The sequence below is a fragment of the Mizuhopecten yessoensis genome, unplaced genomic scaffold, assembly GCF_002113885.1.
Source record: "Mizuhopecten yessoensis strain PY_sf001 unplaced genomic scaffold, ASM211388v2 scaffold3961, whole genome shotgun sequence".
NCBI lineage: Eukaryota > Metazoa > Mollusca > Bivalvia > Pectinida > Pectinidae > Mizuhopecten > Mizuhopecten yessoensis.
In genome coordinates, this window is record NW_018405306.1 from 816,637 (window position 1) to 960,815 (window position 144,179).

General features: G+C 36.5%; 6 protein-coding genes across 7 annotated transcripts; 3 read left to right on the forward strand and 3 right to left on the reverse strand.

Annotated features, from left to right (window-relative positions):
- Positions 1–3,714: 3,714 nt before the first annotated feature.
- On the reverse strand, positions 3,715–9,060 carry LOC110448264 (ubiA prenyltransferase domain-containing protein 1 homolog). The gene has a single exon (XM_021494431.1). The coding sequence runs from the start codon at positions 8,931–8,933 to the stop codon at positions 7,956–7,958; it is 978 nt and encodes a 325-aa protein (XP_021350106.1). The 5' UTR covers positions 8,934–9,060; the 3' UTR covers positions 3,715–7,955.
- A 173-nt stretch (positions 9,061–9,233) lies between these two features.
- LOC110448263 (serine/threonine-protein kinase mTOR-like) lies at positions 9,234–56,823 on the forward strand. Its single transcript, XM_021494429.1, has 54 exons — positions 9,234–9,327; positions 10,260–10,544; positions 10,878–11,113; positions 11,670–11,771; positions 12,547–12,645; positions 12,925–13,059; positions 15,180–15,242; positions 16,115–16,282; positions 16,536–16,648; positions 17,975–18,154; positions 18,412–18,540; positions 19,246–19,409; positions 19,956–20,039; positions 20,240–20,358; positions 20,771–20,867; positions 21,231–21,436; positions 21,853–21,975; positions 22,634–22,717; positions 23,142–23,234; positions 24,579–24,713; positions 25,341–25,479; positions 26,436–26,683; positions 27,340–27,426; positions 27,976–28,143; positions 29,165–29,277; positions 30,086–30,341; positions 30,821–30,964; positions 31,285–31,427; positions 31,887–32,049; positions 32,210–32,343; positions 33,368–33,446; positions 33,747–33,886; positions 34,921–35,021; positions 35,418–35,533; positions 35,909–35,986; positions 36,511–36,618; positions 37,088–37,213; positions 38,025–38,171; positions 38,574–38,692; positions 39,402–39,519; positions 41,465–41,665; positions 42,503–42,600; positions 42,944–43,139; positions 43,694–43,816; positions 44,445–44,627; positions 45,618–45,752; positions 51,220–51,394; positions 52,321–52,456; positions 53,289–53,436; positions 53,675–53,797; positions 53,935–54,017; positions 54,439–54,586; positions 55,175–55,310; positions 56,033–56,823. The coding sequence occupies exons 2-54, from the start codon at positions 10,319–10,321 to the stop codon at positions 56,368–56,370; spliced, it is 7,506 nt and encodes a 2,501-aa protein (XP_021350104.1). The 5' UTR covers positions 9,234–9,327; positions 10,260–10,318; the 3' UTR covers positions 56,371–56,823.
- Positions 56,824–61,410: 4,587 nt separating this feature from the next.
- Positions 61,411–67,302, forward strand: LOC110448265 (echinoidin-like). Its single transcript, XM_021494432.1, has 4 exons — positions 61,411–61,557; positions 63,056–63,337; positions 64,060–64,236; positions 67,148–67,302. The coding sequence occupies exons 1-4, from the start codon at positions 61,506–61,508 to the stop codon at positions 67,246–67,248; spliced, it is 612 nt and encodes a 203-aa protein (XP_021350107.1). The 5' UTR covers positions 61,411–61,505; the 3' UTR covers positions 67,249–67,302.
- A 2,417-nt stretch (positions 67,303–69,719) lies between these two features.
- LOC110448266 lies at positions 69,720–87,100 on the reverse strand. Its single transcript, XM_021494433.1, has 4 exons — positions 87,022–87,100; positions 75,821–79,129; positions 73,749–73,956; positions 69,720–71,004 (listed from the first exon to the last, which is right to left on the reverse strand). The coding sequence occupies exons 2-4, from the start codon at positions 79,121–79,123 to the stop codon at positions 70,736–70,738; spliced, it is 3,780 nt and encodes a 1,259-aa protein (XP_021350108.1). The 5' UTR covers positions 79,124–79,129; positions 87,022–87,100; the 3' UTR covers positions 69,720–70,735.
- Positions 87,101–101,436: 14,336 nt separating this feature from the next.
- On the forward strand, positions 101,437–106,658 carry LOC110448241 (fucolectin-like). The gene is made up of 3 exons (XM_021494390.1): positions 101,437–101,494; positions 104,443–104,679; positions 106,390–106,658. The coding sequence occupies exons 1-3, from the start codon at positions 101,437–101,439 to the stop codon at positions 106,656–106,658; spliced, it is 564 nt and encodes a 187-aa protein (XP_021350065.1).
- Positions 106,659–122,768: 16,110 nt separating this feature from the next.
- On the reverse strand, positions 122,769–125,444 carry LOC110448238 (protein hairy-like). Of its 2 annotated transcripts, XM_021494388.1 has the most exons (4): positions 125,318–125,444; positions 124,707–124,802; positions 123,166–123,694; positions 122,769–123,078 (listed from the first exon to the last, which is right to left on the reverse strand). In XM_021494388.1, the coding sequence occupies exons 1-4, from the start codon at positions 125,369–125,371 to the stop codon at positions 122,927–122,929; spliced, it is 831 nt and encodes a 276-aa protein (XP_021350063.1). In that variant the 5' UTR covers positions 125,372–125,444; the 3' UTR covers positions 122,769–122,926. The 2 variants fall into 2 exon arrangements, with proteins under 2 accessions (XP_021350063.1, XP_021350062.1); XM_021494387.1 differs by having other exon boundaries at positions 122,769–123,694.
- Between the last annotated feature and the right edge of the window lie 18,735 nt (positions 125,445–144,179).

Genomic DNA, 144,179 nt, shown 5'->3' on the forward strand with positions numbered 1-144,179 from the left:
CTTATTATATTATACTGAATTTAGTTTGTTTCTCTATCTGCATGCACATATGCTAAAACATATGAAACAGAAGTTTGATACACACATAAAAGGTAGCACTGTTTATCAGCAGCGCAGTGGGTTAATATGGGCCTTATTGAGCGGTAAGAAAATATCAAATATGAAAATGATGCTTTGATAATACTTTATCATTTTTTGCGAATAAATGGTCATTCGACGAATATTCGAGTACATTCATAATGAGGACAAATATTTTGAACACATGAAATAATACTCGTCAAAACGCGTTTTACGAGAGCAAGAGTCAAGCTAATGGCTTTTTGTATTTTATGATTTCCTTGACCCATCTGCCCGAACAGCCGGAGGTCCCTCGCGCTGATAAGGAGGTATCGGGTTGAGATGCGGTAGTAGGGATATATGCAACTATAGGAAAACATTGTAGTAAACATGTCTTTAACCTGTATTGATTGATATTTGATACATAGTAACAACATTACATCAAAATCTCCAGGACCTGGCCTTCAAACGCCTTGTTGGCTTAACAGGTCGATTAAAAAATTAAGAAATGTCTTTAATTAAACAAAATTATTACATTCTGGGCCGTTCTACTACAGGCACTTGAGTTTAGCCGTAAGAAAAATTAAATAATTAATAAATAAACAATTGAAAAAGAACCTTATTGAAATTAGGACCGATCCTGTTTTCATTAAGTTTTTTTTATATATTTTACTATTAATAAATTAAATAAAACATCCCAAGTGCTTGTTAATAAACTCGCGAAGCGCGTGCAACCTTGTCTTCCAGTTTGTTTGTTTACTTTTATTGTATATATCACACGTGCAATATGTATTATTGATCGTATTTTATCTCATGTATTATAAATGTAAACATGTCAACCGATTTATATAATAGATGTTAATTTATTGTCAAGATTGTTTGTATCCTCTGCAAGTGGAGATCGTTTTCTATTGAAAAAAATACGAGGTCACTCAAGTATTTAAACCAGCAGTCTGATCTGGCTATCGTTATCGCTGTAGTTAGTGAAATTATTTATGCATCTATATCACTACATCAACATATCAAGGCATTATACATAAGCCACCTGACAATTCCCATTTCATGAACAGCCAATAAACATCCCCTTCGCCTGGTGTTTCATACCCTAGTCACGTACATCTACTCAATATCTAGATTCATCACGCGTGTAGCTAAACTTTCAGCATTTCGGGTTATCCTAACAACTTATTATAAGCCGTTGTCACAATATGATCGGTTGGAATGCTACGCTGAGGGCCTAAGGCATGGCATTTCAGTGAAGTAGCACTCCAAAGTTGGCATCAGATCCGCACTATCGCAATGAGGGGAATATAACAATAAACTGTCTTCAGCATAAAATACACACCGAGGCACGTCCTTAAATAACTCCGTCCTCGAAATTCCTTGGGTTTGGCTCAGTAATTTTACGTTTTCTGCACCCCTCGAATATACCATAACAAATTCGTAGACATGTGGTTAGCTATTTGATTGGTTTAGGCTAAAAATGACAAGTCGCTTGGCTGATACCTGTCGTTTGAAGATTACAGATGTACGACACCAAACTTCATAGCCGTTCAGTTTTAAAGATACGCTGCAGCGCGTTACTTTTGATGTACACGTACAGAGCCTTCGAGTTCGTCATGACATATTCCAGGATGGCAGAACACGTGAGTGATCGATAGCTGCTTATCAATTATTCACGTTTGATACAAGTTTCTATAAACTAAATTTGCTAATAAGTTCTTAAAAAGTAATAAGAAAGAAGACAGAAATATATAACTATATATAGATCCAAAATGTTGCAACGGGTGCCACAGATATATTGTTGGTCGCTTTCGTGTCCACGGTTGCCTCTCACAATATACAGAGGGTAACACCCGGTATATTCTTTTCTCAATTCCGGACATTCACCAATGTGTGATCACACTGAGGTGTCTGTACGTGCCACTTGGCGGTTCACACATGAAGGTAGCATCACGGTAAAATTAACCAGCTTTTAAGTCGGTGCTGCTTCTCCGTATTCTTCAGAGGACAGGTATGATCCAAGCAACTGGTTTTTATACTTGAGACCGATCAAATAGCAAACCACGTGCCTTTGATTTCGCCAAAACATATTCTTAGAGTGAACAGAAGATATATATGTGTAAAGAGAGTGGAGTTCTTGGGTTTCGAGAATGTTCCTGCTGTATTTCGACCATTATGGTCTATTTACCCTCATATTTGACATTTTGTTCCTTTGTGATTTCGCATTATGACTATGAGGGGCGAAGGAATCATCGTATGTCACATCCCAAAACGGGGAATCGAGGTAGTCACAAGGAAACAATATTAAAGGTACATTTATGAGCACAGTTAAAAACCTAGATCTGCATACAATACTAATTAAGATCTTCATACAATACTAAGGAATAGCAAATATTTCCCGATGACATCATAATGGCTATCAAACGTATGCATGGTCCTCATCAGTCTGCATCTCTGTATACAAATTAAAGAGAATAAATAGAGGAACGTTTTGCGTTTAGCTTCGTTTCTAAGCAACTCCCGGCAGTTCAACCCCCATATTTGGTACGAATAGTTAGGTTAAGGGGTGCATATCTTATTTCAAGAGAGAAATAGATGTTAGAACTGCAGTGGTATATCTTCGAGGTAAAATAATCACAGAATTTTGCGAAATAAACATGGCTTCTTATCCGGTGTCAACCATCCTCGATATTCAGGAGTTACGCTCACTTTCGCTCTCTGCACCCCTGGGATATTGTCATAGCAAAATCGAAGGTTCAGTGTGTGCCACCTTGTTCCTTTGATATACATCAAAAGAATCTCGCGGTCACGTAACGGTACAAATTGACAGGCTTATAAGTCGGGTGTCTCTCCTTTGTAATCTTCAAAGGACAAGTACAGTATCAGCCTAACGATTGGTCAGGTGTTTTTTTACCCGAGACCAATCAAACAGCTATCTTCGTGTCTTCAATTTTGCTGACCTATTCCAGGGGTGTAGAGAGCGAAAGTGAGCGTGACCCCTGGATATCGAGGATGGGCGTCAACTTGATTACCAAATGGATATGCATCTTCATTGAACAGTACTGTTAAACATAACATACGGGGTTTTAGCCGTTTTTTTCTCCAATTTTATTTTCTTTACAGCTATATGGTGGAGTGCTTTTCATTTTTGGCATACTGTACTTATTACTCAATCTTTAAAGAAACAATCGCCTGCGTGGGTTACATTATTTGTTTTTAGAATTTGTCAAAAACTTTACACTTACCTATTTATCAGCAACTATATGCGGTATGCCAGACAAATTTTGTATATAGTTCACAAGGAGTAAGTCTCGATTCCGAACAGGAATATGTTTAAATGACAATCGTCTCTTTGATTGGCTTTGAAATTGATACGTCTTCATTGAACCATATCAACATATAATACAGGTTTTTAGCCTTTTCAATTTCACTTTTTCAGCGGACACAGCCTCCTGTGTTTCTACGAAAATGTAAGTGTCACACAAACCAAATCTCCACCAAACTTGCGCCTTACCTATTTATCATTAAATTCTTATTTGCTCCGATTCTCAAACTGATTAATTGCCGTTGACGGTCAAAGAGGGGGAGACGAGATATGTAATTCCGTGGAAATCTTGTCTTTGATGTGAAAAAAACAACAATAACACATTCATCTAGGTTCAACTAAGATGACAAAGCAACAAATGGTCAATGTTCAAACTGTTTTATTGTTAAGTGTGTAGTTTTTTGTCACCTTCATCACACTCTTACACAAGAAAAATATACAGGACAAAGCATTACGGGGCTACAACACCATGTAAAAATAATTATACTGTTACATCATCTTTCAAGGTGTATTTAATGAAACCGTAGGCCTGTTTCAAATATTGCAATAGTGTTCCTGATGGTCACGGCATTTTGTATCACAACATATCTCATATATTTAGCTACTAACGAAAGATACCGACCAGAACAGCTCTACAAACAGGTTAAGGTGATAATGAAAACTCTCCTTCTAAATTGCTTAAACATTAAGGTAGAATTCCATCACCTATTTCAGTGAGTACAGGCCATCAGGAGTTCTCTTTCTGTTAAAGTTAGGTCATTTCCTCTTCTTTCATACAGAGATTACTATATGATTTCCAAGTCTATTTAAGGAGTTATACTCAGTAAAGCTGCAACAGTATGTAAAACCACAAATATCATGACCAGAAGCAGACTTAATAAGCTCCCTGCTTTACCATTGAGGGGCCTGTGGATGGAATACCTGTATTAATGCCCAGATAGTTTGTAAAAAGGAAATTATGATGTGTATATCTTTCGTATATTAATCTCTATATATTACATTGTTATATCATTGATTGGCGAGTAATTTGAAGTTGGACTAAATTCAAAACAAATAAGAAGTCCTCATTACTGAGGATACAGCACAGAGCACTGGGTGCTCTGTTTTACCTGAAGGATCCTGTACCACTGCTTCAAGTTGTAACTAGCATCAAAGTTTCCAGCATGACTATTACTTCAACATTTCATTTCTAAAAAAAGTCTTTTTCAGGAAATAATAATTAAATGAACTAAACAAAATGTAATCACCAGCAGTGCTTAAGAGAGAAACAAAATCTGTGAAGCTAGACAGAATTCGAACTCTGGACTTCAGAATGTGATGCTATCTCTAACTGGCAGGTCTATAGTAACCTGGTCAACAGAAGTATCCTGCCCCAACTGTGCTACAGTTAGATCCATGCCAAAGTTAAAGGGAGGTTACTGCAGATAGAAAAAACTAAATTGTACTGTGTAGTGGGACAGGGATACTTATGGAGCAGTGATTTACAACTGACAATTACTGGGTTTTTTTTTTTTATTTTGAATTTCAATTATATTTTTTTTATGACATACTGCATCAGTTGCCCAGATTTGTATAATCACATTTATTCTATTTTATTTTTCAAAATATGCATAAAAAGTTCTTTTTGATGTAACAAGAACCTAATGACATTTTGTAGAAAGTAACAATGACAAAAATTATATATTTCTTCATATATACAACATAAGAGAAAGTCAAGTCCCATACTACAGGAACTTGGTTGATAACTTCTTTACATATTAAATGCCATCAACATTAAACAGATAATTCTGAAGTTTAAAAAAGAAACAGGAAAAAGAAAAAATATATATATATATATATATGAAAAAAACATCAATAATAAAAGGTTCTTTGACTGCTGAGTCTGTAGTAGTTGTTACCAGGAAAACAAACATGAATGGAAATTGATTGTTCATTGCAATTTATTGTAGTACATATGTCATATTGTGATCTAGACAAACAAACTTTTCAGACTTATAGTAATAATGAACTTAACCAGGACTTAATTTAATTTTCTCAATGGGTACCTTGTACTGGAAAATGGAGGGAGTGTAAAATGATATAGATCAGTTCACCTTATATTTAACTACAGTAACTGGAACTTCAATCTCTATTGGAAAAGAGAGACAGTTCATATTTGTATGGCATATATTGTACAAATTATTGGAATTTTAACAAAACAAAAACAAAAAGGAAAAAAATATGTAAAAAGGGAAAGAAAAATAATTTTGAAATATTAGTTAGAAAGATATAGAAATTAAAATGTATAACCAAACCAAAAATATTAGTAAAAGGGGACAGAATTAAAACAAAAAATATATTAATAGTACAAGTTAGCCTTTTTTGAAATATCAAATACTGATGTAAAATGAAAAACAAATGCAAGTTTTTAATTCTCACTCACTCCTTACTGTACCCAAAGATATCTATACATTTTTTTTCTTGCACGCCTTACAAGTTAACCACAACACAAGCACCAGAAACAATAACCTATGCACCTTGACATCTCAAAGACTTCAACAATAATTAAGCAAATAAGCTTAACGCAACAATTTTGCATTTGTGATTGTAGCAAAAGATGTAATTGAATATGTCTCTAAATTATATCTTGAAACACAAAACAAGTTAACTAAACCGATCACAATTTTCCATCCTCTTTTCAGTTTTAATCACGTTTTCAAAGAGGCATAAGTATAAAAGTTTGGTGAATAAAGGAAAAGAATCATGTTTTCCAGACAACCTTCAGAATCATACATGTAACTGAACAAAACATCATTATTCTCCATACTGTGTGAACGATACGATACATTGGTTCATTACAGGACAATCTCCCTTCACAAGAAACTTAAATTAGCAAGCTTGGTGAACATGAAGTTATAATATTCCAGACAAAGTTTGGAATAAAAGATGATTAAAGGGCCATAACTCTTTCAACAGTTACCAGACCCAAATCCTGTATACAACATCGAGTTATTTAAATACATACCAGGAAAATAAGTATAAATACATCTTTTCTATACCCTTGGAAATGAACTATGTAGTATGTATGGTGATCTTATCAAACTCAACATTTCTTTATCAATTAAATTCCCAAAGCCTGTGCTGTTAAAATTACCTTAAGAACAGAATATTTCCAACAGAATAACTTCAATAGTTGAAGCAGAGGATTGTTGCATTAAATAAAATTTTGTTTTTGTTTTAAGCGAGATGTATATATTGTAATTTTTATGAGAAACATGTCCATGCTAACTCAAATTATGAGTGACTAGTCACTTTCACTTAGGCTGAAATATCACTTGCTCTTTTTCCCGTTATCACAGGCATGCAAGCATTATTTGCACGTTTATATGAAATTGCGGAGCAGAAACAGATTGTGTCCCGCAGGTTTTGTTACCAAAAGCTGTCCAATGATCAAAGAAAACATTTAAATGTCAAAAAAAATGTTTTGGAATAATGTTGACAGGCTCTTGTTGGGTCAGTTCATTGATTACCAAAATTAGGTGTTTTTTTTGTTAAATGTTTTGCCTACTTGAAATTATATCTATATGCTTGAAGAATGCGTTTAAAGTAATTGATTTTTATGATTTTTACTATTCATGGCTGACAAAATTGCATAACAGATATTGAAACCTATTCATTATAAAAGAACGAAACCTAATGTAATAACAGTATATAGGTCACAACTCTATATTGATGTAACAGTCCTGTTCTCACTTTATTTCCATAAAATTAAAAATTGATTATGCAATCGATCATTAAACAGTTTATTACTTCCGGTTGCAAATCAATAATTGATTAGGCCATATGAGAAAATCTAATCTTGTGTTTTGGCTAACCATTCCTACCCTAAATTTGTGTGCCTACCCTTAAGTTTTTATTGGAATTTAGTGATATTCACTGTTCAAGTCAGATCTCTTGCTCTATGTTAGCATACTAAAAATATTTTCCAAATTAAACAAAAAATGCCTACCTACCTTACCTACCCTATTTCTTCTGAGAAAGATAGCGGAAACAAAAGTAAATTTTTTTGGCCTTATGATTTTAAACTGACTGCCCATAGCTAGTGTCTACCCATCAAGTCTTTGTTTATGAAAATGCTCTGTCAAAGTAAGTAGACTTATTATAATACAGTGCTCTTTGAAACTATTTGACTGTTGGCTTTTTATCAAGTTACATATTAAAGTTACTGGAAACAAAAATGTGTTATAATACCGCCCCAATTTTAATACATTCTTAATAATTTAATTGGGATTTGCAAACAGTATGATAAAATAATTGTCCTCTCCATGACTTCTGCACATTCTTTTAAAGAACATTTTACAAATTCTAATGAAATAGCTGGAAAGATCTAATTTATTTGAATAAATAAGTACACCAGAAGCAAAAATACTTGTCCTGGATTAAATGTTCTGCTTTGCAGATATGTGTCGCATGTACATTTACATGTATTCCTGTGGCAGATTATGTCACACAGAGCAGAAATTATGGATGGGTTCACTTGTTTCACTTTTTATACCTAGTGTTTGGCTGAGTAGAGAAATCTACACTTTCATCATAGTAAAGTTCTAAATGCAAGTCTGTCTGACAAAATACATCCTAATATGTATAATAAGGCTAGGAACAGGTTCAGTTTTGCAGTTTTCTTTGGATTGTAGATTCCTTGGCGAAACTTTCTATCTTCTTTAAAAGCCATAAAAATTGTCAGTACTGGAAGAAACATCCATTTTGAACAATGAATCCCCATCAGGCAGAAAATGGTATATGGTGCAAACAGCAACACAACATACAGAAGATATGACCCTGTCTTTCCTAATAAAATGGCAAGCGTTACGATGCCCGCTTTCTTATCTGATACCATATCTCGTGTGTTGTTACAGTGCAGTATGGCTTCTGTGTTCAGAGCGAGTGGAAATGCATAGAGCATAGGAACTAGGGAAAGGTTTCCAGTCTGTGATAAATAGGAAAATATCACTGTCAGCGGCCCAAATGTAAACATGATTAAGATGTCACCAAGTGCTATATATTTTAACCCTAAGCCTCCAGTATACAGGAAACTACTAGAAAGTCCTCCAAAGTATATCAAAGCCAAGTGTTCCATCCTTGCAGGGGATATGAGAGTAAGTATAAAGAACCCCAAACATCCAAATATATAGAACACTCCACCTAACGTTGCTACATCATCTGGTGTGAGGATCATGTCGACCAAAGTTCTGTCATCACTGTCGACTTTCTTGTCGATTCCTCTGACGAAATCAAAATATGTGTTCACAAGGTTGCCAGCTGCATGGACAGACAGAGCTGTCAAGCAGGTGATGACGAATACTGATAGGCTAAACTCCTCTGATGTTTTGTAGGCCAATGTGCTACCGAGAGCTACCGGCGTAAATGAAGCTGTAAACGACCAAGGCCTCAATGCAACAACATATTGCTGAAACTGTCTCCACACGGCTTTTTTGCTTAGGAAATGTGCCTCTGATGTATTCCGCTGATTAGCTTTCTCAACGCCATTCGGCACAAACGCCATTCTCATCTGTTGTTTCTCTACGATTCACCGGTGAGCCTACATGCTCCTAACAGGAAGTTATGGAATTGCGTTACGAAATCTCTAGTGTTGGTCACGTGATAATCAAGATGCTGGAATAATTTTCACTTCATCTACCATATATTTTAAACCATGGTGTCATCACATTTTTCAGATAAATAAATGTTGTTATAAGCAATTAATCTTGGTACAGGAAAATTGTATGGAATGCAAATAATTTAGATAAGATGCATTTTGCATTTAGAACATGTTATGAAATCTCGTGAGATTTGAAGTATCCCACTTCCGGAAGAAACACGAGAGAACACCCGAAACTGTTTACTATGCAAGAACGAGTGTTTATTGCATGCTCCGGGCTATTTTTGTGATGATGAACTATGTGGTTGGTACCATCATTATGATGAAATGTCTTTTCTGGTTTCCGCATGTGTGCAAACTCAAATTTCTTGGGCATACACCAAGTTGACCTCAGTCGGCTGATCATCCTAAACCAAAACAAGACGATTGTGACATCGATCACTACACAATTCAGTATTTGCACCTGAACATCATCGATAACAACATGAATTTTTCATTTAATATCAACATGAGGATATGTGTTTTCCTTAGTTATATTGGCTCCTGACATCAAACTCTTTTCAGTTTAAAAATCATAAAATGGAAGCCTAAAACTGGCATGTCTCCACAATTACATGCCCATTCTTCAAAGAGCTTCTTTGATATTTAAAGTATTACGGACAAATGTGGTGAACATTTTATTGATGAAAATATAATACTAGTGTTACCATATTTGTTATAAAAATTAAAAAAATAAAAGTTGGTATTTCAATGGAAAGCGTCATTTACCATATGAAATAAACCGATAATCTGGATCCGCACTAAACAGACTAATAATAATATCAAATGTATACAGTACAGATGAGAATAATTTACCTGAGATATGTATATCTCACATGATAGATATAGTAATCAGTAAATGTCAAGAATTTCTTTTCCTTGTTTGGTGTTGCTGACCTCATAGGCATTTCATCTCGAGATATACAACAGTAACATATTCAGGACAATTAAATGGATATAATTTTATAAGCTACCATTGATCTCAGATGAAAATAAGAAGTATTAATTCCAGTGGTCAATTAAGGAACTGGTTTACTGTACAACTATAGTGGTTTTTGGCTACGAGCCAAATCATTTTTGCAAGAAACATTAACAAGCCCTCAAGCTCTGTGAATTTTCTTGGGACGTAAACATTGGTTTGTCCTTACTAGTATCTATAGCTGCGATCATATTCGAGCAACTATTCTTTTGTTTCAGACAAAGAAGATGAGCTGAGCACATTTTGATAAGCTGATCCCATTCAGAACAACATCATAATGGCGAACACAGCTGTGATGAACCAGTTCATTGCGGGGCTGAAGAGTCGGTCGGAGGATGTGCGGGTGAAGGCTGCAAATGACCTCCACCATTTTGTTAGCACAGAGTTGAGGGAGATGCAATTAGAGGAACACACTTCATTTATGGATGAATTTAATCATCATATATTTGAAATGGTTTCCAGCTCTGACCTCAATGAGAGGAAGGGTGGCATCTTAGCAATCGGTAATAATTATTTCATCAGCATAAATATATTTTAAAAGTACTTTATCTATATTAAAACAGTATTTTTTTTGTACACTTACCTTTACATCTGTATTTTTAAGATAATTATTAAAAAAAATATTAAAATTTTGATATAGGTTATTTATTTCTGGGTTCAAATTTTGTTTCCTTTGTCACAATGAGCCTGATCGCTGTGGATATGGGCAACATGTCAAAGAAAATATTCAAAGAAATAATATTAGCCACTATTTCAGATAATTTATTCAATATATTATTAAAACTTTGATATAGGTTATTTATTTCTTGGTTCTAATTTTGTTTCCTTTGTCACAGTGAGTCTGATCGCTGTGGATGTGGGCAACATGTCTACGAGAATTAGTCGCTTTGCCAACTACCTGAGAAATTTGTTACCTTCAAGTGATGTGAGTGCTATGGAAATGGCTGCTAAGGCAGTAGGGATACTGGCTCAATCGTCTGGGACATCTGCCGCAGACTATGTTGATTTTGAAGTGAAGCGTGCTCTCGAGTGGCTAAACGGCGATAGACAGGAGAACAGGAGGCATGCTGCTGTAAGTTTTCTGATAAATAACTGTCTGAGACCTGGGGCCGTATTCATGAAACCGTTCTCATGCTCAAGCATGGATTCTGTACTCAAACCAGTATTCTTGTTAATCGCTTAAATCATCATTATCATTTAATTAAATGTAAACATTGAAAATAGAATTCGACTCTTGTCTCTTCAAATGTTTTCCGGATTCATAGACATTTTTTTTTTTTTATTCAGTTATAACCAAAAGAAGAAGAAGAAATTAGGCTTGAGCACAAAATCCATGCTTGAGCATGAGAACAGCTTCTTGAATACGGGCACAGATATTGTCATAACAATTTTACCATACACCAAATAATATGTTTCCAGCATCATCAATGAAAATGTTTATTCTTGTAACAGTCACTTGTACTGACATTTCATGACTGAGTTAATTTGTATTTTTTTCATTCGATTGAGATCAACGCTACAATAACTTTAAAAGATACTTTATTTAAAAAAAAATACCTGTGTAAAAGTTTTCTTTTAAGTCTGAAATTCCCTTAACTTGTCTCTGTTTTTCTCTCCTTGTTTAACAGGTTCTTGTCCTCAAAGAATTGGCCGTAGGTACACCCACATTCTTCTTTCAACAAGTTCAGCAATTCTTCGACTCAATCTTCACAGCCATCAGGGACCCAAAGGTAGGAGATGCCCTTTCTCAGCCCTTTATTATCCTCAATATTCCCAGGCTACTTTGCAAATGCCGGGAGTGAAATTTATAAATCAAAATTATTTGATGTTTTGGTGTTAGATATAGTTCTTGTGTGCATTCTGTCAAAATCAATAGTAAAGTGTTAGTTTTCATGTTTGCTCACTTAAAGATTTACAGACTTTTGATTGTTGCAGACTCTTGCTTATTCTCATAATCTATGTCTGTCATTATCTGATAATTCAATAGTAATTATAGTTACTATTATTTGCATAGGATAAAAGTTTTTCAATGTTAATTGTTGATTAATTAAGTGCAGAATTGAATATCCATTGCACATATATGTCAACGATTATCAATAAAACTGTTTTAATTGGGATATCCACTAAAGAGCTTTGCAAAAGTTAATACGGATATGATCTTGTTTCTTGAATATGACATCTTAAGCAGCTATACATATAGTTTATTGATTTATATTGATTAATCCAGTTTTTGACACATGCGATTGGTAACGCAAGTGTCTAGGGGATTGCGCATACTACGGAATTTGCTTAACATGGAACTGCACTTACGATACTTACGCCACCTATGACAATATATAGTCTTTCGGTCCTTATATTCTGTTTCAGTTTTCTCTTTAGAAATTAAATTTCTTGTATTTAGCTTAATGCAGCAAAATAATGAAAAGCATACTAAAGTACAATTAGGTCGTTTGAAAAAAATCTTTTTGAACATAATTTTTAACTGCTGACTGCATTATTATTTAGCCCATCATACGAGAGGGAGCTGCAGCAGCCCTGAGAGCTGCCCTGGCTGTGACATCACAGAGAGAGTCCAAGGCCACACAGAGGTCACAGTGGTACAGGGTAGGTACCAGTAGTTTTCATGTAGAAGTCACAGCGGTACAGGTAGCTTGGGTGTCCTGGCCAGAGTGACTATGTTGGGTAGCTCACACAGATGCTAGAGTGTTATTATAGATTTGATTGATTCCAATTTAAGCTATACATGTATAACATTACACTATAATCACTTTATTTACCTGAAGAACATTTCACTTTTAATGAATTTTGATTATTTTGAATATAACACAAAGATTTTGATCAAGGCATAGTATTTTGAAAACATGTTTATTTCATTTTCGACAGCAATGTTATGAGGAAGCTGAAAAACAGTTTGATGAAATGCAGAGTCGTGAGAAAAAACTGTCCAGAGATGATTGGGCACACGGATCCCTCCTCATCATCAATGAATTACTCCGATGTAGTAACGTAGAAGGGGAGGTAAGTCATCAATGAATTACTACGATGTAGTAACGTAGAATGGGGGGGGGGGGGTTAAGTTTATGTAACTCAATAGCAAGGTGAGAAATACTAAAATGTAAAGCAAGAGGTATGTTTACGGTTCCATCTTCTTATCACCCTGGCTGTTGTGAGGAGCTAAAACGATGAAAAAATGTTTACAAGTCATTCTCATTATTGTTTTGTTCACATGTTATGATGCGTGTATTAAACATTTTTTATAAATCTGTAAAGTTATCTTGATAAAAACTACATGCTTCAAAATTAAAACTATGAGACAAATAATTTGAAAATACTGAATATTTTTGTTGAAAGAAAATATCTTCAGTTCAAAGTTCATGTGAAGGTTTTTGAGAAACTATTTGAGTCATTATTTTGTATGACTGACTCCAAGCACTTGATTTTTAGCTCACCTGGCCCGAAGCGCCAAGTGAGCTTATGCCATGGTGCAGCGTCCTTCGTCTATCCGTCATCCGTCCGTCGTCAACTTTTTACTTGAAACAACTTCTTATGAATAACCAAGAGACCCAGGGTACATTCGCGTATCCGGTTGAAACGGTTGAAACGGTTGAACCTGTAAAGAAAACGACAGGTACAGATTTGGACCGAGGCTGACCTCAGGAAAATTTGGTACGTGTAGATTGAGGGGTCCAGACGTACCTGGCCGAAACTAAACTGCTGAATATTGCTAGTTTGCGTTATTTCTTTCTAAAACAATGTCAAGGCACATGTAGTTTTTAAGATGCGTTATGTAATTTAGTGGACGCGTGAGAGAAGGGCATAATATTCTTGATACATTGTTTTTTATTCTCCGAAACTGTGCATTTTTAGCTCTGCTTATAGAACGGTCCAAGTGTGTTCGTTTATCGTGGAAAATTTCTGCGCCACACGTACCGTTTCAACCGGTAACGCGAATGTAGTCCCAGGCTGATGATATTTGGCCAGTAGCATGCTGGGATGAAGGACTACCAAGTTTGTTCAAATGAATGACCTTCGTCCATATTCAAGGTCACAGGGGTCAATTGTCTGAAAAAACTTTTAACGACTTCTTCTGTATAACCAAAATGTCCAGGGTGATAATATATGGCCAGAAAGATGTTGGCATGAAGGGCCTACAATTTTGTTCAAATGAATGACCTTCGCCCATATTCAAGGTCACAGGGGTCAATTGTCTTAAAAACCTTTAAACGAATTCTGATGAATTACTAAAGGCTCCAGGGTGATGATATTTGGCCAGTAGGATGCGTGGATGAAGGGCTACCAAGTTTGTTCAAATGAATGAACTTTACCCATATTCAAGGTCACAGGGGACAATTGTCTTCAATACCTTTAAACGACTTCTTTTGTATAACCAAGGATAATGATATTTGGCCAGTAGCATGGGGGATGAAGGACTACCAAGTTTGTTCAAATGAATGACCTTGACATATATTCAAGGTCACATGGGTCAAATATGTTTATAACCTTTTAACAACTTCTTCTCAATAAGCAAAAGGCAAAGGGTGATGATATTTAGCCATTAACATGCTGGGAGAAAGGACTTCTAAGTTTGTTCAAATGAATGACCTTCGCACATTTTCAAGGTCACTGTGGTCAATATATGTTTAAATCTTTAAATGATTTGTTCTGTATAACCAAAAGGTCCAGGGTAATGATATTTTGCCAGAAGCATGCTGGGCTGGAAGATTATAAACTCTGTTCAACCTAATGCCATTGTTCGACATTCAAGGTCACATGCATCATATGTTTAAATCTTTTAATAGGTTCTTATGAATCAAACACTGATATTCTTCCTGTAGCTATATTTTAGTCCACTTTTAAGATTACAAGTGTGAGATTAATACCAGGTGAACGGATCAGGCCCATTGGGCCTCTTGTTAGTTTTAAATGCTCTTTTTGAAAGAAAAAAAACAACCTTATCTTTACTTGTGAATAATGTGACTACAATCATCGACTAAACAGGTAATATCAAACTATGGAAAATCATTTGGAAATTTTATATAAAAACATTCATAACAGATGAAAGTTCAAAGCATTTTCAATATTACTACATAAATCGTTTTCAACGCATAGCAAAGAAATGGTTCCTTCTTGTTTTTCAGAGATTGAGAATAGAAATGGAGGAAATTACTGTACAGCAATATTTGCATGAAAAGACTGTTAAGGTAAGGTTAATTAAGATACATACCATCCCACCCCTTTGTATATTGTCACAAATGTCAGTGTCAGAAAACAAATGAGAGATAGTCTCTCACTCCTAATTTTGAAAAAGTCAAGATCCCTACCCAGTCACAATATGTGCTTGCTGAACAGGAAGCGGTAAACACAGGATAAGTCCTGATAACTAGCTCTACCTCTGAGGACATAGTCAAATGTTTCAAATTTGGAAATGATTGAGATTCCCACCCTATAACCACAAACACAATGTATATGGATCTCAGCTAATTTTGCCTTACAGCATCCTTGAGACCTGGCCCCGGGATCATAAAACTATCTTAGACTTTAGTTTTTGCTTAGCCAATCACATATGACATCACTTTTAATGACGTTATTTGTGATTGGCTAAGTCAAAAGTTCAGATAAGTTTAGGCTTAAGATCATTTCATGGTCTTGGGGCTAGGACATCAATGGTTGTGTAAAGGAAGAGAGTAGTGGGCCAAAACTAGGCCAATTTGGGCATTGAAGTATTTATACGCCTAATCCTCCTGAATAGATGATCACATTTCAACAAAATTTGCTATGAAGCATATGCATTATCAGCACAGGAAATAAAAATGTAATGGAATGTAAGGATGTTGTCCCAAAGGATGCTTAGTTCAAATTGAGGAAACATTTGCAATATTACTTTTGACGTGAAAATTTTAACGTATGATTGCTTATCCAAGTGATCAGCTATTCAGGTCCTTTTGACCTCTTGTTTAAGATTGCTATGATACAGCAACCAAACACCCATATTTACTTGACTTTTCTCACAATGATGTGTGCTATAATTTGTAGATATCGGTGATAGCATTTTAAATACATATTTTATCTCCAGGAAACCTCCAAGCACAAGTCACAAGGGAACGTGATTGCTCTACAACAGCTGCAGCAGAAGTCGTCTCCCCTGACTAACTTTGGCATGGGATCTCGCCAAATTCCACAGAAAATACCATTTTTTGAAAGTCATTTGTGTAAAGACTTAATGACTGCAAATTTTGATAAGGTATAACATAATCAGAATAAAAAGTAGCCACAGTTTTTTTTTTATAAATTTGGACTTAATGTATTTCAATTTTGACTCATATTTAATACCTCATATTCAATTTATTTTTCTTTTGACAATGTATTAGAAATCTAATAAATACTCAACATAAATAAAGAAGTTCAGAAGTCAAAGCTACTGATTTTCTGTTTTAATTGTTCAATGTCAGTTTTCACAACAAATGCAAATTTCTGCTATTATGGTCTTCCCGCAGGTGTGTGCGTTAATTCTGAGGAACAAAGGAAGTCGCTCTACTTATGTCCAGCAGACCCTACTCATAGTGTTTCCTAGACTGGCAGCCTTCAACCATGTAACCTTCTCAAAACTGTGAGTTGAATTCTTCAATACTATCTCCGAAGTCGTATGGAATATTCAGAGAAAGTGTTTTTCTCCTGCCCACACAACTCCCAACAACCCAGTTGGAGTATAAAATGGTCTGGGGTTGATGTTGCGGTATCTGTGGTGTAGCGTTCAAGTGAGGTGGGACTATAAGTGATGCCGTTTGAAGCACGGTCCAAGTACAAACAGAACACATTACATCTCCAGCACACACATAGGGAGATATTAGCCAGGTGGCTTAGGACTAGTAGTTAGCGCCTGACTGCGAAATACTCAATATTGTATTGATTAATATTTTTAATATGCTAATTGTATTGATTGTATAAATTGTATATCTATGTACTGTAGAGTGCTTTAGAGTGGCTTATTCTAGTTAGATAGAGAGCTTTATAAAATGTTGTATATTATTATTATTGTATTCTTTATCATTACCTCATGTTTCAAGTTTATCAATTTTGATAAGTTTTAATGGATTGCTTAGTATATTAAAATGTGTGATGTTTTGGGCTAATGAGCTTATGCCATGGCGTGTCGTCTGTTCTCTGTCTTATTCAATTCTTTTCACTAAAAAGCTTAATAGTCCGAAAAATGACGGAATGGATTTTGATTAAATTTGGTGTGGAGCCTTGCTAGGCTAAGGGGAATCAATTTTGTATAAATGATGGTGTGGTCCCTCTAGGGATAGAGGGTCCAAAAGGGTCAATTTAGGTAAATTTTAAAAATCCTACTCCTTCAGTATTAATGGTAAGGTGATTTTAATCTAAACTGGTCTGGAGCATCCTTGGGCCAAGGGGACTCAAATGTTCAGTAAAAGAAGGGTGTTGCATAATGTACAATAATTGTAACACATCTGTATGATCATGAAAGATATTAGGGAATATATTTAGATCACTAAGAACTTAAAATTTAGAATGTAAATATACATATTGAACAAAATTTATTTGATGTTCATGTAGGTATGGACGCAAGTCAATCACACTTAACTTGAGTTTTATGGAATAAATGTATATTTACATGTACCAGTATGTTACAGACTTAGTTCCATTTTGACATCAACGTTAAAAAAAAAGCCAAATGATCCTGGTTTATTATGAGGTTTCATCCTAGAGTTATGATAATAAATTGACATTTTTTTGTCAAAATTAGATAATGACCTAATTAATAGTTATTATTCCAATTGTAAGACCACAAGGAGCTTTTTATGGTTCAAGATCTGTTAATTAGATATTGAAGTGTCTGAAGTAGGCTCTGTCTATTTTGTATATTAGATGAAAATGTATGTAAAAAATAAATGTATAACACTTTTATATGCAGGTATCTTGATGAGACAATCAACTTTCTGCTGGTGACACTGAGGAATTCTAAGGAGAGGACAGCAGCCTTCCAGGCTTTAGGCCTTCTATCTATTTCTGTGGAGGAAGATGTATCGAAACATCTCGCCAAGATCATGGATGTTCTCAAAAACTCCCTTCCCTCCAAAGATCTGCCTGCAAAGTAGGTAGCTTAACATTAACTGTCTTGGAAGTAATAAAAGTCTCACTTGCTTCATGCCTTATTCACAGAAAGTATTTTATACAGAATTATGATAAAATGGGTAAATCATACTATAAATTCTCTTTATTTAAAAATAATAATCCTTTCAGACTTTTTGCATTTTTCTCTAACAAGCAACCTTAACATAATACTCTATCATGACTGAGACAATCCTATTAAAAACAATTGATACAAATTCTGTGGTTAATGGTTTATAGGAAGCACAAGAGTTTTGTGGTGGACCCAGCGGTATTTACTTGTATCAGTATGCTAGCCCGAGCTGTGGGACCGAGGATGACCAAGGATGTTCGAGACATGCTGGATTCCATGCTAGCTACAGGGCTGAGGTGAGATACTTTTTCAATTCTTTGCATATTTGAAAACCAAATACAATAAACATGTTGCTGTTCACGATATTTGTTTATTGTGTTTTGAAGGGTGTAAAATTCCACTAGCCCAGCACCCAGGGTGGGTAGGTGTCTTGTCGCGGCAAGGGAAATTACAATGTTTACTTATAAATGAAAATAAAAGTTGGACATTTAAAAATCAATCTGGACCAGTACTCTAATAAGAAATTGTACACCTCTCAATATCCTCTCACAACGAAAGATCGAGGGGATATAGTATTCCGCCTGTTCATATGTATGTACACTTGCTACACTCTTTATCGCTCTAGTGACTTCATTTTTCAACGGATTTTCATGACACTTCATACAAGTGTTTGGTATGGCAATACCTTGAACCACTTTGGGTTTCAGGTTTCTACGTTGAAGATTAAGGTCACTTGTACTATTTTTAGAAAAACTTTGTCATCGCTCTAGCGATCGCATTTCTGAATGGAATTTCAAGAAACTTCATACAAGTGTTTTTCTCGTACATCAGTCACACAATGTGTGAATGTGAGGGGATTTGTATCACTTGTGATACCTTGTTTACGTTAGAGTGATGGAAAAATGATAAAGATAATTCTTCACAGTATAAATTCTAATGACAAGAATAAAATGTTAAATGTCATTGTTCAAGAGACATCATTCGCCCTATATCTGTTTCAGCCCTGCTCTCACTGCTGCACTGAAGGATCTTGCCACTCAAATCCCCCAGCTCAAAAAGGAAATACAGGATGGGCTACTGAAAAGCTTATCGTTGATTCTGATTGGACGCCCCCTGAAGCATCCAGGAGCCCCAAACTCCCCAACAATGCCGATACCAGTGTCAGGTGAAATAGTGATAAAATTCTCCAACAGAATTTTAGGTCAAGAATTTCTTGGAACTATATAGATCCAAAATACCATTTTTGAGAATGACAAAAGTTCATTTACCAATATCTTTTAATTATGCTATGTTTAATTCATGTACTTTTTTTAACTTTGTGTGAAATCATCTTGAAAAAGAACAAAGTCAATGAAAGAAAGAAAATTAATAATCAGTATGAAGTAGCAACAAACAATTACTTCAAAATGAAAATTATGTTTAAATTTTTTCATAAAAGAACATTATCTTTTTGTGGAAGAGTCTAATTAATACCAAGGTAGTCTATAGGAAGTTCTCGTGAAAGAGTCTAATTAATAGTCTATATGAAGTGTGAAGGATCTCGAGGTATGTCAAAACACAATGTCCAGCCTATTTAGCCGTCTTATATAGTAATAGATTTTTACCTGATTTGGTGAACAGTTTTGAAATAGCAGTATATGTACTTGTATTCATTGACTGTGGTGCTACAAGAACGTTCTCCTATTTCATTAGCTCTTTCCTTGTACTTCAGGGTCTGTGGGAAACCTTGCGGAAACACAGGATGTCACAAGCATTACATTGGCTCTCAAGACTCTAGGAAGCTTTGATTTTGAAGGTGAGAAAAACCTTCAGTTTCTTTCATACAATTTCTACCTGTAATTATGATTTAGAAAAATAAAATATTATGACAATTTAATAGTTCTACAAATTGTAACTTACAAAAAGTGCTATTGATAGCTATCTATGCACCAACTAATAAAAAAAAACAAGTTTTGTGTTCCTGTCTTTATAACCATACTTTTTTGCTATTTTTAGGTCATTCTCTGACCCAGTTTGTGAAGCATTGTGCAGAGCATTACCTTTCCAGTGAGTTCAAAGACATTCGGATGGAAGCTGTCCGTACGTGTGCCAGGCTGCTGTCTCCACTGCTGGTTGTATGTACACAGTTTATACAGCTTATTCATTATTTTGTTTTTATCTGGAGTACACTTGCCGTTATTGGCCCTACCATTGAAACTGGGCTGGATTTTATATTTTGTTTATATGTGTGTCTAGCCATTAGCCATTTGTCTGTCCTATCCATGGATAAATTATAACTCTAAACACCTAAATATATATATTTTTTTAAACTTTTTATACACTACTAATGTATCACTCCAAGCAAAAGTTTGTATTCTTTACCATGTAAATTGTTAAGTTGTTGAGGAAGAAAATCCAAGTGCTTCAAACTATTTAGCTTTTACTTGTATACACTTGAAAGTGCAAAGATCGAATGAAAATGTCATAACCAGGCATTTAAAATAAGTGCAATGTTCTGTAATGTGTTTGTATATGATTGTTTTATAGCTCCTGGCCTCAAACCAAGGACAGATCAGCATGGCTGCCATGAACACTGTGGCCGAGGTCCTACATAAGCTCCTCGTGGTTGGCATCACTGACACTGGTAAGGAACACAATCAGTCAAATACATGGTGATACTGAGGCCTCTTTTGCGTTTAAGGTTTAAACGCTTTGTCTGCATTGAAATGTAACATTTTTGGGTATAAATCCTGGCGGACTTGAAATGTCTATATGCAGGCCTTGTAAGGCTTTGTCAAGGCTCGCCTGAAAGCAGCATCATATTACTATGTCCGATCCTATTTCATGTATGCACATCTCTGGTTCAACTGTTTAGATAGCAATAAACAAATGCAACTTTAGTCTTACAGATAATTTTAATTGTCATATGAGGAGATAATTGCCTCATTTAAAAATTCTGATGACCTAACAGATAACTTCTGATGTTGTATGGTCTGTGTGTTTACAGATTCTGATATTCGTTTCTGTGTGCTGATGTCTCTGGACGAGAGATTTGATCCCCACCTGGCCCAAGCTGAGAATCTCAGTGCCCTATTTGTCGCCCTTAACGATGAGGTGTATGACATTCGAGAGCTGGCCATTTGTATGATCGGCAGACTGAGCAGTAAGAACCCGGCTTATGTGATGCCATCACTGCGTAAGACTCTAATACAGGTAAATAAGTGCAGTTTTCATAAAATCATTAAAAAATAGCTTTCAATAGTTTGAGATATATTGGTGGAGAGGTGGCATGTGAAATGAGGAATACAGTAGTATATATAAAAGTCTGTCTTTGAATTAGCCGAGAAAAAAAGTACTGATATGTGCATTTTATAGATTCAAACATGTTAAATGTTTCTAATATGGCATCAAACAGCAATAAAAAGACGCATATATAAATGTATAGAAATGTAAGGAGAACACATGCAGAATTAAAAACCTGATGACATATTTTCGTGATTGTGTCATTTTCTCCAGGATTCCGACTGAAATCTACTGTGATAATAATATGTTTTAACTTGCTCTAAAAATTTAGATTATGTTTGAAGAATTTTCTCTCCATACTTTGATAAATTCCGAACTTATTACAGATACTGACAGAATTGGAACACAGTGGAGTTGGCCGTAACAAAGAACAGGCAGCCCGTATGTTAGGCCATCTCGTCGCTAATGCAGCACGACTCATAAGACCATATATGGAACCAATATTGAAGGTGCATTAAATTTTCTTCATAGGTGTGCAAATATTCAACATGTCCTACTTACAACAAAAAAACCAGGATGGAATATTAAGAACCTTATTCTTATTTCCATATATGAAAATATGCTTTCATTTAACGATATAATTATTTAAAATTGAAGATCTCAAATTTGAGTATACTGTATAACCTGAAACATCCACTATTTGATATATTAATGGTTTCTGATATAATGTTTATTTCATACCACAACACTAGTACAGCAGTGTGGTACTATATACTTCACTGATTTAGGTTCCTACATATCAAATTGCAAAATTTTGTATTAATAGATCAAAGGGCTGCAGAAGTTTTTATCGGGAAAATAGCTTGTAGCTGTAAAAAATGAAACAAAAAACCTGGCAAATTACTCACAAATTTCTGGCAGATTACACTGCTCATTAATGATTGCATCCATCATAAATCTTGATTGAAATGTAACAGGTAAGTCCAGACAGTTTGTACAAGTCCCTTTGCAGTTAATGACAAGTTTATATGTATTTCTTGATAAATAGAGATGTTATTTTTATAAACATTAATCATTAACAAATAAAAGCTTCTTGTGTCACAATAAGAATTCAATTACTAAAAATGGATTTTGAAATAAGATTATAGTCTGTCCTTGTTTCACTAGGTGTTGATCCCAAAGTTGAAGGATTCGGACCATAACCCCAGTGTTACTATCAGTGTGCTGGCTGCTGTTGGGGAACTAGCTCAGGTAAGGTATCAGTGTAAGCTGTCATCAGGCAAAAGATATGTTTGTTTAATCATTGCAAATAACTAAAATTTAACCCAAGAATTTTCATTGTATCTATGAAAATAGTAATGAGATGTGAGAATAAATTAAACAATATAATTTTGGCGGTCGGATGGCGCAATGGATAATGCACTTGCCTTTCACGGTGTTTGATTCCCTGATCAGATGTGAAAGGGTAAGGGGTCACCTGCCCGACCGGGTTGGTTTTCTATGGGTTCTCCACTTTCCTCCCACATTAAGACCCTACCAAGACACCTGGGCTAACAAGAATTAATGATATCAGTTGAAATAACTTGTTTCATATTTGTAGTAAAATAAATGAAAGTTTATTATTATAACATTATTTCTATTAGAACAATAACTGGTTATGTTCTTTGAACGTTAGGTGACTGGAACAGAGATGAGAAAACGCATGGACGAACTTCTACCTATTATCATTGATATGCTACAAGACTCTTCCTCACTACAGAAAAGGGAGGTAAGTCTGTGTTTAAAGCGATTTTGTAGGATGTGATGCATAATTTTATTTTCAGCTTAGATTGGATACCTTCTTGTGAATTTAATTTTAAGAAAATGAATGTTAAGAATGGATTAAAAAAAATTGATTGTCATGTCAGTATGAATTTCGTTGCTTACAAAATTATTCCTTAATGTACATTCTACCAAGATGACTAATAGATAAATTATCGTTTAGTCACATTGTGAACATTTAGTCATCAATCATGGAATTCAAAGCAACCTAAAATAATATATTTCAGCAATGAATTTAAAACCAAATGCAATGTTATATGAAATGTAGTGTCAAGTGTCATTACAGGAATCATTAGCAGGGTTCTCCCCAGAATTTTTTTAAGCTGATATGTTTCATTTGCAACGATTATTCAAGACGGACACGCTAATATAATACCTTATAATACCTTATCAAACCTAAGGGGGGGGTGTTAATATTATGTTTAAAAAGTTACTTTTAATTACCAAACTTCTTTTGATGATCATTAAAACCAAGGAAATAAATAAGTGTTTCTTATGTCTGTGTTTGTGCTATAGGGGGAAACACCTACATGAAACAGTTTATATCATAGTTCTTATTATTGTAAGAGAAAATGTTTTAATAAAATGTACAGTGTTTTTATTTCCTCCAAAACTGTATTTAATACTGCTGTCAGTAAATGTGATCAAAGATTAAAACAGCATTTTTATTTGAGCTCTTCTTCATTAAAAACGACAAATCCAGATTTTCATTCCCCTTTCCGGTTAGTACTTTACACAATCCAAGATGGCGACCATCACTAACTGAATACACAAGCTATTTCAGCGTTGTCAAATACAATCATATGTGAGTAAATTAATTTATAATAGATGTAATAAGTGTTTGTTTTGTTAATCCAACAGTAGGTACCTCAATTAATCACCTATTGACCATGCTAAAAGGATCCGGTGGTAATTGCTTTATGCTCCAGTGAGCACGCTTATTGCCGGACACCTGTGGGCTTGTCGTCCGGTCCCCCTCCCCACTAATTACAGGCCCCCTGTGGCAATACGCCTATCGTGCAACTGACCAGTGGGGTCATTGCTGGACTTGGGTCAGCCGTGTGATTTAATCAGTGTCAATTTTTTGTGTAAAAAGACCACCTTCAGAACAAATAACAAGGTGATACGGTTCACAGTTTAAGGTGATACGGGTCAATTAAGCTGATACGGCAGGGAGGATTTCAAACTGAAGCTGATACGGAGCCGTATCAGCTAAATGACCTGGGGAGAACCCTGATTAGATTATCATTAAACATGCAATAAGCATTGTAAAGAATTTTGGTTTTATTAGACTGCCCTGTGGACACTGGGACAGCTGGTTGAGAGTACTGGCTATGTTATTGAGCTGTACAAGAAATATCCCACTCTTCTGGAGATTCTCCTGAACTTCCTCAAGACAGAACAGTCACCAGGAATACGCAGAGAGGTAAGCTGAATCTGTTAAAATATATGATAGCAATACGCTGAGGAGTGATGTATAAATCAGACCGAATATTTGCTTCAGATCTACATTTATTAAGATGTTGAGGTATATCTAACAAAACAATGATCAAAGATACACTGAATTAGGCTTGATCAGTCGATTGATGGAAAATAGGTAGATTTGACTTAGCATATACAGGATTAGAAGTTAATTGTAAAAACCACTTGTCAGTGGGCTAGTAGTTTCCAATTTTTCTAGTCCGTCTGCATATTCTACTATTAAAATTACCCCAATGTTATGCAACATATAAGTGATACCACATTTTGACTTATCAGAAGGGCTAGCAGTTATTTGAACCACTAGTCCAGCTGGAGAATTTACCAGTCTCAGAATATCGGGCTTCTCTTACTGTCTGGCCTTGAATTACATGAACATTCATCAGCTATAGTCTGTTAAGGAAGATTTGATAGAACAATGGTTGGCAACAAACTGTGATGTATTCAAAGTAAACGTTCGTGAGAGAAGTCAAGATGTTCTGTTAAAACAATTTGACATAAACAGACTGATATGCAGAAGGAGGTTGGAAATATATAATAGAATATTGAATATTACTCTTTTTTATTGACATAGGTGATCAGAGTACTTGGATTATTGGGTGCATTGGACCCCCACAAACACAAATTGAACCTGGGTCTGATCCAACAGACCGAGGCCTCGGCTGTGCTCAGTATGTCTGACCCCAAAACCAACCAGGAAAACCAGCAACCAGGTAGGTATTTATATATAACCCAAAAACTTACCAGGAAAACCAGCAACCAGGTAGGTATTTTATATAAACCAAAAACCTACCAGGAAAACCAGCAACTAGGTAGGTATTTATATATGGCCCGAAAACTTACCAGTAAGGTGTCATAATTGACCCTTAAATCAAATAATGAAAAACCAACTTCATAGAAGTAATATACACTGGCCCCAAAAATCTACCAGGAAATCAGGCAACCAGGTATTTAATGTATTCGTCTGACAAAAGACCAACGAGATTCATTCTCTGCTTAGCATAGCTTTGCACCTGTAAAACCTGTAGTTTGTGCCATCATGTTATTGAATCAACTATTTTTGGGTTTAAAAAAATGAATCTCCAATCAAACTGTATGCATTATTTTATACACAGTTGCTTGACTCTGTAGATAGAACCTAGAAAATGTCACGTTAAGTGCTGTTGACACAAACATTTTGGTCCAGAATAACGAGTCAACACAATCGCCAATGTCGGTGTGTGAAAGGCTATAGTTAATTTTTTAGCCCAACATATTTCCTCAGGGGTCTAGCTAGGTTATTGACACATAATCGGAACAAATGTCAAAATCCGGAAGAACAAAAAAATAGCAATATAGCACATATATATCCATTCCTCTTGTAAAATCTCAATTTACAAATATTTGAATTTTCTCTCTTCTAAATTCCATGAAGCATAATACATTGCATATGATAGGCATTTAAAAAAAAGGTTGATGGGCTAATCACCAGTCTAATTTGTTGAATAACGTTTCAGTTTACAGCTACTTTTCCCCCTGTTTGATTTTCCAATTAGCACAGCATGCATATTGATACAGAAGAGTTATTCCCCATGTAAAATGTTAGTTGAGCGTTTGTATGCTGTAATTGTTTTATATGTATATAACTTCTTTAACGAAATTAAGAAAGTAAGTACACTATCTGTTGTAGAAAACACAAGTGAGATGTTAGCCAACATGAGTTCTTCTACAACTTTGGAGGAGTTCTACCCAGCCATTGCCATAGGAACCCTTATGAGGATAATCCGGGACCCGACCCTGTCCCAGCACCACACGATGGGCGTACAGGCAATCACGTTTATCTTTAAAAGTTTGGGCATCAAATGTGTGCCCTACATACAACAGGTTATCCCGGCATACCTCACTGTCATACGTACTGCTGAATCCAACTTTAGGGAGGTAAGTGTATACCTTACAGCACATTCTCATTCACCTCCTGAAATTTCATAATGAACTATTCCAACCTTTGAATTGGAAGAGTTCAAATGTGTCTTCAGGGGTGAATGAATTAATACTAGACCTGGAAGTCCAACAGTTATCTGACTTCACATGTACCTGGTATGTAACTCTTGAGAACTACACCAACATCTGATCATAGAGAGATCAATCTGACCTATATTTCCAACATCTCTGACATTGACATATCTTTGCTTTTAGCTCCATTCCTTTGGTTAGACTTTCTATTTCAGACAAGTGGTTAAGGCTTCTGACATTCTGCTACCATTACCCCTTCACCACTGGGTCGCGGGTTTGAGACCTACGGTGAGAAGTCGCCAGGTACTGACCGTAGGTCGGTGGTTTTTCTCTGGGAACTCTGGCTTTCCTCCACCAACAAAACCTGGCACGTCCTTAAATGACCATAGCTGTTAATTAATAGGACGTAAAACACAATCAAACCAGACCTTTCAGTCAAAGTAGGAATTGGAGGCATATGTATGTTTTACAGACTTAATCCTAGTTCATAAGAATTTGATGATATGACAGGCTTTTTTTTTGTTTCCATCCGGATTGTACACATATATATATATATATTCTTCATAATTGTTTCATGTCAGTTCCTGTTCCAACAGCTAGGAGTGATAATAGCCATTGTCAAACAACACATAAGGAACTACCTGGACGACATCTTCAGTCTCATCAAGGTTCACACACTTTATATATTGCTGTTTTTGCTTTCCCATTGTGATCGCATATATGAATTTGCCAAAATCCCATTGCATTTATGGCTATGATATATTGCAAACAGCTGATTTTGGCTTTTGAATTATGAAAGTCGGAGATCACAGGTTTTTGTTGGAGCACAGAGATCATTTTGTATATTAAACTCAGCTTATTTCAATATAGAAATTGGATAACATATCTTCAAAAAGAAATTCCGTGCTATATTTTCCCAATTTCTATGAAAACACAATTTTATTTTACCACGTTGAAAAGACAGGTAACCTACTAGTACTTGTGAAAAAGGAGTAGGTTGATTTTGACAATATTTGTAGTAGTCTAAGCATTATCTCACTGAAATACTCTTGATGCCCCCGCCATAAAATGGGGGGCATATAATGTTGCCCATGTCTGTCCCGTCCTGTCCTGTCAAACATCAAACACTGAAACTAATTTCACATGGTGACAAGGGCATTCATGTCCTACAGACATTTTCTAGTTCTATGCTAACACTGAGTGATGTTTGATTGTAGGACTACTGGACACCTAACAGCCCGATGCAGAACACCATCATCCTGCTGGTGGAGCAGATTGTCACAGCCCTGGGTACCGAGTTCAAGGTCTATCTACCCCAGATTGTACCTCAGATGCTCAAGGTCTTCATGCATGACACAAGTCAACACCGAGCCGTCACTGCCAAGGTTACCACAGCACCATATTGTCATGGACCATAATACTGTATAACATGAAATGTTCGTTGTGTATAAACATTCATGGTTTGTCGTGGTTGCTATTGAACCACGAACAAAAATACAACAAATTTGAATGATATACGTGTCTCCTGCTTGTTAATACTCACGAACATTACGTGTTATACAGCATCAAAGTTTTACTTTATACATAAACAATGTACATATTGAACATGTCGCAACGTTTCAAGACTGACTGGTCCCTTTGTCAAGCTGTCAAAGCTAAGGTTGTGACACGTTTAATACGTACATTGTAATTTGTTTGTGTATAAAGTAAAACTTTGATATTACATATATCAAAACTGATGAATCTTATACAAGATATTGTTCTGGATTATTTCTTAATAATTAAGCATTAAGCTTACAATGTTCCACTTCTCATTTGATAATGTAGGAGGAGTGTGAATTTGTTTTCTTTTTTGGGAGGAGGCCGGGGGGGCATTGAAAGTTCATAGAGGTCATGAATATTCATTGGAGGCCCGGTAGTCTAGTGGTAGGATGCTGGGCTCATGACCGAAGGGTTGCTGGTTCAAGTCGCGGCACGGCAATGTGTTGTATCTTTGAGCAAGGTACTTAACTCCGCTTGTTCCAGTCTACTTAGCTGTAAATGAGTATGTGGTTGGGCAGTGCTAGAACTGTAGAATGCTACCGGCTGTATGCTCCCCAGGGAGTTGAGAAAGATATTGGCTGGTTGCAAAGGCCCTATAACCACGGATGATATTTTGTGAACCGCTTTGAGACGACCTACGAACTAGGTTGTGATAACACGGTATAGAAGAACCTCAAATTATCATTATTATTATGAATTCTTGAATCATCTGATGAAAATGCTTCCAATCTCTTAATCACATATGATATAAAAGAAAAAAAATATTCATTACTGCTGCAGCTGTGTTATTACATCATTTGATAGCTTGTGAAACATATCTTTGTTATGTTATGAATTATATTATAAACCATTCACATTTCACAGTTACTGAATGCCCTGCAGCTGTTCGGTGCTAATCTGGACGACTACCTCCACCTGATCCTACCCCCGGTGGTCCGACTATTGGACGGTACAGACATCCCACTTGCTGTCAGAAAGTAGGTCCGGCTGTTCATTTCACCACAGTGATATCCAAATATTTACCCAGGACTAGTTCTATATTGAATATGAAATGTAAAAATAGTTTTTTGGGTACTGTTTCCTAGCATAGTAGACAAAGTTTTGGGTCCTCCACTTTATGTATACTAGATTTTATGGGTGCTCCTTTTCCTGTTGTCTAGTAAGCAAGACAAGATTTTGGAGACTTCCTCCCTCCCGATTTTCTAGTATGATATATTGTACTTAAATGGTGGTTATGAGCAAAGAAATACTTAAATCAAACCATGACAAGAAATCGAGAAATGCACAGGGGTCCTGTAGAAGAACAATAAATAGAATCATTAAAAGAGGGAAAATGTTAGGAAATTACATTAAAGTGGTCCTTTATAAGAAATAACGGTTTCAAGAATTTCCTGAAGATAATTGAACCAGAACTAATGATATACAGAATAAAGAAATAAAGAGTTAAAAGCTAAATATAACTAGGTCTCTTCAATTTCGCAAAGTCTATGTAATTTGTGAATTTACTTCAAACAACTCTCCTTATATCTTGCAAAGTATGAGTGATATACAGTTAAGTAATGGCTAAGAAGAAATAATTACAACATCATGAGTATCTAATAATAGTCACAGCTAACTTGGGTAAAAACAAGGTTTAATGATTATGTCTGTTTCAGAGTTGCTTTTTAATAGAAACAATCAACCGTTTGATTTGTAGATTTGTGTTGTATTTAATACTTTGTTCTTTCTGTTTTAAGAGTTTCCTCAATTAAAAAATAGCTAGTACAATAATTATGTCTGTTTCAGAGTTGCTTTAGAAACAATCGACCGTTTGACGTACACACTTGACCTGACGGACTATGCATCAAGGATCATCCATCCCCTGGTGCGGACCTTGGATACCAGTGCGGAGCTCCAGACCACAGCCATGGACACACTGTGTGCCCTGGTAGTCCAGCTCGGAACTAAGTTTGCCATTTTTCTACCAATGGTGTACAAGGTTATGACAAAGAATAAGATTCTCCATCAGAGATACAGCATCCTCACCTGTAGGATTATGAAGGTATTTGAATCGAAATTTGTGTTGTAATCTATTCTTTCTCAGTTGTGATTTTCCTTCAATACATTGGAGAAGGCAGGACGTTTCATATTTTAAGGGAACTGTACATTGAAAATTAATTCTTATTATTCAGCAATGACATCAGTTATGCTTTCTTTTAACATGTGCAAGTAACACTTCAACATCTGCAAAAATATTTTCACTGTAAATTCTTTTGGAAATGTTTATTTTGCTGAACAAATTTTCCAATAACATTAATAATCAGTGAGTCATCATACTCATGTGAATGGAAGAGATAAAAATGTCTCCAAATTAAGACATGTTTACAAATCATGCTATGAAAACTATAGTCAGTTATAATCTTGTGCAAGACTTTAATCATAGCAAAGTCACGGGAATGAAAGAAGAAGGATTGTATGGAAAAACAGAAGGAAATATAATACCAGGTTTGAACCTTGCTGTGCTATGTTCCATGTTTCTAGAGTTCTACTATAGCTGAGGAGGAGGACGATCCAATGCTGTCCAGTTTTCGTCGCAATAAGTTGAAAGTCTCTGAGACTGGGGAGGCAAGCATTGAGGTTGTCACCATTAAAAAACTACATGTCAGCTTCCCCAACCTGCAGAAGGTAATCTCAGTTATGCTGTGTGTCATATGTAAACCATTTTAATTCCATGTAAGTCAAAGAATACAATGTCATTAGTGTGCAGAATTAACTCAATTGCCCTTCTTACAAATTTAATTTCTACAGTAGTCTGAACACAGAAAATATGCCAGATAGAATTTGAATCATGAAGACCAATAGTACAGAATAATGTTCAAAAGGAAGTAAAAAGTTGTAAAGACCAATAAAGATATAAAGAGCAAAAAATTAAAATACTTCGGATCAATATTAAAGAGCTTTCTGTTATAAGTGGTTTTGAAAATATACCATTTTTGTGCATTCAGGCACTTGGTGCTGGGCGACGAGAATCTAAAGAGGATTGGATGGAATGGCTGAGGAGGCTGAGTATTGAACTTCTCAAAGAGTCACCCTCCCCTGCCCTCAGGTCGTGTTGGGCATTAGCGCAGACCTACAACCCACTAGCTAAGTAAGTCACCATCACAGCCCTCAGGTCATGTTGGGTCTTAGCACAGACCTACATCCAACTATCTAAGTAAGTCACCTTCTCCTGCCCTCAGATCATGCAGGGCCTTAGCAAAGATCTATAACCAACTAGCTAAGTAAGTCACCCTCCCCTGCCCTCAGATCATGTTGGTTATTAGTACAAACTTACATTCTACTAGCTTGGCAAGACAGTCTCCCCTGACCTCAGTTTGTGTTGAGCCCTAGCGCAAACCTTAACGCTAGCTTGGTGAGTCTGCCTCCTTTTCCCTCAGACTTTTCTGGCCCTATTACAAACCTATATAACCAGGCCTTGTTGGGCCTTTACCAATTTATTGTTAGCAGGAGCTTGTTTTTGACCTAGAAGTGAGTTTAAGCAGGAAGGTATATAAACAGTATGTCAGTATTCTGAATAACACTGTTTACATAATTATGCTGTTGATAGGGACCTGTTCAATGCAGCGTTTGTTTCTTGCTGGACTGAGCTGACGGAGACACAGCAGGACGAGCTGATACAGAGTCTGGAACAAGCACTTACCTCCCAGGAGATCCCTGAGATCATGCAGACCCTGCTTAACCTGGCCGAGTTCATGGAACACTGTGATAAGGTACGTCCTCAAGCTATCCCATGTAACTTCCCTATGACTGTTTTTGACACCCTGTAGTTTGTTTTGAACTATCTTCATTACTGCTTGTGATATCCAAGGATTCAAAATTGTTTGACCTTCATTTGACCTTTCTCTCTGACTGTTGCTTGCCTTGTTTCAGGGTCCCCTACCCCTGGATACCTCCCTGTTAGGGGGTCGAGCCATGAGGTGCCGAGCATATGCCAAGGCCCTACACTACAAGGAGGAGGAATTCCATAGGGGCCCCAACACTGAAACACTTGAGGCCCTCATCAGGTATTTGTAATGATATTGGTCTGCTGATTAATGCCATTATCTCATGTTGATAACTAGGCTTTTGATCATGTTGAATTTCTTCTGGTTCTGGTTCTTCTAATATGATCATGTTCGGGCCGGAACATTTAAACCGTTAAAGATATCTTGATGAAACTTGAACTATACCAGCATCACCCATAGACGATGTGCAGTGCACTGTCAATTAGGTCATTGTGACCTTGACCCCCATGGTCAAAGGTCAAATATGTGCAAATTTTTCAGGAATATCTTGTCAGGCTGTAACTTTTCAACCAGATATCTCTGCAATATAACAGCATCACCTACAGATGATGTGCAATGCAGTGGCATTATATCACTGTATAGCCTTTACCTCAAGGTCAAAGGTAAAAAAAAGTCTTGATTGTTTCGAATATTTAAAGGTGTACACCAAGGTGATGTCAAAGGTCCCTCACTGGGTCTAGTTTTGCTTAGTAATAAGGTCAAATAAGTGCTTAGTTAAAAATATCCTGAAATTTTTTTATCTGCATCACCCACAGACAATGTACTGCACTGTTTGGTAGGTCACTGAAACCCTGACCTCAAAATCAAACTTCAAATAAGTGAAAAGTTTTCAGGATATCTTGTCGGGGCCGTAACTTTTAAACTGTTAAAGAGGACAGATACATTTCTGTTCACTAAAACAAAACTCTAAATACCAATGGAAACATGAACAGGGTCTGAAAAAGGACTGGAATTGAAGGTCACATCTGAGGTAGTGATGGGTCAGGTTGTAATTTTGCGAATGTAATTAATTTGTATGCACTAAATGTTGATCATACTATAATATAGCTATTAAACATGGTTATACTCTGTAGTAATAAAAATTAGAACAGGCCAAGGAGCCAATGTAAGGTTGAGATTGGATCAATTTTCCATACAAATGTGATCATATTTAATTCATAATTTGTCCTAGAAGAAGGTGCCAATTGAGACAAGAAACTGCTAAATTGATAGTTATTTCATATTTTGATTTGTTGTACTTCAGCATCAACAACAAGCTACAGCAGCCCGAGTCAGCAGCTGGGGTGTTGGAGTACGCGATGAAGCACCACAGGGCTGACCTGGTATGTGTTTGGGGTCGCACTGATTGAGTAAAGGGAAATAACTCCTCCCAGTAATAGTAATTCATATATATATATATATATATATCATGGTTGCTCGAAATCCATTCATTATAAAACAACTCTGTCTATTGATGTAATAGTAGTGTTCTCAATATATGTGTTCTCATAATAAACTGATTATGCAATCGATCGGTTTACTTCTTTTGATTACAAACCGATTACTGATTTTACTTTTAAACTGATTGCCCATCACTATTGGGGGAAATAAGTTTAATATGTGATCAACTTGACACTTTGTAGAAGATCCAAGAGGGTTGGTATGAGAAACTACACGAGTGGAACAAGGCCCTGGAGGCCTACAACCGTCGACAGGAGATGGCGACGGATGACATCAATCTGACCCTCGGCAAGATGCGCTGTCTGGAGGCACTTGCTGAATGGTAGGTACCTGACCAAGTCATGACAGGTATCATTTAGCTTATAAATTGGTCGGTGGAAGCTTCTTATCCTGGTTGTTTCATTGATCTTTATATTTTACTTCTACAATTTTTAACTCAACTGGAAGTGATATTCTGGTGAAGGTAGGTGAGGTAGAAAAATGGGTTCATGACACTTTTTGTTTGGACTGTTTCTGCTGTGTGTACATGTGTTTAACTTGTTATGTCAAGGACATTATGGACAGGCAAAGGTACATGTTTAAATTGATTAGCAGGTATAATGGTATGATGATAATACATACTAGCTATTTCTTCATTGAGCTGTAGCTCTTTGGTATTATCATACTTGTATATTGTGCAAATGTAAAAAAGAATTACTGCAATATTCTAATGAAGTGTACAATTATTTCTAACATAGTTTTATGCAGAATACATATATATAGATAAGATATTCCTGTCACTCTGTAGCAACATACATACAACACTACTATTTAATGGTATCACTGTAAAAGGAAAAATATAAATAGTTCAAAAGTGGAAAAGGTCCATCATTCTACATTGAGAGTAGTATAGTGGAACTAGACTGGGTCGATTGTTGGCGACCAGGTAGATTAATTGGTAGAGCGTCAGTCTAAAGTTTGGAGGGTCTCGGGTTCAAACCCCAGTCTGGTCGTTGCTTTTTCTCCTGTCACATTTGGCACCCAACGAAAAATACTCGAGGAAGGTGGTAAAGGGTCGTGTGTCTTCGGGGTCGAAGACTTTAATGCTTTCACCTCTGTAGACCATAATGGACTCATCCAGATCAATGTATGGCAGAGTCTACTAAAGTTACCTAGGGGTGAAAGGGTTAAAGGAGGGAGGAATGAAGCGGAACTAGGCTGGGTCGATCCTCGGCTACCGGGAAGCTCAATTGGTAGAGTGTCTGTCTAGAATTCAGATAGTCCCGGGTTCGTACCCCGGTTTGGCCGTTACATTTCTCATTCTCCTGTGACAGTTGTTTAGTGTAAAACATATTTCACTCTATCAACACTATACAGGAACCAGCTGTACCAGATTGCCTGTGATAAGTGGCCAACAGTGAGTGACCATGACCGTGCCAAGATGGCCAGGATGGCTGCAGCTGCCTCATGGGGACTTGGTAAGTCTCTGCACACCCATACACCATATATATATATATACCATATTGGAACTACCATGAGTGCATGACTATACAAAGTAAAATTATAATATCATATGTTATAACATTTTTGATGCTTAACTATTTGTAAATTGTTTTGTTGTTCAAATAAACTCTTGAATTTTATGTAGAGTGCAAAATTATATGGTTTCAGTGTGGAACCTTGAGCAGTAAATCAAGATTCTGATCATTTGAGAATGAGTGTTATCAATCTAAATAATATCAATTGTTGTCATTTTTTAAAGAGTGTCCAAGAATAAAAGTGTTCGTTACCTTCATTCCTGGTTCCTAGCCTTGTAATTTTCTATCATATGAATTAAAATGACCTTGTTTCTGGGTTGTGACTTTGTAATATAGGCCAGTGGGACAGTATGGAGGAGTATATTTGCCTGATCCCGAGGACGAGTTACGACGGTGCATTCTACCGAGCTGTGTTTGCTTTACACACAGAAAACTACCAGCTGGCCCAACAGGTAGGCAACACTGTAATAGTGTTGGAATTGGTTTAGTGTTATCTAGCCTGGTGAGAACTATTGTTAGATTCTAGCAGGGTACACCAGTGACATGTTTGTGTCTTATGTTTAATGTTATTATGTTACTGAATGATGAATTAAATTTCTAGCTCTGGGCCCTATAGGGGAAATTAGGGTAAATGTTTTAAGTCCACCCTACTTTATTGGGGCAGAAAGAAGGGAACCAATGAGTATCCAGGTGAGCAATACAGGCCATCTGGGCCTCTATTTTAATATTTCATAAAAGGAACTTTAAAAGGTTAAAAAATTATTTAATGTCTACTGCCAAAAAAGAATGTGATTTGTTTATTACATTGTATTTATAATGTATTGCAGTGTATTGACAAGGCCCGTGACATATTGGACACAGAACTGACTGCTATGGTTGGGGAAAGTTATAATCGTGCATATGGAGTAAGTCATTCTTTCTTACAAGATATATAGATCACTGTTTACTTCATGCTCAATTAAACTACAGGCAATCCTGTTTGTAAAGGATCTTTAGTGAATGTTATTTCATACGTGATTAATGAAACAGATTTAGAATACTTTGTTTTATGTGCTCATGAAAAGAAAACATCTGGAGAATGTTTCCTATTTCTGTTATGAATGGAGCTAAGCGAAATATCCTTTTTCTCAAATCACAAATATAAGCAAAGGTTTGCAAATATGCAACATCTTTCTTTGACTATCAATCAAGTCTTGAAACACTGCCATCGTGACTTAGCGTCTATTGTTGATGTCAATATAAAAATAAAATAGGATGATGTGAATGGTGATTTGTAAATGATTTATAGTTAATTTTAGAATAATAGACAAATTAGATTAATCCCATATTTACTCATGTTGATGCGTTGAGTTAAATATTATAGGGTAGTATGTAAATGTGTAATTTTGTAGAAGTCATATTTAAATATTTCGTGGTCATTTTGTTGTAGGCCATGGTCAATGTACAAATGCTGTCGGAGCTGGAGGAGGTCATTCAGTACAAGCTTGTGCCAGAGAGGAGGGAGACCATCAAGGTTATGTGGTGGGATAGACTGCAGGTATTAGAATCAGGCTGTCTGTCTTCACTGGTGTCTGCAGACACAAGTTTGCACAAACAATTTCTCCTGAAGGAGACTAGATTAGATTTCAATGAAACATGTTTACACCTGATCAGTATGCAAAGTATTTGTTAAGTGTGTTATTGATTTCATTTTTTATTTTTTTTTATATGACTTCTGCATCTCTTCCTAAAAACCATGCTGTATTCCATCTTCTTAACCCTTTCACCACTGTAGACCATAATGGACTCGTCCAGATCAATGCATGGTAGAGTCTATTTAGGTTACATAGGGGTGAAAGGGTTAATAAAGTACTGCACATATTTCATGTAACAAAACTTTGTACACTTTATCATTATGCAAGGTAGATGTTAACTATGATACACACTTTCCATAATGAAGAGTATTAATTAGTGTATTAAGGAGAGTTATTTATAGACTGTGACTGACAAATGTTCCTGGTGTTTAGGGGTGTCAGAAGGTGGTGGAGGACTGGCAGCGAATCATCCAGGTGCGCTCACTGGTTGTCTCCCCTGTGGAGGACATGAAGACGTGGCTCAAGTATGCCAGCCTGTGTCGCAAGAGTGGACATCTGGTATGCAACTGTTTTCTAATGTTATCATTTTCTTTGGTGTGTTTGATGTTAAAGAAACACAGAATGCATTGCCAATAATTAAGATCAGTTGGTTGTGTTAGATAGAAAAAGACACTTTTTGCTATTAAAGCAGTACGCCAATAGATTGCCATGATATTTTTTGTCAATTTATATTTGTAGATTGGTAACATGTGTAATGATTTTAAAATAATAATCATCTTAGATATTGAAAAAGCACCTTTTGATAAATATGCCCTTTGTATTCAAAGATACTGTTTTGCAGTTGATTTCTGCAACCATTTTAATTTGCATATCAGTCAGCTTGTCTACTATAAAATGTAGCATTTTCAGAGATTAAGCCTGGGAGATTTGCCAGTATTAATGTATGAAATGTAAAATTTTCAGAGATTAAAACGTAAAATTTTCAGAGATTATAAGCCTGGGAGATTTGTCAGTATTGATGTAGACTTTGAAGTTCTTTGCGAAGGCTCCCTAGAAAAGCATCACCAAATCTTTCTGTTTGTCTGTATTATATAAAAAACACCCATCTTCTTGTTGTGAGGATGTTTAAGCCTGTGCATACAAATCATAAATGAGCAACTCTGGTCCAATCAATCCAATCTTTTGGAGTGTTTTAAATAAATGTGGCCCTGTTCCTTTCAATAATCATCATTGGCGGAAGAACTGGTTGGATGAAGTACATTTCTACGACTAACACACAGACTATATGGTACTCAATGGTAGCATGTCTGTTCAGACAAGCTATCCATATATCTATCCATGTATAATTATATCTTTTCTCTGTGAACAGGCACTGTCCCACAAAACCCTAGTCACCCTGCTGGGTGGTGAACCCAATAATCATATATATAAGAGGACCACAGACCAGCCCATACCCACAGTCAACCCACAGGTCAGCTTCGCCTACATGAAACACATGTGGAAAAATAACCAGAAGGTATGAATCCCTAATAAAGCTGCTTATGTGATATCTGTCTCTGTGTAAATGTTTAATTCTATATTCTGTTCTATATAACAGATGTAGGCAGGCTAGAATGATCATTTCTGTTCCACAAAAATATCAAAAACAATATAAACTTTATATTTTTAACAACAGTTAGTCATGAAACAAGTTATATTAATCAGTCTTGTTGGCCCGAGGGTAAGCATATAGGGGTGTTAATGTGGGAGGGAACCGGAGTCCCCTGAGAAAAAACAGATGGTCGAGCAGATGACTACATGCCTTTTCCCTTCCGATCAGGGAGTCAAACCCAGACTGTCTTGCTTACAACAAGACCACTGCCTCCGTATTACAGAATAAGGCTCAAAAGAATATAATAGATTACTGTTTATATTACAGAAGGAGGCTTATGGAAAGCTACAACACTTTGTACAACATTCACTCCTGTCACGCACCATGCAGCTCAACGCTCCAGAGGATGCTCAGCAGAGAGCGGAGCTAAACAAACTCATGGCCAGGTAGGTCAATGTCTCTAAAATGAATGTAAGTGTCACAATTAAAACCTAAGTCACAGTGAAAGTCAAGATCATAGCGAAAGGCAAGGTCATGGATTATAGAAAATTAAAATTCTTAACAATCATTTGAGCTTAAGTCACAATTTAGTTAAAAGTTGAATAAAAGAATAAAAACTGGTTTTGCTGGTTTAGAATCACAACAGGATAACAAAATTTAGTAAAAGTTCATGAAACCAACATTTATTTAGCTTAATACAGATATGTTGTTTATGTACCAAAACAGGCTTGTATGTCCCTATAGCGACCCAACAATAAAGAAATGCATCATTTATCAGAAATGTGTGACCAATCTGTTTCTTTGAAAAGCTTGTGATCAGAGCTGGTCAGAATCTCCAGCATGTTCATGACTTGTTTATATAAGACCAAAATCTTGATAAAGTAAACGAATTAAACGAAAAAACGAACACTAAGGGTTTATTGCTGGTATTGCTTAAATTAAAAATTATTTTGCATTTTATAAGAACTGTGTCTATCTTAGACAGAATTTGAAGTCTGTTAACTTGAAAATATTTTTAAATTTTATAAGAACTGTGTCTGTCTTTAGACAGAATTTGAAATCTGTTAACTTGAAAATATTTTTGAATTTTATAAGAACTGTGTCTATCATAGATAGAACTTTAAATCTCTAATGAACTGATCAATACAACAACAGATGCTACCTGAAGTTGGGTGATTGGACAGAGATAATAATGAACATCTGTGAGGAGGCCATCCCCCAGATACTGGAGTACTACAGTCTGGCCACAGAACACGACAAGTCCTGGTACAAGGTAGGTCCTACAGAACACGACAAGTCCTGGTACAAGGTAGGTCCTACAGCACAAGTCCTGGTACAAGGTAGGTCCTACAGAACACGACAAGTCCTGGTACAAGGTAGGTCCTACAGAACACGACAAGTCCTGGTACAAGGTAGGTCCTACAGAACACGACAAGTCCTGGTACAAGGTAGGTCCTACAGAACACGACAAGTCCTGGTACAAGGTAGGTCCTACAGAACATGACTAGTCCTGGTACGAGGTAGGTCCTACAAAACACGACAAGTCCTGGTACAAGGTAGGTCCTGCAGAAAACGACAAGTCCTGGTACAAGGTAGGTCCTGCAGAAAACGACAAGTCCTGGTACAAGGTAGGTCCTACAAAACACGACAAGTCCTGGAACGAGGTAGGTCCTACAGAACACTACAAGTCCTGGTACGAGGTATGTCCTACAAAACACGACAAGTCCTGGTACAAGGTAGGTCCTACAAAACACGACAAGTCCTGGTACAAGGTAGGTCCTACAAAACACGACAAGTCCTGGTCCAAGGTAGGTCCTACAAAACACGACAAGTCCTGGTCCAAGGTAGGTCCTACAGAACACGACAAGTCCTGTACAAGGTAGGTCCTACAGAACACGACACGTCCTGGTACAAGGTAGGTCCTACAGAACAGGACAAGTCCTGGTACGAGGTAGGTCCTACAAAACACGACAAGTCCTGGAACGAGGTAGGTCCTACAGAACACTACAAGTCCTGGTACGAGGTATGTCCTACAAAACACGACAAGTCCTGGTACGAGGTAGGTCCTACATAACACGACAAGTCCTGGAACGAGGTAGGTCCTACAGAACACGACAAGTCCTGTACAAGGTAGGTCCTACAGAACACGACACGTCCTGGTACAAGGTAGGTCCTACAGAACACGAGAAGTCCTGTACAAGGTAGGTCCTACAGAACAAGTCCTGGTAGAAGGTAGGTCCTACAGAACACGACAAGTCCTGTACAAGGTAGGTCCTACAGGACAAGTCCTGGTACAAGGTAGGTCCTACAGAACACGACAAGTCCTGGTACAAGGTAGGTCCTACAGAACACGACTAGTCCTGGTACGAGGTAGGTCCTACAGACTGAATTGCTGTAATGGTGAATTAGGCTGAACTTAAACTGCAGTGAAAATTTCCTGGCGTGCAGTGTTGATTTTTAAAGTGATTATCATCAAAGAACTTACTCTTAAATTAATTAACATTCTGTAACTTATCATTGAATGAATTGCCTGTAGATAAATTACTGTTGAATAAGTTACCATAAATTACCATTGAATGGATGTATTACCATTAAAAAGATGAAAATTTCAATAAACAGAAAAACACTATCTATTGAATGTGGATGATAAAGAATATGCCTTTATAAGAAATTCCCCTTAAATAACATACCACTGAAAAATTCCCATTAAATAACTTACCATTGAAGGAACTCCCATTAAATAACTTACCATTGAAGGAACTCCCATTAAATAACTTACCATTGAAGGAATTTCCATGCAATAATTTACCACTGAAGGAACTCCCATCAAATTACTTACCACTGAAGGAATTTCCATCCACTAACTTACCACTGAAGGAATTCCCATTAAATAACTTTTCATTGAAGGAATTTTCATGCAATAATTTACCACTGAAGGAACTCCTATTAAATAACTTACCATTGAAGGAATTTCCGCTAAATAACTTATCATGGAAGGAATCCCCATTAAATAAATTACTGTTGAAGGAATTCCATTAAATAACTTAACATAGAAGGAATTCCCATTAAATGACTTACCATTGAAGGAATTCCCATTAAATTACTTACCATTAAAGGAATTCCCATTAAATTACTTACCATTAAAGGAATTCCCATTAAATAACTTACCATTGAAGGAATTCCAATTAAATGACTTACTATTTAATGCCCTTTTAAAGGCTAGCCATGCCTGGGCCCTGATGAACTATGAGGCGGTCCTATTCTACAAACAACAACAGAACCTGCAGGCTGCGGACGGGACATCAAGTTCTTCCTCCGCGGGAGCCTCTTTGGGCCCTGGAGATATTGGCCGGGCTGCCTTGGGCCCAGGGGACTTGTCTCGGACCAGTGATACCCCAGGCTCACCCAGGATCGAATCCGTGAGTAGATGTACCTGTTATTATTTATGACATTTGCATGCTTGTATTTGTAATAAGGTAAACATCTCTGTATTTTAAAAACTGATTGGGAAATGTTAGAAATACGAAGCTTTAAGTCTAATTCGGTTATAAAACTTCATAATATTTCAGTGAATCATGCACCAATTGACTGATAATCTCTCAGTAAGGATGGAAGAGATCTCTGTAACCACCTGTTAACAGGGAGTCAGTACCAAGTGAATAGTTTTCAAAATAAATTTAAAACACATAAGTTTTGTCTGTACAATATTTTGGGATTTTATCATAAAACCGAGTAATAAAAACATACACAGTAAAATAGTCTTCCACCACCATTTGTCCAGAGAAAATTCCACATTATAAAGCAGTTTGGCAATACATCAAGAGAGGCAAATAAAGGAATTTTAAAAGAAACAATAATAGTGAACTTTGAAATGTGTTGGCGATAAGCTTAAGCAAGATGGCAAACAAAATGCGAGGAAATATGTTAAGGTTTTATTGCAAGTTAAACTTATTTTTTTCCTGTTTTCTCTTTTCTCAAAAAACTACTTTATATATTAATGGATCTTGATCATATGGCAGAACTTCGTGTACCAAGTAACACTGATAGAACAGATAGACAAGTATTTGAGATTTTAACCTTAGGCTGGTAAAATTCAGGTTGCTTTCTACTGACTCAACATGGGAAGATTCTCTTGAGCTCAATCAGTAGAGAGTCAGATCGATAAGCCAGAGGTCACAATGTCATTCCCTAGTGGACAGAAAAAATAATGATATTCGTTTAGAGTGATATTTTAACTACTGTCTTGAATGTTTCAGAATGCAGCCAAGATGCACAAATACTGTGTTCCAGCTGTTCATGGATTCTTCCGTTCAATCTCTTTGTCACAGCAAAACAGTCTTCAGGACACTTTAAGGTAGAATTTTCAAAATTGAACATGATTTTGTTCATTTTTCTTTTTCTTTTCTTCCTTCCTTTCTTTCTCTGCTTTCTTTCTTTTTCTTTCTTCCTTTTTTTTTTGACTCTGGTGGTTATCAGGATATTTGCTGTCAGTGTTCTCACTAAGTTTTAAAATAGGTAGATGACTTGTAAAGAATAGCCAGTTGAATGTTTTCATGCTATAACATACATATTCTGAAAAATAGCTGGTTCAGAGTTGATGAACCGCAGGCTACTTTTGCCAGCAACCGGCTTTTAATTAGAACACAGGCTGTAATGTATGATAACTGATACTAATTCTGTGGTTTATGTTTTTGTAGACTTCTGACCGTGTGGTTTGACTATGGTCAGTGGGCTGAGGTATACGAGGCGCTAGTCGAGGGACTAAAGACCATTCAGATTGACAATTGGCTCCAGGTCATCCCCCAGCTCATTGCCCGAATTGACACCCCTCGTCTGTTGGTTGGTCGCCTCATCTCTCAGCTCCTGATAGATGTCGGTAAAACCCACCCACAGGTGTGTATTGTTTTAGCTCAGCTGGCCAAATGGAACTTATAATCCTTGAAGAGTTTAATTTGCTAATGAGTTTCATGAAAATTAATCTCTCAAAAATACTGGTATAGTATTTGAATAAAATAAACATTTTCATAGCTAGGGATAATTATGTTAAACAACTGTGTGTGTATTTATCTCCCCTTACCGTGAAAATTCAAGTCATATATTGTTTATATCTTAAAATCTTCATCAGTTTTGTAAACAGATTTCTCTGAACAACGTACATATGTGTGAAAATAAAAACAGGTAAGGTACTATGACGGAACTTGTTGAAACACCAAAAATGTTGCAATACTTGCAAATGCTAATATGCTTTAGTTAATTTTAATCCAGACAGTTTAACTGGTCTTGTTGACCTGAACATTGTGTCATGGTAATATGTCTCCTTATTGACCTGAACATTGTGTCATGGTAACATGTCTCCTCTATATTGACCTGAACATTGTGGCATGGTAACATGTCTCCTTATTGACCTGAACATTATGTCATGGTAACATGTCTCCTCACCATTTCAGGCACTGATCTACCCTCTGACTGTTGCCTCCAAGAGTAACGCCACAGCCAGACAGTCGGCAGCCAACAAGATTCTGAAGAGCATGTGTGAACACAGTAACACACTTGTACAACAGGCCATGCTGGTAAGTGTGAATATGAAACTACTGTACAATAAACAGATGTAAGATGTTTGAAATAAGTTGCAGACATCACTTTTGAAGTGAGAAATTCAATAGAAAAAAATATATGTGAATGAAATATACATAAACTAATGTAGGAAAAACAATTCCTTTAAATTGGAAGTTAATTTAACAAGGAAGACTGAAAGATATAGAAGATGTTCCTAGAGAACTAAGGCATTGTAAAGAATTCCACTGACATTGAAGATGAATTTCACTTTCTATTAATTTGTAGTTAATTTCAAAATCTTAGAGTGTGGTTTATTACAAAATTTTACTAGAAGAATCCTTCTGTTTTAAAGGATGTTCAGCTGTCATGTGTCCAAAATATTAAACAGTTATTTATGTTGGGGAAATTTATCTCTGAGGTTAACAAATTAAGAACTCCTTCATTGATTAATTAATTATTATGAATTTGAATGTACATCATATCTATCCATTCTCTATACATTGTATGCTGTTTCATGTACTGATACGCCTATGGCCAAAAGTTTGAATTAATCTTAAAATCATGAAGGGAAAACAAAGTATGGATAAAAAAAAAATCAAATATGCATTTCAGGGTAAACATAAGTTGTTGATTCATTTGAAGGTGAGCGAGGAACTGATTCGTGTGGCTATTCTCTGGCATGAACTTTGGCATGAGGGTCTAGAGGAGGCTTCACGCCTCTACTTTGGGGAACGGGATGTGAAAGGGATGTTTGCCACTCTGGAGCCCCTGCATGCCATGATGGAGAGAGGACCTCAGACACTGAAGGAAACCTCCTTTAATCAGGTACACTGACTCACCGACAGGGGCCCACAAGTCGCTCATAGAGAAGACTAGGAAAGCATTAATTTTGTTTATCATGATCCAAACGATTGGACCAGAGTTGTTCGTTTATGAAATAAGGTCAGACCTAGTAATCTGTTGCTGCTTTCAGTCGATGTTGCATTTGAAAACAGACAAACCGGTTAAACCAGATACGCGAAAGGGGCCTAGTTGATTTGTCATTGATATTGGGCCACAGTTAGTCAATCAGTCACAAGGGGTTTAGTCATTCACAGGAGAACTGCAGTCAGTCTTTCACTCCAATCACAGGGATTTCTAGTTAGTACCATGATCACTCAACAGGAACTCTAGACAATAAAAAACAGTTTAAAGAATACTCTACTAATCCATATTATAGCAACACTACAAGAGAACTGTTCCTGAGGGAAAGGGACATAATAGATTAACCCTTTCACTCCTATGTAACTTTAGTTAACTCTTCCATGCAATGATCTGGAGGAGTCCATTATGGTCTACAGTGGTGAAAGAGTTAAGTACATCATGAGACTGTCAGTAAAGACAAACACTATGAGCAGCTTCTTTGATAACACATAATAATTAAACAATAGCTGGAACATAAAAATTGAATTTACAGTGCCCCCTATTAGAAGGGGTGCCACTCCTAGGCCTGTTATTACACTACTTTTGTTGCGGGCTGAAAAAAGGTATAGTGCCCGTCACCAGGTATTGTTCCAGTTGTCAAGGAAAGCAGAGAACTATACCAAATAGAACAAGGGTGATTATCAAATCGCCTTCCTAAAAATTATCATGTGATGAACTAAAACCAACTACATGGTATTATGATTTAAAGATTTAAATTAAGAGTCCATGAAGCCAATAAATTAAAATTCAGGTAAATATCTCATCAAAAAATTTAAATGACCATACTTTACCAATATTTTGTGAATTTAGCATGTGTTTGGAACATTTTCCCAGTATTTTGTGTTGTTTCAGGCATACGGGCGAGACCTGATGGATGCCCAAGAGTGGTGTAGGAAACATCAGAGGTCGGGTAACGTGAAGGACCTGACTCAGGCCTGGGACCTGTACTATCATGTCTTCAGACGCATCTCTAAACAGCTACCCCAGGTAATACCCCTATATACATCTCCAAACAGCTCCCCCAGGTAACACCCCTATATACATCTCCAAACAGCGACCCCAGGTAACACCCCTAAATACATCTCCAAACAGCTACCCCAGGTAACACCCCTATATACATCTGCAAACAGCTACCCCAGGTAACACCCCTATATACATCTCCAAACAGGTACCACAGGTAACACCCCTCTATACATCTGCAAACAGCTACCCCAGGTAATACCCCTATATACAACTCCAAACAGCTACCACAGGTAACACCCCTATATACATCTCCAAACAGCTACCACAGCTAACACCCCTATATACATCTCCAAACAGCTACCACAGCTAACACCCCTATATACATCTCCAAACAGCTACCACAGCTAACACCCCTATATACATCTCCAAACAGCTACCACAGGTAACACCCCTCTATACATCTACAAACAGCTACCCCAGGTAACACCCCTATATACATCTCTAAACAGCTACCCAGGTAACACCCCTATATACATCTCCAAGCAGCTACCACAGGTAACACCCCTATATACATCTGCAAACAGCTACCCCAGGTAACACCCCTATATACATCTGCAAACAGCTACCCCAGGTAACACCCCTATATACATCTGCAAACAGCTACCCCAGGTAACACCCCTATATACATCTGCAAACAGCTACCCCAGGTAACACCCCTATATACATCTCTAAACAGCTACCCAGGTAACACCCCTATATACATCTCCAAACAGGTACCACAGGTAACACCCCTCTATACATCTGCAAACAGCTACCCCAGGTAACACCCCTATATACATCTCTAAACAGCTACCCAGGTAACACCCCTATATACATCTCCAAGCAGCTACCACAGGTAACACCCCTATATACATCTCCAAACAGCTACCACAGGTAACCCCCCTATATACATCTCCAAACAGCTACCCCAGGAAACACCCCTATATACATCTCCAAACAGCTACCCCAGGTAATACCCCTATATACAACTCCAAACAGCTACCACAGGTAACACCCCTATATACATCTCCAAACAGCTACCCCAGGAAACACCCCTATATACATCTCCAAACAGCTACCCAGGCAACACCCCTATATACATCTCCAAACAGCTACCCCAGGTAACCCCCCTATATACATCTCCAAACAGCTCCCCCAGGTAATACCCCTATATACATCTCCAAACAGCTCCCCCAGGTAATACCCCTATATACATCTCCAAACACCTACCACAGGTAACACCCCTATATACATCTCCAAACAGCTACCACAGCTAACACCCCTATATACATCTCCAAACAGCTACCCAGGCAACACCCCTATATACATCTCCAAACAGCTACCACAGGTAACACCCCTCTATACATCTGCAAACAGCTACCCCAGGTAACACCCCTATATACATCTCCAAACAGCTCCCCCAGGTAACACCCCTATATACATCTCTAAACAGCTACCCAGGTAACACCCCTATTTACATCTCCAAACAGCTACCCCAGGTAATACCCCTATATACATCTCCAAACAGCTACCTTAGGTAACACCCCTATATACATCTCCAAACAACTACCCCAGGTAACACGCTTTTATACATCTCCAAACAAGTACCCCAGGTAACACCCCTATATACATCACCAAACAGCTACCACAGGTAACACCCCTCTAGACATCTGCAAACAGCTACCCCAGGTAATACCCCTATATCCATCTCCAAACAGCTACCCAGGTAACACCCCTATATACCTCTCTAAAAAGCTACCCCGGTAACACCCCTATATACATCTCCAAACAGCGACCCCAGGTTACACCCCTATATACATCTCCAAACAGCTTCCCCAGGTAACACAATTGTTCAGTCCTATCAAAGATTTTGTAAAGATCTTACAGGTGCCTCAGATAACATGCGGGTTCAGTTATATCAACCATTTCAGATAGAACTCTAGATCTGGGGAGCTAGCTCAATTAACAGGCCTGTTCATTCCTATCCAAGGCTTTAGATAGATCTCCAAACAGCTACCCAATGTTATGATTGTTCAATCCAACCAGTCTAGGTAACACCCCTATATACATCTCCAAACAACTACCCCAGGTAACACGCTTTTATACATCTCCAAACAAGTACCCCAGGTAACACCCCTATATACATCACCAAACAGCTACCACAGGTAACACCCCTCTATACATCTGCAAACAGCTACCCCAGGTAATACCCCTATATACATCTCCAAACAGCTTCCCCAGGTAACACCCCTATATACATCTCCACACAGCTACCACAGGTAACACCCCTATATACATCTCCAAACAGGTACCCCAGGTAACACCCCTATATACAGCTCCAAACAGCTACCCCAGGTAACAACCCTATATACATCTCCAAACAGCTACCTTAGGTAACACCCCTATATACATCTCCAAACAGTTACCCCAGGTAACACCCCTATATACATCACCAAACAGCTACCACAGGTAACACCCCTATATACATCTCCACACAGCTACCACAGGTAACACCCCTATATTCATCTCCAAACAGCTACCCCAGGTAACTCCCCTATATACATCTCCAAACAGCTTCCCCAGGTAACACCCCTATATACATCTCAAACAGCTACCCCAGGGAACACCCCTAAATACCTCTCCAAACAGCTACCCCAGGTAACACAATTGTTATACATCTCCAAACAGCTACCCCAGGAAACACCCCTATATACATCTCCACACAGCTACCACAGGTAACACCCCTATATTCATCTCCAAACAGCTACCCCAGGTAACACGCTTTTATACATCTCCAAACAGCTACCCCAGGGAACACCCCTAAATACCTCTCCAAACAGCTACCCCAGGTAACACCCCTAAATTCATCTCCAAACAGCTACCCCAGGTAACCCCCCTATATACATCTCCAAACAGCTACTTCAGGTAATACCCCTATATACATCTCCAAACAGCTACCCCAGGTAACACCCCTAAATACATCTCCAAACAGCTACCCCAGGTAACACAATTGTTCAGTCCTATCAAAGATTTTGTAAAGATCTTACAGGTGCCTCAGATAACATGCTTGTTCAGTTATATCAACCATTTCAGATAGAACTCTAGATCTGTGGAGCTAGCTCAAGTAACAGGCCTGTTCATTCCTATCCAAGGCTTTAGATAGATCTCCAAACAGCTACCCAATGTTATGATTGTTCAATCCAACCAGTTGTCTGAGGTAACAGGTAACTGTTAATTTGTAACAGAGACTTTAGCTAAACCTCCAAACTGAAGGTTACCTGTCTGTTCATATAGCCTCTTCATAATGTACAGGTCCTGTTTGAAACATAAAGTACATCTCAAACAAATGCCCTGGTAACAGGCCTGTTGACAATGTCTTGATGCCACTCATGTTCTTTCAAATACTTTTGTAAACTTCCAAATGGGTGTCCCAGATAACTGGCCTGTTCATTATCTCCTCAAGTCCTACAGATCCTGTCAAAGACTTAAGGTACATTTCCTAACAGCTGATCCAGGTAACAGGCTTGTTCACATTATTTTAATAAAATGCAGGTCCTGTCAAAGACTTAAGGTACATTTCCTTACAGCTGATCCAGGTCACAGGCTTGTTCACATTATTTTAATAAAATGCGGGTACTGGCAAAGACTTGGGGTACATTTCCTTACAGCTGTCCCAGATAACAGCTGGCCTGTTCATTATCTCAAGTCATACAGGTCCTGTCAAAGACTTCAGGTACATTTCCTTACAGCTGAGCCAGTAACAGGCTTGTTCACAAACTCTTCATTAAATACTCGGATCCTTTCAAAGACTTTTGGTTTATCTCCTTACAGGTTATTTTCAAAATTACTTGCACAAGTAAAGCTACTTTAAATTGCATTTAACAGCTTTTATCTGTGACTTAAAATTTAAGTAAATTGTCTATTATAATACAAATGTGGGGAAAATACATCTGGATTGGATCCTTTTCTTTTTGTAGTTAAATATGGAGGAACATTTTCAAATATATTTCAAATAAGAGTATACGTATCTTGTGATATACTTGAGAAGTCTTGACAAGGACATATGTAGTAAAAAGAGAGAGAAATTGTGAAAGTTGGAGACTGATTTTGTTCTCACAAAATCTGGGAGGCCACATGGCATGGGACAGTGTGTTGTTTACATAGTAGTAGTACTAACTGTAGTAGTAGTATAGTATGATGTAATCAGGTGTAATATGCCCTAGTTTGACTTACAGGGGGACAAACCACTCCCAGAGGTATGTGCTGGCTGTCTCGGTTTCATTTCAGACTCTCGTTTTACTTTTTATTTCCTTTTCAAAGAGGGTTTGGTTTTTCCTTTTTGAGAAATTGAAAATATCTCAGAGATTTTGTTGTTGTCTTTTGCATTAGATTTTGAAAATGCATGACATATTTTGGGCTGGTAATTTTTTTTCACTTCATATTTGATATGGATTGTTTGCTGGGGGATATACAACTGGTGATTTTCTTCTAATATATGTTTGGGTGGATTACAAATTGAGATGGTAAAATATCTGACAAGTTTTAGCTATGCATGATATCCATGATAGTTGCAAGGTTGACTGTCAAACATGAAGATTACAGTAAATTTATTGAATATGATGAGGCACGGTAGTCTAGTGGTAGGATGCCGGGCTTGTGACCGAAGGGTTGCGGGTTTGAGTCGCGTCACGGCACTGTGTTGTATCTTTGAGCAAGATACTTTACTCCGCTTGTTCCAGTCTACTCAGCTGTAAATGAGTATATGTGGTTGGACAGTGCTAGATTTGTAGAATGTTAGCTGTGAGCACCGAAATGGCAGCACTGGCTGTATGCTCCCAAGGGAGTTGAGAAAGATATTGGCTGGTTGCAAAGGCCCTATAACCACGAATGATAATTTGTAAACAGCTTTGAGATGACCTACGAACAAGGTTGTGATAAAGCGGTATATAAGAACTTCAAATTATTATTATGATTATCACAACACATAGATTACAATATAAATTTTGAATGCAAGATTTTCGGAGGAAAAAGGATTTCCTTTGTTTAGAAACTATTTGGGAACATTTTTAACTTAGTGAGCACCACATTCATACTTATATTTCGACCAATCTGAAAAAGCTGTGTATAGAATAAAAATATATGGAAAACAATTGTAAACTGTGTATACAGGAAATTTATCATTACAGCGAATATAAGTAAACAACATGATAACTGTATATAGTAATTAAATATGAAGGGCGAAATTTAACACTTGGCAAAAAACTATATTTTAGATTTATAAAAGTATATTTAACATATATATGTAAAACAAAGATATCAGTTTTTGATTTTCCCTGTGCACTGCTACTTATATTAATAAACGTGGTAAGTATTTCTGATGCGTTTAAATTTGAACACATAAAATCCTGTCAATCTTTATTTAATCTGTGTATACATTTTGTCTTGTTTTCAGTTGACATCCCTAGAATTACAATATGTCTCCCCCAAATTGTTACGATGCCAGGATCTGGAGCTGGCGGTTCCAGGAACTTACGACCCCAATCAACCCGTCATCAAAATTCGGAGGGTTCAAAGTTCACTGCAGGTCATCACCTCGAAACAGCGACCAAGGAAACTCAGCATATTTGGTGAGATAGTAGAGGCCTGTTCGTTTATGCAGAACAACTGGTTGGACCATTTATAAATGTAACAATTTTGGGTATAAATCCTGGCGGACCTGCAAATGTTTAAGCAGGCCTGCAAGGGTTTGTCAAGGCTCGCCTGAAAGCAGCATCAGATAACTAGGTCCAACTTTATTTAATAAACGAACAACTGTGGTTTGACCATTTTGACCATTTACACGAAAACAGCTTTGATCAATTTGCCAGGGCTTTTTATAAAAAGAAATGTTTGATCTCCGAACGCGAACTGCCACATTTGGCTGGTTTTCAATATTACTTAGTACATATTCCAAAATCAAATGCGATACATTATACGTACAATGCTACCAACATAGTCGTTTCTTGAGGTTTGTCTGAGAGTTGTTAGCCATACAACTAAATCAATCTATATGTTGAACCGGCAGTGTCATTGATGAATTACACATAGATACTTTATTGTGTTGAAAATCCTTCCTATAACGATATTACTGGTGAGCCTTATATCTTCATGGAGTGTATTAAGATCTCTGTGGTTCATGTAGGCAACGGAAGTACTGGAGTTGAAGTCAGTACTTGAAAAGTTCTGGAAAACAGATGTATGGAGAAATGCAGGAATTTGTCTCGAAAAGTGATGGAATATTCTCTATGAAGGTCTATATCAAACTTTTGTTAATCAAGAACTTATTCAAAATTTTGTGTTGATAAAAAAACTGTTGAGTGATTGTTTGAAATCTCTGTTTTGCATTGTTTTAATTTCTTGCTCTATAACAATATCAGTATCCAGAAAACAGAAAATCTTAATCCTTTTCTAAAGACTTGGACTGGAAAAATAGCAAGAATGTACTTGAAATGTGCTTGAACATTTTCCTGAAAAGACTCCAGTGTATGACCCTGTGTTAACACTTTGACTGTAGGTAACAACGGCCAGGAATACATGTTCCTACTGAAGGGACACGAGGACCTGAGGCAGGACGAGCGTGTGATGCAGCTGTTTGGACTGGTCAACTCACTCCTCCTAAACAACCCGGAAACGTTAAGGAGGAACCTCACGTAAGTAGCTGTAATATGTATCTAGGACAGATGAGAAAAATGGTTGTCACCGTGATAATGAAATAAATTTGATCTACATTTATTGTCACTTCTACTCAGATTAACTTTTAATTCCTCAGAGATAAGCTGTATGTTTGGATATAATTGCTTTTTATTATGAAATTTTAACAAGCATTTTGTCATTCACAAACCAATGGTCTCTGTGGGGCTACATTGACGTATAGATTTGACAGATCAGGTTATATTTTCTTCTGTCAATTCAGTAATTTAATAATGCGTTGTTAAGAAAGGAGAGAAAAACATTTTTCTATGTTCTGAGGAAATTTAATGACTTGGTAGTAAAATAAGAAAAAATCATTGTGATAATTACAGTTAACTAGAAAATCTTGAAATCGTAGGATATACAATTGAGTAGATATTTTTGTTTTTAGTTGTATTTTTAAATGACTACTGGATTTGTATCAATAATTCAGTAATATAAAACATCCACATCTACTTAGTTTTGTGGTTTTGAACTCCAACCTCAACCCCTGTATTGATCATAGCAGAAACCAAAACCAAATTGAGAATTTTCACACTCAATTCATTCACATGTAACTGTGCTCTGAAGACGGCCTCCCTTTGGCCGAAACATGTCAGCATGTAGGATGTAAATCAAACAATACATTTTGTACCGGATTCAGTGGTGTTGTTGCTCATCATTTCTATTTTCATTTACTCCATTCAAGAGTTTAATTACATGTGAATTAAAACGAAAAGTCATTAGGCAGCAAGATGTGTAACAAGTTGCAATTTACTTTTTCCTTGAGGCATTACATTATGATTTTTACAGGATCCAGAGATTCTCGGTGATCCCACTGTCCACCAACTCAGGGCTGATTGGCTGGGTCCCACACACAGACACATTCCACGCTCTAATCAGGGACTACCGCGAGAAGAAAAAGATCCTTCTGAACATCGAACACCGGTTGATGCTGCGGGTAATTTGATTCTTATGCTATATCATGTTGGGAGTGTATACGAAGCGAACACTTGGCTAGCAAAGATGGTTGGGATGATGATGACATCATCTCAGCTACAGTTGAATATCACTGTTAAATAGGTCTTTATGGCCATCTGTCACGTTATGGTTTGTCGATCGTTCCTGAGTACAGTTTTCAACCAAATTTCATGAAATTTCACACAATTATTCTGTATAGTTCTAATCTCTCCATACAGATGGCGCCTGACTATGACCACCTCACACTTATGCAGAAGGTGGAAGTGTTTGAGCATGCCCTAGAACACACACAGGGGGATGATCTCGCCAAAATTCTTTGGTACAAAAGTCCGAGCTCTGAGGTGAGTTGACTCTTTGACATGGGCATTTTTGTGATAATTTCTGAAACAAGTAAACATCCTAGGGTGTTTTAAGTGTCTTAATTTGATAGCATGAAGTTTGAACTTAGACTCTGTAAAACTTTGTCCCTGTGTTACAGGTGTGGTTTGACCGTAGGACCAACTACACACGATCTCTGGCCGTGATGTCTATGGTAGGCTATGTACTAGGACTGGGAGACAGGTAAGTTTGATAATGACACAAAACTGTAAAACCACTATACCTTATGTGTTAATTATAAGGACTCCTTTCCTTCTTAACTGGCTTTATACATCTTGTTCAATTTATCTGCAAGTCCTTTTGTAACTCCAAATTAACCTTCGTTTGGATGATTTGTGGTACCATAACAATGTTTTACTATACATTAAAATATTGATGCATTGGTTACCACAACGATCATCATTGATAGTCAAACAATGGTGATTGTGTCTTGTTCCCTGACAGACATATGGTACTTTATTTGATTTACCTTACTGAAATTGTGAATTCCTGAGCTGGTAGACATTTGACCTTTGTTTGATTTCTCTGGAAGGCCATATTCATTGTGTCTTGTTTTATTTACCTGACCGAGGTATGCTATTTTTGTATTTTATTTCTCTGTCAGACATCCCTCCAACCTGATGCTGGACAGAGTTAGTGGCAAGGTCATCCACATCGACTTCGGAGACTGTTTTGAGGTTGCCATGGTGAGGGAGAAGTTTCCGGAGAAGATTCCATTCCGACTGACTAGAATGTTGATCAGCGCTATGGAGGTATCTATGTTTACCCTTCAGATAGAATCTGGAAAAACAAACTTATAAACAGTAGTCAATACATTTATCATAAAATCACCATGTCTTTTAAAATAAACATACTTTGGGAATTTAGTGAATGCCATATTATCCTGGTAACAAAAGAGTGTAAAATAAATAAAACATGAACGCTTGTCATAAAACCCCGTAATGCGCTACATACTATTATATAAAATGCGACCGCAATTGGTACACTACCCAATTAAATTGGTACAGGACTAGAAAATGTTTTGAATATTACTTTAATTTAAATTCAATTTTTCGCGACATGTTAAGATTACACAATGACTTCTTAGTATAAACATGTCTGAAAACCAGAAAATATGATGTATGTCAGTGACATTTATGAGGATTTTTGAAGGGGTTAATTATAGGCATGTCTAAATGTTGATTTTGAATGTTGTTTATGTCTTCCCCCAGGAAAACATAAAAAGGAAATTTCATGAAAGTTGCACTTAAAAACAATTGTCTATGTAACGATATTAAAAATAAGAATATGACATTTACAGAGAATATGCAATGATGTTAACAAGTGTATGACCTTTGTAGGTGACCGGTATAGATGGTAACTACCGGATGACCTGTGAGAGTGTCATGGAGGTGCTGCGGGAACACAAGGACAGCCTAATGGCCGTGCTGGAGGCCTTTGTGTACGACCCACTCCTTAACTGGAGACTCATGGACAGTAAGTAAATGTTTATCTCCCTTAAACTAGTGCTGTTCACTACAGCATGTTTTTCCATCGAGGCAGTTTATATGTATACTGCTCACACATGTATGTCACCCTGGTAATATACTAGCCGCTTCCTACCGACTCGGCTAGGGAGAATTTCTCTTTAGCTCATTCGGTAGAGCATAAGCCTAGCAGAGGCATTGAAAAGAATAATGACCATTGTTACATTGGCACCACCGTAGGGACCTGGGTATTATTGACAAATATACTTAGCTATACTTTCACAAGTAGAGCTATGATCCCTAGCAAACTCTGGACAAGTTCTTTCTAGGAGGGGGCATATGTTATCCTGGTAATATGCTTGCCGCTTCCTACCGACTTTCTCTTTAGCCCACTTTCGGTAGAGTGTAACACTAGTAAGCCAGAGGTTCCCGGTTCGACTCCTTGCTGAGGCATTGACAAAATAATGACCTCTGTCACATGTATTTATCCTACAAAATTGTGTATCAATTTGGGCCCTCTTTGTGGTTCCTTCTCCCTAGTGGCCCACCACTCAAACATTATCAGTTGTTGCTAGTGCCGCCCTGCCTCTCCAACCCCTATTCTCTATCCCCACCTGTATGTATGGTCCCACCAGTGTGTTTTCCATACACTAGTATATAATGTCACACATTGCCAGTCATAGCACAATATTCTTCACAGATTCAACTGCACCTTTTCCGAATATTTTACAGCTACAACCAAAGCCAAGCCAAAGACCAACCGTTCAGATTCGCTTTCGGGTAGCCAGGAGAAGGGCGACATCCTGGACAGCGTGGAACTAGGCACAGCCACCCACAAGAAGACCGCCCCCGAGGGTCCGGGGTCTGCAGGAGGCGATAACCCCCTGGCCGAGGTACTCAACAAAAAGGCAATATCTATTGTACACCGAGTCCGAGACAAACTGACAGGGAAGGACTTCCCTACCAAGGACTCTATAGACGTCAACACCCAGGTGGAGCTACTCATCAAACAGGCCACCTCACACGAAAACTTGTGTCAGTGCTACATCGGCTGGTGCCCATTCTGGTGATGATGGGGTAGATAGCAAACACACTAATGACTAAACGGCGAATACTTTGTGAAAGATTACAAAATCAAGCAACCTGTTGTTAGACTCTATGGTCTTCTTCAACAGATCATGTCGCCTGAAAATACATGTATTGAGTACTACAGCTGTAGACGTTGGCTCGGGTGATGGAGACGATTTGTTAACTTTACAAGCTGAATGTCCCGTGAGAAATTATTTGAAAAGACTATCCTATTACTTATCAAGGTAGGGTATATATTGATGGGTCTAGTTTTTGCTTGTACCTACACATCAAGTCTTCAATAAAACCGTTTTGATTTGATAATATGCAACAAATATGCAGGGCCGCTTTCGTTTATTGCACTCCAAAGGGTCGGATCAGAGTTGTTTTGTTTATGAAATCAGGTCGGACTTAGTAATCTGATGCTGCCTTCGGGCGAGCCTTGACAAAGCTTTGCAAGGCCTGCAAAAACATTTGCAGGTCCACCTGGATTTATACCTAAAAATGTAACATTTAAAAACAGACAAATCGGTTGTTCCGCATAAACGAACAGGCCCCATGTTTTTACAACACAACATGGTAGACATATGACAAAGATCGAAACAAGTATTTGATTAAGATAATTTTAAACTTAGATTTTATGGGTCGGGGAGGGGATCGAAGGAATCCTGATGTGATAGCATTAAGTTTCTGATGTCATGAAGCTTTTTCTAGGCCCAGTTTTTCGCTAATTTATATTTATAAACATTTTTACAATGGTAATCTGAACTATGATTGTACAGCAGGTAGATTATGCAATATGGTAATTGTTGTATGGAAGATCTTGCCTACAGATGATTAAATAATGCATAAAAAAGTCCAAGAGAATTTGGAAGTATGTGTATATATGTTGATGTGTTGGTAAGATATGCTATAGTTACTAATGATGATGCAGTTGAGAGCTGATCATCTTAACCATGTAGGAGACATACAGGATATGGATAAGCAAGAAGTGTTCGGATAATGGGTCACACAGTAATAAAGGGAAGTTATTTAATGGCAGACACAACAGAGCTTGGAATGATTGAGAGTGAGGATACTCACGTTGTGCTGTTTTTGTGAAACATGATCTATGTTAATTACTATTAATTGTTAACATCCATCAGTTGAAGTACTAAATATAGTACAGATTGTGTTTTAATCTTCCAGTTGTTACGGTAAATATGTGTTCATTATTATTTTATTACGTAATGATAAACAGCTACAAATTATTGGACAGTTGAAGTAAAGAATTCCATTGCCCAGCGTAGGGGTTCTTTATTTCAGCTGTTTACCCCTTCTGTTTTGTTTGTTTATGTATGTATATTATAGAAAAATCACCCGTGAGGTACATAAAAAATGTGCAAATGATTCAATTATTGCATGTAAGAATAACAGCTTTTAAATTAATCAGCAGATTGCATTGGTGGTGTAATAGTATTTCATTATTTAGAATTCCCGTATTGCTGCCAAAAAATTTATCAAAGTATTGTAAATTATTTTTTCTGGAGTGATTATAGCTTATAATATCTGAAAATAAAACCATACCTTATGGTACTCCTATAATATAAGAGGCCGCTGGTCGGCCTTTTTCTATCGGATATGATTTTGGTGCCTGTCAGAAGTATTTCGCCGTGTGAACTTCTAACTTTGTTGGAGTACCCTTATGGGACTTTTATGAGAAATGTAATAAAGATGAAATTAACAAAATATAATCAACAGATTTTTGAGTAAAAATTTCAGTAGGGCTAGACTGGGAATAACCACAAATTAGTGGGATAGGAATCCTTAATGTCTTCTTTACACACATGCATTATTTTGATGTTGAATAGGACATACAAACCATGGTTTCTTCCGAAAGATCATGTCATTATTTATTGAGCTAATAAATCCGGCTACAATAGGGTTATCTAACAAAAACAGGTAAGACCGATTTCTATGATAGATCTATTATGTTATGAAGTTAATGCTAGTCTGTGTATATGTGTGTGCTTCTGCCTGTTTATGTGTGCTAAAGCCTACAGAATACAAAGTAGAGAACATTGCTTCGTATTACTTTTGTTATTGATGTATGAGTAAAATTAAAATAAAAAATCACAATTTTTTTTTGTTACTGGCATTGATGTTATTGTATTTTACCAGGCACAGAAATATCAACAGTATAAGGATCCCCGTACCACTGCCAAATAATAAAACTAGGAAGTTGAATTTTGTTTTTCCAGTATCACTATAGCTTTGATACATATTTTTTGGATAGGAAAAGTATATATTGCAGGCCTTTTATGAACCCAGGACTTTACATTGTTTTACCATAACTGAAACCGACTGAGCTACGTGGACAACAGAGGTGTACGAGCCTAAATAAGCTACAGTGATATCCAAATGGAGGTTAAGGGGAGGTAACTGTATGTAGGAAAAGGGGCAGTATAGTGGGACAGGGATCCTTAAGCCTTTGGTCAGCAGATAAATGATTGAAAGTGGTTCACATTAGTTGTCTTTATGATCAAGTGGTTCACATTAGTCGTAATAAGTAGTTCACATTAGTTGTCTATGATCAAATGATTCACTATAGTTGTCTCTGATCAAGTGGTTCACATTAGTTGTCTATGATCAAGTGGTTCACATTAGTTGTCTCTCTGATTAAGTGGTTCACATTAGTTGTCTCTCTGATCAAGTGGCTCACATTAGTTGTCACTATGATCAAGTGGTTCTCATTAGTTGTCTCTCTGCTCAAGTGGCTCACATTAGTTGTCTCTCTGATCAAGTGGTTCACATTAGTTGTCTCTCTGATCAAGTGGCTCACATTAGTTGTCTCTCTGATCAAGTGGTTCTCATTAGTTGTCTCTCTGATCAAGTGGCTCACATTAGTTGTCACTATGATCAAGTGGTTCTCATTAGTTGTCTCTCTGATCAAGTGGTTCACATTAGTTGTCTCTCTGATCAAGTGGTTCACATTAGTTGTCTCTCTGATCAAGTGGTTCACATTAGTTGTCTCTCTGATCAAGTGGTTCACATTAGTTGTCTCTCTGATCAAGTGGTTCACATTAGTTGTCTCTCTGATCAAGTGGTTCACATTAGTTGTCTCTCTGATCAAGTGGTTCACATTAGTTGTCTCTCTGATCAAGTGGTTCACATTAGTTGTCTCTCTGATAATTGATTCACAATAGTTGTCTATGATCAAGTGGTTCACATTAGTTGTCTCTCTGATCAAGTGGTTCACATTAGTTGTCTGTCTGATCAAGTGGTTCACATTAGTTGTCTCTATGCTCAAGTGGTTCACATTAGTTGTCTCTCTGATCAAGTGGTTCACATTAGTCGTAATAAGTAGTTCACATTAGTTGTCTGATCAAGTGGTTCATATTAGTTGTCTCTATGATCAAGTGGTCCACATTAGTTGTATATGATCAAGTGGTTCACATTAGTTGTCTATGATCAAGTGGTTCACACTAGTTGTCTCTATGATCAAGTGGTTCACATTAGTTTTCTATGCTCAAGTGGTTCACATTAGTTGTCTCTATGATCAAGTGGTTCACACTAGCTGTCTCTATGATCAAGTGGTTCACATTAGTTTTCTATGCTCAAGTGATTCACATTAGTTGTCTATGATCAAGTGGTTCACATTAGTTGTCTCTATGATCAAGTGGTTCACATTAGTTGTCTCTGTGATCAAGTGGTTCACACTAGTTGTGTCTATGATCAAGTGGTTCACATTAGTTGTCTCTATGATCAATTGGTTCACAATAGTTGTCTCTATGATCAAGTGGTTCACATTAGTTGTCTATGATCAAGTGGTTCACATTAGTTGTCTCTGTGATCAAGTGGTTCACATTAGTTGTCTATGCTCAAGTGGTTCACATTAGTTGTCTCTATGATCAAGTGGTTCACATTAGTTGTCTCTATGATCAAGTAGTTCACGATAGCATGCTAATTCTATGTCCAAACTTTGCAGATGTCCAGGGAGAAATTGGTCTAAAGTGCTCATCAATGCAACTCCACCTCATTCAAATAGAGGAAGCAAAACGAAGTTCGATCAGCTTATACCCTGTCTTGACATGTTCTGTGAGATGTAGTTTGCTACAGATGTTCCTTATTAGGTTTCCAACAACTGCCTTACTTTTCGATCAAATCTGAAAATCCAAGACAGCCACCTTATAGTCTGACTGGATGAAATATTTTCAACCTCTCAAGAACGGCTGAAGTGACGGACTCCAAATCTGTTGCAAAAGTTCTTTATGATGTCCCTAGCGAGTGTTCTTAAGTTTCGATCAGAAAATTCGAGATGGCCGAAGTGGTCTGTGATTGGCTGAGACATTTTCAAAATGGTCTCATGAACGGCTGTACTTATGAGGTTTCTAACAACAGCGTTTTGACTTTTCGAGCCGATCCGAAAATTCAAGATTGTAACGTTATGTTTCAGCATAATGAAACTTACCATAAATGTTAAGAGTACCAATTTGATATTGTTTACCATGTTGTAACGATGCCAGATAAAACCATACCATATTCAAAACAAAGTATAGAATATAAAGTGTGTTGTAAACAAAGAGACATTGAAGTTGTATTGTACTATTGTTTATGCACGCTATTACTTTGGTTATATTATGTATACAGTCATGAAGTACAATATAAAAAACAGCTTTTGTAACAGGAGCAAGACGGGCCAAGATTTGTTTTATTTCATTCAACAAGAATGTAAAGGAACCTGCCCATTCATTATAAAATCTGTAAAAAAAACGCGCACACTCGTGCCGCCAACTCTCCACTGCCATAGGCACTTTTATTAGGTATTGATTAACTGATCAACACCAGACAAAATGGAAAACAAATCGAGCGGTTTAAGATGATAACGTTTTCTAGCACATGTCTTATCACAATTCCTACACCATGTACACGTCAAAAAAGATATGGTACCAAAAAGAATACGTGTGTTAGTACTAATGTCTACGTTAAGCTTATCAAGCTTAGGGAGAAATACAATGTACTTTTCACCAGGTGATACTAAACAAGAGACCTTGCTTATCTTTGAATCTACGTCGGTAGTCACATGTCCTCTTTTACTGTACATCTGCACTCAGACCTACACACGCAGACCGTACAGTAACTCACACGCCGTACAACTATGACTTCGCTGGCGATTCTGATCCTGCCGTTACTGTGTCTGCAACTAGCAGGTATCTCTTATAAAATCTCATTTTCTTGTCATTTGTACAAACACAATTTGTGTAAGAGAATTTCAGACAATGTTGGACATGCTTAAACTAGGGTTTCGTGAGATAGATAAAGAATTGCTATCTATTTACTGTACCGTCGAGGAAGTGAAGCTATATATGTAGGTAGAACAGGTTTCAAAGAGTTTTTGGGTCCTGACCACAACTTAAAACCTTGTCCGGGGTAAATACGCAGAATCGAGTATTGCTTCTATTTCAAACGTTCAAAAGATAAGCAAGTTGATACCGTCATTATGATTACCATTTGTCACGTGATGAGACCTATGGTTGGGACAGAGACGTCTATACTTATGTATATACTACTTTTATACGTCACTGGTTTGGTCAACGCTATATTTGATAATAATTAAAATCATTTTAGTCAAAATGTCTTTCGGATTACTTAATATAATACGTAGTACACACACCAGGCCTTCCTCGTAGTCCACATATAAACCCGTATGTGGAGAGTAGATAACATATAAAGGAAATAATATTCGAGGTTAAGAAAACATGGACTGGTGACGCCAGTTAGATAAGGTAATATATACTAGAACCATTCAATAATAACAATGTGAATGTATGGTGTCTGGCTAGGACCATTAAGCTCACATGATTGCTCATTTGAGCTATTGGCACCTGTCTTCGTCTGTCGTGCATTAACATTTTCCACTTCTTCTTCAGAATAACCTGATTGACTTAAAACTTGGTACACATTTTTCCTACGTTCCGAACAATTCCCAAAATACAAGATGGCTGCGCTCTGCCTGTAATTGGCTGAGGCTTTTGATACTTTTTCACAGGAACTACTGCACTGATTAACTCCAATCTTAGTACAAGTGTTCCTTATAAGGTCCCAAATAGGCGGTCTTACTTTCCGTGCAGATTCAAAAATACAAGATGGCCGTCCCTGGCCTCTGATTGGCTGAGGCGTTTTCAATTTCTTCTCAAGAACAGCTGCACCGATTGACTCCATATTTGGTGCACATGTTCCGTATGATATCTTAAATAAGTGTTCTTACGTGAAATGCTGATTTAAAAATCCGAGATAACCAGCCATGTCTCAAACTGTAGTCAGCTTAACGAGATGTTCAAAATATTTTTGACAAAATTTCATGAACAATATTTTGTTTGTGTATGGACGATCATTTTAGAATTATACCTATGCTGGTTTGATAATTTTTCAATAATTTTGAAACTCTACAAAGTGAACTTTGCATTAACTTTGTTCAGTTAATTATAAGGCGCAGAATTTGTTCATTTTAACATACACAAATGCGGGTGGTTATTCCAACGTTTCACCAGATAGAGTAACGCTCAAATAAAGCGGTCTTTTTGTTCTTCTTCTTATCCATCTTCAAGTTCCTAGCTTATTGCAAATTAGTTCGTACCCTGGTAGGTAGCAATCGAAACCTTAATGTAAGTGTATAAAAAATGCTTTCTTTCAACATCTGGCGGGAAGCTGCGCAGACGGACGTTTCTCGCTGTCCCATCAATCTAAAGCGAGGACCTACCCTGCAGAGTTTTGAAGAGCAATGCTACATGTTTGAAATCCACCACCACAGAGATTGGGCACACGCCAACAATGACTGTGTCGCCAAGGGTGGTGTCCTTCTGACCCTCCACTCATCGACGGAGCAGAACTTCATAATGTCTACTCTAGGGTCTCTCAACTTCGCAGGCAACGGTGTGTGGCTCGGACTCACGGACCAAACCACCGAGGGATCCTTTATCTGGGCTGATGGTAAGCCTCTCATTTGATGTTTCAGCAAGCATGGGCCATAGAGTGATTTTATGTTACATTGTGTAATTTCAACTAGAATTAGGTTATATCGGAAAAATGAAGCGCAAGCGCATAATTGAATTTGCATTTTGTCCAGTTGGCATTCATGTTGTCTATGAATGCCAACTATGAATGCCAACTAAAAGCAGTTCAGTGCTTAAGTTGATTAAGGATCCCCGTACCACTGCAAAAAATAAAACTATGCATTCGAAACTTATTTTTTCCGGCAAGATTTTAGTTTTGATAAATCATTTTTGAAAAGAAAAGTATACCTAGCGCGACTTTTGTGAAAACATAATGGAGATGAAATGAACAAAAACAAAATATGATCAACAAATTAAAAGTGTTCTGAGTTTAAAATATTCTGTGGTCCCAAACCAGAATTCGAACCCTGAACCCCAGATTTCTATGTCATCGCTGAAACCGATTGAGTCACCCGGACAACGAAAGGGTATCCGAGCGGAAGTTAAGCGGAAGTAACTGTAAAAAGGGAAAACGGCAGTGCAGCGAGATAGGATCCTTAACGTAACGGACCCTAGAGAAAGATTTGTATTGACTGAAAGGGTTATAAAAATGCTATAGCCGAGAGACTGTCATATCATATACTAAAATTGTATATATGTGATGTACTTGTGTAGCGTGTGACATGCCTCTGTAAAGCGTTATTGATAATTTCTCTCCAGGGAGTCCTGTAGATTATACGTACTGGGCTAGCGGACAGCCGGCCGGACTGGGAGGTATTGCCGCAGCGCAGGAGGACTGCACCCTGATGAAATACCGTGACTCGGGGCACTGGCACGACTACCCGTGTTCCGCTGTCTTGTTCTTTCCCGAGGACTACGGTTGGATTTGCAAATTTAGTAAATATATTTCCGTCATGTTTACGGTGTTGCAAACATGTTACATTTTAATGTTTATAAATTGGAAGACAATATCATTAGCACAATCAATCATTTGAAACGGAGAAATGACAAATTTTTTGAAAGAGCACGATCTATAAATCACTAGGCTATATATGGTCTGGTCTCTTAAGTTTTGGTTTGAATGTTTTGACCTGGTAAACTTGTATATTAATTGTGGCCTTGCCTTTTTCTCACCCCCCGATTAACATGGTTTTTGTTTTGTTTTTTGTTTTGTGTTGGTGCTTAACTACTACTAGAAATTAGGTGATACGACTGTACGTATTATCAATTAGGTATCATCTAACTTTAAATCCATAAAGCCATTTGGACAACGCTGGAAATCTGTGCGCCCATATCAAGCGCAATTTAACCGAAAATCATGTCGCATGATCCTTTCACCACCTACAAAATAGCCTATACGTCAAAACTGTAGTTCACTGTTTCAGCATTGATATGTTTTCCAATAGCAAGCAAAAAAAGTAATGAAAACGTACGGTATTTTTTTCATAAAGTGTACATGAACATGCCAATATAATGAACAATCGTTGTCGCGTCACTTTTTCTCATACAAAAAAAGCTTTTTCAGTTTAGTTAAAATTCATGTTTTCTTTCATAGTTTAAATTTACTTATGTCTAAACAAAACTTAATAAATTCAATATCAATAATTTAAGATAAAATATGTTTTTTTGGCGATTATCTATACTGTCGCAAAATGTCTTGCCAGATACGTATACGTTACTAAAGAAAACACCCATAATACAAGCATGTATTATCGGTGAATGCAAGTTTACAATATCTTGGTATATTGACTAAACGTATCTTATATCACATATAAATCCATCGACATTAATTTCGTAAGCATTTATCAAGTATCCTGCATGAAACTCTGTACTCGTACGTGGTTTGTCCGTTAAAATTGTCTAATAAAACTGAGGTATAACATTGTTGTACAATTTAAAAAGAGCACCGAGTGAATTTCATTAGTTTTTCCGACCAGATACGTTATAAACAGATAGATACCACGTTGTAAATGGTTCTATAATCGTAAGATACTTTAGTTTCTAGTTTTTTTTTCGTGAGATTTTGATGGGAATAATGTATGCATCAGTCGGCTTAGTTTTCAATGGGAATATCTTCAAATCTTGGGAAATCCAAAGACATGAATGCATGGTTAATTTGTGTACGTTATTGTAGAAATGGATTTTAAAGGATTAATTAGTGAAAAGCTATGACAGAAAAGGGTGGGATATGTGAGAATAAGGGATCACATCACTTGGAAAATATGTAACGTATAATACGGTATATGTTCACTTTGGTCACGTTTGTTTTTGGTGCATTATTTCCCAGATAAAATCGACTTGTTCATCGATTTAAAGTTTGTTTTAGTGATAATGTTAAGTAGCATGAGTGTAACACTTAACCAATATAATGGGTAACGTAACTGTTGGTTCATGTTGTGTGAACAGATACGTTACAAGAACAAGTTATATCCCTGTTTTAATGCAATATATCATAATGATTTTTTTTTCTTCTCAAATATAGATCAAAGTAATAGTTGTGAATCAAAATAAGTAAAAAAATAAAACACACCATTTCGATTGAAGATACTGTAAAATTTGATTTGTATCTCTGGCTGGCAAGGTAACATATACGTTACAATATGATACTCAACTTCTTTGTTGTGTTGCTGAAGAACGAATGTTTTGTACTGTAGATATGCATAAGTCGATGAAAATAGAACTTTTCTAAAACTAAACCCATGAAAAGTGTTTAAAAGTTTGAAGTTTAAATAATGAAATAGATCTTGTTTTGAATACATTGGTATTTTCATATACGATCAGAAAAAACGTGTAAGCATTTGTTGCAGAAATGTCTGTTTTTATGACACAGTCTATCTTGGATTCGCGAATATGGTAAATTTGAAGAAGAAAAACATTTTGGTTTGAAGAAGTACTGGATCACGCATCTGTTTTACTGACAATGACCTGTTGAAACTGGACACTTCTGTTTTTAAAACTGGTGAATAGTAAACAGAACCCTTTCGGTTTATTATCCTACACGTGTTACTCTTTTGAGAAAAAAGCGAAATGTTCGCAATGCAAAGTTCAGTTTCCACTTTTACTGTATATGTATTGGCGCATGAGTTAAAGCTACATATTGTATATCTTGATCTTGATGCAATCTCGGTATGGAGGTATAGAGGATCTTATACATTCGTGTCCATGTCATATTGAATTTATTAAACGAGTTTAATAATTTGATATGACAAGAGCCTATATATAGGCAGTTGATAAAGTTCACAATTTTGTAGTGGCGAAGGAATATGCTCCCATGGTTTTGACCAATCGCAGCCCCTTTAGATTTAATTAAACGTGTGTAATACCATATTTATGACATGGCCGTATGATATAGTAAAATGAATAAGTCATGTGATAAATGGAAGTCTTAATTTACGTTAAATGATAAAACGACATACACGGTGGACCAGTGGCATGCATGTAGTTGTTTTAATTTCAAGGAAAACTACTTCGGACATTGAATTGCTAGTCTAATCCATCCGCAATGAATCTAGTTGTTATTTATGGACGTAAGGTTGGAGAGTCGAGCACAACAAAATGTGGAAACACATTATTAACATATATTAGTACCCGACTTACACGACCTTACCAGCGACTAGACCAAGGAGACTAAGTCATACTTAAGTGTACGACATTGCTTCTACCGAGACGAACATACATTTATTGATGCATTCTTTCAAAGCTTGGCTCGATTTATGTTTTTACTTAAAATTGTCATTTATCTCCAATGAAGGGTTTGAAAACCGTCAAATTTCGTGTTGGTAACATTTGTATTTCTTTTTTTCCCCAGACATGCTTCCAGCAGCGACAACAACGCAAGAACCCGTTGCGCTTCCTAAAACGCAAGCACCTATTGTGACTCCTACACCAAGCGAAAGTGTAGTTGTTTAATGTATCAGAATAGATCGATGTGACGTCAGAAATACATGGACTGTTTTTGTTTTGGTTATTAGTTTTGTTTTGTTTGATGTTGTTATTTTTTCTTAATTACCACTATTGACTGAAAGTTCGAACTGCGCTACCGCGTTCTCTCCAGTGGGATTCTGATCATGAGGTCACGAGTTTATAATTGTGGCACATCCATCCTATTGTTTCATCCCGCAGACAAAGTATAATACATAATGGATAAATAATGGATACCTACTAAAATCTCCGCCTTCCTTGATGGTGTGACAGACATGGAACGTCAAATTAACATACATGTATATTCAATTAATTGTACATATTTTCAAATAATAAAAGAATTAAAGATAGGTACAATTAATTGAAGATAGGTTCAATTCAATTGTACTTATCTTTAAATGATTAAAGATAGGTTCTTTAAATAATTAAAGATAGGTACAATTATTTGAATTGAACCTAGGTACAAATACAACATATCCTCAATTGAATTGAACCTCCCCTGGAATATGTCAGAGCAAAACCAATCGCTAGGCTGATACCTGTCCTTTGAATATTACAAAGGAGAAATGCCCGACTTCAAAGCCGGACAGTTTTTACCGTTACGTGACCGCGAGATTATTTTGTTGTTATTATGTTAATTTGGCGTTCCATAGACAGAAGTTTCCAACCCGAGAAGAGATATTTCTGTTGTAAATCGAATCAAAATCGGATCTCTCAAAACCGATTCGTAACTTACTCTATGAGGAGGTTAGTATACAAAGCAGTTTTGAGAGTTCTGATTTTAATGAAGACTGTTTTGTTAATTTGAAACGAACAACAATGCACGGGATTCCGAACAAATCGACATCGGGGAGGAATGAAGTCACGTTACCATTAAAGCATGGCACCAAAATTGTTTAATGTATTCTCTCAATTCCTCCAGGGGCGTAGCTAGCCCATTTATGTAGCGTGGATTCAGAATTTTTTGAACGGGACCACGACCGGTCCTTATAAGGGGGACAAGGGGTGAAGCAAGCAGTGTCTTTGTGTTTGTTTTTTGTTTGAACATTTTGTGGATTCACCTGCATACCAGCGTAGGCACCCGTCTTCGATTTGATTAGTGGATTAAATCCGACTACTTAAGCGATCAAGAGTTCCAAATACTAGGGAAAGCAAGATTATTATTTTTCTCTACTTTCTCATCTGCAATATAATGATTATGATTTGCATAGCCTTCAAATTACCTGCATCGATATTGTACGATTCACCTGGAATGTAACCACTGACCACTGACTGGACGAGGTGGTATTGCGATCTACTCTGGTGCATGTCCATATCCCAATGGCCAATGGTTAAGGTCGGTCACATCAAGCATTAAATGGTCAGCTTATTGTAAAATATTTATAAACATTAGCACCAAAATGTTCGGGTCTTTCCGTCATACTGTTTGAATACTCATGTCTTGACGTAAACTTCAAACTATGACAGTAATTCTGCAAGGGATTTTCGCCTGACGGAAACAGTAACGCGCGAATGAAAATTTAAGGTATTTACCTCTATAACACTGAAAGAGGTTTGCATGTCATTCATACCCTTTACCCCAGTTTGGTACAGGCCAAATACGATGTTCCTAATCAAGATTCTTGGTTATTCAGAGGGAGTTATTAAAAGAGCATCTGCTCCCCGTGCCTTTGAACTTATAAAGTAATAGCCCTTCCGACTAGTAGAATACTATTTTCTACTAGTTTTGACAAATTTCACCTGTGACCTTGATAGTGGGACTTCACTTTAACGAAGCATAATAAGCCAGTAGCATTCAACAAGCTTTCATCGCAGCACGATACAGACCAGATATCATGAACCTTACACTTCTTGGTTTATCAGCTGAACTTTAAAGTATGTTATCCATTCATTCGATTATCATGATGCCAGTTCGTTGCCTATTCACATTTGTAGCCATAATTGATGACGTCATGTGGATTTCGTAATCAGCTACGCAAGTGTAGAAGAGTAACTGACAAATCCAAAAATTGATAGCAAAATGAACAAACTTTATTATGAAAAACAAATGTGTACACATTATGTACGAATAATAAAACAATGCTTTAGTAACCATGACAACAACTACACGTACATCAAACAAAACAATCAACAACTTTCTAATATTTATCACATAGTGAGCCATTGGGCCTGTGTCTCTTTAATGTCAATTAATGGTGTTGGCAAAACATACCTCATCCTCGATATATATACCTTACTTTCGCTCTCTGCGCCCCTGGAATATGTCATAGCAAAATCAAAGGCTTAGTGTGTACCGTCCTGTGGATGAGACAAGAAGACTAATCTGATCCTTTGATGTACATCAAAAGAATCTCGCGGTCGTGTAACAATAAACCTTATTGACTTTGAAGTCGGGCGTTGCTCCTCTATAATCTTCAAAGGACAAGCATCAGCCTAGAGATTGGTCAGTTTTTAGTTTTTTCTACATGAAGCCAATGAAATAGCTAGCCGCGTGCCTTTAATTTTGCTATGACATATTCCAGGGGTGCAGAGAGCGAAGGTGAGCGTAACCCCTGGAGTATCGAGGATGAACTAACCTGTATCTAATGTTAAACTGCTGGTATCACTGCACTAAGAATTCATGACAATCATACTCGATTTTGTTATTAATTTGACACATGATTCACAAGAATACATCATTTAAAGATTGTAGCACATCTGGTTCCTGTGGACTGTAACAAGGGTCAAGGTCATATATTTCAATAACATTGATTACAATTATAGCATTGCTGAAGGATCAGTGAAAGGAAGAAAATGTTTGAAAGCTTTAGCATTTTTTACACCTGTGGTCTTGAAAGTAAGTCAAGGTAATGAAATGAAGCAACTTAACACATCAGCAAGTCACGTGACCTTAGGCATCATATTTCTTAAGAAGAAGTTCATGATGGACAGAAAACAGGTGCCATGCCATGGCATAAGCTCACAGGTACTTCAATGCCAGTTGAGCTAAAAATGTAAAATGATATAGAAAAAAACAGGAAACATACAAAACCATTCAGTAATATTTGCACATAAATTGCTGGCAACTTACATTTTAGAAAAAAGAAATCAACAACAAAACAACAATTAGAACTACCATCATCATGCAGCCATTGAAAAAACAATCCATACTTCATCATTTAATATTGAACAAGAAAAAACTACTTGATAATTTCCAAGTATTGTGTCACTGTATCGTACACGAATTCTGCTAAAGTTAAAGGATGGTAATTAAGAGTCTGCTGTGTATAAATAAAAAAACCTCATTATCATAACACAGTCAAAAGGGCCTAGAAGAAAAGGTAATACAATCACACAGGCATACATTCGTACATGTATCAGGTTCACCAGAGTTTAACTATTGCCCTTTTAGACCTCAGTACAGCATCCTCAAATTTCAGGAGATAATATACTTATTTAGATTCTCTGCCCATCTGGCTGTTTCTGTGGGTAGATCTCAGTCTTTCACATCTCCAAGTCGGTTGTGAACCTTCATGTGGAGCTTTAGCTGGACATTCTGTGGGTAGCTCCTATCACACAGTCGACACTTGTACGGGTTTTGTCCAGTATGGAGGCGAACATGGGTGGATAAACTGCTGCGACTGGAAAAGAACTTCCCACAGAAGCGACACTTGTTTGTTGCAGAAGAACCGTTCCGGTTGTAACCATGTTTGTTGGTCCTGGAGGCAAATCCTTGATCACCGTTTTCTTCACATGATTTGGACTCTGTTAAGAAAATAAATGTGGAAACAATAACAAAGAGGCATACAGGGCCTTTATCGCTCACCTGTTATTTAATGCAAAATATCAATCTAACATTGGTGACCTTCGAAGAGGATCAAGGACAATCTATTGAACAATCTTCATAGTGAGCAAGATACACGACAGGCTAAATATCATTTCTTTACCTGTGTGGATCTTTGTTGGAAGATTTCAACTTATTTCCCTCATGTAACCTTCAAAGTATGTCATGGTCATTACATTGCACAAATTTGACCCTCTTTTATCCACAGGCCAATTGTTATTACTCTAGGCTTGAATGACCATTAGAAGACATGGTTTGAGATTTAAACACTTTTGACCCCTGTGACCGTTAAAGTGTGTCGGGCTAATTCATATTACCAAAGCATTTTGATCACAGAAGTCTCACCTCTAGAAGTCTTGGTTAATAAGAAGTTGCTTAAATGTTTAACTCATTCACCCCTGAAGTTTCATAATGAACTATACCAACCTTAGAATTGGAAGAGTTCAAATGTGTCTTCAGGGGTGAATGAGTTAAACACATTTCACCTTTATGACCTTGATCCTAGGCCCCTTAACTATTTAAAGGAAAAAGTTGCAAAATCACTTTAAAACATTTGACCAATGTGACCTTGAAAGTGGCCCAAGATCATTCGTTTGAACAACCTATATAACCATTCCCCCCATATGCAGTATATCTGCTGTCCAAATATCATTAGCCTAATAAGCCTTTTAGTAACTCAGAAGCTGTTTCAAAGTTTAACAAATTTAACCTCTGCAACCTTGAAAGTTTGTAAATGTCATTCATTTGAACAAACCTCATCTCAGCATGCCTAAGGTTAAATATCATGACCCAAGGAATCTTAAGATTATAAGATGTTGTTTAAAGTTTCTAAACACATTTGGTCTTTCTGACCTTCAAAATAGGTCAAGATCATTCATATGAACAAATTTTATGACCCTTCACACCAACATTTTACAGGTAAAAAAAGGACAATAGACCTCTCGGATGTTATTTGGAGTACTTAACACATTTGACCCCTATGAACTCGAACAAGAGTACCGCGGGGCGGAACAATATACGCCCGGTGAATGCCAAATAGTGTTATATACTTGCATTGAAATAAGATCTGCATCATTATAAGATTGGTTAGCTGACATTGTATAAATCATGTAGGAGGAGATCTCCGGACAAAAAATCAAATACTGAAATGAACAAAGGGCAATAACTTTTGGAAAAATTGTCGAATCAAAATTCTTTTAAGGGAGACACAACTTCATATCATGATTAAAGATCAAAGAGATCAGTTGAAAAATGTAGGAGGAGATTGCTGGACAAACAATAGTTTACGCTGGACGAACGGACAACCCCATACCATAATACTTCCGTCAAATTTGACGGGCGTATAAAAAGAGGTCAAGGTCATTCATATAAACAAGTGTGTGATAACCTTCCCGCCAGCATATTACTAGCGAAATATCATGTCTCTATACCTCTTGGTCATTTAGATGGAAAATCAATAAAATCAGATATTTCACAGCAGACATTGTGCAATGGCATAATTTTAACCGACATGGCATTTGGCAGGAGAGTTTTATTGAGGCTTTCAAATTAAGGCTTATTTAACATATACGTACTGCAATTGTTCCTTTGGACTAGAATAATTCACTTTCCTCTTAAGAACAAGCGAACTTTTCCCCCTGGTTTTTAGCTGAATTACGTTTTTCACCATCCATGCTTCCCTGACCTCTTTCAGCAATATTAGGTACATTAACTGCAATTTCTCAAAGTGATTATTATTCCAGTTTCATCAGATTCTATGAAACAAAAGATCCTGGAAAGATCTTGTCACCTACCATCAAACTTCAAAGGAAAAGATGATCTTTTACTTTTTTTATTTTGTATTTTCCTTCATTTTCTCAACAATAGGACCATGGGAACTTACATATAAATTTGAAAAGATCCCTACAATATTTTATATGAAAGAGCCACCGGCCATAACAAACCTTAACTGTCAAAATCCAAGATGGCCACATGCCCGTCGCATTGTTTTTATCCGATCAGTTTTAAAAACATTATATGCACAAGGACCAATGGGAAGTTACATATCAAGTTAGAGAAAGATCGCTCAAGAACTGAACTTGAAATGCCAATAACAAACCTTAAATGTCTAACAAGGGACCATGGGAACCTTAACTGAAAATTGAGATAGATGCCTCCTGTTCTTTCTGTGAAATGGCGTTAACAAACTTTTAACTCTCAAAATACAAGATGGCCACATTTCAGCCATCTTAGTTTTTTCCAATCAGTCCCAAAATTTGATATGCAAAACAAAGGGACCAAGGAGATCCTTCATATGAAATTTGAGCAAGAGCGCTAACAACTTGAGCTCTCAAGATTCAAGACGAACACATTCTAGCCATTGTGGTCTTTCTTCTGATTTAGTCAAAAAATTCAAACACATTTTACAATTTTTTTTTTATCGAAATAGAAATGCATAACTAGGGACCAAGAGGAACACGCATGTGAAATTTGAGAAAGATCCTACCTGTACTTTCTGAGAAATAGCCACAACAAAAATTGTTTAAGGACATACAGAATGACGTCAGAATAATAGGAAGGCAACCAGACCACGGACAACAGACCACAGATGAAGGGCAATTTGAATAGACCACCATCTGATGATGATGGGCTTACAAGATATATGAAACATATATACTGATTTTACCTGAGTGTGAAAACTTGTGTTCCAGGAGACTCTCATTGTCATCAAAACATTTACTGCACACTTCACAGCAGACATTGGGACCGTGTGTCTGAATGTGTCGCTTAAATCCGCTGATGTATGGGATAGTTTTATCACAGAGACCACACAGGTATACACACTTCTCCGCCCTGTTGTAGCCACGCCAGTGTAAGGTCACACAGCCATACACCTGTAAGGTCAACCGAGCATAGCAATAGTCACACAGCCATACACCTGTATAGTCAACCAAGCATAGCATCAGTCACATAGACATACACCTGTAAAGTCAACCAAGCATAGCATCAGTCACACAGCCATACACCTGTTAAGTCAACCAAGCATAGCATCAGTCACATAGACATACACCTGTAAAGTCAACCAAGCATAGCATCAGTCACACATCCATACACCTGTAAAGTCAACCAAGCATAGCATCAGTATAGATGTATAGAGTAGTACAGATTAACCTTAAATTGTGACCTTGGAGACTGGTGACTTGCCTGTATAGAGTAGTACAGATTGACCTTGATGTTGTGACCTTGGAGACTGGTGACTTGCCTGTATAGAGTAGTACAGATTGACCTTGATGTTGTGACCTTGGAGTCTCGTGGCTTCCCTGTATAGAGTACGTAGTACAGATTGACCTTGATATTGTGACCTTGGAGTCTTGTTGCTCGCCTGTATAGAGTAGGATAGATTGACCTTTATATTGTGTCCTATGAGTCTGGTTACTCGCATGCATAGAATACGTAGTACCGATTGACCTTGATATTGTGGCCTTGGAGTCTTGTGTCTCGCCCGTATAGAGTAGTATAGAATGACCTTTATATTGTGGCCTATGAGTCTGGTGACTCGCATGCATAGAATACGTAGTACAGATTGACCTTGATATTGTGACCTTGGAGTCTTGTGACTCGCCTGTATAGAGTATAGAATAGTACAGATTGAGCGCGATATATTGTGACACAATGGTAGATGATGAGATATGCTTTGGCTTTTAAACTTTAAATACATTTGACTCACCTCTAGTTATTCAGTGTAAATTTTACCTGTGTGTTGTGACATTGGATATGACTGATCTAGAGGCAGTAGTATAGACTTACCATGATGATGTGTCCTTTGTTAAATTGGTTGACTCACCTGAAGGAAGAAATACCAATCTGCGGCTTGGTATTGTGACTCTAGATTTAATGGACTCACCTGCAGGTAGTAGAAGATGAGATTTGCCTTGGTATTCTAACTTTAGATTTACTGGACTCACCTGCAGGTAATAGAAAATGAGATTTGCCTCGTTGTTGTAACTTTAGATTTACTGGACTCCCCTGCAGGTAGTAGAAAATGAGATTTGCCTCGGTGTTGTAACTTTAGATTTACTGGACTCACCTGCAGGTAGTAGAAAATGAGATTTGCCTCGGTGTTGTAACTTTAGATTTACTGGACTCACCTGCAGGTAGTAGAGGATGAGATTTGCCTCGGTGTTGTAACTCTAGATTAACTGGACTCACCTGCAGGTAGTAGAAGATGAGATTTGCCTCGGTGTTGTACCTCTAGATTTACTGGACTCACCTGCAGGTAGAAGAAGATGAGATTTGCCTTGGTGTTGTAACTCTAGATTTACTGGACTCACCTGCAGGTAGTAGAAGATGAGATTTGCCTTGGTATTGTCACTCTAGATTTACTGGACTCACCTGCAGGTAGTAGAAGATGGGATTTGCCTTGGTATTGTCACTCTAGATTTACTGGACTCACCTGCCGGTAGTAGAAGATGAGATTTGCCTAGGTGTTGTAACTTTAGATTTACTGGACTCACCTGCAGGTAGAAGAAGATGAGATTTGCCTTGGTATTGTCTCTCTTGATTTACTGGACTCCCCTGCAGGTCGTAGCCGCTGAGATTTGCCTTGGTGTTGTAACTCTAGATTAACTGGACTCACCTGCAGGTAGTGGAAGATGAGATTTGCCTTGGAATTGTAATTCTTGATTTACTGGACTCTCCTTCAGGTGGTTGAAGATGAGATTTGCCTTGGCGTTGTAACTCTAGATTTACTGGACTCACCTGCAGGTAGTAGAAGATGAGATTTGCCTTGGTGTTGTAACCATGGATATTCTGGTGTCGGTTGGCATCTTTCTCACACTTGACTGTTTTCTCACAGACATGACACCAGTAAAATGTTTCACAGGGTTCCAGATCATGAGATTGGAGACTTTGATTACTGCAAACAGATTCACAATAATATTTGGATTCCTGAGTCGACAGTTTCCTCTCTTTGGCAGGAGAGCATGAGTTTGCCTGATTTTCTGTTTCCGAAAATGACAGGCATTTGTCAGTTTGAAAAGGCTTGTGTTTTCCTCCTTTTCCAGCTATCCTAGTTCTTGGAAAATCCACTGTCGAGTTTTCTACTCCTGTAATCTCATACAGTTCTGTATCGCACTGGTCAATCCTTGATTCACCACCAGTCTTTTCAGTGTTGACAGACATTTTATATTTTTCTATCAACATCTGCTTATGTTTCATGGGGGGTGATAATCTAGTCCCCTGCTGTTTGTATTTCTCGGTCGAAGAAGATGGGGAGCATACATTTGATATTGGTGAATTTGGCACTGATGCAGCAATTTGAATGTTTAAGTTTGACACCGAGGAAATTTTTGGACTTGGAGATTTTGGCACAGTAGCTGTCAGAATAGGCAACTTTGGTATGGAGTAGATGAGACTTGGTGAGTTAGGCACAGAAGAAGTGAGAACCTGTGAGTTTGGCAAGTTAAGCCTCGAGGATGAGAAAACTGGTGAGTTTTGCAAGGAGGCAAGAATATGTGAGTTGGACATGGAGGAGGTGAGAACATGCAAGCTGGGCACAGATGTGAGAATTGGTGAGTTTGGCATGGGAGATGTGGAAATGGGCAAGTTTGACATAGAGGTGAGCATTTGTGGGTTTGGCATAGAGGTAATAGTTGATGAGTTTGGCATACAGGTGTCAATAGGTAAGTTGGGCATAGAGATGAGAGTAGGAGCATTAGGCATACAGGTGATCATTGGTGAGTTTGGCAAAGAAGAGACGATTGGAGAATTTGTCACAGAGGTCAGCACTGGAGAGTTAATAATTCCTGAGCTATACATAGATATGGGAATTGTTGCTTTTGGTGTTGAGGAAGAGTGAATCTGCAACTTTGGCATAGAAGATACAGGATTTGGTGACTGTACCACTGGCGAGTTTGGTCCAATACTTGTCATTTTCTGTAATATCCCTTGGCCAGATTCCTCCAGGTTAGCGGAAAACATGGATAGTGTTTTCATGTCCCTCTCAAAATTGGATGATTCCCCTTGAGATGATGACACGAGGGATTCTGCTGCAGTTGATGACAAATTTGATTCTATGTTAGGAAATAAGGCTGAACCTCCGTCAAGTGATGGCAAGTTTATAATCAAATTTGATTCTCTGTGAAGAGATGGCAAAGCTGATTCTCGGAGGGAAAATCTAGTTGATTCTTCATGAAGGGAAGGCAAACCGGATTCTCTTAGAGAAAATAAGGTCCATTCTTTTTGAAGTAATGGCAAAACTGATTCTCTGTTGGAAAATACTGTTGACTCTGTAGGAGATGACAACTTAAATTCTTTTGGAGATAATAATGGTGATAATTTTGTTTGAGACAATGAAGTAGTCGATTCCATCCGAGATGATGACACAATTGCATCTGTTGTTTTTTTGTTAAGAAATGACAGGGTTGGTTTACTTGAATACAAAATCGTTTTTCCAGGATTGTGGTGAGGCCTCCCTTTCAGTTCTTTTTCACCACCTGTATGCTGAACAGGTAAAGATGGCTGACTCCTGCTAGTTGACAGCTCCAATGCCGTGTTTTCTACATTGACTTCTGCAGCGATGGTTGTCGTCTTCTGTTCCTTGCCATGTTGCTGATCCGAGGACTTTTCACTGTGCAAATCCATAACCGATCCATGACAAAGAGCTGGTCTGGTGATTGTTGAATAGGTTTCCACAGATGCCTCTTTATATGGAAAAACAGTAGCAACTGGCCGAATGGTATGTGGTGAAAATGCTGCTTCTTTTTCATCTACTTCCTCATTCTCAGATGATGTGAAAGACAACGACGATGATGATGGAAATAAAATTGAATCAGGATGTTTTGATATGTGTGAGAACTGATTGAAAACTGAAAAAGGACTGAGCCTGCAGCCCTCCATGAAGTCTACGGAGGGTGATACCGTGGGTTCCACTAGCTCTGGTATCCCTCGACCTCCTTCAACAATCCTGTCTTTGTCAGGCTTAGGATCTAAAATGTCCTCGCATCCTTGAAGCACTGGTAGTTTATTTCCATTCTCTGCTTCCTCAGTATAAGTTAATGTCTCCGAGGAGCTTTGTTCATCTCTATTTGACAGGTATTCAAACAAAACTTCGAAGGAGTTGTCATTTTCTGATGACGTATCTCTTGCTTCTCTCAGAACCCCTGGACATGTCCAATGGTTTGGCATATCTTTGTCAGAAGCGGCTGCTCCACAAATGTCAAGAAATTCTCTACCATATGTGTAATCATGATCTCTGATCAGTCCAAAAGAAGTAATTATCTCACACATGCCGACAGCTGATCTACCCCTTTGACTTACCTTGTACTGTCCATTTGTAGTTACCTCCAGATTGTTTATGGGGACATTTCGATCAGATACAAGTTTATCTGGAGACTTCTTTCTGTTGTCCGCATTTTTGAGTTTCATTAAATCACATTCAGGTTTCTTGTTAACAATTTTGATCACTTCTTGGCCAAGTTCAGTCCCACGATTCCATTGGTCCGATTTCGTCACTAAATCACGATTTGCTTTTCTTCTAAAAATTCCCATAATTCCTCGGCTAACATTAGTTCCGGAACTCCAACCGTCTGCGTGTGGAGCTTTTAACACATTACTGATGTTGTTAAAACCATTTAAATTTGATGCAGATGCAGCTTGATAAAATGTCTTGCTCGAACAGTTGTGGTCCTTGATAACCCCTGTATTAACCCCATTGGTATTCTGTGTTCTACAACAGTAGATGGGTTTAGGCCTTATGACTGTTATTCCTTGCTGGCCTGCCAACTGTGACGTCTTGCTGTTAGTGTGGACCTTATTTTCTGTGTCAGCATACCTTACTGATGTTTGCGGTATTTTGGGCTCGGAAATCTCTACGTCCAGTTTTGAATGTTGAGAACTGTTAACCGCCGAGTTATCAGTACCTGGTTTTAAACCTACAAAACGAGTCTGATAACTCTCAAGTCTGAGATCCAGTGGTTCTTCACAAGATTCCAGTAAGGTTTCTTCTCCATCCAGTTTTTCGTAGCATTCTTGAGCTGCATTCAGCATCCCTTTGGATTTCATTTCCACCTGTAATTAAAAGACAAATGAAATAATAACTTCTATATAAAACTACTTTAATGCCCTGCTCCTTCTTCACAGTCTAAACAAAGTAATGAAGCTTAACAAGAGGTCTAATGGTGAGGCACGGTAGTCTAGTGGTAGGACGCTGGGCTCATGACCGAAGGTTGCGGGTTCACATCACGGCTCGGCACCGAGTTGTATCTTTGAGCAAGATACTTTATTCTGCTTGTTCCAGTCTACTCAGCTGCAAATGAGTATGTGGTTGGGCAGTGCTAGAATTGTTGAATGCTAGCTAATAGCGCCAAAATGGCAGCTCCGGCTGTATGCTCCCCAGGGAGTTGAGAAATGTTGAGAAAGCTGGTTGCAAAGGCCCTATAACCACGGATAATAATTTGTGAACCGCTTTGAGACGACCTACAAACTAGGTTGTGATAAAGCGGTATGTAAGAACCTCAAATTATCATTATTAATTATAATGAAAGTCAAAGGTGCAGAAAATACAATATTCATAGTGTGTTTTATCTCCCAGTATTTGGCAATAAAAAAGGTAAACCTTTTTTTTTTTTTTATTAATTCTGTATATTCATGGTATTAATATTTGCTGGGTATTTAATTTCACATTATTTTTGATGATTGAATATAACGAAATTGAATCCCCCTGCGAAAGTTACCAACACTTCAGTATATTGGTATACTATTCACTCCTCAAGATGTATACACACGTTAAGTTTTTGACCGTTAGATTTTTACTAAGGGAGATTGGTCTGTTGATTTTAGTATCCTATGAGTTAACAGCTTAGGTTATTTCATATGTGCCTTCACATTTGCAAGGTAAGCATGCTTGCTGGAAGCAATATGTTAGGTATATTTACCTCCTTACAATATCACAGATCTGATTCTGATTCCTAATTCAGTGCGCTACCTCATTGAAATGCCATGCCGAAGGTACCCAGCACATTATGGGTAAGCTGGTGGATCCACTAAATGTTGAATATTTTGCTGGGAACAACAACTATCTTTTTAAAAGATCTGGGTATGTCCGAGCCTTGAAAGAGTAAATTACATTCTCAATGTTAGGGGGCATATTTTGTATTTTACCGTTGAACAGGATCTTAAAATAAATGTTTATTGTCAGGGAAGCTCCAGGTGAAAATTTGTTCCATGAATTCATTGTAAATACTATCAGACAATTTATCGACTCATCTGTATCCTATTCTGTTCATCACAAGAAAAACAAAGTCATAATGAAATACTTAAATCATTCCTGCATTACAGGTATTTTACATTCATGCACAAGAAAATGCATGTTTATTACTCCCGTGACACCTACCCCCCCTTCCCTGCCCCATTTCACCCCCTACCCCAAATTATTATTCTTGATTAGTTAAGCTGACAGGAGTGTTAAGTAATTAAATCATTGCATTTAAGAAGAGCTTGTAAATTACTATCTTTGGTTGATGCACCATGAATGGACAAATATTATGGGCAAATCTTTTGGTTTAGTTTGGTTTGTTTGTGTTTTACGTCCTTTTAACAGCTATGGTCATTTAAGGACGTGCCAGGTTTGGTTTGGTTTATTTGTGTTTTACGTCCTTTTAACAGCTATGGTCATTTAAGGACGTGCCAGGTTTGGTTTGGTTTGTTTATATGTTACATCCTATTAACAGCTATAGTCATTTAATAACATTTAATGTTGGTGGTGGAGGAAAGCCAGAGTTTCCGGAGAAAAGACACCAACCTACGGCCAGTACCTGGCGACTGCCCCACGTAGGCCTCGAACCCGCGATCTAGTGGTGGAGGAAAGCCGGAGTTTCCGGAGAAAAGACACAAACCTACGGCCAGTACCTGCCGACTGCCCCACGTAGGCCTCGACCCCGCGACCTAGTGGTGGAGGAAAGCAGGAGTTCCCGGAGAAAAGACACAAACCTACGGCCAGTACCTGACAACTGCCCAACGTAGGCCTCGAGCCCGCAACCTAGTGGTGGAGGAAAGCCAGAGTTCCCGGAGAAAAGACACCAACCTACGGCCAGTACCTGACAACTGCCCAACGTAGGCCTCGAACCCGCAACCTAGTGGTGGAGGAAAGCCAGAGTTTCCGGAGAAAAGACACCAACCTACGGCCAGTACCTGACGACTGCCCCACGTAGGCCTCGAACCCGCGACCTCGGGGTGGAGGCAAGCCGGAGGTCCCGGAGAAAAGACACAAACCTACGGCCAGTACCTGACGACTGCCCCACGTAGGCCTCGAACCCGCGACCTGTGGTGGAGGGCTAGTGGTAGGAGAATGGCAGACGCCTTACCCACTTGGCCACCGCAGCAAATCTTTACTTGTAATACAATTTACAACCTACCTTCCTTATAATTAGGCCACTAACTTTTACCACAACAATATTGCAACCAATCAGTCCTCACCTAACCTCCTGGTAAAACGCCTTTTGTATCAAATATAAACTAGGAGTCATAATTCTGTATAAGTTACAGTATCACAATACATCATTCCAAGAGTTACTCAAAAATATAATTTGGTTGTTGTACAGGTAAAAGGTACCAGACAATGTGATGGATGGTGAACAAGGGAAGGTAACTCTGTATATAGTTGGGCAGGAAGTCTTTCTTCAATAGGCAACACTCCACTATCCCAAGAGGTATTCACATAGTCAAACTTCAATGCTTCAAACTTTGCTGAACCATTGTGAAACCTTTGAAACATCGAGATTTTGTCTTACAAATGTTGAACTTTAAGTACATTTGTACTTCATAAGACTAAAATGTGATAGTTAATTAGTGACTGAACTAAAGGCATGAAATTAAATTTGAAATCTATGAATATTAGATCTAATGTAATTAGAAACAAGAATTCCATGGAAGTGGATGTGTCGCCTGCGCAGGAAGCTGGGAGATTACGAAGAAATAGATACACTTTTCATTTCAAGAAAAGATGTTAAGGTGGCTCCACACTTTCGCAATTAACCAGCAAAATTCGTTGAAACTTTCATATAATGGTTATGCAACTATGTAGAGTTAATTTTATGAAAATCTAAACATTCCGATAGTTTGGGGACTTTTTTGGAAAAAATACCAAAAAATAGAATTTTCGCCACTTTTAATATTTTGAAAAAATGAAAAGAAGCATTTATAATTAACCCTACAAATATTTTATTTATCGCAAAATATGTAACACATGTTACACAAAGTGTTTTTTATTGAATTTGAACGGATAAAAGTGATTATCTACAAGCTAAAAGCAAACAGGACACACAGATCTATACATATAGAGTGGGAAATTGAACAAAATATACACAATGGCTTTATAATTAATTTATTTTACATTTTACAATCACTTTGATCCGGGTGAGAGTTATCTTCCTTGAAAAAAATCGGAACTTTTTGCAGAGGGGTGACATTTACACAATGACAGTTGTCTCTGTTTACATATAACAAAAATGATGGAAATAAATCAAAAATATGATATCAAAATTATCAATTTATTGTTCTTTAATGGAACCAAATTACCCTCAGTCATGTACACTTTGGACATCATTCCACAGTCCGCTAACTCACGGTATATTTATAATTACATGTCAGGTACATATGTGACCAGAGGCTATCGCATGGTATGCCGTTCTCACGTGCCCTCACACATGCATTTCATAGGTATCTTGATATTTTACAAAACATTATTTTCACAGAGTAAGTAGACTACATTTGTAAACACGATTTAATCGACAGAGCGAAACTCCCTCAGCTTATGAACTCGTGTAAGCACGTGATATGCACATATGAGGTTGGTACGTCCGCATTCCATGTGTTTCCTATATGACCTTCTTGAGGTCGTCTGGTCTCATGTCACTGTCTTCCTGTGAGTCTCTTTATGTCAATGAATTGGAAAGCTTTATTCCTGAAGTACATGTGATTATACATTTCCCGGTAAAATCTTGATATCGGGTGTTGACATATCATCGGTACGCACGTGTACTATTGTTTACCAGGGGCCTGTTCGTTTATGCGGAACAACCGGTTTGACCGTTTATAAATGTAACAATTTCGGGTATAAATCCTGGCGGACCTGCAAATGTGTATGCAAGCCTTGCAAGGCTTTCTCAAGGCTCGCCTGACAGCAGCATCAGATTACTAGATCCTTCCTTATTTAATAAACGAACAACAGTGGTCCGATCGGTTTGACCGTTTAAACGCAAACGGCCCTGGTGTTATTATAATTTGCACTACGATATTGAATGCCCGATACGCAATACGGAAATGACGACACGGTGTACATGCACATTTCGATCAAGATAATTGAGTCCAAGCTGTACTTTTTCTGGAAGTACGTCACGAAAATGGACGCTGATGACGATGTGTGGAGCCAATAAGCAATAATCATAGATAAGGATTTTGGATGGCATCATTTTGTTATATAATCTGTTATTCTGGGAAGAATACTCTGAGTTTAAAGGAACTTGCTATCTATTTATAGTAACAGTGACCTTGACCTTTGACCTTGGGACCTGAAGAGCAATCCCAAGCAAGTACTTTTGGTAAGGAAGCACTGCATGGAGTTTGAGTTTGATCGGCCCAAGGAAACTCAAGTTATCACATGAAAACAGATTTTCTATTTATAGTAACAGTGACCTTGACTTTTGACCTTCGGACCTGATAAGCAATCCCAAGCAAGCACTTCTGGTAAGGAAGCACTGCATGAAGTTTGAGTTTGATCGGCCCAAGGAAACTCAAGTTATCACATGAAAACAGATTTTCCATTTAGAGTAACAGTGACCTTGACTTTTGACCTTCGGACCTGATAAGCAATCCCAAGCAAGCACTTCTGGTAAGGAAGCACTGCATGACGTTTGAGTTTAATCGGCCCAAGGAAACTCAAGTTATCGCATGAAAACAGATTTTCTATTTATAGTAACAGTGACCTTGACCTTTGACCTTCGGACCTGAAAAGCAATCCCAAGCAAGCACTTCTGGTAAGGAATCACTGCAATACCTATGTATCACCAGCTTTTTGCAGGCGACACAAAAAGAGGTTTACATGTATTTATAAACAGCAGTTCGCATGTTTTCGTGTTAAAAATCACTCCGGGACATTTTAACGTTCTCGTACATGTAATGTTTTTACTTTGGATAGATCAGTTGTAAATTTCAATGTTTTCCCAACACTCAAGACCTTGAATATAGTTTGAAACAGCAAGAAATTGGACTCCTAATAGTTTGATTCATAAATGGAATATCAGTAGTGTTATATAAGGGAACAAATCTGGACTTCGCCATAAGTTTGACACATCGAGAAATTTAGAAAATTTGACTGTACATTAAGCCATTCTTGGTGACAGCTGATACTACTCCAACAATGTTAAAAGGTTTAACACAGCATAACAATATCCAATAACAAGAGGCCCAATGGGCCTGCATCGCTCACCTGGTATTAATCTCACACTTGTAATCTTAAAAGTGGACTAAAATACAGCTACAGGCAGAATATCAGTGTTTGATTCATGAGAACCAATTAAAAGATTTAAACATATGACGCCTGTTACCTTGAATGTCGTACAAGGACATTAGGTTGAAAGTGGGTCAAGGTCATTCATTTGAACAAACTTATAAGTCCTTCATCCCAGCATGCTACAAGCCCAATATCATTACCCTGGGCCTTTTGGTTATTGAGAAGTGGTTTGAAGATTTTATGACATTTGACCCCTGTGACGTTGAAAGTTGGTCTAGGTCATTCATTTTAACAAACTTGGTAGCCCTTCATCCCAGCATGCTACAGGCCCAATATCAGTACCCTGGACCTTTTGGCTATTAAGAAGAAGTTGTTTGAAGATTTTAAGACATTTGACGCCTGTGACCTGGAAAGTGGGTCAAGGTCATTCATTTGAAATTTTAACAAACTTGGTTATCCCAGCATGCTACAGGCCCAAGTTCAGTACCCTGGGCCTTTTGTTTGAAGATTTCAGGACATCTGACCCCAGTGACCTTGAAAGTGGGTCAAGGTCATTCATTTTAACAAACTTGGTAGCCCTTCAGCCCAGCATGCTACAGGCCCAATATCAGTACCCCGGGACTTTTGGTTATTGAGAAGTTGTTTGAAGATTTTAACATATTTGACCCTTGTGACCTTGAAAGTGGGTCAAGGGCATTCATTTGAACACACTTGGTAGCCCTTCATCCCAGTATGCTACTGGCCAAATATCATCAGCCTGGGCCTCTTGGTTATTCAGAAGTTGTTTAAAGTAAAATATTGACGCTGGACGGACGGACGGACGTACCACGGCATAAGCTCACTTGGCCCTTCGAACCAGGTGAGCTAAAAAAGAGCCAACCAGCATCGTCTTAGTCTGATGTTATAGGAGTAAATATATACTTATACAAGATGTGCCCCTGTCAGAGTGACATAAAGTAAACAAAGGGACATAACTCTGTGAATTGGGGGTGCAAAACTTGATGTCGGTATGCAACACTCCACCATTGACCATTGGAAAAGCTACTTGCTTAAAAAAGTTGTTATTTAAACCTTTTACCACCATAGACCTAGTACTAATATTATTATTAATACCCGGCCTCCTCTGCCACGATGCAATATATAAAAAAATAATCTCGTCCGACCATAGAACAAGATTAATAGGCGACTGTGAACAAAAATATGCCCCAGACAAAGTAATACACCGTGAACAAATGGCCATTACACTATATTGTGAAGCAAAAGACCTGATGTCAGTACCAGACACACTGCCATCCGAAGGTACTTATATTCAAGTCCCTTTCATTCAAAATATGGCATATTGCAGTGTAAAGCATACAAGCTATGCCTCAAACAAAGGCAATAAATATAAATTCTGCGACTATCTGTTTTGTGATTGTGTATATATATATTATTATCAGTTTTCTGGGTGTTGCTATATCAGGGTTAGCCACTAGCTGTTTTTGCTTGGTAGTCCATAGGACTAGATAAATAGATTATTTACTAGTCCTTCGTCAATGTAAATAGTCCAAGATTTCCTGATAAGGAAAAAAATTCAATCTACAGCTCAAAAACATCAAAAGTAATTGACTGTAGGAGACTTAAAATGACTACTGTCATAAAAAGATGGTGAAGTGTAAGGAAAATGTTGACAATCATCATGCAATATATCTTATTTTTAGCAGTTTTCTAAATTTTAAAAAGAAATATTTAATAATTTTCAAAAGTCCAAAGGACCAATTAGGTTAGGTGATTCACTAGTCCTTGCTGAAATCTTCTAGTCCAAGACTAGCGTACTAGTGTTAGTGTCCGACACTGTCGACCCCTGTGTATGTTCGGAGACTGTTTTGTATCATCACTGTGGTGGGATAAGTGTCTTAAAGCGAGGTGTAATGCATGAAAGCATAATCTAATTTTCTTTTCTGTTATTTTTTTCATTGTTTTTTTTTTATTATATTATATACACATGGGACATAATACATACAATATGGTTAAAGAAGATGAATTCTTTTTGTCGTCAGTAGCCCGAGTTTCCTTGGCCCCGACACCATACTTCGACATTTTGACAGATCACAGCAGACATCTTTATAGATCTGTCAAAATGTCCAATCTGGTGTCGGGGCCAGAGGAAACTCGGGCTTTAGGCCTATGCCTATTGTATGTCTACCGGTGAGTATGCCTGCCCTTCCCTTTGACAAGAGTTTCTAGATATTTACTGAAATAAATTTTGGTAATAATCCTCAAATTTATAGTAAAATAAAAGCAAGCGGTAAACCTAGACCTCAAACTGTAACTCGGCATCTAAATGATTCCCCCTGCCGCACGAATAAAACGGTGTAAAAGATGCAGCGCTGCAAATGAAAATACTTTATCACACATACAATCCTAATGACATGCTAATGATAACTGTTAACATCATTCTTAAAATAAATACCTAGTGTTGTATCCGGAAAATGTGTAATTTGGCCCCTAAATAATCACAAAATGGAAAAGTGTGGTGCGTGTTTCCCGCGATCCATCAAAGTAAGAGTGAATAATGTACCTCCAAATCTAGAGATTTCCTATAGCTATCGCAAGTTATTCTTCAAGATGCGTTACCGCGCATAATGTGATAATGTTTGAACGGTAAGCTGTGTTTCATACTGTTATTTTCTTTTTTCTTCATCGAATTGATTGAGCTACATGTATTCCACATGTATTATATAAGTTGAAATAACTTGTTTCATAGCCTATATGATATTGTTAGTGTAAAAAAATGTTTAAAAAATTACCCTAGAACCAGAGACGTACAATATACGTCTATGCTAGAAACTAGGACAATTGTTTTTCTATTTAAAAATCCTTTAATTTATTGCTTACGTTTTTTTTAAATTTTTAAGCTGATACAGTTAAAATGCAGGAAAACGCTTGTTAAAAAACCCCAACGTTAGCCGGTAACAAGATAACTGATTTAGGATCACAATAGACTAATTAACATTATAAAACATGATGTAGGCCTACTTCTACTGGTTTTTATGTTGGATTAACCATTTAGGCCTACTCTTAATTATGAGCTTGGAACCCCCCTTCAAGTCCATTCCAAACGTGGTGATCGAATGTCCGGCACACTAAGTTTCGGAACATTTCTCCGTAGTATAGTTTTAACCTACGCAATACACCGATTGATTGATTTGTTTTACGTCCGCTTCACTTCCGAGTAGTTCGGTTATATAATTATCCAGCAGACATGCAATGCACTGGAAAACTTACATTTTTATACCACCTGCTGAAATACAAGAGTTGTCTCCCTTGAATGCATTTCAAGCGTAATATTGTATTACACGTTCCTTTTCAACTAGGATCTAGATGAGACTTTGAATGTACAGCAACTCATTTGTATCGTATTTGTTTATTTATAAATATCTATTCAATATTTTTTCAAACACAATACAACAACAGAACCAGATAAATTATTTGAACTGTTTTATCTATGCTTCTTATATCATTCTTTCCTCAATCATTATGAGACAGAATTAGAATCCTCTTGCAACAAACCTCATAAGCAAAATATGAAGGTGTTCTGTAAAATATCCAAAAGTGATCATTTTGAGTCCATGACATTTACTTATGTCCAGCTTGATACAACTGCACGAGATCAGCACCACAAACGTAACTCTGGGTGGTCGGGTTGCACAGTGGATAACGCTCTGGCCTTTCACCGCGGCGGCCGGGGTTCGATTCCCTGATCGGACTTGAAAAAACTTTGATTGATCGAAATGGCATGCGTTTTCGGAGGAAACGTAGATTGTGCCCCGTGGAAGGAGAATATATACTTTGCATGCATATGGAAGGTTTATAAATGAAAATAACTAGCAATCTTTCCAACGGTACCAATGTTGTATTTGATGGGATGAAATCATGGGTCGAGTCGATTTTCGACATCGAAAGCTTTCCTCCCTTTCCTATCGTTGGGGATGGTATCTTCACCGATAATGGATCTAAACCCCTAAAACTGCTAATATTATTCTGTGTACATCCTATGAATCACTGTATTTTCTAATGTACTTTATTTCGCGAACTTTTACAACGTTCCATATATATACAGGCAGTACCACATACATGTAGATCATATACACCGAGCTTAAGATTAAAACACTTGTTCACCACGAGACTTTCCTAAACACTCGAAGGTTTACGCTTTTGCTCTCTGCACCCCTGTAATATGTCATAGCAAAATCGAATGCTCAGTGTGTGCCATCTTGTGGATGAGACAAGGAGACTAGTTTGATCCTCTGATGTACATCAAAATAATCTCGCGGTCGCGTAACGACAAATTTAATGGTTTTGAAGTCGGCTGTCGCTCCTCTGTAATCTTCCAGGTACAAAGAGTGTAACACACGGAGTATCGAGGATGCTTTCCAGGTACAAAGAGTGTAACACACGGAGTATCGAGGATGCTCTGAGACAGGACCAAGGAAATATAATTTAAAATATGAAATTTGACTTCTGAAAAAAGTGAATTCCGTTTTTGGCGAAAATGGCGACCAAATACCTACAGTACTTATAGAAGAAGAATGAAATAGTAACAATAAAAAGTTTCTTAAACCAAAAACAATTGATCTTAATTGGGTGACAATATGTTTTGCAAACGAATTTCTTTCCATGTTTACGGTACTCATACTGCCACACTTCTCCCACCTACACGTATGTGAGATACGCGTGCTACATACGAATATATGTTGACGCGTTTGACTTGACAACGAAAACCTTGTCGTTGCAACAGCAAGTTATTAAACAAGCTTGTCATGAATATCTTGCAAGCTTCTTTAAGGTTGCGGCATACCACTGGTAGACTCATCCTCGATACTCCAGGGGTTACGCTCGCTTTCGCTCTCTGCACACATTGCATATGTCATAGCGACAATGCAGTCACGCGGCTAGCTGTTTGATTGGTGTCAGGTAAAAAACCTGACCACTCGCTAGGCTGCTACCTGTGCGTTAAAGATTACGTAGGAGCAAAACCCGACTTCAAAGCAAGTCAATTTTTACCGTTACGCGACCGCGAGATTCTTTTGATGTACATCAAATGATCGAACTAGTCTTATTGTCTCATCACCAAGGTGGCGCACACTGAGCCTTCAATTTTGCTATGACATACTCTAGGGGTACACAAAGCGGATGTGGGCGTAACCCATGAAGTATCAAGGATGTGGTAAACTGCACATTTTCCAAAAACGTGTATGTGTGCTTTCAGAATTTTTGCTTTATTTATGTTGCACATCAATTGCCGATGTCTTGTATTACTAATTCCTTGACATATTTAGTATTTTCTTAACTTTTCACAATTCACTTTTCTTGTTTTGTCATGGGGAGAACTATGGTGGGGTTATTGTCCATTTGTCAGCAAAAAATATCGAATTCAGGGGAAAACATATAACCTGTAATGTGCATGGTGTTCATTGGTCGTGAGACGAAACGTTCTTTTTCTCTATGACAACCTCTGTTACAATTAGATACGGTTTGTGGTCAGAATGAGCATATGCATATGCCTGTACTCTTTCAAAGTATTGGTCAAGGATGTGCTGTTTCTCTTCCTCAGTTCGGGAGGCGGATAATCCTCCCAGTATCACGTGATCCATCCACGAGCTAACCGAGGCAACTATTCGGCGGGAATATTCTCTCTTTTCCGTCTCGTCTGTAATGTAGCGAAAACATATTTCAGAAACTGTATTTTTTTGGTATATCTTATTGTTTCATGACTATGTTTGTAAATCGACAGTTAAACCCTCTTAAGAACTCTTCAATAAATTGTCTGCATGGATATATTCGCCAGGTTGACCAATAAATAGTCATGGTTTTCTACAGTAAATGATTCAATCTACACTGAACATGATTGACAGATTTTCAATCAATTTGTTGTATCACGGTTTCACTTACGGTTCTTTGGTATATGTTTATGATTTCTTTAATTTGGTTATAATTTCCTGCTGTCATATTCATAGCATCGAAATGTCCTTCTTACAGTTATTTAATTCACCACAAGTGTCTCACCTTTATTGACTATGTCAAACGTCGGATGATGTAGATAATGCTTCATGGACGTCGCCGACACCAGTTCCAGTCCAAGTGTTTGTACTTCGGGTAGGGCACTGCTGAACGGCTCCTTAAAATCAGACGCCTTTCTCAGATAATGAGTATTGAAGTTGACTGCACTAAAACTCCTCCTGTAAATGTTTATTGTAAGTTACAATACAGACTATCAGATGACAATTCTAGTATCTTTAACTAGACTGAGAATGAACTAAACTCTAACACACCACCAACATATAGGTAAAGGAATTTTGGATGAGTAGGTAACGAAATTTACATTGCAACTACCGTTTTCATTCGAATGTGTATGTTTGGTCCAACAAAATTATTAACAAATCTCTTTAACATAAGCTTCTATAGATAACAATTAAAGATATATAGTATAAGTTATAAGATGACAACGATTTGTTTTTGTTTTAAAAATATAGAAAGGGATAATAATTACACAGTTCGAGCTCGACAATATATCGGAATATTCCGGGACCAGTTGGATATAATCCACTTTATATCATAATCAACACATATTCGAAATCAACGGTCTGTGCTCACGATTTACTTTCTCATCTCTGTAGCATCTCTGTTTCCTGATACGTGACAACCTTGGAACGATACGTGTTGACTAGTTTGAAATCAGAGACGGAATCCTGCATACTTTTGAGCTACAGTCGTGCTTTGATTTAAGGTAAATTAATTTGCGCGACAGCAGTAAAATTAACGTGCTTACCATCTCAGAGTAGTCCTTTGATAAACTTTGATAAAGTACATGTAGCCTATTCCGTCTTTGCATATTGCATAGTTATCTTCTCTTGTGAGCAGGGATTGATTGTTACGTCATTGGTTTGTGTGAAAAAAATACGTCGTTTTCTCAAAAATTGATGACGTTACTCTCACAAACAAATGACGTAACAATCAATTCCTGCTCACAAGAGAAGATAACTCTGCAATATGCAAAGACGGAATAAGCGCTGCAGTTGGTCAGTTTTATGTAAAGAATAAATTATGCATCCCTCCATGAATCTTCTATTCTCTCATTCGAAGTAGTACTTCTCTCGTGAAGCCAGCAGATAATGTATATCGAGAGCATTAACCATGGATTTGAAAATATTATATTCATTTCATCACACACTTGTGATATCACGCCCTCTCTTGCCATATCAGTCACAAAACTTCCAAGGTGATGCATTCCCTTGTCTAACTGTGACACAACGTTATCGTCTTCATCTGACGTCACGTTGATTGTGATGAGAAAACCTCCTGAAACACCAACGTGTCGTTAATGAGACACCAAGGTCCAACGCATTGAACGATAGGACATATGAAAAATAATTTAATATTTGATTTAAATAAATATTTGCTGTCACATAGTGGAAGTTGTGATTCACATGTTACAGTTCAAAATATTGACATGAATTTACAGTAAAAGATGGCTGGAATGCTGATCCCGGGTAAACACTTGATTTAAGGACCCCTATCCCACTACAGTCTTGTTTTATTTTGTTTACACGGTAACCTCTTTTGGGCGCACACTGAGCCTTCAATTTTGCTATGACATACTCTAGGGGTACACAAAGCGGATGTGGGCGTAACCCATGAAGTATCAAGGATGTGGTAAACTGTACATTTTTCTTTCATTTTTTTTTCAAGTTTTGACATAGTTGTCATAGTAACATTTTGTAATTTTAAACTTATAACTAAAATATCAACGGTTAGATAAAAAACAATTGAAGTACCAGGTTTTAGTTCATGTCCTCTTGAAATCACAAAATCCCTCCAATCAGCTTTGGCTTGTTCCCTCATCAAACGTTGCTCGCTCTCATTTGCTTCACCCATGAACACACCGTGCTTGATTTGGCAAACACTGAATAAACATTCATTAACATATTTTTTCATTTTCTGTATATTGATATTCTTCAAAAAATAATGTATGGTTAAGGCCTTTATTGGCCTCCAATTTAATCAAAATTCAAATTTTTCTTTGATTAAAAATCATTGCAATCTCAAATGTGATAGCTTTATTTTTCTGCATCCCCCCTCCACATGTATGATAGAATTATTATTTCACGTGTGCACTCCCGATATTCTTACAGGAAATATTTTAAGAATTTCTCACCGTTCTTCCTTTCTCAATATACCCTTCTCATATTGATTTTTAGATAAGGAAGCATGACAAATTAGAAGTATTGGTATGTATGATATCTAAAATAATACGTATCATAATATAATTTGATACGTACTGTTCAGACAAATAATGTCCAGCTATAGCGGAAATCGACAGATCCACCGAGTTCTCAGGGAGACACTGTTCATACATTGTTCTAGGCACAAGTACTCGATAAACATTACCAGAAATCGTAAGTCCAGAGTCCTTTGCATCCCCTGAATAATACAGAATTAGCATAAACTTCAAAGTTAAATGTTGTCATAACATTGTCTGCCACATTTATATATATATATTAAACTCCGGCGTTTGCCATTGTTTTGACTTGCAAATGCAAAATGTGAAAATCGGTATTCTTCGAAAGTATTTTATATACAAGATACATCCAATTATTTTAGCTATGCTTCTCACATTACAGATATTGAGATACGGAATGTACCTTTTTAGAAATCGATTGATTCTAGCAATGCATGGTTTATCACGGGTCATTTACGTGTTATCTTCATCTGAATTCTGAAATTATGATACAATCAAAGTTAGAATGGATATTCAGTTGGGGTAAAAAAAATACCAATATAAAGAGACGATATAAATTTAAGAATAAGAAATGTGTTCACGACATTTACAACGTTTACAACCTTTGATAACTTTGCTTAGAAGATTAAAGTCGTTCATCGGTTGTTCGTTGTAGTATACAACAATGGGTTGATCCTTCCCCAGGTCTGTTTGGATGACATCTGTTAGAAAAACACATGTGTTTGTATAGAGTTTCTTTTTTTATCGGAGATTTTACGCGAAAAGAGTTTTCAGTTTTGTTTTTAAAATAAAACTTATCGTGTAGTACAGGGACTATAACAACACCAATGCATGCATCTTAAGGAACATACTAGATGGTATGCATATGTTTATCAAGTTTAGTCCTTATTATAAAAACACTCATGGCAAAGACGTCGTGATTATGCAACAACGTCAAACATTATGACTGACGTCGTTTGTCGATAGGTTGATTTGTAAGCACACTACGATGGGCTAATCCTTCACCAGGATTTAGATTTCTCTATTGACCACAAGGTCTCCTTATTATACTAACCGATCATTTCATTGATCAGAGGAAGTGAAGCTCGTCCATCCGCTGTTCCAAAATCTGCTATTTGCACCGGTTGCTCTGCCTGGTATGCTGACTTCGAATCTAGGTTTGCTCCTATATAGATATGTTATATCATCGTCTAGTCAAACAGGAAAGCCATGCGTCTCGCACGTCATTTCTTAATCAAATTCCAAATATTATGATATTCAATTAATCATTCGCATACAATAAGATCATATATTTCTTTGCAAGATGTAAATGGTCTCTATTTGCCTGGTATGGTATAGGCATGATTCAGGATACCACATGAAATAGTGTTTGGTTAGCATACATATATTGTGACAATGCATACACGTAACTATATATCATTTGTTTCCATAGGTATGAATGACAGCAACCTGTTGGAACATTTTGCCACCGACTTCACAAAACTATTGTGAACCAGGAACGCATTCATTCTCACGATTTCCTTCTCAGTGTATTTCATTTTAGCCTATCTCTTGTTTTTCACAGAATGTGTTCCAAAAACAATTTAAAACAATATTTTGTATCGCTTTACGCCGTAAGCTCTCATATTAAGACAGCAACAACGTTATGTTAGACTTGTATGAAGTATGGAAGTGTAAAGATTTGACCGTTAACTGATTAAAGGAACTTTATTGAGAAGAATATGATCAAGATTGAAAAAAAATCTTTTGAGTTCTCTAAAATCAACATTTGATTAATTCCTCTTAGTAAGTGCAGTGCCACAATATGACTGATACCATGATCAGGGAAAAATCCTAGAATTTAAGAGCAGTGGGCCATTATCAGCAATATAAAGACAATTTTAAAATCAAGAGGGGTCATTCTATGTAAAATTAAAATTAAATAGGAACATTGAGGGGTCAGTTTCAGTTTTGTGGGGTCGTGGCCCTCTCCATTATTATCTCTGCCTGATTTAATAGTTCTTAGCTTGATAGTAAAATATTAGGATAAAATGTTCTGGACCAAATTTCAAAGCCAGCGATAAAACGTTGTTACTAAGTATTGTTTGTGAAGTATCAGTATCCAATGCCAATTCGGCAGGTCTGCATCATTACTCTTATCTTTTTAACATACACATGTTCGCGGAATTCTGCTATCAATACGTTGTTCTTTATAATAATTTGTGTTCTGATATGAGTACATTAGGGTTTATGAGGTCTGGCCTATCTTTTAGATCAAAAAGAGTTTTAATGAAATTGGAATTTCGTAACATCTTGAAATGCTTTAAGATATCTTTTGTTTCATTGGAACAAATTAATAAGTAGACACCTCTTACAACATGTATATGTGTAACATGATCACTTCGTTGGAAATTTGCGAATTCTGTCTATAATCACACAATATATATCACTAGGATGATATATACTATATAGTATATAGTTAACGCCGATATATACACATTTCGTAATGCTCATAATGCATACAATAACCCTAATTACATAAACTTTTGAAATCAACCAAATTCTTAGTATTAGAGTAGTATATTGATCACAAATGATTATGCATGGTACAACCATACTTATACTTGTCACGAAAATAGCACTTTAAATATTAAATCAATTAATTAATTTAAACAACATAATAATTTAGACACAATTGTTATCTTTATGGACATTTCTTTAACATAATTACGCCTTTACAATGACATTCAATAAGGCGACCATTCAGAACCTAGAATGTTTGCTTTGGAACCAATTATGAATTTCCTTTTAATCGAAGGTACATGTGTGAATATATGTCTTATGTTGTAGGAATAACCAAAGATCACTTTTTTTGCAGCCCCTTGCCCAATAAAAGCTATGTTTCGTTAATGGCAATTTAAATGTAGTTATTTTTTCTTACTAAGACATTCCAAAACTGCCGTCCGACACAGGTTGATAGCATGCCCGTGAACACAGTACATATCGTCAACCTCTCCGTTCAGCTGGTTCTTGATCATCATCGTAGGGTAATATCTAGAAACGAAAGATAAAAGAACCTAACTAGTACACGGATAGACGTCAATAATAACTTAACAAATAACATGGAAAGAAAGTTATGAAAACCGGTTTAACCAAGCAGTATTTATAACTCGACATCAGTAGAATAATGATATCGGTAAAGCTAAAACACGTATCTTTGAATTATCACTATAGAAGAATTATTTCAAACACATTTAGATCACTGACAAGTTATCAAAGGCCCCACCTTGTGCCTGAAATCCAATTAATACAAAGCAGAAAGGAAATCGATCATCTTTGATTTCGGATTATAAATAACAAAAGGCTACACACGTTTTATGTAATCAGTCATCACAAGTTATGAACAAAATTCAATTAATAGGTGAGTGACACAGTTTATAAGCCGTATTTTGTCAGATTACTTACTGTATAGTTGTGGAATTTCGCGGAGTTAAAATTTCGCGATTTTGTGTCCGTAACTTATTCGTGGGGGTTTAATTCAGCGAATCGCAATTTCTGTAAATCTAACTTGGAGTGGCTCGCAACGAGTGCTTGTAACTACTAGTAACGAACCTAACAGATTATGTCATGTGCAAAAGTAAAAACAAAGCTGACGACACACTCAGGTATCCACAAATACAATATATACAGAATATTAATGTAAAAAAATATCCCTTGTCATTTTTCTTCGGTGTAGTTATCTCTAGTTTAGGTCAGTTCGTCCTGTACCGTAGCTCATGTCTTTTCGATACCCGCCACCTATTTGACAACTGAACAGCACAATTACATTCCATCATAAATAACAGTCTACGTACACTTGTAGATGGGGGAAAGGGGCTTTTATTGTCCTTTGACCTGTTTATAATATAATGGAGTAAAGAATAAACGAAATTATGATGTACGCTTTACCCCGTTTTAGTGTTGTATTTTAAATATATTAAAAACTTCAGTTACGTTACACTCACATATGAACAGCTTTTACATAAAAGATAAATTATAATGACTGTGATAATCGAAATGTGAGAGCTATCAAAAAAGTAATTGGTAAAGTCTACAAATAACATTTATGGATACAGTCATAAAGATAATAAACTTAGTTGCCCACTGTCCTTGATGAAGTAATATTTCCGTCTGGTTTTGTTTGCTTATGCGTGGGCAATCTGCGTCTGTTCGTTCTATGTCGTAGCTTTTCAATACCATAAATTACTTTACAAGTATGGAGATCAAAACGACTTCTCTTAACTCATTCATCCCTATATTTTTACACTGGACTTGCCAAGTCTGGTTCAAATGTGACTTCATTGGTGAATGGGTTAACAAAACACATGTTTTTGCACGTTTGCGATTATTGTCAACTAATTTAGAGTGCGAAACAAACTTAAGGTTTAGGCATGAGTTAACGCTATCTACCCTAATTCCGCGGATGTTATACAGTTGGCCTCCCGTGATATTTAAGTAAGGTACACGTAGCTACAAACTAATACAAGGACACTTTGTGTTAAAGTAACTTTGGCTGTTTAACGCTCGTTATTATAACAGGCTATCTGAAATGTTTGTTATGGACCAGGTGTATCAAAAACATCTCAAGTATTGTAACTGAATTTTATTTTATTACACAGGATATAAGCAGCCGGATTAAATGTTGTTTTAGTACATTTCTTACTGTAGCACCTTTTGCGCTTTACTTATTTCGCTAAAATAGTATTGTGCTAGTTGAGGTTTTTTGTATATTGTTATCTTTTGCATATTTTGCGGGTGCACCAAATAATCAATCTGTTAAAATATTATCATGCGTTAAAATTTAAGTGAGCTTAAATAAGGACTTTTACAGTAAATGTTATACTCTAAGAAGCGAGTTGTCGAGAATGTCTTTCAACCATTGTATTTTAAGCAGCTGCTGTCTTGTTTTCATAAAATACAAAAGCACTATTGTTTTCAACCGTTTAGTTAATTCTTTCATGCAAAGGAAAATTATTACATCTTTATATATTTTAACATTGAAATTAAGATAATTTCATTTCTTAAATGTACGTACAAAAAGACAATACACAAAAATGGTCATTCAAATATATATATATATATATTGAATAAGATAAAATAAAAACAAGTTTTTCAGATCGTCCGCTAGGCTTTTCTGCTTCTTCAGGCGGATTTATATATATATATGTTTATATGGATAAGCGTGTGTGTAAAGAAAAGTAAGAAAAAAGTACCAGTACCTCGCCATTGTCCTCGGTGATAGAGTATTTTCAGCTGGCTCTGTATTTTACCGTGTAGAAAATCTAAGTATGTTCGTCCTGTTCCGTAGCGTGGTACTTTCATTAGTGTTTTTACCACACCTGCCACCTTTCCGTCATACTTTTAATTGACCCCAGCTATTGATAAAATGTTAACCCCTGTACAACCAACAAACCTCCCCGACAACCGATCCGTAAAATTACACTCCGCTCTTATTAAAAAATGATATTTTATGTTTAGAACCATTGAGATGAATAAAGGTATGTGCTTTGATTTTCCCCTTGAAATCAAATAATATTTAAACATGCCTGCAAGACGTGTGAAATTATTGATATTCAATTGGAAACCATTGAATTTTCTGTTTATCACATTTCGAGAAAAGCCATGTTTCTAGTTGCTTATTAGTGGAGATTCAGAGCTGTCTGTCCCAGCTTTTTGAGACGAAGAGCAAGACTTGTTTATCTGATTACGTCATAAAATATAGTTTCTGAGTTTGTAGATAAGTATTAAAATATCTTGACTGAATGATTGGATACGATTGCAAGAGTTGAATGTGTGTCTGCAACAAATGACGCCAGATGTGTCGGCAAATTTGAATCTTGCTTACGCACATACAAACAACTACAGAATTGAGCATCAGCGATACCGCGAAGAGATAATCACACATACCTCGTTTTGACATTTTTGGGCGTTGACCTAACGATAGCCTCAAACTGAGTCGTGTGTTGATCTTACTATACGTGCATATCTGTGGTGGGCAGGTGGAAATATTTACGACTAATCACAAGCTGTAAGCAACAGTTCCAGCAGCTACTTATATTGCCGTATTGCTACTTTTAGACCAGAAAAGAAATTTTATAAACAGAAATGGCGGAATATATTTTCATAAACTTGAGAGAAAGTGCTCTGAATCAAATTATTGATGGTTTTTAACTTAGTGTTATATAAAGCCACACTTCTTGTCTATACATACATTTGTACAATACATTAACTATAAATCTTTTTTCATAATAAGCTAAGTTTCCCACATCTAATCGGACAGCTATATGTAAATAATGGAAACAAAAATGGCGGATAATATTTTCGAATCATGTCTGAAAGGTTTTCAATTATAATTGATAAACGTTACATATGAATGGTTCCTAGCTTGAACTTACCCTAAGCCGGTCTTATTTGATGAAAAGAAATAGGTTGACTTCACGCTGTGTCACTTAAGTCTCAGGCGTAAAAACACATTAAACGTGCCTAAGTCTGAAAAATATATAAAATATCTCAGGTGATGCAGAACACTCGGCAGATATTTAGATGACGTATACATTTACTGTTCTGATGGAAGCGAGACATGAATGCTTGAACGCAATCACTTCAAGTGGTGAGGAGGATTAAATGACATTATCATGCAATAATACTACTATTGAAGTTGATCATCTTTTCGTTCAATATTCCAAAACGATAGAAATACTATATGTGTGGGTATCAAAATATAAGAACTCAAGTATATATGTTTAGAAATATTTCAAATGCATCAATCACATCTGCAAGAAGTAACACATTTCTTCTTATATTTGATTTCCATATTAATATCCGAAATTGAAAAAAAACAACCCAAGAAACAGCAGAAACCAAAAATATAACTAAATAAATATATAAATAAAAAATAGTAAAGGAGAGTTCTAAACAATATTGTAATGCAAACACTGTATATACTGTCAGCCTTAATTCAATAAATAATGTACGCTGTACAAATTCCTGACCATGTGTATTATCTTTATAAGCAATCACCTACATCGATTATTTAGTGTTTCACAGATCGCTTAGGTGTACATGTTCGCGGGTTGCTGTTAAATAATCTTTCATTTAAATGTGAACTCGTAAATCTTTCAGAAGTCAGAAACAACGTTATGGACTGTAGACCTATTTTTAATCGATTTCAGAGTGGATTTGCATGTATAGCACAAAATTCAAAATCTTGTCACTCTGTCAGCGGTACCAAGTGTCAATCGATAATAAATATTTCTCCTTTATTCACACATTTATTTATGCAAATAACCCATTGATGCTTGTTATGGTCTATTCATGAGAAGGTGTTCCTTACGCATGTATAAAATACAACTAGATTGGGGTCGCTTATAAATAGGTTACCGTACGTTTCCACATATCTCATTCCATACACAATGTTCATGTCATTTTGGAGATATCTCTTATTACCAAATGTCAGTTTAACGATACCTTTCTTCTACTAGCCAATAGTTCTGCTCCTAATTTCCTTCCGTATGTTACCGTCATGTCAGTTTGACGATATCACTTCACTTACCCGTATTCAATTTTGACGATATCATTCCTAAGATGCACACAAAAATATATCTGCCTTAACGTTACCTACATGTCCGTTTGACGATATCACTGTAGTTACCCGTATTCAATTTTGACGAGATATCCCATAAGTATTCCTCTAAAAATATCTACTCTTATGTCCCCCCCCCCCCTCCACCACCACCACCACCACCACCACCACCTCCCCTTTAATAACCTACTTTTGTGATTATTTTTTTTATCTACAACTATTACCAATATATCAGTTTGACGAAATCAATTATTTAGTCACCCAAAGTCAGTTTGACGATTTTTCTCATTCGGATACTCATTTTATAAATTGACGACATTCGGTCGCCCATTATTAAGATTGATGACATTTCACTATAAGTTACCCTCATGTAAGAGTGACGACATTCCACCATAAGTTACCCTTATGTCAAATTGACGACATTCCACCATAGGTTACCCACATGTCAAATTGACGACATTCCAGCATAGGTTACCCACATGTCAGATTGACGACATTCCAGCATAGCTTACCCACATGTCGGATTGACGACATTCCAGCAAAGGTTACCAACATGTCAGATTTACGATATCGTCATAACGTTTCCCTTAGTACAGCTTGGCGACAATCCTCATTCTATGTTTGTTATTCATCTGACAGATTGACAACTCAAATTTTACATATAATTTACTCTTTTTCATTCCTAAATGCTCATGGCACGTTATTGGATCCTGAAGATTTTAGCAATCATTAAATCAAAAATAAATCGATAAGATTTTTCTTTGTAAGCTGTCTATAACCTGGTGAATATCTTCTGAATGAGTGTTCACAAGTATGAATTAACTCAGTTATGCAAATAGAACATCGATTGTTGGAAAGGTGTACAAAAACGAAAGGAATCAAGACCGACACCTAGTTACAACAAGATATGACACGAATATTTCGGATGTTCGTTACAGTTAGCAGGTCAACCAGTATTACTTACGCTCCATCGACAATCTGACCAAATGGAGAAGAGAAAGATGATTTGGTGCATTTTCATCTTTTTACGATTCACAAATTCAGGTAAGTCATGTAACATGTAAATCTTACGGTACTGCTAGAAACACACATTACAATGAAGTTGTTGTATGCTGATGCTGTGGTTTACTGGTTTAGATTGTTTTTTCTCTTCAATTCGCGTACATTTAAGGTAGCTTTGGAATTTAAAGTAAAAACAAATAAAAAACAAGAAAAAGACAAAAGGAAACTAAATAAAAAACAAAACATACAGTTACTTTTAATCAAACAAATGCTTTTTGGTTGTCAAATAAAACAACTTAATTTTTGTATCTAAATCATTCCCAGAAAAATTGAAAATATCAATTTTTTATGATTTATATTCCTATTCCTTAACTTCTTTTGATAAATACCATCTTACAAATATTATTAAAAGGTTGAATCTCAATTGGTCGATTTATTTGTGTGAAGAATTGAATGGATTTTCAAGACAAATATATGACCTACGAAGCACCAAAATCTTTTTGATGTGTTTGCGGATAAATACTTCATGGCTACATGGTGTGATTTAAGACACAAATAAATATGGGCAGGCAATGCTTGTCTAGAAATGAAATGGGCCCGATATTTTCTCGTTTAACTGAGAGCAACATGAGAAGTTAATATGTTAATACATGTAGTAGAAATAATTATTAGAACAAATTTATCACACGTTAGCGCCGATATATCAATTACTTTTTGTTACTGATGTGATAATGATGTGATTATTTAAATTATTATTTTCAACTTTAAAATTATTTTCACTAGAATTATATATATACCATGAATATGTAGTCTTGATTGCAATTTACACTGATTATGTTTGTCTTTCAGAATTCGTGGAGTTCTATTTTCACGCGGATAGCAGATTTGAAAACACATTGCCATTACAGGATATCATTTGGACACAAACAGATGTTGACTTTTTTCAATGTGCGCTCGCATGCAGCTCCACTTCCGGATGTGTATCATTTTCATTCGGACAATCAACATGCTATGCGTACTCCAACAGGGCCCACGTAACAATGATGTCAATTCCTCAACCCCACATTATGTACTTTGAATCAAAGGGTAAGACATCATGTATGAAAGGTCGTTTTTATATACTTTAAAACCACTACTTTGTGTGGGTTTATAATTTTGTTGATTCGTAGGTACAGTGAAGTAATTACAAGTTGTATATTAAGCAATTCTCCGTTTGAACAGGTACTTGCAATCCACGAATTCATGACTCAACGAAATAATGTTTTTGTGGAAAATCGCGAAATCTGGGCTCCATGAAAATATCTGATTTCACAGTATATGGAAGCATTCAAGTTACTCTAAAGACCCTTTAATTGTATTATGAATATTGTAGTATACACATTCATATATTCAGGTAATCCAATGCCCAAATATGCCTAAATTGTGATGTCTTTTCATCCTATTGTAAAAGTTAACGTACTTCCTTGAACTTAGCCCCTAACACGTGATGGCTAATCATCATGTTTATGTGTTTCTACCACAATACGCTGTGTTATTCCACTCTCAGATCATTGTATAAACACGCAGACTGTTAGATAAATATGAGTTATATACCACACGTGGTACATGACCTTCAAGAGATTTGATTGGTCGAGAAGATGAACTTTGACCTGGAAGACTTTTTCCACGTGCTTTTTGCCACCTGCTGTTTTGTTTACGTCGTCGGCTGTCAACATCCGACAAATGTTGGTGACTTTGTGAGGTTATGCGGAAAGGGGGGTTAGTAAGGCAATATTAAAAGATGATACTTAAAGATTTGATCGCTGGTTTCATGCAAAATTTCTACAGACGCTCGATATCGTTTCGACGTCACACCGTCGCGTATCCAGGTCGTGAAACCAAAACAAGATCTGTCACAGTGTCGGGAAATATTTCGTTCTCCCAACGTCCCGTTATCGCTATTTAGACGGTCTGACTATGGCTTAACTTTCACTATAAACGTCAACCATAGAACCGTCCCGAAGAAACGAAGGCCTAGAAACGTAGGCCTATGGTTTTGGATATTGACAGCGATAAGTTCGTCTACAACGTTCATCACTTGGCGGGAGGCAGACTTCGTACGATATGCTTACGCGCATATAGTCCGTGGTTGATTTATATAAATTAATGCAATACTGCTACTCTCAATATTTAAAGTCGTTCATCTATTTTATTTTTTCACGAAGTTGTTGCCGAAACATTAATTTTGACAATAATTAAGTTTGTAAAAAAAGGTCATTTTTGAATATTTATGAGTGACTTTTTACATATGGGTCATATCACTACGCCAGCCTTGTCAACAAACACATGTGTGTGTGTTATATCCGACTGAACATGAGATTGTGGTAGAAACAGATCACACGACTCGTGGGTGTTGAGTATGGTATTTATTTCACTTTCGTTAGTTAATTTTCAAAAGTTACAGAAAGACACTCGTAAAGTCTTTTGTAACTTTTGAAAATTAACTAACTCGAGTGAAATAAATACCATATTCAACAACCACTCGTTGTGTAATCTCTATTTACCTACTGTCAGTTATTTATTTTCAACTGTTAAAACGATGGTAAACATCGTGTCTTTACATAACTCGTTTACGTTAGATAAGCCTACTATCATCACTCGATAGGGGAACATCTATAAATACTACACATGTATTACTGTACATCATTTTTTCGCCCATCGCCCATGCAATCAATTTTTCGGCCAGTGTAAATTTTGCCTTCACTTTTAATTACTATGCATATTATTCTGTTAACTTATATTAGCTGTAATGATAAATTCGTCTTCATCACGGAGGGCGAAAAAGGCGAAATTTTAACTGCAGCAAAAAAATCCCGATTTATAGTCTATAGGATAATTTTATATTTGTGTTACTTACAGTTTAATATAACGAAAACATCAATATTATATTTTAAAGTGGGTTTTTTTTTTGGTTTTTTTTTAATTTTGATATATAATTTTATATATTATAGGTTTTTATGGCAATCTGGCCGAGAACAAGCCGGCGTCTCAGAAGGTTACGCTTAACATGCCGGTTTTAGGGACATACACAGCCGACAGAGCTGTAGATGGTGTACGTGACACCAGACCATTCATTCCCTACGACTCCTGCGCCTTGGTAGATAAGGGTGTCGCTACCTGGTGGAAGGTAGACCTACTACAGCCCTACATGATCACAAGTGTCGCCATCTTGGCCCGTCAAACCATGTGTAAGACATTGGTGCTTTGTTGTTGAATGATGTTGTTATTTTATTATCAACTAAACTGATTTATTATATGCATGAAAATTTCTCGCAATCACATTTGTCGGATCATGTACACGTGACCAGTCCTCAAAAACTCATGTAGACAGGTTATCCGGTGAATATCGATTACTAAATATAGTCTATATGGAAATACCCCGGAAGCTGTCGTAGCGCATGTGCAGTTAGACCGGAACGCGATCTGCCAGACGACATTAGAAGATGGCTGCGGGCGAACGTTTCTCCTCCGTTACATCTGAAAATTACCAAAACTTTTCAAGGATAAAGATGCTGTTAACATAAAAAGGCCATTGAACACGCAGTGCATGTCCTCCATGCTTATCTTAAGAAAAAGAACCTAGACGACGTCTTCGAAAGCGACGATGCTAAACTGTTGAATACAAACCTGGCTAAATTTGACACGGAGGCTCGCGCGCAAAAATCAGAACCTTGAGCTTTATTTTGTTTTATTTTCTTGTTGAAGCATATAAGAAAACAGTTATGGACTTTTTTGCTGGTAAATATGATGTGATATGAACCTGAAAGAGTGATATTGACCGAGGCGAATCCATAATTGTATAATAACCTTGTTCTAATAATCATTTCTACTACATGTATTAACATATTAATGGGGTTTTTCAATTCCTTCTCATGTTGCTCTCATTTAAACGAGAAAATATTGGGCCCATTTCATTTCTAGACAAGCATTGCCTGCCCATATTTATTTGTGTCTTATTTCACACCATGTAGCCATGAAGTATTTATCCGCCAACACATCAGAAAGATTTTGGTGCTTCGTCGGTCATATATTTGTCTTGAAAATCCATTCAATTCTTCACACACATAAATCGACCAATTGAGATTCGACCTCGGCCTCAGTCAATATCACTCTTTCAGGTTCATATCACATCATATTCACCAGCACAAAAGTCCATAATTGTATAATAATTTACAGAAGCATTGATACTGAGCTTTTATCCCGATCTGTCAGCATCTGGTGTTTAAATTAAATCATGGTTTTAGTCTCATAGACACATTTCTCCGTTTGCTGTATTTCTACATATAATATGGCTTAATATGTATTACCAAATTTTATAGATGAAATAAGCTGTGTCTATCACGTTCATCGTTATAAATAAATCTTTACTTTGTGTGGCTCTCTATATCGACTTCTTAAAATATATTTGAATATTGTCTTCCTTTCATCATATTCTTGTAATTCGGTCACGGTACAATGTGATTTCTCACACTGGGTTACTCTGTTTGGCGTTCTCATCGATTTACAAAAAATAGGTTTTTTTATGGTTAGTTGACTTCACAAAGTGGTCTTCTTTGGCTTATATTGGCTTCTTTACTTCGTAACCCTGTTATTATGTTACCTTCAGGGTATGTTCGATTCTGCTCGTGGTCTTACTTGTATCTGGTCATGTCTGTATTTTAGGCTCTTTGCACAGAAGTCAGGTACATGTGCAATTTGAGATGATCATCTTCTTGCTTAATGTATAATGTTGATTGTAAGCCTTTTTGTTTAACAATTATAACTAATCCTATGTTGTAAAACGCTTTAGAGTAATTTTACAAATTATATAGGGCGCTATATAAATGTTGTATATTATTATTATGATTATTATGTTACACACTTGTGATATCAAAATATTCTCATACTTCTGTTTTCAGCTGGACAGTCGGCGGACCTCGGCATTGGTATAGGGTTATTGACGACTGGACCCTTTAGTACGTGTCTGACCACAAGTGGGAGTGCTGGATGGATAAACAGTTTCGCCACCTTCTCGTGTCCTGTTCCAATATATGGACAATTTGTGAAAATCACGAAGAATGTTCTCAACCAGTATATGTGTTTGTGTGAGGTCGAAGTGTATGGAATGTACTACAACATCAACGTGTCGAGCTGTGAACTTCCTGTATTAAGGATGACTTGGACATGATAACGACGATATGATGGGAATGTTTTACATTCATACAGTAATATGTTTCAAGGCAAATAGATTTGAATAACTAAACACGGGTTTTTGCATAAGCCAAACCATTTTTTTTTAAAATTTAATTCGTAGGTTATTATAACACATCAAAAAATCGTCTAAATAATTATATCTATTTTTAGACATATATCTGGTTTAAGATTATTGATCCATATTATTAAATAAAAAAAAATAAAAACATGTTGATAGCACTGAAATGTTAGCTATATATACGTGAAAAATTACAATGATTTATGTAGCAGTCCCTTTAATATATAAGGAAACACGGGATATGTATAAGACATTTAACATAGGTTGCCTTTGGAAATATGAGGATAAGTTATATAATCGTATTCATGAAATATTATTTAAAGGTCCATGTCCTATTGCAGACAAAACAGCAGAGAATTCCACTGCAGATTTCTGTACATACAATAATCTCCCCTGCATTTTGTTTTGGATATAACTTTATCTGGAATTGTCCATGATACTTCCGTTGAGCAGGTATTTTATTTGGTTAGAGTGACAGTATAATGATTTGACTGTCTTGCTTCAAGTCTTGACGGTAGTCTAGTGGTAGAACGCCGGGCTCGTGACCGAAGCAGTCATGCCAGAAAAAAACCCAGCTTCCAATGAATTATGACACATTTTGACATCGGTACGGGGATCCTTAGTCAATTCATAGTAAGATGGATGATTTTTTCCTTCAATAAGTGCATTATAAGATTGTGTTTATCACATTATTTATACCGATTATTCGAATTTTAGATTTTCATATTTTTCTGGTCCTCTTTCATAAGCAAATTATACCTTGTTACTGACAAGCGTCCAGGACATCGGTTTATATGGTGTATATATACAAACGGTATTTATGTGCTTTTGAAATGTTGAAGAAAAATAAGATGGACAAAATATGTTGAAAAATTGACAAGGATATTTTGTATAATCACGCCTTGACAAAACCGTCTGTAATTCTGTTCAATCATGCAACAAAGTCACTAAGTTCACGTCCCACGGTAAATATTTTTTTTAATTGCTCCGATTTGCATTCTATTGGTTTAAGTCTTTAGATATATATATATATAGTCTGAAGAATCTCCTAGAAGAGATGAAAATACTTAAGACTCGTTGTTGAGACTTTTTCTTTTTACATATACATATACATATATAAGACCCTGTCCTAACTGTAAAGCTACTACGACTATCAGAGGTCACTCTTTTCTGTTCCGTTTTTTACCAGAATGCAAAACTGTGTTGAATATACATATGAATACAAACAAAAAATGGACAGATAAACAGGATGTAGTTCCGTTTTTCAAGCTCATGGTGGTCGTTTCATGTTTGCTGTGTGTATTATTGATTGATCCCATGTTATGTTACCATCACACCAATGCTTTAATTCTCGTAAGATGTACAGGTATCAGATAAGAAAACCACTTACATACTTCTATCAACTTGTATAGTCACGTTTCCTTACGTTTTTGCTGTATTTTCATATATATATTTCCCAATACTCTATAAACGAATTTCTTTTGCTCTAATGAGTACCAAAATGAACGAAATGGTCATTAGATAATTCTTAGAAACTATAAGTGGTCTGTTTGTACAAAGCACAGTCATGCTGTTAGCTGATATTGAAACATAATTTAAAATTGTGTCTGAATTGAAAGATTTGATCACTGACATTGTTACATTGCCGGATAAGTACAGGTGAGAGATATTTAATAGCAGTATTTAACCCTTAAATGAAAAATGCTTCTGAAATAAATGAGTATCTTTGTGATGGAAAGAGAGAAAAAAAAATGAAGGGTTCAAATCAGTTATGTGTTTTAGAGTATAGTATATAAATGGTAATAAATGTTCAATCAAAACGTTGATGGTTTACTGATTGTGGTTTTTATTCCGTCTTTGCATATTGCAGAGTTATCTTCTCTTGTGAGCAGGTATTGATTGTTAAGTCATTGGTTTGTGTGGGAAAATTACGTCATTTTCTCAAAAATTGATGACGTTACTCTCACAAACGCATGACGTAACAATCAATACCTACTCAAAAGAGCAGATAACTCTGCAATACGCAAAGACGGAATTGACGTCGCGTCATAAAAAAGCTGCATCATTATTGGTGCTTTACTCGTCATCACCATTATGATTGAATGGAAGCACGTCATCTCTTTTCTGGTCTCATACTGCTTAAATCAGTTGGCAATATTTAATCAGTACTAAAATAAAATGTGGTCGATTAAATGTGTGTTGCGGACTTCATTAACCAGATATCTAACTGTAGAGCAGGTTCAAATCCGAGCCGGGATCGTGGTATGCTCTATTTCTGTTATAGGACTATGTATGGTTTGGCCGTGTTTTGGCCCCCAAATGCATCAAAATTCAAAACCTTTAAATGAACTTTGAAATGACTGTCTCTTTTATTTTAAATACTTCCTAAAAACTATCATGAAAATATGTATTTGTAGTTCTAATTATTGTTGCAAGTTCAAATTTGCATAAATTAGAAAAAAATGAATATTCAGTGAATTTTGTCATATTTTGTATAGTTTTTCTCCTGGAAACTGTAGAGCGCATGATTGAACAAACTCAAAATCAAAGGACAATGTGTAGGCACCTGTAATACATCTTTAGAAGAAATATAAATTTTGCTCAAGAGTGCGCCAAGAAAGGACCAAAATATACATAGTCCTTTGTTCTGTTACAGTCTCCGTTTCAGTTGTAATCACGTTATAACGGCTTTTTGATCAATACACAACACGTAAACATGCAAATACCCTACATAAATTGTGTTTAAGTAGTGCAGAAGCGTACACAAACGGCGTTTACTTGACGTTGCATGCATCTTAAAGATATCTATATATTTACTTGTTATTTAAATACCAGTTTTTATTGATCGTCTATCGTTTCCAGAATGTTGGTTAACCTGACAAAGGTAGTCAGTTATTGTATGAGTGACTCGTGCCACATGATAAATATATTTTCTTATTTTCGTTCTTGTTGTAGCGCTTTTCATTCGGCTGCCTGTCTGAAAGACACGGATGTAGATAGAGAATCCCAGCGAACCTTGGCGCTGATATAAATGCAATCTACATGTAGATATCGATTATTTATATACAAATATAGATGGACATTTCAACTACACAAGTCCCTATATTCACATTGCGTATAATTGGGCTGTGAATGCAATGGTATCAGTTGAAGCTTCTTCTCTCGCCTTAGATAAAGTGCAGCCACCACAAGAAGTATTTATTTTTGCTGTTCCAGGAATATCGTCTGTACCTACGATTAAAGACACTGCAATATGGAAAATATTAGGAAAAATTATATATTTAAAACACTAAATGAAAAAGTTTCTCATTCAAGTACATGTTCTAAATAGTTTTTATTAATGGTCGTGTAATATGAATGTTATCAATTTGTGTTTACATCGGAATACATATTTCATGTAAAACAACTCCGTTCAGTCCGTTTGATATTACTCTTTAGATTGAAGTTTAGATGTAACAATCGAACAAATCATCGCTATGTACTGAAAGGATTTCTACAAACTTTTACAACATGTCTTACACTGGACCCAAATGTTAGGGTAGTATTACAATGTGTAATTTAATGGATTGTTTGTCTGGGAGGTTGTTTGTTTGGTTGTACAGGGGTGAACGTCCTATCAACAACTAAGGTCTTTTGAAAATGTGTTGTCGGGGAGGTGGTTAGTGTCGTAAAAACAACTAGTATAGTACTACGCTACGGCACAAGACGAACAGACTTAGATTTTCTACACAGTTAACAGAGTCAACTCTAAACACTATTTCACCGAGGACAATGACGAGGAACTGGGACTCTCTTCTTTCTATTATTTATAAACATGTACTGTTTCTACATTGTGGAACATTTAATAATGCTTGCTGAACACACGCTTATCCAGATATTTTTATCTAAATAACTATTTTTTTGTATATTGTCTTCAGAACTAACAGTTTACAAATGAAACTATCTTAATTTCAATGGTTAAAAATCTATAAAGATATTTTGATGTAATTTCTTTTTTCCATGAAAGAATAAACTAAAAATTCTAAAGCATTGAAACTTTTGTATTTTTTGAAAACAAGTCTTGCACACATTGTTCTTGTGTAAGTTGCTGAAATCAGCAGCTGTATAGAATACGAAGGTTGATTCAAAGTCTTCTTTGACAACTCACTTCTTAGAGTACAGCATTTACTGTAAACGTTTTATTTTTTTATATTTGGTTTGATTTAGTTTGGTTTGGTTTAGTATTGTTTAACGCCCTATCAACAGCTATGATCATTTAAGTACGGCCTCCCCTGTGTGTAAGATGCATGCGTGTAGTGTTGCGTGTGTGTTTTGGGAGGCTGCGATATGTTCGTGTTTGTCTCCTTGTGATAGCGCGGAACTGATGCCGACTTTATAGTGCTACCTCACTGAAACATACTGCCGAAGACACCCAGCAGGACACCCCACCCGGTCACATTATACTGATAACGGGCGAACCAGTCGTCCTACTCCTAAATTGCTGAGCGTTAAGCCGGCTCTGGTATGCCTCGGCCAGAGGACAGAACCCAAAGCCTTCCTCATAGGGGCGAACGCTCAACTAAAGGCCAAAGTGTGGCATTGTCAAGGGAGACATTAGGAAAAAGAACGTTATTTAGAAAGAAGAGAAAATATAATATCCCAAATTTAGTCGCCTCCTACGATCATGCAATGGGGGCAGCAGGTACAATTCATACGCCCTACACGTACTAATTAATCCGGCTGTTAATGTTTTGTATAACAAACATTCAGTTACAGTACATGATATGGTTTTGATACACCTGTCCCATAACAATCATTTCAGATAGCCAGTAATACTAACGACCGTTAAACAGCCAAAGTTACATTAATACAAAGTGTCCTTGTATTAGCTAGTAGTTACCTTACAATGTACTTAATTTCTCACGAGAGGCCAACTGTATAACATCCGAGGCAATTAGGGTAAATTACATTATCTTAAGCCTAAACCTTAAGTTTATTTTGCACTCTCAATTAGTCAGCAATATCGCAACATGGAAGAAATGTTTGTTTTATTACGAGAACTGTCTTTGATCTCCATACTGACGGGTGAGTGTAACGTTATCTATGGTAGTACAATGCTACGATACAGAACAGCAGACGTAGATTTTCAAACAGAACCAGATGAAAAGATAACCACACCAAGGACAATGGTCAAACACCTTTTTTTATGATTATGTGTATCCATATACATTATTTGTATACTTTACCAATGTCTTTTTGGAAGCTCTCACAATTAAATAATTGTATAACAATAACTATCATTAATCTTTTACTTATAAGCTGTGTATATGTGATAATATAATATTAAAACTTATTGCTAAATGTTTTATACACAAGTAAAACATTGTAAATGTGATTCGTTATATCTGAAATTTCGTTTCATTTATATGAAATATATAGATAAAATGGTGTATATAAGTTAGTAAAACAGGTTTTAATGATGTTGTGGTATCTATCTCAATATTAAAAGGTCGCCAGACGATTTAAGTCAGAATTACTCGTGGTGTTTTATTAATTTCTTTGTCTAAAAACCAGTCCATGGCGTATATAATCAACACGTGCCCTTAGTCGATATTCATTTTGCACTGCTTAAAATAAATAGAGCGTAACGCTAAATAAGCTGCCGCCCTTTGACGTGATAGAGCTGTCATGTTCATAAAGTAAGATGATGAAAAGAGGTAGATACATTTTTCTTTTCATTCACCAGTCGATTTTTACGGTCTTGCATTATGTAGCATTGTACAGGAACGCAGATCAAATAACTTAGTCTTTATGTTAGGAGCCCCTTATGCATTTAAAATACTATTTAGTTGTAACCGCGCCTACATTATGTCTTCTTGTATTCTTAACCCCATTATATTATAAATAGGTCATAGCAAAATAGAAGTCACCTTTCTTCCATCTATAAGTGCACTTAAAATTTTATTTAGGACAGAGTTCATTAGTTCAGCTCAGTTGTCAAAGAGGTGGCGGGTGTGGAAAGGACATAAGCAGCGGTACAGAACGAAATGACATATAAATACTAGAAACATAGATAACTACATCGAGGCAAAAATAACGAGGTGTATTTTTCTGAATTAATATTCTGTAGATATTATATTTGTGGATACCTGAGTGTGATGTTTGATTCGTTGCTGCGTTAATTAAATATTGTTCAGAACTGGTTATACTCTGATTATATGAAACGTGTCTAGCCTTTTATTCTTTTTATTCCGAAATCAAAGATGATCTTTTATTTCATGCGGAAGTTGAGGCCCTTGCTGACTTGTCGGCGATCTCATTTTGTTTGAAATAATTCTTTTATTAGGACCATGTAAAGTGTTTTGCATTACCGATATCATCAGCCTACTAATAACGAGTTATTAAATAAATGAAACTTGGTTGAACTAGCTTTGGTAATTGTCTTTCCATGGTTATACGGGTATTCTAATGTACCTATCAGTGTTCTTTTATCATTTATGTCCAGATATTACCCAACGATGAGGTCAAGGACCATTTGAACGGTGAGGCTGACGATACGTATTGTGTTCACGGCCATGGTGTAAATCTGTGCAGGACGGCAGTTTTGGAATGTCTTAGTTAGAAAATATAACTATATTTAAAAGAACCTAAGGACAACGTTACTTGTATTGCATTGATTATATGAATATCGGGTATTCCTACGGCAGGTGGTTGTAAAACACATATTTACCTTCGATTAGATGACATTTTTGGGTTGGTTCCAAAGCATAATAGTTATATTCAATTATAACAGCGTACATATGTCAACGAATCTCCAATAAAAAGAATATTTTCATCTAGGTTTAGGTTTCATTATGTTTAACGTCCTTTTAATAGCTTAGGTCATTTAGGGACGAGTAATATGTGGATGCGTGCATGTGTGTATGTGTGCTGGAGGACAGGGTATGTTGGTGTAATTACCTCCTAGTGATAGCGCGGATCTGATGCTGACTTTATAGTGCTATCTCACTGAAACACCATGCCGAAGGCACCCAGCACAGTATTCCGCCCGGTCATATGGTACTGACAACGGGTGAACCAGTTGTTGGCATTACCCTAAATGCTGAACGTTAAGCAGGTAATAGAAAATTCACTCAATTGTTTAAGGACTTTTGTATGTCCTTGCCTGGGGACAGAACCCATTGCCTTCCTCACCTTAGCGAACGCTCAACATTAAAGTAGCCAAAAGTGAGGTATTGTCAAGCAAGCTAGGAAATAAAAGAATAATAATAATATAATAACTCGAGGTTCTTATATACCGCTTATATCACAACCTAGTACGTAGGTCGTCCCAAAGCGCTTCACAAATTATTATCCTCGGTTATAGGGCCTTTGCAACCAGCCAATATCTTTCTCAACTCCCTGGGGAGCATACAGCCAGTGCTGCCATTTCAGCACTCACAGCTAGCATTCAACAATTCTAGCACTGCCCAACCACGTTCTCATTTACAGCTGAGTAGACTGGAACAAGCGGAGTAAAGTACCTATCTCAAAGATACAACACAGTGCCGTGATGTGCCTCGAACCCGCAACCCTTCGGTCACGAGCCCCGCGTCCTACCACTAGACTACCGTGCCTCCATGTAATGTAGTGTTTTTTTTCATATTTAGATATTTCAAAACTGCCGCTAAGATTGTATCGTCAGTCTCTGATCAGTTAGCTGGTCCTTGATCTTCATGGTAAGAACATATCTAGAAGTGGCATAAAATCAAATCAAATGTTGCAACATTATCAGCAACAGTAGTGTATCACTTTTACTATTGCTACTTAACATCTATAAAGTATGTCGTATTAGTGAAATATGTATTGTACTCAAGGGGAAACCAATTAAAATCTTCTATTTTTTTTTACATTTTAGATTGTAGCAACAAAGATATTGTGGTGTGATAATTTTACCAATAATGTAGTAATGAGAGTACCAAAGCTGTACAAAAACAACCACGTATTCAACTGTCCCTTCATCTTCAACTCGAACAGAATTTGAATACAATAAATAAATAATATCCGTTCTGATAGGTCAATGAGTAAGTGATCACAAGTGAAGGCATTGCATTTCGTATATCTTCACAGAAGTAAAGACATGTTTTATCAACTGATGATTTATGAAAGTACACACAACTCTTTGAAATACTTTAATATTGAGAGAACACACTGTTCTGTCAATAATAAACATGCAATATTTATCAGTTTAATATTAAACATCAGAATATGCGGAAATTGTGATACTGTCTTCCTACATTGGATTTTCAACTAGGGATGCACTTCCTATTTCCGTTTATCAATACACTCCTATGACCTTAAGCTATGTTATCGAGACTACTCATATGATGTTGGTGGTATTTTATGACGCGATACGTCATGATTTAAGGCAAGTATGCCACCAAAAACTAGTTAAGCACACATTAAGTTCCACGTGACCTATGTCTATGAGTGGAATTTAGGTAAGTTGTCATTTCGTAGCATCCAATTTGATTACAAAAGAGACTGACAAGCTGTAATGTCGATTTACTATTTGTATGAAGACATCAGCAGTAATGCCTTGTTAAGACTTAAATAAAATCGTCTTTATTAGATTAATAATTAAAATCAAAGTTTGCAATATTCAATTTGCATACATCATCACCGATGATTTAAGGGCAATCATTTTGGAAGGGTTTGTCGACAATTTAAATCTTGCTTGCACCAATATATATATACAAATAATATCAACATTAGAGACATCGCAATAAGATCATCATACTTACTTTTTTTGCAATTTTAGGAAACTGGCACGATAAAACGTGATTCAATCCTTAAATGAACTAGATTTGAGCAGTGTTACGTAGACGTTGCTTCTACCGCCTTGCAACGCGTAAGACTTTCGTAAGAAGCAAACATTTAGAGGACGTATAGGCTGTTCCTGGAAAATCGTTTGCATTGATGATTCTCAACCTCCAATACCATAATATTAGGGAATACCTATATTTAGATCAATAATAACTATAAATTACCATCGTAAATTAACGTACTAAACGAATGTTTAAAGTCGTCCATGCCAAGATAAACGCAAATAGGTTATATCTATGGTTAATATGAATTCCTAGCGGATTTCATGCCGATGTGTTTATAAAGTATTTACGTTCATACAGGCATGAATGTCGAAAATCTCTTTTCAATCCCTACATAATAGAAATTTTGTAGGCTTTATAAATTAACAACTAGATACCACATGCACATAAATGGCGATTTTATATAGGTAAGTAGAAAATATATACTTACTAAAGCCAAAACACGTCTACTCTAAGTAAGCTCTTTGATAGTAAGAAGACAGCCTACGTAAATTTCTACATTTAGTGTTTTTTTCTCGATGGCAATTTGAAATACTATAATGTTATAAAAGAGACGACAAATCATTAATAAAAGTATAAATAAAACCCGAAATTAATAGAAACTATTCCTTGTATTGAAAAATAAAAATACAGCGTCAAACATATGAAATGGTTCCATTTATGGTGACGTTTCATTTTAGGTACCCTCACGTTATGTACTAATTTTATAATAGGAGAAGGTCTATTACAATATATGTTGTATGAACATGTGTGTGTGTGTTCTTGTGACATGTAAGATGCGCATGCCTTTATTGAGTCGAGTGTAGGAAATGCGTAAATAGTGACGTTAGGAGATATTTCAGACTCGAGACTATATGAACTAAGGGAAGCAACTGCGAATGATTCCAGCAAATCCTGGTTAGATTGATGTCGTAGATGCTTGGCCGTCGGAGAACTACTGTCCTACGCGCAGCCGTATGATCATGAATAAAAATTTCGCTTGGCTATGAGAGCATGATGCAAAGAGGTAGGGGGATTTTGTTTTTGCCTGGAATGGCAGTTGAGAAAATTGTTAACATATGGCAGAAATTGTCAAGAAATGACGCCACAGGTATAAACCCGCGTGTAAACTTTACCACCATTTTGCTGTCGACAGAGTGTGCCGATGAAATCTTTCAAGAATATCACCATAGCGTATGATGAACATAAGACCCATTAAAACGAGCAGTAACGTGAAAACGTTACAAGATGATTTCATTCCAAAGTTAATTCAAAGTTAAAATACAATTGAACTTGTTTCAAAGTTGAAATGAAGTTATGATAACGTTTAATTTTTATGGCGTTGATTAAACTTTAATTTAAATGGATTTCAAGTTTTATACAGATATGCCTCTACATAACTTAGTTCAACGTTAATATGGTTGCAACCAATCTGCATTCATATCGACATAAACGTCAAATAAAACTCCGTTCAATGTGGTTATTTGGATATAGTAGATTCATATTATTTGCAGTATTGAAGTGAATATGCAATTTTCCAGGACTAGCCTGACACCACCTAAATGTTTGCTTCTTACATTGGTCTCGTGGTAATCGACGAGGGAAGAGAAGCGTTCAAAATGACACTGATCAACTTCGGGAGGTGTTTATAAAAGTACTTGCATATATCAAGCCAAATTAAAATTCAACACCTAAAGAGGGGAAATAGAGATATCTTTAAATGAATTATGTATACATATATAAGATATATTAAAGCTCAGTTTAAAAGAAACATATCTTTTCAATGAAAGATAACACTGTTTCATTTAGAGATGTATCTAATTAATTAAATGATAAGTCTTTTACATTTAAAAAGATCTCATATAAGATTTGAGAGATATATTTACATAAGGTAAAACATAATTTAAAGGTAATAGAAATATCTTAAAATGAATTAAAAGTATAATTCCATGAAATTTTAATGTAATGGAGATACCTCTTTTATTTCAGATTATATGAGATATGATTATTGTTTATACGATTTCTTCTCAAGTAATAGAGAGATCTCACATTGGTTATGATATATCTCATTATGTATCGGAGATACAAGTGTACTTTCATGTGTTAAATGCTAAGATTTTGGTGATGCTTGCAACGTATATAAAAGTATGCTAATGCTGCATTTGGCAGCTTCTATGTCAAAACGTTTCCAACATTGATCATTAGCATAGTATACAACTTTAAACGGTGTTTATATGACGTGTAATATTTTAGCCGTTATCACTTTGTTCCCATTTCTTGTCTTACTGATTTGACTACTCTAGATCTGTTACTAGATATTGTTTGCTCGAAACTTTGTCATACTCCAACCTCGATTGGGGGGNATATAAAGAATCTGAATCATATAGGTGGAAATGTACATGTAAGCGGTGCTTCTTCAATTTTGCTCGGATTCAAGGATTCAAAGCTTGTCTTCATTATACAAAACAGATTAAAATTAAGCTAAGTGTTCCTTCTAGTAAGCAGCAAGTGACTAGGTATGATCCCGATCACTGCCACAGACACGTGACTTGTACTTTTACGGGGGAGTGATGGGAAGAAGCCAATGTAGTGGGAAAACTGGGCGGGTTTCCCTGGCTTCATGTCCTAATTGTCAGTTATGTACAGTTTTACCGTGGTCAGCTATGGTCACTCTCGTGTTCCTAGTCATCTTTTATCGCCCCAATCTTGTCATAAACCCACGGTGTCATGTAGACCCATCTTGTTATACATGTCATGTGATACGTTTTGAGTACCTATAATTAGCCACTAGCTAATTTTCTCATGGAACTCTTCAACCACGGAGATACAAACAGTGTGTCACTAATTGTTTAATTGGATTACACGCTCCTGGTCAGTCTAAACAGAAGCAGTTGTCAGTTTATGAGTTTACTTCCACCACTTGATACTTATTTATTTATTTACTTTCTGTATGTAAACACTGGGTTCGATTTGCCATATTTATTGCCCGGTTTTCTGTTACTTACGTCAGTCGAGCTATAGTATAGTGTATGAGGCATATCGCGTTAGATACGCTATGTGTTGAAGCTTTTATATGTGCGATACACAAAGACCTGTAATATCAACCCAAACAAGCTTACCAAACATCACAGATGTATTAAAGAGGTCACAAAAAAAATAAACGTTTTACAAATCTGTTGATGTAATTATTAATTTTCATTTATGTTATTTTCAAAACTGTTATGCTGTTAATTTATGTTTCTGACAACTACCCATTTACATAGCTTCTATCATCATGATAAAACCTAACAAACGCGATTTGTTGAAAGGAAATTCCTCGTTTTGACATTTTATATTTTTGTAAACATTCTAAACACGTATTCCTTGTCAATTTGTTTAAACTTTATTTATTTTGCACAGAAAAAAATGTTGTTGTAGCACATTGAAAAGTATTTACATCTGTAAAGCATACGAACAGTGTGATATTAAATAAAATCGTATCGACTCTTGATACTCTTCGAAATCAATATCCGACGAACTGTACGCTTACCAGTGGCATTCGGCTTATTTGTGTTGGTTATAAGATGGGTCTATTTTCAAATGAAAGGGAGTTAGGTTTTACCTTGCATCGACGTGAAAGACAATACATATGTAATGTATATACAACCGTACATGTTGCATTTTCCTGAATGGGTTGTTTGTTTTTGTTTTTCGCACTATCAGAGACATATATGTTACAATTCTAATATACATCTTTGACTAACATGGCGGTTCCTCTAGATGCAGCTACTTACTATAGGCCCATCCTAAGCCTGAGCATATTTTAATCATTTACCACTTTAATTTTTTCTTTCATTTGCTTGTATTTATGACACGTTCAGCACTTCATTGATACTGGAAAGATGACCATAACGCTAAGGCTACCATTTGTGAATTGTATGGCAATAGTTGATATCTCAACCAAAAATAATACCATTGTTTTCACAATTTTATTTGAAAAATCACTGTCTTTATTTATGCACCAACCACGCAAATGTCTTTGTGCCATAAATAAATTGCATGTATAAAGATCGGTAAGCGCTATAGTGTGATCATCAAGTCGCCACGATGTTGACACATGAAGGTTGAAATTCACAGTTATATAAAAAAAAGTGTTTTATTTAAATGACTATATATTATATGTATCATTGACAGTACTTTCAATATGACAATAAAGATTGATTATTAATTGTTAATTATACTATAGAGTAATGTTATAACGTATGTTTTATTATATACAGGTTAATAAGATATGTTAGGGTACACACAAAATTATCTATACGATTTTTTTAATTCATATTATACCTAATCTGAATCATCTAAATTGACAGTCATCATTGTTTTCTACTTTGCAGCCATATGTATATATATCATCATTGTTTTAAGGGAGAAGACGTATTTGAACTTGTGGCTTATCCCATTTGTATTTTGCAAATAAAATGGGTTTAAATAAAAACAATCGGCATAATGGCACCTGCCTTCAGACGCTTATATTAACATTTAAATAACGATAACAATACCAAAAAAGGGCGAAGAATACACTTTATTTCGGCACACAATTACCACTTAAACTATTAATACTCATAATTTGACTTGACTTCTAAATTAAGTGACCATTACCAATCCAAGCAAAGTCATAACGCTTGAAATATGAGGATAAACAGGATAACCCTTAACTTTGATCTGATTCTGAGAATAATTCCGGTGGCTGTTCTTTCAGAAAAAAATCTGATTTAAGTAAAAAAATAACAAAATTTTAACGGGAACTAACTAGCAACTCTTTGTTTACATAAACGTCATCAGTTGTTTCTGACATAAATTAACTATTACTTGGACATGCTTGACCAGACAGTTCCCTTATCACTTGACCACTGGTGAGAACCACACTGACACTAATTGGTGCCCCGTGGTGGTCAATTTCACTGGCTAGTTAGCAATTGACTGGTAATTGATTTGAAGTCGTAGTGTGCTTTACATAAGTACGTATGGAAAATACCCGAGTGTTGATTGAAATATGTCAAATTTTATTGCTTTATAAAGAGAATTTATTACCGAGTGTTAAAAACACGCGCTGACGGTGTTCGAACCGTCAGTCCAGTGCTTCGTGTCAACACCACAATGACATGTATATAGTTCTGATTCGGAGTTTATGAAGAACAAGATAAACTACACTCTCATTCAGTCAGCCTAGTATTAAAACAAAAATCTCAACTTTTAGGACGTTCTTAATTCTTTGTAATCTGAATTGGTTTTTGAGGACTTACCCTCGAAGATAAATAACTATGATAAAACATGCATGAATTTCAGAAATCACATCATGACTTGTGAGAGTGGATGAATGTAAAATATTTTAACCCGAACATATGAGAGAAAATGAGGAGCTGAACAAGATTTTAGTTCATAACGTTCTCATAGTTAAAATGAAGATTTTTGGTGATACATGGATAAGATTTTATACTTAACTAAAACTTGAAATATAATTTTGCCTAGTCAAAATCAGGATTATCGGACACGAAACTGGATAAGAAATGTTAAACCTCATTTAAAGCAACAAACATATTGTAATTGAGCGATTAAAAGTGAATAAGCGCACTTAAACAGCCTAAAACTTTCAGACAATTTCAGCAGATTTACGAAATCTTTAAGTCCGTTTATCATTTACAGGCCGTATATATAATTTTATAACATGTTTTTTTCGTCTTTAAATCGCTTGATAAAAACAAACATAAAAATGACTGATGTCCACCGGTATAGATTTCCGACACAAAATCAAATTTCATAATGTTGAATCAGGTAAAGTTTTAACGTTTATCAATGTTGAACGGAAAACGTTTTTTTCATCTTAATCTAGTCCGACGTTAAATTAAAATCGCTCAACCAAATTAAAAATGATTTGTTGAACTTAATTAAGCTCAAAGTAATATTGGGCTTAACGTCAACATCAGTTTTAGATATACTTTGTAGAGCTTCTATTTACAATATATGGATTTAAGGCAAGTTGGTGTTTTTTGTGTGCAGAAAGTCTCTATGTATCTAGAAGAACGTTTCTGTTTACTTTGTAGAAAGTTTCTGTTTACTGGTAATAAGTTTCTGTTTACTTGTAGAAAGTTTCTGTTCACTTTGTAGAGAGTTTCTGTTAACTTTGTAGAGAGTTTCTGTTTACTTTGTAGAAAGTTTCTGTTTATTTTGTAGAGAGTTTCTGCAACTTTACAGTAGATAGAAAGTTTCTTTGAGCTTTGTAGATAGTTTCTCTATGTAAGTTTCTGTGTGCTTTTTAAATAGTTTATATGTACTTTGTAGTTCTGTGAACATAAGATTCTGTGTACTTTGTAGATGGTTTCTGTGTACTTTGTGTTTTTTTTGTGTACATAAGATTCCCTGTGTACTTTGTAGTTTCTATGTACTTAGATTTTGGGTTGGCTTCGTAGATGGTTTCTGTGTACATGAGATTCCGTGTTACCTTTGTAGATGGTTTCTGTGTACATGAGATTCCGTGTTACCTTTGTAGATGGTTTTTGCTTATTATATATAGATATTTTATGTGTACTTTGTGTATGGTTTCTATATAATTTATGAATAGTTATACTTTCTGCGTATTTGTCAACTGATGTCAGTGTGTAACTCCAGGTGTTTGTTTATATGTCTGCGATTCAGTGAATTTGTCTGTTTTGCGGTTTATACCACCCTGGCGCTCTTGGTTTGGAATTCGGCTGGTATTATCTTTGAGAAAAAGTGATTATTAACCAGAAATAAAACAGCACATTATTTCTTTATAAGCTGTAGGACGGGTCAACTTTCAAATCCAAGATTTCTTAGGTTTTACCTTGTATCTGCATGTAGGTCAACATATATACACCAAATAGAACAACCATTACCTTTCCCCGGATAAACGAATGAAGTGCATAAGAATGAAAAGTGATAGTGTTTTGACAAAATGAAGGTATTTTTTAGCGATGCAAGTCTGAAGCTATTTTATTTATCATCCTAGCGAGGAGCTATTTATAGAATTGTTGCGGTATGAAACGTTCAGAACTTTTCTGACAATGTAAATATGATCGAAGGATTTGCATATTTTTAAAATAATGAAATATTGACAAACAACAGCAACATAGAATCAATAAATGAAAAGACTATCAAGAAGAAAAAGAAAACGAAAAAGCACATCGTAAATTTAAATATTATATTGCACCCTTTATTATATCACAGAAAAAGCTATTTCAGGAAAAATCATGATCTATGAAAATTCATAGTTCTAACTAATTTGAGTAAGTCCATTGAGTTCATCATTTTGTCCCAATATTTTTAAATCAGTACTGTCTCTAAGTTCTTTTCGACCGGCAATCACCAAGGACGCCATACTGCTTCGTTGTTGTTATTGAGTTGGTCCATGTTATCATTTCCGGTCGGTGTGCTCCTTCCCGAGTTCATAGAACCGTTCAAATAACCCGGATGCTGTATGTGCTGCTGGCCGGATGTGACGTTATTTCCTTGACCTTGTCTTGCTGGCGACACGTTCATCATTGAATTTTCTTTGTTTATCTGATATTGTGACAGGCCGGATGTAACGTTGACTCCTTGACCTTGTCTTACTGGCGACACGTTCATCATTGAATTGTCTTTGTTTATCTGATAATGTGACAAAGATTCTGAAAATGTCATCTGTCCTGTTGTGTACACCGATTGCTGGCCCCGATAGGACATTGTTGCGTTTGCGTTTTGCGTTTTCAGCAAATAAACACTATTTTGATTTGGAATTGATCCCATATTTGACCCCGATACCGGAATATCTATAGATAAACCTTCTCCGTATGTCCTAGAGTTATACTCGTTTCCTTCTGTTCGAGATTCAGTAAGTCGGCTGTTCATCACTCGAACGCACCTGGTCAAGTGATCACTCAGCCTCGATTTCACATCAGGTGTCGCTCCTTCTTCGTTACCTAGGTAACGCATCACCTCGGTTGCGCACTCGTTGAACCCCGTCCTGTATTTGTTTCGCCTCATATCAGTTGTGGAGTCAACACACTGCTGCTGTTGATGTTGGGTATTACGTAAATAATTTACTGTCATTTCCAAGATGTCTGCCTTCTCTAGTTTCGAAATCTGTGCACTCTGCAAAAATATAAGAAAACGAATGAATTATTTTTACGAAATGATAACTTGACGATGGAACTTAATTGTCCAGAAATATCCTACTAAAATTAAATACGATATCATTCAGTTCTGTCCACAAGATCATGAACATTTTAACATTACATATATGTCACCAGATACGAAACTACCAGAGCATCTCTGATAAATCGGTACTGTACGGTTAAAAACCAAAGGACCGGGAAAGCCTTATACCCAATTTTCACGAATTGTTATCGTTCTAACCCCAGACGACAATATTGTGCTCTATAAATTACCTCTCCACTAGAGATGTTAACAAAAATGGTTTGTATCCGATTTTTTCGTGCGATTAGTTATTGACAGAACTGCTGTAGTAAACAAGACCAGTTCCAGTCTACATGATAATTTTCTTGCCTGTGGACTCGAGCAAGTCTTGAGTTTTGTTGATTTATGGCCAATGGGCACACATTGCGTGGCCTTGCTCACTGATAATTAGTGAGACTGAGTAATCGAAACGTCTAAATATTGGTTCGGTTTGTCTAGAAAAGATAACAGGTAACCCAGAGCACTCAAATATTTTGTATGCGTATGTCATTATAATAAGATATCCATAAGGCCAATACAGAAAGAAAGGATGTTGCAGCAGCCGTGTTTGGACCTTAATTGATGTCGATGTGTTCAGAGTATTATTTGACGTTTTAAATTTTTAGATTAACTCTTGGTGAAGTAATCCCCCCTCCCTCCCCTGTGAAAGTATATACTAGGTTTATATACCCATGCGATTTCTGTGGAAAGAGTAGACGCAAAGAAGCCACTGCGAAGCGTTCGAGGCCACATCTTTTTTTCTCTCCTACCCGCTTTCTATTCTAAACAGTTTAACTGGCTTCCCTCGCTCTATCTTAACCGTGCTACTGTCCTTAATGAACTTATTGTGTTGATGGGCCATTAAACCAGTAAACCACAATCAAACAAATTGGACCCAAAAAGCACGAGAGTAGATTAATGTACTTACATCACGTTTCATAGCCTCCAGAACGAGGCTCTTGAGTTGTGTGAGACAGTGATTAATCCGAGCTCGCCTCTTTTTCTCCATCATTGGTTTGTTAATCTGCAAAACAGAATACGACAATGAAAAAAACCCATCTAGCGCATCACAGAATACCAAATAACTGTATAACACATTTTCACATCCCCCCCCCCCCCCCCCCCCCCATAAAAAGTAAGGTTGTTCCAGGAATCGGATAATCTGTTTCTCTCATATTACGGTGGTAAATAGGGACGAGTTGACCACGGAATTAGTTCTGTCTGTCAAGTTCCATGATGTAACCTCTCGCACGTGCGATATCACTGTCAGCATGTTAGGCAATTCAAAATTTATTTCAGCTAAGCGATTCGTGAATTCTGCATGTCATTTATAGCAACATTTTTTGATAATGCTATGTATCAAAAGGTAAAATTACGCGAAATTATTTGCATAGGTCTCTGTTGAAATAAAGTTGAATGAACCTAAAGATATATATTAACGTTATTGTACCAAAACACCAATTACATACGTCAGACGTGTATATGTTTATTTATATCTATTTCCATTCCGTGGCATAGTTGGTAGAAAAATATAATTACCTTTCGCAACGAGTCGTCCTTTTTTGGTGTGTACATTTCCGAATCCGAAGACATCTTTGCAAATCCCAAGTTAATAAAAGTTCCAATATTTCAGTGTTTCAATGTAAAAGTCACAAATTGTTCTGCTTGTAACATTGAATCACCCGCAATAAATAGCCAGGAATCGGTACAGCCATTCCCGTACAACGGACCAATCACCAGCCAGCTTACATAACCCCTGTGGCGGAGTATTCTTTCCTCATTGGTTTAACAAAGGGAATCCCCGCCATGAGCGTGGATGGTGTTTACCTAGGTTTTCGGCTGTCAAAGCCACGCGACCTGTGTCAGCAAATAGCCACGCCCACTGTGATGACCAACAGCGGGTAGCATTGGAATTACGGCCCCAGTTCTACTCGATCGCCACATCGAGTGCCTGTGGAGATTTTACAATGCAATCAAAATGCCATCACATTTTATTAATCGGAAAATTAACGCCCAGCAAGAGGTCCGCTAAAACGGTCACTCAGTCAAGTAAATTTACGTCAGTTTTAAAGGGGAATTTGCAGGCGTTGGACATGTTTAAATGGAAATGACGTCAAGGGTTGTACATAGTTAAGCGCTCCCACACACATATATAATGTTTATAATTAAACTCCCCTTTAGATTTTTAGCTTGACTATATGACTGACGACAAAAAGAAAAAAAGAAATCCGAAAAAAAAAAGATATACACATAATTTTTCCGTTGTATTCGTGAACTCATAACGATACCGTACCTTGTCTCCTTCTTAATTTCCTGCATATAACATATACCTGTCGTATTATTTTTAACTCTAGATCATAAATAATTTCAAAGTCATAGGTTGTATAATATTTTTTTCTCGATTTTATTAATCTAAAACAACAAACCTTACAAGTTATAAACTATACACGACGTTTAATATTGTTGTTAGCGTCTTGATATAATTTTGAATTTATCTACATAAGGCTTGCGTTTCGCTGTAATTTTATACAGAATGCCAACAAGTTTCGGTATCGATGGACCAAAATTGTCAAAACGGAAATTTAGACAAAACCGTGATGTAGGATGAATATAAACCGCGTGGGGAGCACCAATGCCTATGTCTATTACAAAACTGCCACGGTATCGCGTTACGTTTTAATGCTATTTACCGTGGTGGCAGAATTCTCTTGTAACCTACCTCGCGGTATCTATCATAATTTATGCATGTATTTACATGTTTATCATCATTTCATACTTGTCAAAATCAAGTGCATACAAATTCGTAATTATCCTTGCCGTAACCAAGCAACGCACGTGCAAAGATTCACGTTTACGTATGCAACGTGTATATATTGTATTACATGTCGAACAACAGCACGTGCTAAATTTATGCTAATAACGCTCGTCAGTGTCCAGTCTTGACCACTGCTGACGGTACACTGACAGTAAACAGATGCTAATTACCAGCAGTCTAACTCCGAAGTTGAGCGGTCAGAATCAAGATACGGCGATTGCAGGAGTTGTCATACCTCCAAAATGACCGGTGTCAAATATATTGTGAATATGCAGAGCCTTGTATCTGTCCGAAGTGGCATTTGTTGATAAATTAGGATTACACTGAATAACTTGACGAAAATGCTAGATTTCTTTAAAGAAATTAATAGATATGTTTATTTTTTTTGCGTACTCGAGGATGTCATGACGTATAATTCTATCTCCCATCCCAACCTCCTTCTCTTTTCGCCTCTACTCATAAACACAAACGAATTACTGCAGGTTTCTTTTTCAAATATGAGAGTTGTAACATCAAAATGTCTTCAGTATCATATGTATTTTATTAGATTGAAATACCAAAGTGTATATCCCTACCATTGTTTGATAATATGGGCGTGATACATGATAAAATAAGCACAAGGATGTGTGATAAGAGATGATAGCTATGTTACATAAAAAATCCCAGTTATGAAACTGAATTATTCAAAATGTTTCATAATATATGTTTTAAAAAGAAGACAGAGTACTTTAAAACTTACATTTAATTTCACAAATAAATCCGTAAAGGTCTCGTTACACGATGAAACTGCTGTTTTTTCTGCTCCTTTTGTAAAAGTATGGAGAAGCGTAAAACATTTTCTTTAGCAACTAAAATTAAAAGAATAATAATACAGCCCACCAACACATTTACTAAAGAAATCAATACATATTTTTGGTATATGCATCCTATAGAAGTTTGCAGATATTGGAACTAGAATGTGAATGAAACAAAAATCAGAGTTTATTGTTTAACTGCTTTTTACAACACTGCCGTTTGTTTATAAACAATAACAGTGTTTGTTTCAATGTAACTCAAAGAAGTGTACTCAATATTGAAGGATTGACCTTCATTTTTACGGAGTATACGGTAGTATGAACGCAGTTTGCAACGAACTAATTCTATGATGCGCATAAGTATATAATCGTATACGCGGAAAATGAAACAGTGATGTAAAATTGTATGTATACGCGATACAAGGCTATTTGTACTTCATTTCAATGATAAACACCTTCAAATAAAATATTTTAGTAGCGGTATTCTTTATTGAAACCGGATGGTATTCTTGGATTTTTATTCAATTCGCCGGAACATACTTTGTTTTGATAACAGTGCATTGTAACGTGAAAAGGACACACTTCAAAATCACCATACAAGGATTTTGGTAAGTCAACAATCTTAGGAAACAATTCAATTGGCGCGTGCGTCTATCGGGTCTTAACATCTAAAAGGTACAAGGTCATCCGACAAAGGAAATCCTGGATACGCCGATCCCGTAAATAACCATACTGTTTACCGGCGATTACATACGGATAAGCAAACAGATACTTATCGGCCAATGCCCGCCATCTTTCTCTCATCTAGTCACGCGAACAAGCAAACAATGTAGATAATAGATAAATATTTATCCAAGATTTATCAGGAGTGTTAATCACAAAAATATTGCTCCAATTTTCTAGAAAATCCACTTTTTACAGGTGATTAACACGTGTGTCCAAGGAGATCAATAAATCGATATTATCACAGGTAAGTTTGGCGGCCCGTGTGATGTCTTTGTTCCACCTGTCGGAGCGTACAGGTACATTTCCTAAATAGGGGTTTCAGAAAACAATTACTCCGTACCTATTATCGCCCCAGCGCCCTCTATACGCGCCCGCGGTTCCTTTGAGGGGACAGCACAAGTGCCGTTACAGATAAGCCCCTAACACTTACTCGAGAAGTAGGTGTGAATGGCGAGGACGGATCCTTTGGGAGCTACTGGTCTTTGTCACGCTTACAATACACCCTTGATCGGTCATTTTACGACCGGTACAATGGGAAATCGGAACTGTGGGAAAGTCAGCTAACGTTCCAGACACTTGTAGTTGTAACGTCGTTTTTCATGATCCTCCGTACATAAATATCCGGCTTCCAACGTCCGTTGCTGTGTCTATATTTTTACAGTGTTGTTTGGCCCAAACATGACATAATTGTCGATGGGATGTAAACAATACAAAAACGAACAAAACAATCACTACTTGCCTTTACCCTTTGTTGACATGTACATGTCTGTCTGACGTGCACCTGCAAAGCTTCATATGTATCAATTATATACTTTTATCGCGAACAAATATTATTTAGGCTTAGTGTTAACATTTTCATAATCGCGGAAAAACGCAAGCACACGTTCCAGCATTGAGGCTTCAAGTTTAATATAAAATTTGTTTCAATAATTGTCATTTCTTTAATTGATTGAAACATATGTTATTACGTCAAAAAAGCAATCGAATTGGACAAAATTTATAACAATACCACAAAGACCCTTTACACAACGTTAACTCTTTTATCGTGACTAATTTAGACCAAGAATATTACATATTACAGATAACGATGAATATGATTTTGCATGAAACAAAAGAATTACACGTAATGTCAGAAAATCTATTAAGGAAATACTGAGAGTCCAAAAAAAAAAAAAAAAATGATATAAAGTGCAATTTGCTATCATTTTACCGAAACCTTTCGCTTGGTTTGAAGCAATTTTTGCACATTTCTGGAAATAGTAGATTTCATTGGTTTCTACCGACAGGTCTTCATGTTCAAGGAAAAGCAAGACTGTGTCAAAAACAACATTCAGTGTGTAGGCATTAGTTATCTAAAATGGATTAAGTCTCATGGAAAAGAAATGAAAAAATAGAGAAATCTCGGTAGTAGAATTACAATTGATATTTTGATTCTATGTGCTAGTGCAGCCAAGTTTTCTTTACGCATTAAAAGTATTGGCTTCAAAAAGATAGATTAACCTTGGAAAATTTACTTGCAATTTTGAAAACTCATTTTAAACGTTAAATGTAGTACAGGTGAAATAGGCAGATATTAACTTATCATTGAATGCAAACACACAACGATTATGTTTTGGTATGCACTGCTAGTTTGATACCTTCAAATAAGTTGGCTACAGAATTGCACATACATTGCAGTACAACTTGAATGTACAAAACTGTCAAAATGCAGAAATATCTCGTTTCAGAAAAGTTTCTTTTCGTTTCCGTTTTTACGCATGTGACGATAATGTTTATTACTATCGCATACTAATATTAGTTTTACTCTTCCTGATAAACGAGTCAAATTAATACAAAAAATAGGACGAGTTGGTTATTTAAAATTTACTGTTATCTAGTGGTTTCTGCTAAACTTCTTCTCTTCTTCTTCTTCTTCTTCTTGACCTTTCATTTTCAGATCGGTCAACGGCCTCTGATTCGTCGAAATTAGATATTTTTCAATTTTGCTCATGTGCAAATGTTTACATGAAGGAAAGAATAGCCTAATTTAGTATAAACTATATATTTTTTTTCCATTTTTTATCCTAATAATATATTTGCATATACGAATAGAAAATAGCTGATCTTAGTCACGTACTATTATAGGCACTGAGTTAAAATTTTCCAGGTAGCAAATATTTTAGTAGAGTAAACTACATGCACACTAAGAGTTTTTACTTTATTTAATGACCAAATGATTAGAGGTTGAAAAATGTCGTTTACAGTTATAGGGTTTATCAACATTTGAACAACTGGGACAAGAACTTATGAACGTGAATCCAATTATATTTTGTTGTGATAAAATAGATATAATCAACATAAGCTGAATGAATCGAAGTGGCATTCGTTGGTATTTTTCTCCCCAACTTTTTCTCACAATCATTATCTGTTCTAAACCATCATTTACATGTTAAATGATTCTTAATAATATGTCAATGGTATTGTTCCTATTAGCAACGTTTTTACAATGTTAAATAATACCATATGTCACATTAACGCATTGCTTCACAAATAAAGGGAGGTAACTTATAAAAGCTTTTTGCTTGCTATCTGATCCCGCTACATATGTTAAAACACGTGTTTTGTATTACCGCTGTTTATTGTAAAGATGAGCTTACAAGTTTATTTATTTTCTCATATCTCAATGTATATGAATGATTAGTATATAATGTCTGGAGTGTGGATGTCTGTAAAAGGTGATTTCTTATTTTTATATGATTAATAAGATTAATATTGAATCATAATTTTTCAAATCACTTGGATCGTAACATCAAACCTATTTTTAATACAACAAGAAAAGACTGTTGCCATGGGCGAAGTGTTTTAGGTTAAAGGGACGAACTTGTACTTCCTTATCTGAAATAATATATTAGATGTATTTCAATATGTCAAATGGTACGAGTCATTCTGACCAACGGTATGGGGGCGATACTGTATAGCGAGAAAAAAAATGGCGCGAGTTACTTGTGTAGTCCGTCTGTTCGAAGAATGAGGGGGAGAGGGGTATTTTTGCTATTGTTGCAGTTTATTTACATAACATTTTGAATCAAGATTTGTTTTAGGATGTTGTTGTTTGGTATGGTTGGTTCCCCAGGGGTCTGATATTGATGCGGGCAATGACAATGACAATTGTTTTGACAATTGTTTTATTCTCATAAACAATAACAATAAAGTGTAGAGAATACATATATACAAATGGGTGGCAATAATACATGGTGGAACAGGATGGACATTAGTATTGTAAATTAATTATGTCATTAATATCGGTAATAAATTTAGCCAATGATGTCAATTCATGTTGTGTTACATAATTGAATAATGTATGGTATTTAAATGTGTTTGGTCTTTCATAATAATATCTGGACATATGTTTTCGCCTACTATTGAGAATTGGTTGATGTGTACGTGTAAACAGATAATGAAATTCGTCGCCAACTTACAATACGCTTTGGCTAGTTTCGGAGGGAGTTCTAGTAAGTACTTTTCTAAACAAAGTTCGTACTTATATATTCTATAATTTGTTCCTTTCGGAGAAGTATACATTTCATTACTCCAGTTTGATATAAATTTTCCTTTTAGTTTATAAAATATGGTACTTTTTAGCCCATGTATACTTTGAAACTCTTGGCTATTAAATATATGTATCAGACTGCATTCTTCAAAAATACTTTTCACATATTTTAGCCATGATGATTCATAATTTGATAAAATTGCTAACAGTTTATTACTTAATTTATTCTGGTTGTTTTTTGTCAATTTAGCACAAAATCCGACCATTCTTACTTTGACNGGTACTGGCTGCAAGGCGATGGTTTTTCTCCGGGTACTCCGGCTTTTCTTCGCCACCGCAACCTGGCACGTCCTTAAATGACCATAACTGTTAATATGCCGTAAAACACAAATAAACTGACATTGATGCAGTGCATTAAAATATATTTTATCTTCAAATGTCATAATGTGTTTCTGAGACATATTATTTATGTTTGCTTAAGTCTTAAGATTAAAATTTTTGGTTTGAAAGTCATAAAAGCAACTGCATCATTTGCTCTATAGAGTTGTGATATTTATCAAGGGTATTCCCTACGGAACCACTTTGATGCAGTCCACTCAAGACAGCAGGGACCCCCCCCCCNCATTGACTAATCAAAATTTTGTTTTTGACCATTATTTTTTATGCCACCCTCTCCAGCTTAAAATTTCAGAGTAATTGATGAAAAACACCATAAATATAACAGCTGTTTTTTTTTCTCCATCTGGAGTAAAGACGGTTATGTTTTACTTGTAGGTTACCTAGGGGTCCAACTTTGTTGTGAGGCAGTTGTTACAGAGTCGATAATTTGTTTCCGTATTTATTTTACTTCGCATTCCGGAAAGTTTTCCAACGCGTTTTATTTGTGTTTCAGGTATACAAAATGTTCAGTTTGCTAAAATTAAACAAATTCTCTCAATAACATATTCCCAAAGTCATTTTCATGAAAATTCGGCAAAACTGGGTTTTGTCACATTACAGTTCAACAGAAACATCACAAACGGTTTGCCGATAACAGCCGTTAAGTGCGCAAACATCGCGTGACGTCACACCTGCTTTCTAAGAAATCGGTAAGATACAAGATACTTTATGTAAACATATTATCAAAGGGGCAGCTACCTCTAGTCGACCTTAGGCACTCTAACACCACTTTGTGTGCACACGGGAAAATTACACCGACAAAAGCACACTTTATTTATCCTCTTATTCCTTTATCGCCCGTGATTATTTATAAGATAATGCGTGTTTATTTGTTGTTAGCCTTTCTCTGTTGACATAAAGTCGTATATATACGGATATATATACAATTACAATCGGAAACCGCGCATGTTAAGTAGTGTGTAAATTAGCATACTGGTCAAATAGACCACGTAATTCCGGAACTAAACACATGTACAGACAGTGTGAGATATGTGTGACAGACACGTTAGCTCAGAATGTAGATCGTTTTACTGATATATAAATGATGTATATTATTATTATTTAATATGCGCAATTCGCAGAAATTGTCAGTGTTTTTAGTTTAAACATATTCATTGCCAAGAGTAGACAAGAGATTAGGCACAAGTTATAACAACTTATCAACGCCTTCTCCCAATATATATACATTTTGAATGACGTTAAAATAATGACAATAAACATATACAATTGTTATTACAATTTGAACTCAAAATCTCTTGCTGGATTTAATAAAGTTTTGCACATATCTAAAACTATTTGAGTTAAGGTCCTAGGAAAATTGTGAATTGCCAAACAAAAGTATTTCTAAATTTAACGCAACATTCAAATTATTTAAATTGTCAGAGTCCTTTAGTAATCAAGTTCAAGTTCTTTATTACTTTAAGTCTTTCGACTCATCAGTTACAAAGTAACAGAAAGACGATTAGTATAGTGTATACTGTCCCTGATTAAACGTAGTATTAATCGTCTGTCTCAGCTATGAAACTAAACTGTCATTAACCAACATTTTTTTTACAAAAGTTAGCATTATACCGCAATACATTTGTATGTTCATTCGCTTATTTTGTGGTTTTCTCCAGTAACCAGGTAACTTCACGTCGTGACGTCATTCGTCACGTGGGGTTACTGCCCGTTGTGGAACAGTTGAAAAAAAACTATCACTCCAGTTAGGAGAGAAGAACCCTACAGCAGCTACTGAAGAAATGCATATATGATTTAAACAATCTATAAATGACCAGATTTGACCAGTGATGACCAGCTATTGTGTCTGCTGATCAAGATATATGTATATATGTTGACCTACATTTCTACAGTATTAAAATAGCTACTGTTCATCCTTTCATCGATCAAGTTGCAGCAACTTGCATAATAAACATGTATAAACCGGTCTCCGAACGATGTATCGATATGTAAAAAAAAACGCTACGTTATATTGTGATTATATGGCAAGGCCAGTACATTACCCTATAAAGGATGTGCCCCGCCCCCTCTAGGTTCATTAAGGTGAGCGACCATAAACATATAATCTTGTTCTTCGTAAGCAATTAATGTCTATTCTACTACTGACCCCCTTTTTTTCGTGTCCATACACTGTCTTGTGGTCATTATCTCTAATGACCGATGAATGACCAGCGTGACCAACTCTGTTACAGTAAAAATGCATAACAACATGAGGCGCTTTAAGGGGAAGTTATAATAATTATCTATAAACAATAATATGTCCACGCGCATTTTGCGACTTATTACGTTTTGACAGATTAAACATGGATTCAATAAATTGAGTTATTAATATTAATTTTCTTTTAATTTAATTATTTCTTATGGCACTGTTTCAGTAGCAAAATAGACATAGAAACACAATTTCCGTATTCCCTTACAGAGACCTCATTCATTTGCTTCATTACTGGACATTTTTTTTCCAGAAACTATATTTAATGCTTGGCTGTGATGTTTTGTTGGCATTTGAACACTAGGGCGACAATGAAGCACTTGTTGGTGGCCAGTTTGGTGTTGGCGTCAGTTTTATCTTCAGTCACGGCAAGACTTGTGCACATGAGTGAGGTGTTCGTTCTGATGTCGATCATGGATCCAGACTGGGGTAAGTTTTACTACATCAATATAATAAATTGTCAATAAAACATATTTTATCACGGAGACAATACATTTTCGTACCAAATTTTGGATTACAATACTACTATCTCCTTATTTGCTGTTTTTATTGTATCCATTTATTATGAATTAGATAAAATACGTTTTAAGTGTTTTTAAAATGCACATTTAGCAATATTGTCTGTGCAAAATATTAGCAAAAATAAAAATATAGAAATAGGATTCCGTTTGTTCAAGCTCAGTTCAAATTATAAAAGAAAGGTTTTCATCTTGCAATTGCGTGTCATTCGAATGATGAACGTGAAGGTAATTCTGTTTTATCTTTGAACAGTGAATAAAATAAGTTCTGCATGGACTATTATAAATGTAGTTCATAACTGTTCTAAAGTAAGATATTATTTCAATTAAAATGATGTATTCCTAGCTTCATTTTCATCTATTTGAATATAAAATATTTTCAATTGTTTATGACAGAATCCGTATTTCTTGTCTGTCTAGAGATATGTATTTTTCTATTATCCATGTCAAGATCCGTATTTCTATTGTCCATGTCAAGATCCGTATTTCTGTTGTTTGTGTCCAGATCCGTATTTCTGTTGTTGGTGTCCAGATCCGTGTTTCTGTTGTTGGTGTCAAGATCCATGTTTCTGTTGTTGGTGTGCAGATCCATGTTTCTGTTGTTTGTGTCCAGATCTGTGTTTCTGTTGTTGGTGTCCAGATACGTGTTTCTGTTGTTGGTGTCCAGATGCGTATTTGTGTTGTTCGTGATAAAAACCATATTTCTATTGGTTGTGTCCAGATAAGCATATCAGTGTTTTGTATTCAGACATACACTCTGATCTTCATACTCAAAAAAGTATTATATCCGTTGTCTGGATCAAGATACATATTTCTGTCATCCGAGTTCAAATACGTATTTCTGTTCTTAATGTCCAGTATATATTTCTGTCATCCAAGTTCAAATAAGTATTTTTTACTCTTAATGTCCAGTATATATTTGTCTCCCGTTTCTAGATACGGTTTTTTTCTTTCGTATCCTGATCGTGTTGTTTTTGTCTGTTGTTGGTGTCCAGATCCGTATTTGTGTTGTTCGTGATAAAATCCATATTTCTATTGGTTGTGTCCAGATAAGCATATCAGTGTTTTGTATTCAGACATACACTCTGATCTTCATACTCAAAAAAGTATTATATCCGTTGTCTGGATCAAGATACATATTTCTGTCATCCGAGTTCAAATACGTATTTCTGTTCTTAATGTCCAGTATATATTTCTGTCATCCAAGTTCAAATAAGTATTTTTTACTCTTAATGTCCAGTATATATTTGTCTCCCGTTTCTAGATACGGTTTTTTTCTTTCGTATCCTGATCGTGTTGTTTTTGTCTGTTGTTGGTGTCCAGATCCGTGGTTCTGTTGTTGGTGTCCAGATCCGTGTCTCTGTTGTTGGTGTCCAGATCCGTGGTTCTGTTGTTGGTGTCCAGATCCGTTTTTCTGTTGTTGGTGTCCAGATCCGTTTTTCTGTTGTTTGTGTCCAGATCCGTATTTCTGTTGTTTGTGTCCAGATCCGTTTTTCTGTTGTTGGTGTCCAGATCCATGATTCTGTTGTTGGTGTCCAGATCCGTGCTTCTGTTGTTGGTGTCCAGATCCGTTTTTCTGTTGTTGGTGTCCAGATCCGGACTTCTGTTGTTGGTGTCCAGATCCGTATTTCTGTTGTTAGTGTCCAGATCCGTGTTTCTGTTGTGTGTGTCCAGATCCGTGTTTCTGTTGATGGAGTCCAGATCCGTGTTTTTGTTGTTTGTGTCCAGATCCGTGTTTGTGTTTTTTGTGTCCAGATCCGTGTTTCTGTTCTTGGTGTCCAGATCCGTGTTTCTGTCGTTTGTGTCCAGATCCGTGTTTCTGCTGTTGGTGTCCAGATCCGTGTTTCTGTCGTTTGTGTCCAGATCCGTGTTTCTGTTCTTCGTGTTCAGATCCGTGTTTCTGTTGTTTGTGTTCAGATCCGTGTTTCTGTTGTTGGTGACCAGATCCATGTTTCTGTTGTTTGTGTCCAGATCTGTGTTTCTGTTGTTTGTGTCCAGATCTGTGTTTCTGTTGTTGGTGTCCAGATGCGTATTTGTGTTGTTCGTGATAAAATCCATATTTCTATTGGTTGTGTCCAGATAAGCATATCAGTGTTTTGTATTCAGACATATATTCTGATCTGCATATTCAAATAAGTATTATATCCGTTGACTGGTTCAAGATACATATTTCTGTCATCCGAGTTCAAATACGTATTTCTGTTCTTAATGTCCAGTATATATTTCTGTCATCCAAGTTCAAATAAGTATTTTTTACTCTTAATGTCCAGTATATATTTGTCTCCCGTTTCTAGATACGCTTTTTTTCTTTCGTATCCTGATCGTGTTGTTTTTGTCTGTTGTTGGTGTCCAGATCCGTATTTCTTTTGTTTGTGTCCAGATCCGGTTTTCTGTTGTTTGTGTCCAGATCCGAGTTTCTGTTGTTGGTGTCCAGATCCGTATTTGTGTTGTTCGTGATAAAAACCATATTTCTATTGGTTGTGTCCAGATAAGCATATCAGTGTTTTGTATTCAGACATACACTCTGATCTTCATACTCAAAAAAGTATTATATCCGTTGTCTGGATCAAGATACATATTTCTGTCATCCGAGTTCAAATACGTATTTCTGTTCTTAATGTCCAGTATATATTTCTGTCATCCAAGTTCAAATAAGTATTTTTTACTCTTAATGTCCAGTATATATTTGTCTCCCGTTTCTAGATACGGTTTTTTTCTTTCGTATCCTGATCGTGTTGTTTTTGTCTGTTGTTGGTGTCCAGATCCGTGATTCTGTTGTTTGTGTCCAGATCCGTTTTTCTTTTGTTGGTGTCCAGATCCGTGTTTCTGCTGTTCGCGTCCAGATCCGTGTTTCTGTTGTTTTTGTCCAGATCCGTGTTTCTGTTGTTTTTGTCCAGATCCGTGTTTCTGTTGTTGGTGTCAAGATCCATGTTTCTGTTGTTGGTGTGCAGATCCATGTTTCTGTTGTTTGTGTCCAGATCTGTGTTTCTGTTGTTGGTGTCCAGATGCGTATTTGTGTTGTTCGTGATAAAATCCATATTTCTATTGGTTGTGTCCAGATAAGCATATCAGTGTTTTGTATTCAGACATACACTCTGATCTTCATACTCAAAAAAGTATTATATCCGTTGTCTGGATCAAGATACATATTTCTGTCATCCGAGTTCAAATACGTATTTCTGTTCTTAATGTCCAGTATATATTTCTGTCATCCAAGTTCAAATAAGTATTTTTTACTCTTAATGTCCAGTATATATTTGTCTCCCGTTTCTAGATACGGTTTTTTTCTTTCGTATCCTGATCGTGTTGTTTTTGTCTGTTGTTGGTGTCCAGATCCGTATTTCTTTTGTTTGTGTCCAGATCCGTGTTTCTCTTGTTGGTGTCCAGATCCGTGTTTCTCTTGTTGGTGTCCAGATCCGTGTTTCTATTGTTGGGGTTCAGATCCGTGTTTCTGTTGTTGGTGTACAGATCCGTGTTTCTGTTGTTGGTGGCCAGATCCATGTTTCTGTTGTTTGTGTCCAGATCTGTGTTTCTGTTGTTTGTGTCCAGATCCGGGTTTCTGTTGTTGGTGTCCAGATCCGTTTTTCTGTTGTTTGTGTTCAGATTCGTGTTTCTGTTGTTTGTGTCCAGAGCCGTGTTTCTGTTGTTGGTGTCCAGACCCGTGTTTCTGTTGTTTGTGTCCAGATCTGTGTTTCTGTTGTTTGTGTCCAGATCTGTGTTTCTGTTGTTGGTGTCCAGATCCGTGTTTCTGTTGTTGGTTTCCAGATCCGTGTTTCTGTTGTTGGTGTCCAGATCCGTATTTGTGTTGTTCGTGATAAAAACCATATTTCTATTGGTTGTGTCCAGATAAGCATATCAGTGTTTTGTATTCAGACATATATTCTGATCTTCATATTCAAATAAGTATTATATCCGTTGTCTGGATCAAGATACATATTTCTGTCATCCGAGTTCAAATACGTATTTCTGTTCTTAATGTCCAGTATATATTTCTGTCATCCAAGTTCAAATAAGTATTTTTTACTCTTAATGTCCAGTATATATTTGTCTCCCGTTTCTAGATACGGTTTTTTTCTTTCGTATCCTGATCGTGTTGTTTTTGTATCAAGATACGCATTTCTATTCTCAATGTCCACGAAAATATTTTTGTTCTCGGTGTCCAGATACCTATCTTTTTTCTTGAGATCGAGTTGCGCATTTCTATTCTCGATTAAGAGATACGTATCCTTTCTGTTGTCCGGGTCCAGAGCCATATTTCTGTTCTGGATCCAGATATGTGTTTCTGTTGTCCGGGTCCAGAGCCATATTTCTGTTCTGGATCCAGATATGTGTTTCCGTTGTCCGGATCCAGAGCCATATTTCTGTTCTGGATCCAGATATGTGTTTCCGTTGTCTGGGTCCAGAGCCATATTTCTGTTGTCTGTTTCAAGCTATATGTTTCTGTTGTCCGGGTCTTTATACGTAACTCTGTTGTTCCTTTTTTGATATGTGGTTCTGTTATCCGTCACTGGAAACATATTTCTGATATCTGTAACTTCAACCAGTACTGTTTTTTTTTGCTTTTATTTCAGGTAACCGGACTAATTCTAACGAAGTGGCGTGTAAGGTTTGCTTAGAGGAGGACAATTTTATGTGCTTCAATCAGTACTGTGTTGATAACAATACTTAGCGACAACTGAACTGAGCAAAAAACCGAAATGTCCAAAACGAATAGCCCCATTTTCTACGAGGAAGGAAAATACTTGAACCCCCGTTGATTTGAAGACAAAAAAACCGATAAAATATTCGGTGTTTTTGCAAAACCAGCCGGCATGGGAGATAACTCGTACGTCTGCTCAGACTTAAAATGAATTGTTTTGTCGACAGTGTTTTAAAATGAAATGTTTTTATTGATACATAAACGTTATTTTTACCTGTTGGCATATTGTTTGTTCTTTTAAAATTCATTCCGACCAGGCAATGATTTAGAACTATACCCCGGACAGAAGCCGGTCAGGGTTAACTCGTATGCTTTCCGTGAATATTGTGATCGTCATGGATGCAAGCGTTTTGAAGACGTATTTGCAAAGATCATCTGCATATTCACACAGTGTGATCTACATACTTTTATGATGTCATCAATATCAATGGTTATAGATTATATAATATCACAAACTTAAAACGATTTCGATAAAACTACGGAGAATTTAAAATTTGGATGACGTTGTATGTAAGATAACAGCATGAAGTACGCCTGCCGTGATCAAAACTGTAAAGAATCTTCATTCAAACTGATTTGTTACTTATACAGATTTTGATACAAATGACAAAATCTAAAAATTACCGTTTTCACAATTCTTACATCTGTCATTACACTCGCCAATTCGTCACAAGAACATACGAAAGGTCCAAGCAATCTACAAATACAATTTCTCTTCTTCTTTTGGCTAGTAAAAGCACACGCTTGACATTACTAATAACGGATGACGAAAATGACGCCAGAATGAGGTTTTATGTTTATTTGATTCAGTTTAAGTAAAATAAATATTTTTCTCTAACATTATATGGAAATAAAAACATGTCATAAGAATTGTCAAAACCTGTTGGATATTTAGCTCATAATTTTGAAAACTTAGAAACCAGAAAAAAGCAAACACGTCCAAAGGGCTATTTGATTTGAATATCTTTTTATTTTGCATTTTTTTCATAAAAATCTAAGATTCAGGATTTCAACATTTTTTAGGTTATGACGTATTAAGATTTTTCACATTGTCGATACAGATGCATTGCTTTATTCCTTATTATAAGTTTATTTGAAAGTAAGATTTGAATTACAATGTTTAAGCTTTGTTTAATAGTAACTTTTAGCAGAATCAATAATAGAAACCAAGAACAAATTTATTAAAAGTAGTTTAGAGATTACAATAATCCAAAATGTAATTTTCGTGGCCCTTTTAGCGATGGTTCCCATTACGTTTGATTTGTAAAAAAAGTAACTAAGTACCAGACATACTTATGAGGAATAGATGAGACAAAACAATGATACCAATTTTCCTTTTATTTTTGCAGTGACAGACTTGTCGCTGTAGATACAAATGACAGCAAATCTAGTACTCTTTTTCACTATGTTATGTCGATTTTACATCGTTTATGAATGTTTGAATCGACTTCCAGGACTCATTGAAGCCTACTAATATAAGACATACTCCAGTAATCCCCCACGGCTACAGAGCTGGAACAGCAGAACTTGGTCTGCCAAACCGGAAGTCGATCCAAACGATTAAACTCCGTGCGGAATCCATCCATATAACCGCATATCGAAAGAGATAGATATATTACGACCAAACATAAATCGAAATCTACATTATTTTAAAGAATACCATTTCAAATACTTTTCATTTATAAATATACTTTTCAAGTAACATATATGAAATGATCAGGGTCTTTTAAATGCATGGATATTCTAAACTAAGGCTTCACTCAACTCGTTGAGCGCGAATAAAACGCGTTGGAAATAATGTTTAGTTCAAACATATTTATAGCCATGCATGAACATAGACAAGGGGACAGACACAAGTTATAACAAGTTATTAACGCCTCACCATACATTTATAATAACACAACAACAGTGAAACGGGCACATTATTGATTGACCTTGATTTACCTTGATCCGGATGGCCGGGAAATGAGCTTAAAGCTCGTATTAGCCCAATTGAAATCTTGTACATCAATTCTTTAATGTTTTCGAATACAATTTAAACTCAACGTTCATTGCTTGAATCAATGAATTTTGTATATATCTAAGCTGTGTATTTCCAGAAAAAAAAGAATTCCAAATCTAACTTGACATTCAAAGTATTGAAAATATGCATTAGCAAACGGCATTCATTTGTTTAAAGTTGGTAGTTTAGAAAAGTGCTCAATACTTAGCTGCAATATAAACAGAACTGCTTCTAAACATTTTCTTCAGGTTGATAAGTATGAAGTATAAACATTTCTTTTTTACACAACCAATAAGAGTTTCTTTGTGACGTTTCGATGACTAGTACGGTATGTACTCTGTCACCTTCACCAGACAAATGACCAGTGAAGCGTATGCAAGGTGTAAAATGTGTACGAGTTTTCCACAAAATCATTGTCGATTCGGTTACGCTGTAAGCGTGTGTACAATAGTTGTTATATATATATACCGAAATGATTCGACTCAGCTACGCTTTGTTCAATACTTGGTCATAGATGTGCGAGATTCTATGAGCCACCTCATCGCGATTTAGAACTGGCCCACTGCGGCGAATCCATATGGCTTCTTTTGTCTGCCACTTGAACAGATTGCTCTCTCTGTCCAAAACTTTTGCGTTATCCCAGTCAATCACATGATTTTTCTGTGTGGCATGGTCTGTGCTTACCGATTTATTTATCTTGGACTCCGGCTGCTTCCTTTCCGATCTTGTGAATCCTTCCGGTGTTCACCAATGCGGACCCCAACTCGCCTTCCAGTCTCTCCAATATACGATGCGTCGCAGTTTTCGCATCCGATTTCGTATACGCATTCTGCGACGTTTTCTTTATGAATTTTATCCTTAGGGTGTACTAGGATATCACGAAGCGTCTTGTGGGCCTTCATGGCTGTTGCGATGGCATGACCGCGATATATACTCTGGATGGTTTCGGATATACCCTTTATATACGGGATGCTTACTTAACCTTTGGGTTTGTTCTGATCCTTTATTGGCCCTTTCTTGCTTTCCCCTTACTTTGACACTGATTTTGTACCCGTTTTAGGGCCCATTCCGGATATGCACATGTTCGCATTGCCCTAGCGATGTGATTCTGCTCTTGTATTTTGTTCTGTTGTTCTGTGACTATTGTATCACATCTGTTGAGCAATGTGCGTACGACGCCTAACTTCTGGTGCAAAGGATAGTGAAATTTGAAGTTCAGGTATTGGTTCGTATGGGTCTTTTTCTATAGGTCAATACCTTCACGGTTCCGTCGTCTTTCTTTACCAGTAGAGTATCTAGGAAGGGCATTGTTCCGTCGGTTTCTTACTCACATGTACATTTTATGTTGTTAGTAGCATCTATGGTATTGATATGTGTGGTCAAATCCTTCTGTGATCCCTTCTTGATTATCTCAAGTATGTCGTCAACATATCGTTTCCATAAGCTAGGCTTGCATTATATGGGGTCAGTGGTCTGAACAAATTCCTATTTCCTAAGATTTTTAATCAATGACTTTTATATTCATATAACAACATATATCATATGTAAAGTAAGTTATATGAATGGTCTTTCTCGATGCAAAAAGTCTAGCGGAAACGGATATACCAGGAGGAAAAGAATGATCAGGAGAATGACATATTAAGGCAGGGGATGTGACGAACAATTGATCAGTAACAGTTTATGGAATGTGAACAGTCGATCACAACGACGGTCTGCGTAGGGAAAAAACATCCACATGATTATCATAGAGTATATCTTATACTAGCATTATAATGCAGCTTGTTTATGTACGATCTTACTTATATGCATATATATATATATTTATTGAAATAGTCTGAAAATCAACCATAAAGTGTATTAACGATGACGCAACAGAAGGGTTTGTCTTGACCACAAATTAATGTACTGATTTTTTGAATATAATATATTTTGTACATGTACCATATTTTACACTGCATTTCCCACACTCTCCCTGTAATTTATTCACGTCACTATCCCTAAGCTGTAGTTGGTTACGATGAATGGTAACAGATTTATATAAGTGTATTAACACTTGTTTCTGTCTCCAATTCATTTATGTTTTATCGTGTTTGTATCATGTATTACATATGTTATGTGAATAAAACAAAGTTTAAACTAACAAATTGGCCACACTGAGAGACTACCTCCCATAGCAGTGCCGAAACGCTGTTGATACATACGCTTACAGCGTAGCCGAATCGACATAGATTTTGTGGACAACTCTTACACATTTACGCTTCACTGGTCATTTGTCTGATGAAGGTGACAGTGTACATACCGCACTAGTCATCGAAACGTCACATAGAAAATGTTATTGGTTGTGTAAAAAAACACTTTTCATACTTAATGTAAACAGAGTTGGTTTTTGAAGACAGTTATTGTTGTTGTTGAAAACCACGTGAAAATGCCTTTCATTTCCAAATAATGAAAGCGTTGCCCTGAATATGATATAAAAAGTACACATGTCTTTGCAGTGGAAATCAAGACACCGTCCGGTTGTTAGTTGAAGTGGAAAGATGAACAGAACAACAACACGCTGCTGTAACTTCATTCATTTGCCATCTTTGTTTGCGTGTGAGCAGGGAACTTCGAACTGCATCCCAAAATGAGGATTTGTGTTCCTCGGTGTTGCACACTTTCATTCCCCGGC

Coding starts and splice junctions, on each gene's coding strand:
- LOC110448238 (XM_021494387.1), bottom strand. CDS start 125,371: ATGTCTTCGGATTCGGAAATGTACACACCAAAAAAGGACGACTCGTTG. Junction 124,803..125,317: donor AGGACGACTCGTTGCGAAAG/GTAATTATATTT, acceptor TCTGTTTTGCAG/ATTAACAAACCAATGATGGA. Junction 123,695..124,706: donor TGGAGGCTATGAAACGTGAT/GTAAGTACATTA, acceptor ATATTTTTGCAG/AGTGCACAGATTTCGAAACT.
- LOC110448263 (XM_021494429.1), top strand. CDS start 10,319: ATGGCGAACACAGCTGTGATGAACCAGTTCATTGCGGGGCTGAAGAGT. Junction 11,772..12,546: donor CAGCCATCAGGGACCCAAAG/GTAGGAGATGCC, acceptor ATTATTATTTAG/CCCATCATACGAGAGGGAGC. Junction 32,344..33,367: donor ACACTTGAGGCCCTCATCAG/GTATTTGTAATG, acceptor GTTGTACTTCAG/CATCAACAACAAGCTACAGC.
- LOC110448265 (XM_021494432.1), top strand. CDS start 61,506: ATGACTTCGCTGGCGATTCTGATCCTGCCGTTACTGTGTCTGCAACTA. Junction 63,338..64,059: donor ATCCTTTATCTGGGCTGATG/GTAAGCCTCTCA, acceptor ATTTCTCTCCAG/GGAGTCCTGTAGATTATACG. Junction 64,237..67,147: donor CGGTTGGATTTGCAAATTTA/GTAAATATATTT, acceptor TTTTTTCCCCAG/ACATGCTTCCAGCAGCGACA.
- LOC110448241 (XM_021494390.1), top strand. CDS start 101,437: ATGGAGAAGAGAAAGATGATTTGGTGCATTTTCATCTTTTTACGATTC. Junction 101,495..104,442: donor TTTACGATTCACAAATTCAG/GTAAGTCATGTA, acceptor TATATATTATAG/GTTTTTATGGCAATCTGGCC. Junction 104,680..106,389: donor CTTGGCCCGTCAAACCATGT/GTAAGACATTGG, acceptor TTCTGTTTTCAG/CTGGACAGTCGGCGGACCTC.
- LOC110448266 (XM_021494433.1), bottom strand. CDS start 79,123: ATGAAATCCAAAGGGATGCTGAATGCAGCTCAAGAATGCTACGAAAAA. Junction 73,957..75,820: donor TCATCTTCTACTACCTGCAG/GTGAGTCCAGTA, acceptor TTGACCTTACAG/GTGTATGGCTGTGTGACCTT. Junction 71,005..73,748: donor ACACAAGTTTTCACACTCAG/GTAAAATCAGTA, acceptor TTTTCTTAACAG/AGTCCAAATCATGTGAAGAA.
- LOC110448264 (XM_021494431.1), bottom strand. CDS start 8,933: ATGAGAATGGCGTTTGTGCCGAATGGCGTTGAGAAAGCTAATCAGCGG.